Source organism: Balaenoptera musculus, chromosome 1, assembly GCF_009873245.2.
Source record: "Balaenoptera musculus isolate JJ_BM4_2016_0621 chromosome 1, mBalMus1.pri.v3, whole genome shotgun sequence".
Lineage (NCBI taxonomy): Eukaryota > Metazoa > Chordata > Mammalia > Artiodactyla > Balaenopteridae > Balaenoptera > Balaenoptera musculus.
The window spans coordinates 2,253,910-2,395,219 of record NC_045785.1 but is presented as its reverse complement, the minus strand read 5'-3'; the positions used below and the strand labels follow the sequence as shown (position 1 = coordinate 2,395,219).

The window sequence follows — 141,310 nt, the reverse complement described above, 5'->3', positions numbered from 1 at the left end:
CAGGCCCCTGTGCACCGACTTTAATTTGGAGGTCTTATAGCAGTGATTAGAGTCTCTGGGCCGTAGGCCAGGACATCCTGAAGGAGGGAGGTATGGGGCACTGTTCTTTCTGAAGGAAGGCGAGCCAAAGCCCCCGTGTGGAGCTGTCTTGAGGGGTGACACTGTGGGGAAAGATCATCCCCAGGCCAAGGCACCAAGGCCACCCACCCGCAGCAGCCCCGTGGGGCAGGAGGAAGGGCCACACGAAAAGGAAGGCACCAGCGAACTCGCACACAGGTCTAACCAGACCTTGGGCAAATAAATTTCTGGTCCTCTCGGAGCCTCCAATACCCAAGGGGGTTTCACACGATGTTCCAACGTGGCTCAGTGGTCTGTAAAATCCAGTGGTTTGATAGTCAGATTAAACAAGGCTGCATTTTCCAAGGCCAGTGGCTCAGAATGGCTGTCACTCTGAGACTCCAAGGAATGGCATCTTCTGCCCATGGGGCCCATGAAACATAAGCAAGAAATAGCATTTCGCCCCTTTGCCCTGTGGACTAGGGGGTCCTGGAGGCTCACCGGTGCCATTCCAGAGCAAGAGGCAATTGGGCTGAAGTTTGGTCCAGAGAGGGGTTCCCCTCCAGGAGGGCAGTGTGGAAGCTCAGCATCCAGACATCAGGGGACCCACAGACTCAGCGTCACGAGCCCAGACAAGGCTTCCATCAGCCCGCTGGATGCAAGCAGCCCTTGCAGGTTTGGGCCGTGAGTCCCCATTGCGACTGGGTCCTCCACCTTCCTGGACAAATGCCCCCCCCACCCCGCCCCGGTGGCCGTCAGGGGAAAAGAACTTCATTACAACAAGTTAATAAAACATAAATACAGGCTCCGGAATCTAATAATAGCTGGTTTACATGTTAAAGAGCCTGCAAGGCACAAGTTCAAGATCTGCCCACCCCCGCCAAGCACCACCAGGCCTGGAAGCTCACAGGTGAGGCTGTGCTCTCCTGGTGGGTCACATCCCTTGCCAGGTAGCCGTCCCCTAATGGGACAGATGCACTGATAACAAAGAAAACCTGTGAGTTGAATCTGAGCTCCTTTCGACTTTCCTAATTAAAAACAAGGATATTCTCCCACAGAGAGAAGAAACCCAATGACTGTCAGGAGTCAGGGCTGAAGAAGTGGCCTGTTCCTCGCAAGCAGAGTGCTGCATATGCCTCTGTGACCGGGGGCAGCCTCACAGCTGCACGAAGGATGAAGGACTGGGTCCCGTGGCAGCTGCCTCGGCACCCACCTGGCCAGAGCTCAGAACGTGTTTGCTGAATTGGACAAATCAGCACAGACCCCAGTGCCCCCAGGCAGCCTCTGACCCCCACCTTGCTCTCCAAGGAGGTGGCTCCGGCCCTGCTCTGACCCCATCGCCCACCCACCCCGGTCCTCAAAGCCCTCCCACTCCGACCTTTGGAACCCACAGACAGTCATCAGCAAACCTTCCCCCGTATCCTCAAACTCTTCTCTGGAGGGTCCCTCAGGCTCTTGTTCTCTGACCTCTGGGCCTGGGGCAGGGGCAGGGCGGGGGGCAGGTGACCTCCTCATTTGTCACCGTGGCTTTCAGACTGTGTCAGTTAGCTTTGCTGCATAACAAGTTACCCCGAGGTCTAGTGGCCCAGGAACTAGCAACACAACATTTGTTACTTCCCCTCAGTCTGCGGGTTGGCTGGTGACCTCCCTGATCTGGCCTGGTCCTGGCTGATCCTGGCTGGGCTCTCCTGCGCATCTCTGGTCCCCATGCAGGAGGACTGGCGGCCTGATGACCTCACTGGGCCGCCTCACCTGTCTGGTGTCTGGCAGGCTGTCGGCCCCAGGGCTGGCCCCTCCGTCCCCCTGAGGAGCTCACCTCCCCGCAGGCTGGCTGAGGCTCATGCGGGTGGTGGCCTCGGGCTCTGAGCACAGTGAGCAGAGAAGCCTCTGTTGCTGACGTCCCCTGGCCAAGGCAAGTCACATGGCTAAGCCCAGAGGCTGTGTGGGAACCCTCAAGGGCGAGGATGCAGGGAGAGGAATTACTGGGTCACTTTTGCAAAAGTCTAACCTGCAGACCACGCTCCCCCCTTCTGCTACCAAAACCTCGTCTTTGTACACCTTTGTACATCAGTGGACTTTATGGCCCCTTCTCTCTCATCACTGTCATGCCCCGCCCCCCAGCACACCCCTCGCTCCTTGCGGACGTCTGCCCCTGGCGCCCCCTCCACCCCGCTCCTGCCCCCATCTTTGGGGGGCTGCTTCCTCCCAACACACAGCCTCCCAGTCCTTTGCCTCTCACCTCCCAGACTTACTTTCTCTCTCAACCACTCACACTGTGGCTGACCTAGACCTTGCGAGGACCATACCTGCAGCTCCTCCCTAATGGTACTCCAGCCTCCCTGCCTCTGACCTCTGACCTGCTATCTCTGATCACCCTGACTCAGGCCACCCCTGTCAGCAGCCGGGCAAGGACACCAAATCTTCAAGAAGCCTAGAACCCCTCCTGCCCTGGGAGTCTGGGCCCGAGGGGACTGTGTGCGTGTACACGTGAATGCATATGTGCCTGGCGTGTACAGAGGTGTGTGTGCACGGGTGCGTGGGTGCACACACGTGTGTGCACGTGGCAGGTGCTGAGAGGCAGCCGCTCCTCACTCAGCCCCAGCTTCGTGCCATCCTCCAGTCATCGCACGGTCTTAAGGGGAAGCAGGTGGCGGGGGGGCCTGGATGTCCCCATCCTGGGACACGTCTGGAAGGTACCTTGCCCCGGAGCCCTCAGAGCAAGAGGCACTGCTGCTGCCCGCTCTGGCCGCGCTCCCCGGTGTGGCATCCACGCCCACTCTGGCCGCACTGGGCCCTGGGTGTGGCATCCACGACCACTCTGGCCGCACTGGGCCCTGGGCGTGGGATCCACGCCCACTCAGCACCAGTCTTTATCTAGTGAGTTCTCCTTACTTGACACTTGAGGCAAATGTTTGCTGACTTCACAACGGGGGGAGCCCTTCCCCAGCCAAGTCCCCGCCTGTCCCTTCCGCTCACCGAGTACCAGGGCCAGAGCCCCTCTGCCCCTCTCGGACAGAAACAACTAGGTTGACGGCTTCTGGGCTGCAGAGCTCTGCTGACTCTGCCTTCCTGCCCTGGTTTTAAGGTTAGAGGGAAAATGCTTCTCACTTCTGTGTTTAACCAATAGCTGATCCTGAGACTAAAGGAGTGGATATTTTTCCTGCCATCTGTGATATAATCGCAATAGATGGTCAGGCCCCCACAGCTGCTGATTCCCCCAGATGTCAGAAGTTGTGGATCGCTCCATATTTGCTCCCCAAGTCTCCCCTGGATGCTGTGGGGAACGTGGCCCCCAGAAATGTGCCAGGAGTTCCTGATATCCAGAGAGCACACGTGGGGAGCCTCATTCTTTGCAACAGGCATTGTTCTGGACTCTCGGTAGGGCTGAGAACTCACCACTAGTTAAGTCCTTGGTATTTCAACCATGTGGTTATGTACCTGGACTCCGGACCCCAAACCCAGTGGCTTTGCCACTTACCCTCTGCGTGCTCGTAGGCAAGTCACTACACATCTATGTGCCTCAGCTTCACAGTCCGTAAAATGGGATGATAACAATGGTCACCTACCATACCAGTTACTGTGAGCAGTAAATGGGTTAATGCACATAAAATGGGTTAATGCATTTAAAACTGCGCTTGGCCCATAGGAGCATTTGCAACTATTATTTCAGAAACTCAGGAGGAGGTGGATCGGGGTCAGGTCAGGTACTAGGTGACTAAGTTTTCCAACCAGTTTGGAGCCCAGATATAATATTCTCAGGTCTCCTGAGCCAGTCACCAGGACTTTCAGCCCAAACCTCTACAGGGTACTGACCAGCAGGAAAGGGGGGGGCATTGCCAAGAACTGGCTCCTTTTTGTTCTTTATTTAAAGGGGATTAGGACATCCTGCAGAAATGAAAAAGCCTGAAGTGAGACTACTGTAAGGATAGAATTTTTAAAGCAGGCAGATCAAAGAGGTAGCTCTTGGTGCTTCCAGCATCTGAAGCCATGCTTTTAACCCCCCTTCAGAGTGCCTGGAGGGCAGTGGACCATGGTGTGGTTCATCCTTCCCAACCTGGTGTGCTTTCCAGGTGGCAGAGCCATGGAGCTTGGTTTTCTCCTTACAGCAAGGAAAAGGGAAAGGAGCAAATTTCCACTGAGTGCTTGGTTGTGTGTCCCATATGGGGCCAGCAAGTCACCCATGTCACCTCATTTATCCCCACAAGGACCTTGTGAGGTGAAGAGTATTAGGCCCTTGATGCAAATGAAGCAGCTGGCGCTCAGAGAGACCTCCCAGTCACACCCCCTGACAAATGAGCAGCCGAGATTCAAATCCAAGTCTGCCCCCGGCACACACTCTCTTCCCACTGACCGCTGGGGAAGTTGCCTTGGGTCCTGAGCTCTCAGAAAAGTTGAAGACAATCTGGGGATTATTTTTGTCCTCAAACCCTGTGTACCCTAGTTTTTCCTCGCTGCTGTCCTGGGGACACTAGAGCAGAGAAACCATGACGACTGCCCCTGCCTCAGGTGAGGTGCTCAGGTCACACCCGGGGACCACCTGCTCACTAGCTTTCCCTCCACACGCACGGTCCTCACTCCCTCCCGCACTGGGGATGCGCAGTCCCCTCTGATGGGGCTCCTGCAGATAGCAAGGTCAAAGCCATGGCACGTTTGTCAGAGAGCCTCATGAAGCCCTTGGCAAGTGCTCCTGGGCCTCTCATTCATGAAAGGTGAACATTATGTCTCTTTATGGCTGGGGAGACCCATAACTCACGGTGCAGCTGGAAGAAGAAAAACTAGGACAGACTTCAGAAGTGGAAGAAAAAGTAATACACTTCATAAGTGAGCTGTTTAAACTCTCCCACAGGGGAGCCCTTTGTTTTTGATGAAACAGCTGACGTTTGTCTCCAGGAGCCCAAACTGAGAAAATGGGGCAGGCACTATTTATCCCAGCCAGAGATTATGATGTCCTGACCTGACACCCCCTGGAGTTCTAGCAGACTGCTTGACCAAAATACAAACACAGGGTTCAACGTGATTTTTCTCCATGCACTGGTGCAACAGCTGGTTGTCTGATTTTTCTTTTCCCTGCACAAACAAGAGCTGACAAACAAGTTACAACCAAGCACCCAGCTGGTGTGCTGCCCTATTCTCTTCTGGGACGGATGCTGCGTGCCCCCATTAATGTAAATCCGCAGGGGCTTTAGGAGGTGGGGCTGAAGTGTCAGGACCATAGGTAAAGGAAATTGGGATTTGGAAGCAAATACATGGTGTATGGAAGGCAAGGTTTCAGGCTGACCAGACACTGAAGAGTTCTGAAAGCATTCTGGATCTAAACCCACCTGTCAGGCGTGGCAAATGCTGGAGGTGTTCCACTTTTTAGCCCCCCGGCCCCTCACCCTACCTGACTTCAGCACCATGAGGGTGAACAGCTCCCTGCCACGGCATCACTCTGCTTTTGCTTCGGCATCAGAACTTTCTCTGAGATGATGGAGGCCACTCTGCCCTTACACAGACACAACCCAGAGATGTGGGGGAGGTTCACAGCCCTGAAAACATAGCGTGTGAGAGTTGGTGGATAAATGGCCCAGCCTCACTTCCTTCAGAGGTACAGTAATGAGAGGCTTTCTCTAAGGTACTTACAGGGTCCCCAGCGAGACTGAAGCTCCATTGAACACTATGGAAATCATCTCCAGAGAAAATCCTTTCACTGACTTTTCCTCCTGCCCTGTTCCACTCCCACTATCCTGCTCCTACTCCCTGGGATCACATCCCCATTAAAGCACCTGCATCCAGTCCCTTATCTCAGGCTCTGCTTCTGGGGAATCCAAAATAAACTTAGAAAGCTAACCTTCAGGATGGAATCCTGGAACCACATTACTCCTTGTATGACAGTAACAGAGACTCCATTACTGGGTGATAAATAGAATGATGATAATCCTTGGGGTGCAGTAACATCATGGCTATCAAAACTCTCACCAGCATTCTGTAGGATGAGGTACAGGTGAAAGGAAAGCCTTGGTCTATGCAGTAACTAGCCCTTGAAGTATATGAAAGTTATAAGGTTGGAGAGTTTGCTGGCTCTTTGTTAACTGTCTTAGACTTGACAGAAGAGAGTGACAAGCTCAGAGCAGCCAATTATCAGCTCAGGGTGTGCAGTCAAAGCCAGAATGCCTCCATGGCCACCTTTAAAATTACCCTCATCCCCTGAAGCCAGAGGGAAGATAGTGCTGAGATCAAGCCTGTAATTAAATGTAAGGCTGGAAAAACTATAAAAGACACTGAATGCATAGCCTTGACAGGTCTCCAAGGCTCATGTCAAGGGCTGATAGAGGAGGATTGGGACCCTGGATCAAGGGTGAGACATTTGGGTGAATGCACCTGAGAATCTCTAACCTCAGCCTCTGAACCATCTGAAAAATCTTCCTCCCATTCTCTAGAGGAAAGAAACCTCCTCTAAATTGGTGACCATGAAAAGACAGGGCTTCATGTTATCATGCCCCCTAAGATGACGCTTTTTCTCATCAGGACCCACTCTTCCCCTCCTCACTGCGTCCAGACCAATAACTAGAGTCAGTCATCAGCATGGGCTATGCAGACGGTGAGAAATCCAGAACGAGCGATGGAGGAAAGAGATGACGGATTTCAGGACCAGATGCAGCAGCAAAACTAGCTGTTTCACATCCCTCGGGCTTGAGACTTTTCTTAGAGGGTCCAACCAGCCACAACCTTGGACATTCAGTGATTGAGCGGGTGTAATGTGAAGCACATGCAGATCTGGGCAGTCAAGGGTGGGGGTGGGGTACTGAAGCAGACATCACCTTGGCCCACCTGATTTTAGCACTGCTCTCCTGGACAGTTCTGTGCACATGGATGGGACCTGCCTACTTTTCTGCACCAGGGCTTCCTCCAAAGTTGCAGAATGTCCCACGCACTGGACAAACCTCAAAATGATGGAGATTAGGAGTTGGTGGATAAATGCACCTATCTGCATCCTTCTGAGAACAATTCTAAAGTGCTTTCTTCTACAAAATTCCTCAGAGAGTCTCCAGCAGAATTGAGATCCAGTTGCCCACGGTGGTAACTAGTTCAGCAATGAATCCTTTACTGATTTTCCCCTCCTTTTCCACCCTACCCCCATTGATCCACTCTCCTGCTTCCTGAGAATCTACTCTCAATTAACCTTCCTGCACTGAGGCCCTTGCCTCAGGCTCTGCAAGTGGGAAACCCAAAAAGAGACATCAGGTAACATTTCTACTTTGTCCACTGGCCAAGGACCACTCTTAATGTGCAAGGTTCCTTCCAGGGTAGAGGGGAGGTGGGAGCCCATGAGTAGCTTACACTCTCCTTGGTTAGGCCAGACACAGATATGTGAACGGTTCAGGAGATGACCAGTTTTCATTAACTGGCTTTCACTGTCAGTGACTTAAAGCATGGGAGGTCATTAAATCATGATAATTATTGATTTCCCCCATTTTCTGTGGATAAAATGCTTGGCTTGCCTTGGTTTTCCTCAGCTTACAAGGTCCCCCATGAAGTGGTTCCTCCTGACCTCCATGGCTTCCTGTCTCCTTCCCAGTCCCATCCTGGCTCTCCATGCCCCACCCTGGCAGGTCACTCAGTTCTCATCACACCTCACACTTTCTCTCTCGCCTTCTGGCCCAAGCCCCAGGTCTTACCTTCCTGGAAGAACTCTCTCTCCCCACCTCATGCCTATCCTGAGCCTAGTCTCACCAACTTATCCTTCAGGTGCCCTGACACTCCCCCCACCAGGATATGCTGGGTATCCCTCCTAGGTGCTGCTAGGGCTCTTCATGCATAGCCCACCTGTTGTAATTACGACAATTTTTTGACATTATCTATCAACTTGTGCATATAACCCAGAGGACTATAAGCTTTTTGAGAGCAATTCTTATAACCCTAGAACCTAGCACATTTCAGGGCACGTAGCAGGTGCTCAGTAAGTGTTTGTTAAGAAAATGAGGTTGAGGTAAAACACAGTCCAATCTACAAGGTGTCCTAATAGCCAGTGCATGAATGTGTTAGTTTCCTAGGGCTGCTGTATAACAAAGTACCGCCAGCTGGGGAACTTAAACAAAAGAAATTTATCCTCTCACTATGATGGCAGCTAGAAGTCCAAATCCAGGTGTCGGCAGGATTATGCTCCCTCTGAGGCTCTGGATAGAGTCCTGGTTCTTGGCGATGGCCATCAATCTTTGGTATTCCCTGGCCTGCAGGTGCATCACCCCAATCTCTACCTGTCATCACATGGCATCTCCCTTATGTCTCTTGTCTTCACATGGCACTTTCCTCTTTTTAGAAGGACACCAGTTGCTATGGACTGAATTGTGTCTTCCCAAAATTCCTGTGTTGAATCCTTAACCCCCAATGTGACTGTATTTGGAGAAGGGGTCTTTAGGAAGTATTAAATGATGTCATAAGGGTGGGGCCTTAATCCATTAGGACTGGTGGCTTCTAAGAAGAGGAAAAGATCTCTCTCTCCACAGGTGCTCAGAAGAAAGCCATGTGAGGACTCAGAGAGAAGGTGGTCTTCTGCAAGCTAGAAAGATAAGCTTCACCAGAAACCAAACCCTGCTGGAAACTTGATCTTGGACTTCCAGCCTCCAGAGCTGTTAGAAAATAATTTTCTGGGGTTTAGCAGTCTTTTTTTTTGGCAGCCCTACCAAACCAAGACACCAGTAATATTGGTTTAGGGCCCATCCTAATGATCCCATCTTACCTTGACTTCCGTCTGCAAAGACCCTATTTCCAAATAAGGTCATATTCACAGGTACTTGGAGTTATAGGACTTGAAGGTATCCTTTTGGAGAACACAATTCAACCTATAACAATGATATTAAGTCCAAAACTAGTCAATTTGGAGACATTACTGAACAATAAGAAGGAAAGACACACAAGTAGATTGAAATATTATTAATGTTATTCTCACTGCCACCATGGCCAGAAGTAAGACAAAATTCCTGCCATATTGTCAAGTATTCAGCAAATATGTGGACTCTCCACCTAGGTAGGACAGGAAGGTCCAGGTAAACAGGGCTGTGTGTCTTTTGCTCTAGCCTTGGGATTATCACCTGTAGCGGCTGGAACTTGCATCTAGGGTGGCCATGTCACCATGTCTTGCCAACAGAACGCATATGGCGGTGACATGTATCCCTTCCAGGAAAATGCTGTTAAGGTGGGCTCACCTTTCCCCCTCCCGCTTCTGCCAAAAGGTACAGACAATGGTGAAGGCCTACGGCTGGATTCATAAGCCAAGGACCATGAATTTGGGTGGGAAATAAATTACAGGTTTATTTTCACTAGCCTCCCACTGATATAGAGAACCTGCCTCAATTACGAACACAGGCCACCAGTAGAGCCGCTCATTAGCAGTGCCCGTGGCTCCATCACAAACTGAAATCACAGGTATCTCCATATCACAGTGGAGTGAAGACAGATGCACGAACTACTTTACTCCTCACTACGTCAAAGCTGTGGACCCACTAGACCAGCTGCTGTCCTTTGATGAGTTAATAAAGAAGCACAGACGTTACTGCAAATTTCTTGTTTAATATTTTGATAACTACATTCCAACATAATTTATTTCCTTTGTAATATTACATATTTTACTTTATTCATTTTAAAAAACTTATTTTGACAAGGGGTCCATAGTTACAGGTTGAATTGTGTCCTTTGAGCTGAAGGCCATTAACAGTAGCAAACACAGGAGGAGCTCGGTGCTCTCCCTCTTCCTGCCTAAAAGCAGGGCAGGAATCTCCCTTTTGTAAAGGAAATTTCTAACTGAAGTTTTCCTCCTCTCTCTTACCTGAAGAAAAGAAGGACTCTGGAGACAGCTGAGTCAACTTGAATCTGCATAACAAACCTTACTAAACAACCCTTATTTACCATACATATCCTAGTATCTTCCCACAGCTTAAGCACCCCCACCCCAGAAGTCCAAACCCCCTTTTCCTTTTTCTAGTCTCTTCTCCACAGTTTATCACCCTTTGTTAAATTTAAATGGTGAACTCCAGGTCTATCTGCCTCTTGAAGTTTTCACTTCTTTTCTGGGAAGCCCCCATGTGCATGCATAATAAGCCTTCTCTCCTGTTAATCTGGCTTTTTGTCCATTTAATTTGCAGGCCCTATCACAGAACATAAGAGGGTAGAGGAAAGAGGGGTTTTTTTTCCCCCCTCCACCTGCTTTGCAGATGGGAAAGTGAGGCTTGGGAAGAGTAAGTGATGTGCTCAGGCTAGACAGCAGGCATAAGAGGCTGACTTTAAACTCTCACCCAAGACATCTGTGTTCTCAGTCACCCCAGTCTGCTCAGGAATCCTCCCTCCTCTGAAATGCAGCAACAGTTCAGCACTTCCCTATAAGCTTTCTTGTGCTGAATGCTTTAGTTTCCTAAGAGCATCTCCAAAACTCAAGTGTAAGTTCCTGGGGGCAGGAACAAGATCGTACCTTCTTCCAATTCCCCTGCCGCTCTGTGTGTGGAGCCGAGGCCGCCGGGGCATCCAACAGGGTATTGTGCCTCGTGTCTTAAGAGCCCAGCTTTGCTTCCCCCTTCCCTGTGTGCTCTTGCCACAAGGCTGCCCCCAACAGGGTTTTCCAAAGGCTGGGATACATGCCACCACAGGTCCCCAAGGAGATTTTAGGTGGTTCCCTATAAACATTTTTATTTTAAAAGCTGAAGATTTGTTTTAACATGTATTAGAAATAGTACATTACTAATATGTCAGTCTTGTGATTTCATGATGTTACTTAGGACAATGCTAAGTAAAAAAAATGATGGGGATGGGGAGGAGTCGGTAGAAGTTGATTTAAAGAGAAGAAGTAAGTAACCAGCAGGATAGGCAACACAGGTGCACAGAATCATGGAGGTGGAATAGAGATGGCTGAGGTTGGACCCAGCTCTCAGACAGACCCCATCAGCCCCCAGGATCCATCAACCAATATGTCACTAACCAGAGGAGTTTTGTGCGAGGCACAAGGTCCGCTCTGACCCTTCCTGCATTCAGGTTGGAACCTGCCACATTATTGAAATGAAGGAGCACTGAATAAAAGATGAAGTGCGGAGGGGAAAAAAGCATAAAGAGCATCTTATTTTTGATAACAGCAAGTGTGAATCTGCACGGAGCAGCCTAGGAGCGCCCATCCTGACGGGACTCAGCATAGCCAGCAGCCCCGGGCGGCTGCTCCAGGAAGACGTCTGCACCCAGGCTCTGCACCCCACAGCCGGCATCTGGAGCCTCAAGACTGGTACGTGGCCCGACTGCCTGAGGGTTGCAGGCAGATAGAGGCAGATCCACAGCAGGGCTCCCCACTGCTCTTCCTAGGACTCGGGTCCTCAGCAAGGAGCTCTTGCTTCATTGAAGGGTTTCTGGTCTCAGTTCTCTGTTTATTCCAGCAACGGTCGATCTGTTCCATCTTGATTCCAAGTCACACATTGCGAGCTGAGGGTGGGAGCAGGCAGCACGGGGATATAAAAGTTAAGCCGCTGGAGGGAAGCCCCCCTGGAGGGGTTTTCAGAGCCCAAGCTGCCCAAGGCAGTGCTGGGTTAGCCCTCTGGGATGAGTGACCCCAAGGCAGCGCCAGCTGTGGAGGCCACAGGCAGTGGACTCCTTCCCTCCACACCTTGCAGAGGGAGGTGGGGGGAAGGGCCAGGGGCCTGCTGGGCATCTAACCTGGACATGTATCCTGTCTTGGAACAGAGGGGCCTTCCTTCCTAGCATCCCACCTTGCTCGCCCAACCCTTCCTGCCTGAATCCTACCAGCGAGCCTCAGCACACCTGAGGTCAGCCGGCTGCCCCCACCTTGCAGAGACCGGGAGCTGCTGCCTCCAACCTGGAAAGAGAAGACACAAAGGACAGGCAGAGGGCGAACCTAACCTGCTCTCCCCTCGGCCTCCACACCGTCTCCTCCTACCTGCAAAGGAATAACGTTCTCATCCACTGGTGTGTCCATCGTGCACAGAGCACAGCTGCGGCCCCTCGGACCTGGGTTCTAAGAGGTTGCCACCCAGCTCAGGTGCTAGAAGCTAACACACACAGGTCCCCACCCCCATTTCCTGTGTGTGCCCTGGCAGTGGTATAAGTCTGTGCAGGTGTTCACTCACTCAACCCTCACTGCAAACGTACAAGATAGGAACTAACATCACCCCATTTTTCAGATGAAGAAACTGAGGCCGGGAAGTTAAACTGACCAAAGATCCCCTCTCTCATGAAAGGAGAGGCAGGAGCTGAGCACAGGTGTGTGGCTGCCCAGCCCTCAAGAAGGTGGCGTAAGGTTGGAGGGAGTGGTCAGCAGAGTCCCTGAACTGTCCAGGCCCCAGACAATGCTGCCCAGGGTTCCTCTCCTTCTGCATTTGCCTGGGATGTCATACCCCACTGTCAATTCTAGGGTCAGTCCGTGGCCCACCTGTGCCAAGCTTTGCCCTGGGAGGTGTTGGGATGCCCAAAGCCTCCATTCCCAGCCCCAGGTGGGAGGGAGTCATGCTGGAGAAAAAAATGGTGACACACAAAGAGGGGAGTATGGGCGTCCAGGACCCTGGTGACCGCTCCCAGGCCAGGCCTGCAGGGGAGAGGCAGCTTGTAGGGGGGAGGCAGCCACTCCCCAGTCTGGGCCTGGCTTTCCTTCATCACACTTCTCACAGCATGAGCAATTAACTAATCAATCATGTGATGGGTTGATTAGACCCAGAGCTCCAGGAAGGCAGGAGCCACGTCTGCCCTGTGCATCACTGGATTCCCGGACAGTGCCCGGAGAATGGAAGGTACTCAATAAATATGTCAGAATGGATGGACAGATGGACGGATGAATGATGGATAGATGATGGATGTGGTTGGAGGTGGATGGATGGATGGATGATGGATGATGGACAGATGGATGGATGGACGGATAATGGATAATAGATGGATGTGAATGGAGGTGGATGGATGGATGGAGGTGAATAAATGGATAATGGATGAAGAGGTGGATGGATGGATGGATGACAGTTCTCCACTCTCACTCTTTTATGGAGATGAATTGTGTCACCCAAAGATTCTTATGTTGAAGTCCTAACCCCCAGTGTCTCAGAATGTGACTTTATTTAGAAATACAGTCACTGCAGATATAATCAGTTAAGATGAAGTCACACTGGTGGCCCCTACTCTAATATGACTGATGTCTTTATAAGAAGAGGAAAATGCCATGTGAAGACACAGAGATGCACAGGGAAGAGGCCGTATGATGACAGAGGCACAGAGTGGAGTGGTGCATCCACAAGACAAGATCCCTAAGGGTGGCCAGCAAACCACAGGAAGCTGGGAAAGACAAGGAAGGAGTCCCCTACAGGTTTCAGGGGGAGCATGGCCCTGCTGGCACCTTGATCTTGGACTTCAAGCCACCAGAACTGAGAAAAATCTGTTTCTAATGCTTTAAGCTGCCCAGTTGATGGTACTTTGTTATAGCAGCTCCAGGAGGCAGGACTCACCCCCAGGTCCCAGAAAATGACTGAGCACCGCCAGCCACCAGCAGCAGGAGCCAGACGACTAGTCACAATAATACTAGTACTAGTAGCAGTACTGGCTCCTCACCAGCTCCAAGTACCTGCTGCTCATGACCGACCACTGAGCCCCCAGGCCTGGCTGCACTTTGTAAAGAACGCAGAACTCAGAGGCAGGAAGGGCCACGTCTGTGTGCATCTCAGTGGCCTGGGGAGCCCTTGGCTGGAGCACCTGCCTCTCTGGTCACCACAAAAGCCACCAGTTTCCTTGAGAGCATCTCCGTGGCACACACTGCTCCAGGATGTGGCATGAGGGAGCCTCCACTGGTGTGCTGGAGCCCACCCACTCTGCCTCGGAGAAGCCAACACTAAGTTTTCAGGGGGTTTAGGACAGTTGCTAAGCACAGCCATTATTACAGATTAGAGTATGTAAGCTCACAATTAAACACATTATAATAGAAACGAAGGTAAAAAGTACTCAAGATTCCTCCTTCCCTAATGTCTACCACATTTTCCTATTTTCTGAGCCCTTGAGGCTCTTCACGTCTGGCGTGTCTGCGTGGGGCGCACCAGGTGATGGTGCATCACTGCCCACTTCTTCTCAGCCCCACCTGTAGTCATGTCGCAGTGGGTTGCTTGAGATCAACCACTGGCAGGAGAATTTACACCACTGAAAGAGGCAAGCACTGGAAATCAAGGCTTAATTGCTTGATATGCAGATTGTCTGGGCTTAGAAAATGGTAGGGAAAATGTGAACAATGCAGATTGAATTTAAAAGTGTTAACACTGCAGAGAGCACAACATTTGAGGAGACAATTTTTCTAGTATTTGAAAAGCATCATCCAATTCGGCAGGGAAGTCGCTCACATCCTCGACAAACTGATGAAGCTCAGACATACGTCTTCGTGGTTTCACTTTTTGTCTTCTTCACCAACACAAAACAAAACCTGGAGCTAACACACACGTCGGAACTACACCTGTTAGTCAATTGCAAGCATTGGTTGGCTATGACAAATACAAGGGTTTGGCAAAAATCAGCAAGATCAGTCTGTGAGATTCAATGGACCGTATGGAATTTACAGTAGAGAGAATTTTGTGTTTTATTATTACTGGTAAAGTGTGTGCTGTGTACCCTTAACATCAGCAAGATGTCTAAGGACTCGTGTGCAGACACTACCAGAGAGCTGGTTGTTGGACATCACCAGCACACCCCTGACTCCGAGCTCTGCCAGCCTTGACCTTCTGAACACCCCAGCCTTTCCCATGCCTTCACTCCCGCTGGCCACAGCTCAGCTCTGCTCCTGGAAAATGCCCCGAGCACTGGCCTTGACCACACAGGGCCCAGCACTGCCAAGCGTGAGCTCTGGGAGGCCAGCCGAAGACCCTGGGGCCCTACAGGAGAGAGGAATGCGCTTATAGGGCCAACTGCCAAAAGGAAACATCATTTCCACAGAAATGCAGACCCATCTGTTTCCGTGGGTCGTTCCCTGGTGGATAGGCAGGTTCAGGCTGACCCAGCCTGCATCTAAGGAATCCCCTTTTCAGGTTATGGTGACTTGACGAAGACTGTCCTTGAGTAAATTTTGTCAGCCTCCCCAAGCCCCTCCCTCTACGCTTCGACTTTGGCATCCATCCTTGTGGGCCTGCATTGCCCAGTTGTAACAAGAATCCTGCTAAGGTAGCTCAGAGAGAACCCCCCACGCTGGATATCACCAGCCTCCCCCGGTGATGTCTGACCCCCTGGCCTGCCTTCAACCAGAATCCCCCTTACCCCTGGTGTCTCCTCATGGTCATTTCCATCCACCCCTCCCACCCTGCTCCTTGGCTATAAATTCCCACTTGCCCTTGTTGTGTTCAGAGTTAAGTCTATACTGAGGGGACTTCCCTGGTGGCACAGTGGTTAAGAATCTGCCTGCCAATGCAGGGGACATGGGTTTGAGCCCTGGTCCAGGAAGATCCCACATGCCATGGAGCAACTAAGCCCATGCACCACAACTACTGAGCCTGCACGCCATAGGGCCCACGTGCTTCAACTACTGAGCTCGTGTGCTGCAACTACTGAAGCCCATGTGCCTAGAGCCCGTGCTCTACAACAAGAGAAGTCACTGCAATGAGAAGCCTGCACACCACAACAAAGAGTAGCCCCTACTCGCTGAAACTAGAGAAAGCCCACACGCAGCAATGATAACACAATGCAGCCAAAAAAAAAAAAAAAAGACTATACTGAGGTCTCTTTTCCCCTATTGTAATAGTCCTGAATAAAGTCTGACTTTACTGCTTCAGTTACCACCTGGCTCTGGTTCTCTCTGATGGGGTCTACCCAGGGCCCAGGATGAGTGCCAGGGAGCATGTCTAGCTTGGATTCAGTGGTAGGCTGTCTGGCCAAGGGAATTTGGCTTTTTTTAAATTGTGATCAAATATACATACCATAAAATTTACTATCTTAACCATTTTTAAGTGCACGGCTCAGTGGCATTAAGCATATTCACATTGTTATGCAACATCACCACCATCTGTCTCCTTTTCTTCTTGAAAAACTGAACCTCTGTCCCCGTTAAATGCTAACTCCCCATCCCCCTCCTCCAAGCACCCACCATCTTACTTTCTGTCTCTATGAATTTGACTCCTCCAGGGACTTCATATAAGTGGAATCACACAGGATTTGTCCTTTTGTGACTAGCTTATTTCACTCTGCATAATGTCCTCAAGGTCTATGCATGTGGTGGCAGGTGTCAGAGTTTCCTTCCTTGTTCAGGTGGAATCACGTTCCATTGTTTGGATGGACCACATTGTGTTTACCCATCATGTTCATCCATCCATGGACACCTGGGTTGTTTCTACATTTTGATGACTGAATAATGCTGCTGTGAACATGCGTGTACAGATATCACCTCAAGACTCTGTTTTCAATACTTTTGGAGAAATACCCAGAAGTGGAGTTGCCAGATCACACGGTAGTTCTATTTTTAATATTTTGAGGAACTGCCACAGTGCTTTCCACAGTAGCTACACCATTTTACATTTCCACCAACCATGCATAAGAGCTCCATTTCTCCACATCCTCTCCAGCACCTGCTTTCTGTATTTTCCTTACAAGCCACCCTAATGGGTGTGAAGCGGTGTCTCACTGTGGCTTTGATTTGCGTTTCCTTAATGATTAGTGATGTTAGCATCTTTTTATGTGCTTGTTGGCCATCTGTATGTCTTCTTTGAAGAAGTGTCTATTCAAGTCCTTTGCCCTTTTTTTAAGCTGGATTATTTTGTTGCTGTTGAATTGTGGAACTTCTTTATGTATTCTGGATGTTAACCTCATATCAGATACATGATTTGCAAATATTTTCTCCCATTCCGTAGGCTACTTTTTTATTCTGTTGATAGAATCATTTGATGCACAGAGGTTTTTCATTTTGATGTAGTCCAGGGAATCTGGTTTGGATTTTAAAGCCCAGTTGTTTCAACAAACATTCAGCCAGGCTCATATTAGGTCCTGGGGACACAAAGAACGACCCAGAGCTGCCTGCAGTCTGCGAGGCGGACAGACTCACAAATAGACAAGAATAAATGGTCATGTTTTGGTTACAGCACCTAACACAAAGCTCTCTGGAAAACATAAATGCACACATGCACACAAACAGAGGAAACCGTGAGGACATCTGCCTCACAACACAGGAGACATTTGGGTCCTGTGTGCAAACAAAGGGACCCCCTAAGACAGCCCAGGTGCCCAGGCAAAGGGTTACCCCGCAGCCCCGCCTGAAAGACAAAAGTCACAATCAAAGGCCTAGTGGCATAAGGGGCAGGAACTGAGAGGAATGGGCTGAGGACCCCTTTCTCTCCCCCAGCACTGAAACCCCAGAACCTCACTCAGGCCTGGTGGCCATAGTCCCCTGAGGCCCCATTACCTGCTGGGGACCTGAGCACAGGTGGAGCCCGTGACTCTCCCACACAGCCCATCTGTAGACAGGGATGATGGTCCATTTGTATTCATAAGACGATTGCTCAGAAGATTAATTAAAAGGCAAGGGTATTTTTGACCATCTGTTCTAATTGAGAAGAAGAATTTAGAAATATAATCGTATCATCTATAACGGAGGAATTCACACCTATCCTTCTTGGAATCAGAATATTAATCAAGTCTCTCAAAGAGATTCAGCCACACGAGGAAATCACTGCTGCCCTTCCTCCTAAATTAGCCCAATTAAATGAGGATAATTTTAAATGTTTGGCTTTGGGGGGTGGGGAGGATGGCAGTCATACACCAGCAAGGAGAAGACAGGATTTTCCCCACCAGGTCTGGGGAAAGCACATCTCCAGCCCCACGCCGTGTCTCGGGCTGGGATGCAAGCCTGAGGGGCTGGGAATGGATGCTCCAGGTGTAAAATAATGCAGCAGGGAAATCAGGTCGGCAGCTGGGTGCTGGAGGGAGGTGCTGAGAGCCGCAGCCCCGGGCCAGCATCCCCTCGCTTCTACCTGAGCGACTCCTCAAAGCTTGAAGTTGGCAACCCAAAACGCCTGTCCCCTCCGGGAGTACCAGCCCTCGGGGCAGCCAGACTAGTCCCCGGATGAAGGACAAGAAATAAAGAAAACAACCAGGCAAGATTGAACGAGGAGGTGTTTACGCAGGCTTTTGCTGGGCAGTGGTGCCCGGGGAGGGGGACGGGCCCTCTGCAGACCCCAGGCCGTGCCACCTAGCCTGGACGGTGCTGGCCAGAGACAGGCCTGGGGACCCCGCTGGCCCCCGGGGAGGAGGGGAACACCCATAGCAGGTCACAGGCTCCACAGTAGCCCTGGGCTGGGGAGAGAGGAGGTGCTACACGTGCCAGGGCCAGAGAGGGAAAAGAGCCCGCACGCCAGGGATACACCTTCTGCCAAGCTCCTCCTCCTCCTCCTGGGAGGCTCCCTGGAGCATCTTCTCGGCAGGACCCAGGGGCTCTGCTGAGGGTCCGAAGCCGCATCGTGGAAGCCCGAGGATCAGCTGCACACCGAGGGACACAGTGCTGTGGATGGAAGGCAGTGAGAGTGGAAAATGCACACACTCGTGTGCACATACTCACGCATGCACGCAACCGGGTTTGTGCCCACACACGTGACTGCACACGTGCATGCATGCACACACGTGCACACGGGCTTTAACGAGAGGGTTAAATCCTGAGCCTGAATGTTGACCTGCTTGCAGACGCTGTGACCACAACATTCTCTCTATTGCAATAGACCCTCTCCCATCACAACAGTCCCTCCCCCATCATAATGCTCCCTCCCCCATCATAAAAGTCCCTCCCTATAAAATATTCCCTTCCCCCTTTCGATAGTCCTGGTAATATTTCTGTGGCCCAACTTTCTTGTGACTCGGCTTCACGCCAAACCCTGGAGTTGACATGACAAAGGCAGAACGCCCACAATCTGTCTGGGGTGGGTGGGGGCAGGGAACCAGGCTGAGCAGGCAAAAGCCAGATGCCCTGTGGTGGGCAGGGTGAGGAGAAGGCTGGGACCCTCGCACATTACCAAATCTTGTCCTGTTCCCCGAAACATACACAATTCACCGAGCCTGTGTGAACCACGAATGCAGGAGCGAGACGGGCAGGAGGATGAAAGCAAAGGGAAAGCTGTAAGATGAACTAGAAACGGATTAGCACTCAAAATATGTGCAAGGGAACATCTAGGCACTTGCTAGGAGGGTTCTGAGAATTCGCTCCAGAGGTGTGGACAAAAGACACCAAGAAGCAAAGCAACTGCTCAGAAAAAGCACAAACTGCTACTCCATCCCTACTGCTCACTGAGCACTTACTGTGGTTCAGATGTTGCTAAGAGCTGCACACACAGAATGCTGTCCAAACCCCGCTTAGCTTCACTTCACAGAAAAAGAGAAGCCACCTGGGCAACGTGTCTGAGTCCACCCAGCTGGCAAACGGCTGAACCAGGAGTCAAACCCAGATCCACCTACTACCAGCGCTCAAGCCTTGAATCATTCTTCTAAGACAAGGCAGAAGACAAACCCATACAGAGGAACCTGGGTGACGGAACTCCCAGCTCTGCACAAGGACCCACTCAAGGGGCCGTCTTTACCGCTAATTCGCTGCAGTTCATCTAGACTCGAATTTCCCAGTGTTGACTGGGCTTCACTGGGAACAAAAGCTCCCACGACCTTCATGATCGTGTGAAGTGTCTTCTCCACGTGTGCCGCTGACCTCACGTGGGTCCCAAAGCCCAAGTCCGGAGCCCCTGCCTCCCCTTTCTCCCCTGTGAGTGATGCCATCTGGGGGAAGACGTGCATCACTCTTGCAGGTATGCAGGAGTGAAGTGAGCGCCCGGGGCTGAGATTAACACCGTGATGGTATCCAGTCGAGAGGGATGCATGGCTTTCACAGCTAAATCATACCCTATGCATCACTTATCGATTTTTCCTTTTCCTCGGCCGGCTGGAGTCGGGAGGGCTGCCTTCGCTGTGTTATTTCTGGTGGTTTTTATCCCAAGCGAGAAGAGAAGTAGCCTGTGTTTGCAGAAATTAAAGCGCTAACCCAGAAAGCACAGGCGGGTGGAGGAAGCGGGTGGGAGACGGTGGGGGGAAGTGGAGCAAGGAGACAGGATGGGAACTGGGGCTTGGGGCAAAGGACGAGAGAATATGGAGCTTCCTGGAGCTGCGGAGGGAGGCTTGAGTGGGCGGGATAAATTGGGAGACTGGGATAGACACACGACTGTATGTCAGATAGATGACTAATAAGGACCTGCTATATAGCTCAGGGAACTCTACTCAATACCCTGTAATGACCTATATGGAAACAGAATCTAAAAAAGAGTGGATATATGTGTCTGTATAACTGGATCACTTTGCTGTATACCTGAAACTAACACAACATTGTAAATCAACTATATTCCAATAAAAATAATTTTAAAAAGTGAGCAGAAGCGCCCTTTGCTTTAGATCCCAAGTCACAGACACAGAGACCCTCACACCTTTAAGAAACCTCAGGGGGCGAGTTGGGCAAACTTTTCTGGGTTCCACAGCCGATCTTGCCTTTTCCTTCGACATCAGGCCAGGCTCCTGAGCTCTAAATCATTGCTCCTGGGAATTCAGACTTCCAGATCCCACTGTCCTCCCAAACGGCCTATGAATAACCCCCTCTAGGCCCGGACTCACACCGCCCCCCTCCCCAGCCTGGGATGAAGCCCACCTCCCAGGGGCACCACTCCTGCCCTCCACTTTCCTTCTGCCCCAGGCCCGACCGTGGGTCTGAGGTTTCCTGGCACCTCTGGAGAATGGCCTCCAGGTGGCCTGAAGGAGAACCCCCCTCGCCAGCCGGCCTGTGGCCCCATGTGTCCAGACCTGGCCCCAGAGTTCAAGCCCCTGAGGGTTAACTGGATGGGAGGGCCCTCGTGTGGCCTCACCTACCCCCACTTCACACACGCCACAAACTTCACCCTCCCCTGGGCCTAGCACAGAACCACCTCGTCCAGACCATCTGTCGGTCTGTCTGTCTGTTGTCATCGCTCTTGTCCCTGTGATGGGCAGCATGACATGGCAGAAACAGTGGGTGTGTGAACTGAAGTCAGACGCACCAACATGTGTGACCTCGGAAGGTCACTTCACTCTCCCAAGCCTGTTTCCTTCTCTGCACATTAATTAGTAGCGCTTCTCGGACCTTTGTCACAGGGCCACGCCCACCCCAGACACGGGGCAAAAGAGGGAGACGCGAAAGAGCCTTACAGCCAGCAGAGCGCTGGACCAAGTGCAGCCTGGAGCTGGCACATCCAGGTCGAAGGAGGTGAGAACTAAGGACCATCCCGGGTGAGGCCAGGCCACCCCGCCCTGGGCCCCGAGGGAGGGAGCCCCGGTGCAGGCAGAGGCATCACTGTGAGCTGTGGGTGCAGCGCTGGGCACTGCGAGTGCAACGGTGGGTGGGCGAGACAGAGAGCCAGGAGCCTCCTCCAGGGACCAGCAGTCAGACAGCTGTGCCACATCCTGGTGGTCAGCGCCGAGCTCAGGAAAGGAGCATGGCAAGGAAGGGGGTTGGGGGGGCCGAGACTGGGGTCCCGCTGTGTTAGGTACAGCAGTCAGGGCAAACTCGAGGTTTTGAGCAGCGGCTGGAATGAGGGAGACCGGGCCTGAGGAAAGACGTGAGGGAGAAGGTTCTGGACGGAGGGACAAAGACCTGCAGTTCTGTCTTACGGTGTCCTAAGTACTGAACTGTGCCCCCAAGTTCCTACGTTGCAGCCCTAACCCCAATGTGATGGTGTGAGGAGGTGGGGCCTTGGGGAGGTGATCAGGGTGAGATTAGGGCTTGAGGGTGGGCCCCGTGATGGGGTGGGTGCCCTTGTAACAAGAGGAACAGACCAGAATATATGAGGACACAGCAGGAAGGTGGCCGTCTGCAAACCAGGAAGAGAAGCCTCACCAGGACCTGACCTGGATGTCCAGGCTCCAGAACCAAGAGGAATCAGTTCTGTGTTTACACCCCTGTCCAGCCCGGGCTGACTGAGACGGGGTCTCTGTCTGGCTTTGGCATCAGGTCACGCTGCCCTCGTAGAATGAGTCAGGAAGTGTTTTCTCATCTTCTGTCTTTTTGGAAGAGTTTCTGAAGTTCTGGTAATAATTCTTTAAATGTTCAGCAGAATTCAGCTGTGAAGCCACCTGGGCAAAGGTCTGGCATGCTGGAGGTACACCCCTGGGGAAGCTGGGGTCACTGGGAGCCAAGACAGGGAGCAGCTGCGCGCAGGGCCCCGCAGCCTCAGTGAGGAGCGTGGGGACACCCAGGGAGAGGCGCAGGAAGCCCTCTGTCGCGGGCAGCGTGGACAGGCTCTGGCGGGACAGGAAGGGTGGCCGGAGGCCCGGGGTGGTCGGGGCCTGGGCTCTCACACCACACAAGGGAGCTCATCAGGGTGGGCGCTGAGATTTGTCCCCTTGCTGGAGTCAAGGGCAGGGCCCAGAATTAACCCCGGGGTCACCTTGGAGAAAGGCCTCCCAGCCTCCTGCCCATCCCAGCCCCACGGCCAGGTGCGGGGCCCGAGGGTGTGTTTCCCGCCGGGGAAACCAAGCCCCGCTCTCACTGCAAACTGTGACAGCCCTTGACACCTTCAGAGGGAAGAGGAAAAAAAAAAAAAGAAGACAATTTACAATTGCAAATTGGAGCTCCACTCTCCCAGCCTGCCCGCCAGGCAATCTAGCGCAGGAGACAGATGGCCAAGAAGCGTTCCAGGAACGTGTTATGACACATCGCTGAGCCGCGGAGAGCAGACAGCTCCAGAAGGGACAGGCTGCCTGTCACTCCACCTTGAGGGGCTCCTGGAGGGACTCTGGGGACAAGGGGCTGGGACAAGGCAGGAGCCAGCCCCTCCGCCTCACTGTCTGCTTCTGACCGTCCCTCTGCCCTCAGCTCTCACCATCGTGCAAGAGGGTCAGAACCTCAGGGCGCGGGGACCCGAGAGTCACAGGAACAGAAATCACAGCTGAGCAGCTGTTGGGGGCGGGGAAGGGGGGAGGACCAGACACCCCTCGCTGCTGTGTTTTGAATTCAGGATGAGGAGGACAGTCTGTCCAGGTGTTGGGCCAAAACACTCCATCCACTAACACAGCAAAGAACCAGGCTCAGGGTGGGGACCCCGTGGGAGGGGCGGGGAGGGGGAGAGAGGGGCCCCCAGGGGTCTCTCCACTTTATGCAAATGAGAACAGGTGTGCAGGAACCCGGCCCGCCTGCCATCGGAGACACGCATCCTTGATTTCGCCGATGCCGCAAGCAAGGTCTTTCTCACTCCCAAATGCTGCTCTTTTTAGGAAAAAAAAAAACCCGTGTTGCTGCATGAATGGGTTTTCTTAGTAACAGTACTGTCTGCCATTCCTTCTTCCCAGAGCTCATTCACTTACGTGGGGATCTGAAGGCCTGTCACCCGCAAAGACCAAGGGAGATGGCAAAGCGGACCTAGTACAGACCCTTGGAGGGAGGCGACAGCTCAGAGACCCAGCCCCAGGAAGCAGGTAGGGAACAGTCAGGGCCTGACAACAGCCCAACACAGTGTTCTGGTCTGAGGTGGTGGGCAGGGGAGGCTGGATGAGTGGAGGACAAGACAGGGAGGCAAGACCCCACAGCCCAGGTCAGACCCCAGACCTCTAGGAGGGGCTGGTTGAGAGAGATGGGGGCGTGGAGGGAAAGGAAGTCCCCGAAGCTAGAGGGCTGGCACCAGACGTGGCCAGGTGACAGCTTGAGGTTTGGTCAGAGCAAAGGGACTCCAAAATTTTCTATGGCTGAGTCCTCAATGCAAATTGGAAATTTCAACGAGATGCTAAGAAAAAAGTGTCTACAAGCAGAAAGAATTAAAATACACACATATGTATGGATTCAGCAGTGGCAGGGGAGCGAGCTGGCTGGGAGGGAAGGAATGGGGGGCACTCCAGCCCCTGTGCCAGACCCGCCTTTTCTGGCGCCTGCTTTTCTCCAAGCCACCATTGGAGCATCTGTGTCCCAGCCCAAAACCAGTGAGAACAGAAGCACCAAGGATGCGGAAGGTTCCCAGGGCAGAATGCTCCTCTGTGAGATGTTAAATGTTGTCAGCATAAATCCAATCGATTTCACAAAGAGTTGTCTTAACGCACCACCTGCTTCTCCCTCAGAGAAAAGAAATGATTAATAGTGTTAACCATGGAAATGGAAAAGCCCTGAAGGTCATTTGAGGCCGTGCCAGGCTGCACCCGGATTTGCATCAGGCCGCAGACCTTGTTGGGCCGTGGAGATGGCCTTGGAGGGAAAGCGAGTCCCAAGGTTGGCCCGGCCGCAGCTCAGGGCAGCGTGGCCCCGGCCCTCCTCCTACAGCAGAACCTGCCCTCGGGGCCCCTCAACCCCAGTAGGGAAACCCCCTCTGTTCCCAAAGGCTGAGCCACGCGTGGCCTCGCCCCACAGCACAGAACGAGATGTCCGTGGACAGCTTAGCAGGGGTTCTTGAGGTCACTGGGCTCCGGAGACGTGGCCTGTCTTTGTCACCAAACACGTGGGGCAGCGTCAGGGAGGGCATTGCGTGTGCGGAGTCATCCTGGCAGGTGGGACGCCCTTGCTCACTCATTCATTTATTTGATTTGCAAATTGTGAAATTAATTCCACAAACGTTTACAGAGAGCTCTTTGAAGGAAAAAAAAATGAAGGTGTTTGCAGAGTCCCTGTTTAAGCCTCTGTCTCACTAACTCTCGGGCTTCACAGAAGGTCCCAGGGCCATTTTGCAAAGCTGCTCCTAGTTCCTCCAACCTAAGGACACCAGCAGGCTGGACCCCGAGGCCATCGGTTCAAATCCTGATACACTCTATTTGAACCTTGAAAAGTCACTTCATCGCTGTGTTGATTTGCTCGGGCTGCCATAACAAAATAGCATAGACTGGGAGGCTTAAACAGCAGAATTGTATTCTCCCGCAGTTCTGGAGGCTGGGAGTTGGAAATCAAGGTGTCGGTGGCACTGGTCCTCCGGAGGCCCCTCTCCTTGGCTTGTAGATTCCACCCGATGGCCTCATTTGATTCTCTCTATAAAGACCTATTTCCAAAGAAGGTCATGTTCGCAGGTACTGGGGCTAACACTTCATGTGGATTTAGGGGGACAGAATTCAGCCCACAAGGACCTCTAGGCCTTGATCTGCCTAGAGCAGCCCGACTCCCCCCCCAGAGCAGACCTGAGGACCTCCTGGGCCGGGGCCTGTGCTACCAGAAGTAACGGGTTCTCCCCTCCAAAGACCGGAGTCAGGCGAGGGGGCACAGGTCTCCACTGTCCTCAGAAAACCACAGTCTCAGCAGGCTCAGAGGACGTTAGCAAGCACTCTGCCAGCAGAGAAAATCCTTTAAGAAAAGCCAAGTTGCCTCGCAGAGACTTGAGCGTAAGGTCGGAACCGTGGCGCCGGACCCATTCATTTCTCCCCGATAATTGTGCCACCTGCCTAGCCGGTGGCATTAGATGCTAAGACCAGCTCTTCAGAGGCACAGAAAAAAAGAAAAAGAAAAAGGCAGCCCCTTGGAGGGCGGATTTTTGGCATTTCATCTGAATTCCATAATGAATAATTTATACAAAGGCTTTATTGGAGCCCAGCGCTCCACAATAAATGTTCCATGAGAACATACTCAAATATTTCAGCGTCAGTGTCTCTCTGGTGGGTTTGGCTGACAGCCCAAACCAGATCTGAGTTGCTACATTGCTTATTTACGAAAAATATCATCATCTTATTTTTATTTGCCTTTTTCCAGGCATTCGAGGGGTGATGAATTTGAGGGGCACAGGCGGCAAACACAGCTGCTCCTGTCAGATCCAGGAGGGAAGGGAGACCCTGAATTTTGGAGCAGGAAGTGAGGAGAGGGGGCCTCAGCTGCCTGCACCTTTTTGCCTACAAAGAGCAATGAGGAGAGAGACAAGGAGTTGAAGAGCCACCTGGTTTCTGGGCACAGAAGTGACATGTGGCCACGTGCCCCGGGCCGTCCTGAGCAGGGTGGAGTGCAGGCACGGGTTGGGGGGGGGGGGGAGAAGCCCCCAGTTATCCAGCTTAGGAAGAGGGGTCCAGAGTGAAGGCCTGGGGACAGGAAGGCTGGTTTATCCTCCCGCTTGATGGGTTACTTGGTTTCTCCCCAGGCTTCACTGTCTCATTTATAAAACGGGAAAGACAAAGGTCTACACTCAGGACGGTCACGAGGGTTTAACGAGTGGATGTGGGCAGCCTGGCCGGCACGTCATCACTCACGCACAGCAAGCCCCTGTCCGGTTGACGGGTGCGTGGCCCAGGGCCTGGAATGGGCAGGCCGCCAGTGAGAACGGTCACTTCTGATGTGCTCCTGACTCAGCTGCAACGTCCAGAGGTGGAGCCCCTCCCACTCGCTGCCCCCAGGGTTCACACAGACTCATCAATGCTCTCTTAATATTTTATCTTCTTCATTCCTGGATTCAACTCTTTTTGCTGTTAAACGGCCTGTGTGTGCTCAGCTTCAGTGCCATCAGCCGCATCAACATCCTTCTGAAACCCTCACGATCACCTGGCCCTTTGTGAGTCCAGTGGGGTTGCACTGGGGGCCCAGGGAGGGGGTAGGGGCGGAGGAAACCCCAGGCTGTGGCTCTGCCCTTCCCATCCTCGTCAGGGGAGTGGTGGTCCTGGTTTCCAGGCTGTCAGGGCCACCTGCATTTCCAGAACTCCGGGAGGCAGCCGAGGGTGCCTGAGCAGCCCGTGCTTTCTGCCTGCTGAGGATGCTCCGCTCTGGGAACGGGGGGCAAAGATGGGGGCAGACGGAAGGTAGGATGAGGTGGGACCCAGTGCCCCGGGAACCACGGAGAACATCCCATCTTGAAAAGACCTTGGTGGTCATCTTAGGCATAGTGGTCTGTCCTGTGGACGCAGGCATCAGCCCCCAGCCCCATCGCTGACTAGCCGGGTGACTTTGGACAAGTTTCTTAACTTCTCTGCCCCTCTGTTCTCTCATCTCTAAAATGGAGAGATTATAATCCCTTCCAGATGAGACAGTGCCCATGCAGCCCAGGGCACAGTGCCCGTGTCGTTCCAAGCAGGCACCCAAGAAATGCTCGTCTGGAGAGAAGAGAGGGAGACCTGGCGTGGGGGGACATCCCATCATCCCTCAGTGCATCACTGGCACACAGGTCACCTCCCCTACTCCTTCCCATAGGACCCCATTTTTGGTCTGGTGTCCACCCTCCTCCGCACTGGCCATGGACTCAGGAGGCCAATTCCTCTCTCATTCTGGAGGGATCCCAATTAACCAATGACTGTATGCCATCCTCCTCCTCGGTGATTATTTCAGCCAATCAGCACACAGAATTCCCCTGGTGACTACTATAGGTCCAGGAACAGACACGTGACTAATCAGACTGGCCAATCAGAGGGATGAGAAGGACTTTCACTCCATCTATCTTTCTCCCTCTGGGTGTGAATGCGCAGCTTGTCCCATCACCAGCTGGGAGCACCCACCTTAAAGCCATGAGGGAGGCTGCCTAAGGACAAAGAGAGGCAGAGCCAAGGGAATCACAGAACAGGGGAGCTGGGGCCCTGATGGTGTTGTGCCTGCAACCCACCTCGTCCCAGAACCTGTGCTTAAAGGAGATGATGCATCTCTTCATAATTAAGCCATCTCGAATGGGCTCTTCCATTACTTGTGAGCTGAGGCGTCCTCACCGGCACAAGTCTGAGAGCCATTCATTCATTCATTCATCATTCATTCATACTGTCTTCGCTGAGAACCCAGTATAGCTGGGCACTGTCTCAGCTGTAAGGAATAAAAATCCAAATTAGGAAAAGCCTTCTGCCCCCAAGTGCTCATAGCCCAAGAGGGGAGACAGATGCATAAACAGACACACACACCACCCAGGTGAGCATAGGACAATGAGGGAGGATCTGGTAGGCACCTGACCAAGCCTGGCTGGAGGGGTGGGGCCTGAGCGGAGCAGGCTCAGGGAAGTTCCCAGTGGAAGCAGGTCTGGGTTCTGCTGCACCAGCCATCTTGAGACCTGTGTGCCGTGGTTGGGTTGTTTTCCCCATGGTCTCTTGGATGGACCATCTGACTCCTGAGAAAGGCCCCCTATCTATAAAGGGAGAGGGTCTCAACTGCAGCAAGACCTCCATGGCCTCTCAAATGTCCAAGCCTGGGCAAAATTCACACCAGCAGAGGAGCACCCAGTGGGATAAAGGAGGAAAAAAAGTAACGGCCAAATTAAGCTTTTCACCAGAATTCTATTCTAAGCTTTTTGAGAAAGGTCACCTCGTTTTTGAAGACCCACACAAAAGACTGTCAAATTTAATTCAAACACAGCCCTCACCATCCCGGAAAGGCCTTTGAGAAGGGCCTCCGGAACTCCCTGCTGAAGCATGATGGCCATCGTGCCTCTAATGGGGCAGGACAACAGCGAGGTGGCCGCGCCCCACTGCCTGGGATTGACCTCACCTCTCACAGCTGAGTGACCTCGGCAAGGCTCAGTCGCCTCCTGTGAAAAATGGGATAACAGTGGTGCCTACTTCCAAGAACTAATGTGAAAATTCTACAGATAAGAGAAATAAAGTTCTTAGAACTATTTCTGGTATGCATTTAGTGCTCAATAAGTGTTACTATTATTTTCTAGACACTCTAATCAAATGGTCTATAGGCAGAGATTTGTGCACTTGGCCAAGTGGGATAACAGAGAGTGAACTTACCTTCCCAGCTAAAACAACCCCCAAAAAAGGGAAAAAATATGTGAAACAGTTTCTCACACCATGGACATCAGGCAGCAAAGGAAAGTAATTCCTGAGACATAGAAAATAAACCAGGTGAACCCGAAGATCACCCCCACCTGCTATCCTGGGTGAGTTTCCAGGCTGCAGCACAGGTGCAGGAACACAGGCAGAGCCCAGGGGATGCTGAGAAGAGGACACAGAGCTGAGAATGCAGGGAGACCGAAGCCTCCAGACTTCACAGGACAGAGCACTGGAGCGGAGAAAGCTACAGAGAGAACTCTGAAGATCTGCAGAAGATCCCCTTCCAGTATCCAGCAAAGGAATGATCAGTGCACATAGATGAGAAGACTACCCACAGGTGCAGAAAGAAGCCCCCAAAAGTGTTAGTGGGAACAGTGCCCGGTGCCCACACAGGGCTGAAAATTGTTACTGTTCTCACCACCAGACTGGGAATCCCCATAATTCATGGGGCATTGGGTAGAGCATTCAGAAGAGTCTTGCCTCAGTCGTGGGGATTAATTCCCCCAAGACCAAATGCTGATCTGGTCTAGGAGTAACTGTTAGGGGTAATTGTTGCTGATTTGCTGGTCCCACCTAACAAATCTTAAAAGCGAGGTATGACAGGATCAAAATGTTCCCAAATTACTTAACTGCATCTCAGAACAAAGCTCAGGAATACTTTAGATCTATAAAAAATATATATCCAGCAGCCAACGATGCAAAATTCCAATGTCTGGCATCCAATCAAAAATTTCTAAGCATGCAAAGAAGCTTGAAAACACAACCTGTAATAAGAAGAAAAATCAATCAAATTGGAACTGACATAGATGTTAAAATTAGCAGACAAGAAAGTTTAAAAATTTATTAAGGTCAACTCAATATTGAAGGAGAAGAACACAGTTGGAGAACCGATGCTACCCAACTTCAAGACTTACTATAAAGCTATTGTAACCAAGGCACTGTGGTACTGGTGAAAAATAGACAAATAGGTCAATGGAACAGAATAGACAGCCCAGAAATAGACCCACATAAATATAGTCCACCGATCTTTGACAAAGGATCTAAGGCAATGGAGCAAAGATAGTCTCTTTAACAAATGGTGCTGGAACAATTGAATGCCCACATACAAAAAAAAGAGAATCTAACCACAGGACTTAGAGCCTTCACAAAAATTAACTCAAAATGGATCATAGACCTAAATGTAAAACATAAAGCAATAAAGCTCCTAGAAGATAACATAAGAGAAAACCTAGAGGACCTCAGGTGTAGCAGTGACTTTTCAGCTACAACACCAAAGGCATGATCCATGAAATAAATAATTGATAAACTGGGCTTAATTAAAATAAAAACTTCTGCTCTGTGAAAGACAACATCAAGAGGATTGGAAGACAAGCTCAGACCAAGAGAAAATACTTGCAAAAGACAGATCTGATAAGACTGTTATCCAAAATATACAAAGAACTCTTAAAACTCAACAATAAGAAAACAAACAACCCAATTAAAAAATGGGCAAAAGACCTGAACAGACACCTCACCAAAGAAAATGTACAGATGAAAAATAGTCATATGAAAAGATGCTCCACATCATATATTATCAGGAAAATTCAAATTAAAACAATGAGATACACTACACACCTATTAGAATAGCAAAAAAAAAAAAATTCTGGAACACTTACAACACCAAATGTTGGCAATGTGGAGCAGTAGAAATTCTCATTCATTGTTGGTGGGAATGCAAAATGGTACAACCACACTGGAAGACAGTTTGGTGGCTTCTTACAAAACTAAATCCAACAAGCATGCTCCTTGACATTTCCCAAATGGATTGAAAACGTATGTCTACACAAAAACTTGCACTTGGATATTTATAGCAGCTATATTCATAATAATTGCCAAAACTTGGAAGCAACCAAGATGTCCCTCTGTAGGTGAATGGATAAACAAACTGGTACATCCAGACAATGGAATATTATTTAGAGCTGAAAAGATATGAGCTATCAAGCCATGAAAAGATATGGAAGAAATTTAAATGTGATTGCTAAGTGAAAGAAGCCAGTCTGAAAAGACTACATAGGTATGATTCCAACTATATAACATTTAGGCATTGGAGGCAAAACTATGGGGACAATAAAAAGATCAGTGTTTGTCAGGAGTTGAGGAGGGAAGGATAAATAGGCAGAGGGCAGGGGATTTTTAGGACAGTGAAAATACTCTATATCAGATTAAAATGATGTATAGGGCTTCCCTGGTGGTGCAGTGATTAAGAATCCGCCTGCCAGTGCAGGGGACGTGGGTTCGATTCCTGGCCTGGGAAGATCCCACATGCCACGGAACAACTAAGTCCATGCACCACAGCTACTGAGCTTGCGCTCTAGATCCCGTGAGCCACAACTACTGAGCCCGCATGCCACAGGTCCTGAAGCCTGCGCGCCTAGAGCCCGTGCTCCACAACAAGAGAAGCCACTGCAATGAGAAGCCTGTGCACCGCAACGAAGAGTAGCCCCTGCTCACCACAACTAGAGAAAGCCCACGTACAGCAGCAAAGACCCAACACAGCCAAAAATATAAATAAATAAATAAATAAATAAATTTTTAAAAATGATGTATACATGTCATCATACATTTGTCCAAACCCATAGAATGTACCACACCAAGGGTGAACACTAAGGTAAACTATGGACTTTGGGGGACAATGCTGTGTTGATGTAGGTTCTTCCTTGGTGAAAAATGTACCATCTGGTGAGTGATGTTAATAACAGAGAAAACTACACATGTGTAGGGGCACAGACTACACAGGAAATCTCTATACTTTTCTCCTAATTTGTTGGGAACCTAAAACTGCTCTAAAAAATAAAGTAGTTTTTAAAAGTTATTACAACTCTGTGCCATATATTCAAAAAGTTATAAGCATGTAAAATATTTTAAAAGACTCAAATCAAAGTTTTGAAAACGACAATATCTGAGATGAAAAATGCACCGGTAGAATTAATAGCAGATTAGATGTTTCAGGAGGAAAGACCAATGAACGTAAAGACAAAGCAATAGAAATTATCCAAAGAAATTATCCAAACAAAACACATAGAGAAAAAATAGTTTTTAAAAATTAAAAGAGAATTCATGAACTGGAGAATTCATGAACCGCCAACTAATTTCAAACAGCCTAAAATAGTGAAATTGGAATCCCCAAAGAGAAGAACAGAAAATCTATTTGAAGAACTATGGCTAAAAATATTCCAAATTTGATAAAAACTACAAACCCACAGATTTAAGAAGCTGGATGAACCTCAAGCATGAGAGAAATAAAGTCACATCATAGTCAAATTGCTTGACTTCAAGGATAAAAAGAAATATCAAAATCAGCCAGAGGAAAAGGACATGTTACATAAAGATACATAAAAATCAAAATGATAGCAGATTTCTTATTGAAAACAATGTAAGCAAGAAGACAGCGGATGAACATCTTTAAATTTCTGAAGAAACAAAAACCTAAAATTCGGGCTTCCCTGGTGGCGCAGTGGTTGAGAATCTGCCTGCCAATGCAGGGGACATGGGTTCGAGCCCTGGTCCGGGAAGATCCCACATGCCGCGGAGCAACTAGGCCCGTGCACCACAATTACTGAGCCTGCGCGTCTGGAGCCTGTGCTCCGCAACAAGAGAGGCCGCGATAGTGAGAGGCCCGCGCACCGCGATGAAGAGTGGCCCCCGCTTGCCCCAACTGGGGGGAGCCCTCGCACAGAAACGAAGACCCAACACAGCCATAAATAAATAAATAAATAAATAAATACGTAAATAAATAAATTTTAAAAAGTAAACACTTATTAAAAAAAAAAAACCTAAGATTCTATACAGTGAAATTATCTTTAAAAAATAAAGGTAAGGATTCCAACTTCAGTTCAGTTGAAGTAAGCACATCTCACCTGACCTCTCCCACTAAACATAACTAGAACACCTGGACCAGTTATTTGAGGACTTTGAGAAGTAAATAGAGCAGGCAGATTGAGGAAGAAAACAAGATTTTTTTTTTTTAAGTACCACCAAATCATCAGTGAATTCACCATTTTTTTCCTCTAGCATCACTTGGCCTGAACACAACGCAGCTCACAACTTGAAAGTGAGCATTGGCACAAACAGAAAGCTTCAGGGGAAGCCCTCTAATTCTGGCTCAAGGAGAAGGAACAGAGCCTCCTAAATGCTCAAAGAAAATGTAGAAATCCCATGTCCTTTCTCTCTTCTCTATTTTCTCACACCTCAGCCCCCAAATAACCCTGTGGCAGTGTTTGCGGGACCACAGCAGAAACCCACAAAAGCCAAAACTCTGAGGGAGGGGAATTTTCCTCTCCGATTCGTGGATCTGCGATACCCAAAAGGCAGGGAAAACTCCATTGCTCTTTTCCTCTTACTTTCTCCATCATTTCACACCAGATAATGGTGTAGTCACAGAAGTGCATGTCAGAGCAAGGTCACTGGAGCCCTAGGTTTCTACCTAAAGGACTAAAAAAGGCCAGAGATTAAGAGGAAAATTTCAGAGAGGGTAAAGTTGTGGAAAGTAACACCATAAAGTAGTACTATAAACTCCTGGTCTCACCTCCCAAGCTGCACATGGCATGAATCTGATCCTGGACAGTATACCAAAGACTTCAAGAACTGAACCACCTCTCAGCCCAAAGGCTGGCCTCTGGGTTGTGCACACAAGGGACAGATTTGAATAGTGCCCCGCAGGCTTTGAAAACTGAGCTGACATTTGAACCACGATGCACAGAAGATGGGTTGGAACATGTGGTTTGAACACAACCAAGCTTATTGCTTGCTAAAACAAAAATAGTACCATTTCTCAAAGTATTTAAACAAGGCACAGTCTCATGACATAATATTCACGATGTCCAGGATATAATCCAAAATTACATGGCATGTGATGAACCAGTTTTTTTTCTCAACTCACATGGAAAAAACAATCATTGCCAATGATGAGCTGACACAGATGTTGCAATTATCTGACAAAGACTTTAAAGCAGCTATTATAAAGATGCTCCAAAAGGCAATCACAGATACTCTCGAAACAAAAGGAAAAAGAGAAAGTCTTGGCAAAGTAGAAGATATAAAGAAAAACCAAATGGAAATTCTAGAATTCAAAAATATTATAACTGAAATATTAAAACTCACTGGATGGGGTCAAAGTAGACCAGAAATGACAGATGCGTCAGTGAAGTTGAACCTAAATCCATAGAAATTATAAAATCTTAACAGCAGAAAGAATAATGATTGAAAAAATAGAGATTCAGTGACCTATGGGACTATTTTTTTTAAAGGTCTAATATTCACGTCATTGGAGTCCCAAAAGGAGGGAAGAAAGAGTACAATGCTGAAACAATACTTAGAGAATAATGACTGAGGAGCTTCCCAAATTTGGTGACAAACATAAACCTACAGATTAAAGAATCTCAGTGAACCACAAGCAGGACAAAGCCAGAGAAATGCATCTCTTCTCTGTCAGGCACATAAAAATGGGGAATTAGGAGCATGCAACATAATGCATTAATTCCTACAATACATCCAGATGGAGACGCAGCAGAAGCAGTGCACTGAATCGGCACAAAAGTATACCCTACAAAGTGACTTTGACCTTCTTTTGCTTTACTGCAATTCTCTCTCAAGCCCTCCCAGTTAAAGTCAGCACTTCAAGAGTTACAGTGACAGCTTCCAGGAGATGGCGTTACCTCCAGGCTGGGGTGGGGGAGGACAGAGAGGCCAGGTTGGGGAGATGGAGGAAGGCTGGAGAAGCCAGGCTCCCGTGCCAGAGTCCACCACCCCCGCCGTGCTCCTGCTGGCACCGAGGGAGCACCCTGGGCTCTTTGGCCCTTCACAGGCCACCATGGCTCCATCCAGCTTTCCTTCAACCCCCCAGCGCCCCTCCCCCAGTGTCCCTCCCCCACCGGCTGTGCAGGATGGAGACTCGAGTGTGTACCTGCTGTAAGCCATTTGAGTCCCTCTCCTCCCTAAAGCTCCCAGCATGTTGGGATGAGTGTTTCGGGCCTTTGGTTCGCTCTTGGGGCAGAGAGCCCTTGACCTCACCCCTAACCCTTAAAGCAGCTGAGATCAGGATAGCTAAGGAGGAGGATTCGGGACACATTTACGTTCTGGCTTCAGCAGCGTGGTAGCCTTGGTCGTGGCCCAACTGCCCATGTCTTTGGCCCACCAAAAGCCCTACACCAGCTTTGGGACATGCTGAACCCCTTCTCCCCCTGCCTGGAGGAGACAGCAACAGACAAACAAGCTTGTAAAGTTTTCAGTCCACCCATAGTCCCGTGCCAGCCGTGGGGACTCGTGGACCTGTTCTCCCATCTGGAGGAGGGAGCAAGCACCAACAGCATGGTTCTAGCTGCTTGTTTCAATGCCACCTGCGAATCTCCAGCCTTCCCCCACCTCCCCAACCCTTTCTCACTTACAGGCAGCAAAGGAGAGGACCACGTATTGGTCCCAGCTGACCACACAGTTTGTTCCGCTACCAATTCCCATGGAATTTCCTCAAGTACATGAGCCAGCCCTCGGGCCCTCATCTTTCTCTCTCAGCGAGCAGCCACACCGCTGACGACCTCCCAGTCTCAGCACCAGTACTGCTAAGTCAGAAGCTACGACGGGGCCTTCCCTGGCGGCGCAGTGGTTAAGAATCCACCTGCCAATGCAGGAGACATGGGTTCAAGCCCTGGTCCGGGAAGATCCCACATGCCGAGGAACAACTAAGCCCGTGCGCCACAACTACTGAGCCTGAGCTCTAGAGCCCATGAGCCACAACTACTGAGCCCATGTGCCACAACTACTGAAGCCCGTGCACCTAGAACCGGTGCTCTGTAACAAGAGAAGCCACCGCAATGAGAAGCCAGTGCACCGCAAGGAAGAGTAGCCCCCACTCGCCGCAACTAGAGAAAGCCCGTGCGCAGCAACAAAGACCCAACGCAGCCATTAATTAATTAATTAAATTTATTTTTTAAAAAAGCTATGACGGTTCTGAGATGCTACCCTACTTGCAAGCTAATAGGTCAACCTGACACATATTCTGGCAGAGACACACAGACCCCTGGTTAGAGAAACGGGATGCTTATTGCTCACAGCAAAGACAGCTCCCAGAGCACCACCTTCACACGAGTTCTGAGCCCCAATCCCACAGGCAACGCAGCTGAGCAAGCTGTTGGCTGCACGTGCAGTGGGTTACGACACGGAGAGGAACCCCAAATTATGAGACTCAGAGCTTCGACAGGGCAGCTGGCACCTCTGCCCATCCCTCCCTCCTAAGAGACCTTGTCTCTACTCTGGGATGTGAACAGACCCTCCCCAGGCATGGGGGGAGAGGGGTACTTCTAGGTTTATTACCCTGAGTGTAAGCAGGTGTATCTGAAAAGAGGTGTGTGGGCTACTCTGTCGACTTGCCAAAATCCCCTGCTCAGAGGCCCCCACCTGTGCAGACTGTGAAGTAGTCATGGAGAATTGTCCCCCAACAATTCGACTGATTTGGAAGGATTCGCTTCCAGCTTGGGGAGGAAGTGGCGGGGCAGAGGGAAGTCCTGTGCTCCTGGGCGGGCTCCTCTAGAAGCCGAGTGTGGGCAGCCGTCCATGCGGACGATGGAAACTGCTAGAGAGACCCCAGGCAGAATGCAACGACCTGGCCTGGAAACGGGGAGGACTTCCAGCCCCAGGCACTTAACTGGTCATCTTTCCTTCAGGGAAGGAATTAGAGCCTATGTGGGTGGGGCCCCAACATGGTCTCACCCTCGGGGCAGGAATAAACGGTTTCTGCACCCAGTGTTGTCCACGCTGGCCTGGACCACTCTCCAGGTGAACCTGGGGACCATCTGGACCACTGAGCTAACGAGTTGCCTCTGCCTCCCAGGGCAATAAATGTTCCCAGGGACACTCTTCACTCTTTCTTGCAAGAGCAGGGCCCCCAGAGTTGGACGGCCTGCCTTCAAATCCCAGCTCTGCCGTTTGCCAGCTGTGTGGCCTTGGGCAATTTCTCGACCTTTCTGTGTCAGGCAGGTGGGGAAAATGGCAGTGCCTGCATCACCAGGTGGTCCGCGTGCTGGGTGAGATAAGGAAGCACTTTGGACAACTGGGTACAATGAGGATGCTCAGTGCTGATAAAGGCAACTGACCGAGATGCCCCAAGGTGCCACTCAGGGACAAGCCAGCTCTCCCCTCCCCACCACTGCCACCAGTAACTGTCTGTGTCCTAACTTCCCTCCCCAAGAAAAACAGCATTACCAAGGCAATTGCTCACTGGTTACTCTCTCCGCTTTTTTACTTTTCTCTGGTACCTGTAATTACCCTTGTGCTGGTAGCTGCATCAGAGGGCAGCCCCGGGACCCCGGTGACTTGTGGCTGGCCCCAAGGATGACCCTGGGAACTTGCAGCTGGGGCAGGAAGGGGGGTTCCCCTTAGTCTCCCAGCCGAGACCCCTTGGAGGCATTCGGAGAGATGCTGTTGGTGGGAGCTTAATAAACTGCGGCATGAAATATTTATCCGCTTACACTAGCCTAAGTAATTTAGGTTTGCTGGAAATCAACATCATGTTTTCATCTTTAATGAACCTTCTGTAAAAGAGCCCCTCCTGTTACTGTCAGGTGCTAGGAGTGGGAGCTGCCAGAGCCCGATGCAATCTTAATCTCCCTCCACAAACGGTGCTGAATAGTGCACCACGTTGGCCAAAGCCTGGCCCAAGGCTGGGGGAGCATGACCTTTCAGTCTAAGCAAACCCCACGTTTGCTAAGGCGGCTCAGAGTAGGTGTGTCCTCCCCGTTCCTTCTACCCTCTGAAAGCCAAGGACACTCATCACTACTTAAGCAGAGCCCACAGGGGCTGTGGTTGGCTGAAAGATGGCCCCCAAAGATGTCCCCATCCTAGTCCCCAGAACCTGTGAATGTGTCCCCTTACCTGGCAAAAGGGAATTTGCAGAGGTGGTTAAGGGTCGTGAGATGGGGTTATCCTGGATTACCTGTGTGGACTAAGCATGTCGCCTGCCCTATCAATAAACAAAGGATGTTGTGACCATCAAGCCCTCATCCACTGCAGCCGCCCCCAGCTATGCACCCTGAGGGGATTCAGGATGGAGAGAAGCAGGATACTGGCCCTAGATAGCTGAGGTACAAATCAAAGGAATGATCTCAATGAGCCCAGGCTCTTGCATCTTCCCATACATAGTAAAGCGCGCTAAATTCATTAACTTGAGATGTCTGGTTTCCTTTACTTAACAGTAATCTTTTTTTTTTTTTTAACAAATTTATTTATTTATTTTTGGCTGTGTTGGGTCTTCGTTGCTGCGCGTGGGCTTTCTCTAGTTGCAGCGAGCAGGGGCTATTCTTTGTTGCGGTGCACGGGCTTCTCATTGTGGTGGCTTCTCTTGTTGGGAGCATGGGCTCTAGGCGCGCAGGCTTCAGTAGTTGTGGCACATGGACTCAGTAGTTGTGGCTTGCGGGCCCTAGAGCGCAGGCTCAGTAGTTGTGGCACACGGGATTAGTTGCTCCGCGGCATGTGGGATCTTCCTGGACCAGGGCTTCGAACCCATGTCCCCTGCATTGGCAGGTGGATTCTTAACCACTGCGCCACCAGGAAAGTCCTAACAGTAATCTTTTGATGTTCCAACAAACTGGTTTTTGTTGCAAAAACTCCTGTATGTCCTGGCCCCTCCCTTGTCTCTTCTGAGTAGTCCCTCGGAGCTTTTTTGAGAGGCTGCCTCCGGGCCTGAGTCCTCAGAAAGTCTGATGAATAAAACATAATTTTCAACTTCTAGGTTGTGCATTTTTTTTTCAGTCAACACCTGGGTGGCCCAGTGTCATCACCGAGGCCTTATAAGAGGGAGGCAGTGGGGGAGGGGGTCACGGTCAGAGGGGAGATGCTGGGCTGTGGGCTTTGCGGATGGAGGAACAGGCCACGAGTCAAGGGATGCGGGTGCCTCTAGAAGCTGGAAAAAGCAAAACAACGATTATCCCTGGAGTGTCCAGGGGGAGCCAGCTCCGAAGACCCATTTTAGAGTTCCGGCCTCCAGATGGTAAAAGAACAAATTGGCTTTAAGCCACTGCCTGTGCTCATTTGTTATAGCAGCGACAGGAAACTAATTCAATGAGCATCTCTTTTTCAACTTCCCCCAAACACGTGGTCAATTCCGGCCCCCTGGGCTCTCCCGACGCCCAGCTTCAAACCTGCCTCCTGCTGTTTCCCGGCCCCGTGACCTTGGGCAGGTGCCTGAGTTCTCCTCTCTGAAGTTGGGAGTGTGTCCCAGGCAGCACAGCATTGACCGTGAGCGGCTGGGCATCCACGGCCCCGCCCCTCGGGCTGCCTGAGGACGGCACAGCCACACACACTGCCTTCAGAAAGTGCTGACCACAGAGCCTCGTAGAGCAGATGTGTCTTCTGCCGTCTGAGACTGTGCCCTCCAGGAGAGGAGAAGGAAGTAATGCCCACGGCCCAGTTAGGAATAATTAAGGCTGAAGGTATCAACTCAGCACTGGGTGGAGGAGGGTTTTGGCGACAAAGTCCCACTCGGGGCTCTGAGACTCCAGGTCTGGGACGATGACCTTGGAGGCCAGAAGGAGGACGAGAACGCCTCCCATCTCCCTCCCAACCCCAGCGCCCACCTCAGAGAGAGAACCCAGCTCCCCTGTCCTTCTGACTCTTGTGTCCAACCTTCTGAGCCCTACAGGCACAAGGAACAGACTCGGTCCCCACCCTCCAGAAGCCTGGGTCTGGACAGAGGGAAAGGGCTGAGCAAGGAACCCAGGTCCCGTGGAATGATCCCATCTCCTGAGGGCTGGAGGGCTTCCCGGAGGAGAGCGAGCGGGGCTCCGTGGGAACAAAGGGTCTTCTGTGTAGGCAGCACCTGCTTACCAACTGGTCCAGGTGGTCCCAGCCGGGAAGGGCCTTTTTCATCTGCCTGGAGACAGGCGTGTCCACAGCTCACTGTAATTCAGGAATCCACGGGAGGCTGCTGGAAGGAAGCAGACCCAGGGACCGTTTAGGAGACAAACAGACGCCGATTGAGAGGCCGATTCCCTGAGGAGCCACGAGGGAATGGGAGTTGCAGGTGACTCGGCTGTTGTAGCCTGGGCGGCCAGAGGACAGAGGACCATTGGCCAAGCTAAGCGCACCGTCAGGGCGGGGCTGGAGACTTAGAGGTCCGGCAGAACCTCCGCGTGGAGGCGCAGGCAGCTGCCCCGGGGGGCTTGCTCAAAAGACCACCAGCAGTCAGAACAAGACGAATGGAGACACCTCTCTGAAGAGAGGCCCCTTCCTCCCAGGGGCAGTAAATTCCCTCCTCCCGGGCTGCTGCCAGCTGGGGGGCGTTACCTGTCATCCCCTCGCCCACAGTGATAGGGCAGCGCCTGGCACAGAGGCGCTGCTTAGGAAATCGCCCCCGGGGGTGGGTGCAGGCAAACTGAGGGCCCCTGCCAGACAGTGGGATGCAGAACCCACAGACGGAGGGGGATGGGGTCCGGGGGCGGGGCAGGAGCGTCCCATCCGGTTCCTCGAAGCTGCCCAGAGGTCAGGTCTCTCCAGCAAAACCCTCAGGACAGCGAACTTCGAAAAGGACATAATCGGGAAACCCGTCTGTAGGCTCAGCCAGCAGCTGTCAGAGTGTCTGTAATGATTTCAAACTTTCTCTTAATCTCTCCAGCTCTGCAAGTGTCTTACATAATCCATCCGTCCATCACCAGGGAAGCATGTGGTGCAATGAGCAGGCCTGTCCCCACATGACCCGCTTGCAGGACAGCAGGACAGCGGGACAGGGCACGCCCTTCACCCGGCCGGCAAGCTGCTCCCAAACCCGCTTCCCACAACTCGGCCCGGGGGCCCCAAGTGCTGGGCGGCTGGCATTTCCAGACATGGACAAGGCCGATTCCTCTCATGCTCAATAAAAAGCTGGGTGCCCAGCAGTGCCATCCCTCCCCTGGGACAGAGACCAGGCCTGGCACATCCTCTCTGACAGCTCTGGGCCTGTGTCGGTTTCTCATTCTTCCAGCCAAGCCCACCCACCTACCCACACTGTGTGACATGGAAGGATTCCTAGCCTGTCACTGGGAGAGTGAGGCCCCGGGGGGCCCACCTGGCGTGACTCTGGGGTCCTGCGCCGTCTCCAGGTGTGTGATCTTGAGAAGATACAACAAGGTCAGTGGTCCAGGGAGCGGGGCCAGCGCCAGTGCCAGGGCCTGAATCCAGGCTGGGGCCCGTGTGGCCTGGGCATGTTGTTCCCCCCACCACCAGGGGACCCACTTGCCTGTGCTGGTGAGCACTTCCTACCCGCCAGACACATCCCCGAGGCCTCGGGGCCGTCAGTTCATTTTCTCCTCACACAGCCATAGGAGACGGTATGAACTCTGCCCGGCTGTTGCTGATAAGGACATGAGCCACGGAGAGGTTGGCTGGCTTGTGCCGGGTCCCCAGCCTGTCCTCAGTGGCAGAAACGGGACCGGCATCAAGCGTCTGACTGACGACCTGGATTCTGCCCTGACCCTGAGAACGGCAGCAGCTTCCCGGCTCCGGGGCCCAGAAGCCCAGATCCAGGTGTGGGCAGGGCTGCTTCCTGACGGAGGCTCCCTCCCAGCTCCCAGTGGTGTGGGTCGTCCTTGGCTTATAGACGCATCACCCTGGTCTCTGCCTCCATGGCCACATGGCCTTCTCCCCTGTGTGTGTGCATCTGTGTCTTCACAAAGCGTTCTCCTTTCCATGCATCTGTGTCCAAATTTCCTCTCCTTTTAAGGACACCAGTCATTGGACAAGAACCCACCTTTATCCAGGATGACCACATCTTAACCTGATGACATCTGTAAAGGCCCTCTTTCCAAATAAGGCCACAGTCACAGGTACCAGGGTTTGAACTTGAACACGTGTTTTGGGAGAGGCACAAGCTACCCCACGACAGCGGATAACATCCAAAAAGAGTGAAACCAGACATTACGTGCTGCCTTGCCAAGGGGACCGAACCAGAGTCGGACTGAGCCTCTGGTTTCAGCTGCCTCCTGCCAGGAAGTCCCGAGGACAGAGGAACACGATACACAGCACCACGAGGATGCAATCAGCAAACCCAGAGTGCATGCACCTCCACCATCCAATGGCCCAGGGACGTCAGCAGATAAAGTGTAGGGGGAAGAAGGGATACATGTAGGACCCGCCCATTAAAAGAGACTCAGATATACATCAGGTTTAACCTAATGGGTAAGACAAAACCAAGTGCTATTTCTTTTTTTTTTAAATCAGGACTGTCCTGGAAATTGAGCACATAATTGTTACGGGTTTTTGTTCTCTCATAGTTTCCTCTGCCTCATAGTCTCACAACTTTTCTTTGTGTTTTTTTTTTTTTTTTTTGGTCGCACTGCACGACTTGTGGAATCTTAATTCCCCAACCAGGGACTGAGCCCAGGCCACGGCAGTGAAATCACCGACTCCTAACCACTGGACCACCAGGGAATTCCCCCAAGTTCCATTTCTTGATGTGGGTGGTGTGTCAAGGGCATCTGCCTTATAATAATCCAGTGAACTAAACATTTCTCTATGGTTTTCCATGCATGTGCTTTATTTTACAATGGAAAGGTTCTAAAAGTTACCTACTATAGGTGTCATTAAAATCATCATCATCACCTCATTAGCCTTACATCATTCCACAAATGTTTCTAAAGAGTTCCCTGTGTCCAGGACTGTGCTGTGTGCTGAGCATTCAGTGATGAGCAGCATAGACTTGCCCCCTGAGCTCATGAAACGTACCACTGCAGGCAGGTAGGTGGTGACAGGTAAACCCCTGTGCATACAGTGATCACACAGTCACTGCACTGATCCGGCGTGGTCTGCATGAGTTGGAGGGGAGGGGAGCACATGAAGCCTCAGGAAAGATGGACATTCTCCATCTCCACCAAAGACAGAATGCATTTCACTTCGGTGGAAGGATCTAGACCAATCATTGGGAATAAGAAAAACAAAGTGATAATAATGCAGACAGCTAGCCTTTATTGCCCAATTACCATGTCCTGGGCCGGCCCTCTACCCAGAGCCTTGCATGGATATCTCATTTAGTTTTCACAACAATCCCCATTTTACACGTGAGGGGAAAAAAAAAACAAAAAACAGAAAGAACTGCTAGCTGGTGCTTGGAAAATTTTTTAACAGATATATGATTTACATACCCCCAAAAATGCACAGTTCTGAAGTGCTCATTTCCAAGAGTTTTGGCAATTATACGCATGCATGCAATCATCGCCCCATAGAGGAGTTGCAGTAGGATTTGCATCACCCTAGAAAGTTCCCTGGGGCCCCATTCCAGCCCAGCGCCTCTGCCCCAGAGGCCTTGACCTCTGTATTGTAAAAACCCGATGGAGGCGGTTTTAAGAAGCCGTTTTGTCATCATTTGGTTGCGTCTCTCCCTAAAGGAGAGGCCAGGGCTCGTTGCTGTCTCCAAGGGCCTTGGAGCATCACTGCCCACTGTCACTCCCAAACCTGCAGAAACGGGCGGGAGGAAGTGCCAAGCAGTGAACACCTGGGGGTGGGCGGCAGGTGGGCATGGCACCCAGGTCCACGTCACCCTGAGAACTGCAGAGTTCACGGAGCTTGTCTGCATTCAAGGGATGAGGGCCCAGAAACCTCTTCAGCCCCAGGCCACAGGCTGGGAAGAATCCAGAGCAATTTCTGGAATGGGAGGGGTCGAGGATGCCGTTCCTAGGTGGTCAAAAGTGCCCCTGGGACTGGACAGCCGGAAGTCTTTATCGCCTTCTCCCGGGTGTTCCAGGGGCAGAGCGCTGGAAGCAGCCCATTTCAGTACACGGAAGGCGGCTTGTGTTCGAATCTGTCTCCAGTAGTTCTGTCTCTTGGTCAAAACATCCCTGGAATTTAAGCAGACACAGTCCCCGGAGGTCACCTCTCCTCTGCTTCCTGGTGTCCAGCTAGTCACCTTGCCATCACTCGCCTTGATCACAAGGTAAAGTGGCTAAGAGAATTGGGGGGGGGGGGCGGTCCTCAGGATAAGCCCTGTCCCCCCGCTCCCCACCCACACCCACTTCCAGAGCTTCGCCATCCGCTGCCATGGTTCAGAAGGGGTGTCACGATGCAGGTGATTTTTATGCCCTATTTGGAAAAAGAAAAAGATTGTCCCTGCAAAAGCTGCTGAAGTCCGTGGGCTGGGACTGAATGGCAGGAGGAGCTGGCCTCCACTGCTGGCCTTCCTGGCACACAAAGGCTTCCTCTGAACCGAGTAGGAGACCCATGTGAGCAGCGAAGCCACAAATAGCGCAGGAGAGGGCGAGCCCTTTGTAGCTGGTGAATCGACTGACGGGGGTCCAGAGGCAGGAGGGAGGGATCAGGGGCATCCTGCTGGGAGGATAAGGATCCTGTGGGCACCCCATCTTCTGTGCCAGCCACTCCGAACAGCCCTCTGGCTCTTCTTTGGCAAGTCCCAGGGGTCGTGATCCTGGAAATAAGTCCCCGACCCTATTAACAGCCCTTTGGGGTGGGGGGAGGGGCTCTCAGCCTCAGCTGTCTGGTCACGATCTGACATCGCTCCAGCAGGCTGGGCTGTTTGCAGCAGGTGATTTTGGATGAGAATTCCACCTGGAATTAGTTCAAGAGTTTCATAGGAAATCTGCTGCATGAGTGTCAGTGAGGCGCCCCCGGAGTCTGTCTTTCATCCGTCCTTCCCCCGGCCCCCTCCCCTGCCCCGGGAAGCAACACATGTGCTTATTCCGAAAAAGCTGGTGAAGTGCTCACTCCCCACTCCCGGGCAGAGACATGATGTGATCTGTGCGTCCTTCACGGGGAGACCCGCACAAAGAAGGCCTCCTCTGGAGCTCTGTTGGGCCTCCTTCAGAATGCTGGTACCCCCAGTTCCCCTTTGCACCCTCCGACCCAGCCCCAGTCAGCCTCAAAGAGCAGATGACGGGATGGGAGGGAAGGAGGGAAAAGAGAACTGAGTCTGTGGAACCCCTGACGTGCACCAGTCCCTGTGCAAGCGTGGTGGGTGCCTTGTCCGCGTAGAAGCAGGTGCAGAGCACTCTGGTGTTTGGGCACCAGAACACGGTCCCTTGCCCTGGGGACCCCCATCTCCTTTCACATCTGGGGTGCGCTGGGGCATCCCAGCTCCAGAGGGGCACGTAACTCAGGCCTGACCAATCAGCTCCAGCCACCGCCTGGCTCACACAGGGACTGGGACCCGGTCAGCTCCCGGTCAGCACAGGAGCTGGCATGCTCCCAGGTGCCTGGAACCTGGGAAGAGGGCCTCTGAGCTGTCGTCCTGTCCCCACGTCCAACATGAGGTGAGGAGAACCCAAGACTGAGGCCAAGCCTGGGATCTGCAGCTCCATGACCTGCATCGCTTCTTACGTTGGAGCCACTTTGGGTGGTTTCTCCTTATCACCTGCACCCCAAAGAGTCGTAGCCCATGTTCTCCTCACTCTCAGACAAGGCAACTGGGGTTAAGTAACAGGGTCGAGTTCACACGGCTGCTTAGCTGCAGAGCTAAGATTTTAACTCAGATGTATCTGAATCTGCCTGAAATAAATTATTCATTTCATCAACTCCAAGGCATACCCTTGTTTTATAAACCACTAGGAAAGAATGAAAAATGCTGCCAACTGTATCTCAGCACAGTGATTTTTTATCACTTATCATTTGATTTTAGAATTCTTGAAAAAAGTTTTTCAGACTTATTTAGAGTTTTTTAATATCATTATGTCCCTCATGTACATGCATAACACAAACATGGAAGGGCTGGAAGGAGTCAAAGGAAGGGTTTTGGCCACAGTCAGGACCCCTATTCCTTTCTCACACGGTCCCTGAGTGGTTCATGGCTGGGGTCTCGAGGCCCCTGGGTTGGGAAAGAACGTGTGTTAGATGCAGTTGGTTGGTTTGTCTGTGGTTCTGGGCAGTTTGCGGAGAACTTGCTTATCCATCATCCGTCCCATCTGATTCTGAAATTATCGATGAGAAGTATTTTCATCTGCATTTTACTATAAGGACCAGGGATTCGGAAGTGTCCCCAGGCCACACGGCTAATAAGTGGCAGATCCCGGATCCCAGCTCAAGCTTTCTGGGTCCAGAGCATGAGGGAAGCATCCAGGTGGAGGAGAGAGCATTAGAGGTTTTGAGATGCTATTTGTACAGTCACCTGTTGTCCAGGTCTCTGGGGGACCCAAATAATGTCACCCTTCTTCCCACCCAAGTCCTGAACTGTCAACTGAAAAAAAAAAACATGAGAGCTGTGAGTTTCAGGTTTATCTGGGGACTTACTGAGGACTATCGCCTGGGAGACAGCCTCTCAGTAGCTCTGAGGAACTGCTCTGAAGAAGTAAGGCGGGGAGGTCAGTAGATGCGTGATTTTGGAGAAGGGGTACCTGCAATCAAGCATACATCTCGGTAGAAGGTTGCTGCTGGTCTCGAGGAGCAGACATCTCTGCTAATAATTTTAGTGCTTTTCTAGCTATAAGAAGATGCAAGAAATTGGGTTCACGAGATTTTCTCCTGAAAATACCTACCTGAAGGCCTGTTCTGCCAGTTTCCCAGAGCACAGAGCGCCTCCTTCCTGATCTCCACGCTGGACTCCTTTCAAGGTGTGTTGAAGGTCAGTGACCACAGTGGCCAGCAACTCAACCCTTTTACAGCCGGATGGCAAACATTTTTTTTGCTGTCAGGACCAAATAAGAAATCAGACAAATGGGTCAGCGGGTGGAGAACCAAAATCTCACCGTTGTCGTGAAAGGTTGGGGGTGAGCTGTGTGGCCGAGCCAGGCAGGGTCCCTGCCCCAGAGCAGAGCTGGGGGCGCCCCGACGGGAGGGCCTGGGTCGCGGCCTCTCTTGATCCGGGCAGAGGCCGGCGAGGAGGGACCCACCCTTCAGCTCAGGACACCTCCTGCTTTGTCCGCCTCCAGGGAGCAAAGGGGGCCACGGGCTGCCCCCCGGCTGAAGGTTCACCCACTGCAGAGGCAGGAGAGGATGCCGGGTGAGAGGCCAGGAGCCCCCCGTGGACGGACGTCCCTCCCCGGGAAGGGCACGTCAGGGGCGGACGGCACCTGCGTCTGTCCCCTGTGCCCTGGGGTGTCAGGGTTTCATCCAGAAGCACCCACTTCTGCTTCGCGGGGAAATCTCACCAAGAGGCCGTCTGGTGACACAGAGATGCACCTGGAGCCGCCGGGCTGTGTGATAGGCCCGGGGGGTGGGCGGGCCGGGGAAGCCGGACACAGTGCCGAGCCGTCTCCGCCCCGTGGGCAGCCGGGCCCCGCCAAGAGCACGTGGTGCAGGCCAGTCCAGGTCCGGCCAAGAACACAGAGGACCCCTGACGTTTTAGGAAAAGGGTGTTTCCTATGGGAATTGAGGGTTTTGTGAATGTGAGCGTGGCCGAGAGAGTGAGGTCTGGAAGGGATGGGGGAGAAAGGCCACTAACCTTCCAGCCTGAAGGAGGGGAGTCAGGTCCCCAAGTGGGACCACGGCCAGGGCCGTGGGCTCTAGGGAGGGCTAGCCGAGCCCCTGCCTCCATCGCTCCCCCAAAGCCGCTGCGTCTCACCGCCATCTCGCCGCCACCCCTGGCCGCCGGGCCCTCCGAGATCACGGCCGCTGCTCCACGGCCAGGCCCCCCCTGCAGATCTCACGGCCCCCCTCTCACTGGCAGCCTCGCGGGAACAGAGGCAGCGAGCTGACAGCAGACGACGCAGCCCTCTGGCTGGGGTGGAAGATGAGGGGTCTGAACCCTCAGGAATGGCGGGAGCCCACTGTGGGTACCGCAAAGTGGTGTCGGGCTGGGGACGAGGGGAGAGAGGCATAGAGGACCCAGCACGGACGGAAGGACCACAGGATGCTTCAGAAAGATGACAGTGAGATCCTCTCTGCCTTTCCCTTTCCGGAGGAATTCACGAGTCAAGGAGGCCGAGACCACCGTAGAATGGCTGCAGCATCAGTCACCAAGGAGATGGCCGGCCGCCCGGGCAGGGGCCGAGGGCGGGTCAACTTTTTGGGGGCTGGAGGCTTCCCTGGCAGGAGGAAAGGGCACCGTTACATGCTGTGCTTTAAAGCGGTGGTCCCCAACTTTTGTGGCATCAGGGACCGTCTCCATGGAAGACAGTTTTTCTATGGGCCTGTGGCAGGGGGCGGGGGGAGGATGGTTCAGGCGGTAATGCCAGCGATGGGGAGCCCCAGATGAGGTTTCGCTCGCTTGCTGCTCACCTCCTGCTGTGAGGCCCGGTTCCTAACAGGCCACGGACCGGTACCGGTCTGTGACCTGGGTGTCGCGGACCCCTGCTTTAAAGGGAGGTTTTCCTGGGGATGGTGAGGCTCTGACAGCACAGCCATCAGCAACGTGGCCTAAGGACAGAAACGTTTCGCTGCAGGAAACCGTGACGTCACACACTCACCCTCGGTCGTGTTCCTGGGCTCACCGCACAGACGTCACCCACGTCCGTGAGGGAAGCTCTTCAGCCCTTTCTGGATGCCACTTCTCGGACAGTCACCATTTCTCCCTTCTTCTGTCTCAGAAAACCCAAGCATGTCCTGCCTTAGTGTATGAGACAGGGTTCTAGAGAAACAGAACCAAAAAGATGTGTATAACATGGAGAGAGATTTAGTCCAAGGAACTGGCTCACACGGTCACAGAGGCTGCAAGCCCAAAACCTGCAGCTGGAGACACAGGAAGAGTTGCTGCCGAAGTTCAGGTCCAAAGCGCATCTGCCGCAGGACTCCCTCTTGCTGGGTCTATTCAGGGCTTCGCCTGAACAGACAAGGCCCACCACACTATAGAAGGCAATCTGCTTCGCTCAGAGGCTACTGATTTAAATGTCGATCCCATCCAGAAACACCCTCACAGAAACATCCAGAGTAACAGTTGGCCCCGTGTCTGGGCACCGAGGCCCATCCCAGGTGACACATGAAATGCACTGTTGCAGTCAGTCTTGCGATAGTGCCCAGGTGTCCTTGCCAGTTCTTTGTCACGGCCGGGAATCAGACCGTACACCCTGCAGGACGGACAGGGGTGGGGATGCCTGCACTCCTCTCTCCCTTATTCCCCAGTGGCATGGCTGCCACCGTGGGTCAGAAGCACTCTCAGCGGCCGAGCAGCTCTGGGACCCACAGGAGACACAGTCTTTGCTGGTTCTCCTGTCCCTGCAGGGGTCACGGAGGTCATCCCCAGGCCCACACTGGACCCAGGCTGCTGGCTTCCGTTGTGTCAATGGCTTTGTGTTGACGTGGGTAACGTGGCCGGGCCTCCCCACCGCTCCCATCCCCCACCCATCCCGTTTTGTCTCCCGTCGCCCTTGGCGTGGTCTCCCGTGCCGTGAAGCTTGCTTAGCTGCGTATGTATTATTTATTTTCCATCTCCCTAGGCCCCAACCTTCACAAGGGCAGGCATTTGGGGCCAGTGGTGTCCCCATGTGCCTATCATGTCAGGCACATAATAGACACTCAGTAAGTGCTAGTTGAACGCACGGATAACCTATATGTCAAAATCAATTTCGAACCTAAGCCTGTCCCGTTGAGGCCCCAGACAATGACCTCGTGGTGTCTGCCTGCAAACCTCAACACTGACGTAGTTTTATGGCCAGTCCTTCCCTCAGTGCCATTTGTCACTGTCCCCAAATGCTTTTAGAAGCCTGAAGAGCAGAAGCTGGGCTTGGATTGCTGGGGCATCCTTGGTGGGAGGTTCCGGGTAGGGTCCACAGGCCAGGACAGGGGGCTTGTGAGCCACTTCTAGAGGATTCTAGCAAGAAGAGCAAGTTGATGGGCCTCCACCCACACCCTCTGGGTGGTCCGCACCCAGGAGCCAAGCGCCGTGTTTCTTAAAGCTGCCTGCTCACCTGCTGGGCCTTGGGGCTTGGAGGTCAGAGGTCAGGCCCAGGTGAGTAAGGCTGGGGTCAGAGAGGAGATTGTACCAAACTTCAAAGAGTCGAGGTGACCGCTTCACAGCTGCCCTGCTCCTCGGCCCCCTGCGGCCCCCTGGCCACTTCCCACAGGGAAGGGACCACCTGGGGTAACTGGAGGCCCAGACACAGTCCAATGGCAGAGGCATGAACATTGCGTCACAGGGGTCACGGTTGCAGGAGACATCCATTTGCATGAACATTGTGTCACGGGGGTCACGGTTGCAGGAGAGATCCATTTGCCGGGGTTTAGGGCAGGTTCGGGGAGGAGAGTCTGAAGGAGGAGTAGAAATTCTCCCCCAAGGAGAGTGAAGAGCGATGGTGGAGACCAGGAGTTAGATGCTAGAGGCCGGCACGGACCTCCGCGTCGGCCTCCAAAGCTGAGCAGCCCCACCTCTCCCTGCCTGGGTCCCTCTTCAGCCCAGTGGGAGCCAGGGCCCAGAGCCGGTGGGGGGTCTCCAGTGAAGATTCAAGACAGCTGAGTCTGGCCAACTTGGAGCACTGCTTTCCTCCCAGGGCGCTCGTGGGAGCCAAAGAAACAGAAAGTTACCCTGGGCTGCGTTTCTGGTCAGGATGGAGAGGGCTCTGCTTGGGGGGCTGGGATGAGCTGCAGACAGGCCGCCTGGTCGAGACAACCTCGAAGGCCACCCGGCCCCAGGTCTGGATCGGGGGCTCAGTGACGTGTCCCGGCCGCTCCCCGGGCACAGAACTGCGGGCTGCATCTGGACCCACGCTGGCAGCCAGGCACCTGGACCCACGCTGGCAGCAGGAACCTGGACCCACGCTGGCAGCCGGCACCTGGACCCACGCTGGCAGCCAGGCACCTGGACCCACGCTGGCAGCAGCCCAGGGACAGTAGGGGCAGAGGCAGCCCTCCAAGTCTCTGCACACAGCCACTCGGGCTCCTGCCACCACCGGGGCGGTGGTCTCCCTCGCGGGTCCCGTGACCCGGCAGCAGCTCAGAACCGCACCCGGACAGGTTTGGGTGGGAGGAAGCCAGCACCTGCTGGAGTATCTGACAGTTCATCCACGTGTTCAGTTCCAGCAGTTTCTTGGCCCAGGGTTAGTTGAAGACTTGGGATCAAGGCAGCAAAGTGCATCCTGGGAGGATGCCCGGAAAACACCCGAGGCAGAGCGTTTGTGGGGACTGTCCCTGTCCAATCAAGACAGGCCTCTCCAGGGGGCTCGGAGGCACACAGCCCCGGACACTCTGGGAACCGTTAGCCCACCCCCGTCCCCCAACCTATCACCACTGCAATGCAAATGGGGCCGGTGAAACCCCTCCTCCTGCTGGGCTGGGGGCTTGGATGCATGCCCCCAAGAAAAAGAGGAAGGAGGAAGGTTTGGGACAAAAGGAGAGAGAAAGGAAAAACTGGGGGAGAAAAGGAAATACACAGTAGCTGGAGCAGCAAACAGGTGGCCAGAACCGATGCCCCGAGGGGAGCACAGCCCCCCATGGGGAGACAGCGGGGCAGACATACCACAGGAGCCAGAAGGGCTCCAGGGCTTGGGCAGGGCCTGAGTCACCCTGGCCCCCATTTCCCACTCTGTGAATGAGGGATCTGGACCAGCAGATCCCCAGGTGACCCCACAAAAGAGTAGGTGTTTCTAGAAGTCCAGGGGAGCGCAGGGCAGGGGAGGGAGGGACAGAGGAAGCTCCACCTGAGTCCTTAGTCTTCATAGGGCCTCCTGGGTCCCAGTGGGCCAAGGCCCACGGCAAGGAGCCCAGCTCGCCCACCAGATGGGACCTTTTGCACTGACGAGCTGAGGGGAGGGTCTGAGATTCCACCTCCACACAGGAAGGTCCCCGGGCAGTGAACATGTGTGAAAAGACCAGCAAAGGGGACAGAGAAAAGCAAATATCCTATGATATCACTTATATGTGCAATCTAAAAAAAAAAAAAAAAAAGATACAAGCTAACTTATTCACAAAGCAGAAATAAACTCACAGACATAGAAAACAAACTTACAGTTACCAAAGGGGAAAGGTGGGGGAGGGATAAATTAGGAGGTTGGGATGAACATGCACACACTACTATATATAAAACAGATAAACAAGGACCTACTGTATAGCACAGAGAACTCTACTCAGTATTCTGTAATAACCTATAATGCGAAAAGAATCTGAAAAAGAATAGATATATGTATGTATAACTGAATCACTTTGCTGTACACCTGAAACTAACACAACATCGTAAAGCAACTATACTTCAATTTAAAAAAAGTATAAGGAAAAAAAAAGACCAGCAAAGGGGAGAGAGAGCAGCTGAGCCAGCCCTGGGCCAGAGGCAAAACTCCAGGCAGCAGGAAAACGGCACCCGCTTCACCAGGAAAACCCCACCTGGCACAGAACCTGCGGGGACCCCAGGGGAATCCACGTCATCTCCAGACCAGAGGGGAAGCGGTGGCACGGGTGTCCTTGCAGGCGCCGCCCGGCGGACCAGCTCCTCTCCTGACAGCCCCGTGCTGAAAGCAGCTGCCACGTCTCCTTAGTTCATTTTTAACTCACTGATTTCACTCGCTGGCATTTGCCAAGGTGCTGGGAGCCTGAGAGGCCGAAAATGCACGTTTTCTGCAGCAGTAGCTGCTGATTGCCCTGCCCCTGGCCCACCAGAGGGTTCTGAAGGTCGTCAGAAAAAAAGCCACTTTGCCCCACCTGCGCCCTCCACCCTCCTGAGAGCAGGACCAGCTGGGAGCTACCGCCTCCGTTCCCTGTGTCATCCTGCCCCCTGGTGTCGGGGACCCAAGACACCAGACCTGGTGGGTGAGGAGGCCCCGGGCGGCTCCCAGCGGCCCTCCCTCCTCCACCTCGTGCTCAGCACCCAGCCCCTCCCCGGGGGCAGGGCCCCTCCCCTGCGGAGCCCCAGGTGGTGGTGAACTGGGGGCATCCGGGTCCAGATCCTGACCTACCACCTCCTTGCTCTGTGGTCTTGGGCAAGTCACACCCCATCTCCGGGCCTCAGTTTCCAGGTGTAAATGGGGCCACGTGAGAAGCTATCTCGTGGTGGTGTCAGAAGAGGGGAGGTAAATCCACGGAAGAGGCTTAGAGCCGGCCAGGCACCCACGGAGGTGCTCAAAACATTTGAGAGCCTCCCCAGGCCTGTCCCATCAGCATGGGGCTCAGATGCCGGAACACCCCCAATGTCACCACGACTTGGTTATTCACCCAATGGTTTCAGGGGACCTGCTAGGGACCCCGCTCCTTTCCTGGCATGTCCCCCCCGGTGTCAGCTGCCTTTCCATGTGGACACATATTCTCTGCAAAGTTAAGGCCCTCATGCAGGTCAGAATCTGGGGGGACCGAGTGTGCAGAGCTGGGGCACCAGGCCCCTCCTGATGCCTGCACATTCTGCATCCCTGCCATCCTCACAAGACCTCCCCAGGATCCAGGGCCAGACCTCGGCGCCCGCTCGGCCCCCAGCTCCGCCCAGCACCTCTAGCCCCAGCCCCAGCCCCAGTCTCGGCAGGGCTCTTCACGCCGACCCCGCGGTTCAGTGTCTGCTGCATAAAAGCCGCCCAGGCAGGAAGGCTTGGGAGGTAGATGGGCATTCCCGGTCTGGACCACAGGGCCTGAGCTGCAGCACTGCTATCTCCAAGAGTCAGCGGTCCTGACGCTGAGCATCCTGGCAGCAAAGCTTAAAAAGCAATCGCTGAGAATCTCAAGTGGAAAAGATCACCGCTTGGACACAGCGCTCTGCCCTTTGCATGATGCATGATGTAACCACTGACTCAGGTGCCACCGTGCATGGAACCATCAAAACTTTACTGACCTTAAAATACATTATTTTTTAAAACTCCAGGCAGAAAATGAACAGCAGACGACAACATCTCTTTGGGGATACAGATAATTAACTTCTCGTCAGGCAGGGAAGGCTGGCCTCTGGTCTGGAAGAGCAGCCGGGGTCATTCTGGGTCGGGCCAGAGAGAGGAGCCTCACTTCGGTCCCCGTGGTCCTGGGGAGGGACGAGGCTGTGCTAGGCGGCCTGGGGTCCCATTTTCGTGGTCACGGCGAGATGACGGGAGTTGTCTTACGAGTCACCGCAGTACCTCGACGCCTGGGCCGTCGCCAGCCACCCTCCGGAGCAGCGCAATATTAAAACATCGTTGTCCACGTGCCTCTCCGCTGGGAGAGTGCATCCGCGAAGGAACAGCATCAAAAAAAACTTTAGTAAATTTAAAAATTATTCAAAAAAGCATTTCTCTCTCACTGAGAAAAGGGCAGGGTGCCTCTTTTTTTCCTGAGAGGAAAAATGTTCTATAAAACCCTTTCCTTTGTAATCAGGTACATACAATAGGCATTAGTTCCAGGGAATTCAACAGAAATCAGGAAAAAAGAGATAAGAAATTTCCAACCAGCCTATGAAAGGAGGAGTTATAGACCCATAGAGCACCATTTTATTTCATTTTCCCCCCTGCCTGTGTGTGTTAGGGAATTTAATCTGGCCTTTGTCTCCCACTTCCGGGCAGTCCCCCCTAAGATGTCCAGCCTGATAGGAGTGTCTTTGCTTTCCTGGGGAACTCTGGTCACACTGAATGGGCCAATAATGTGATGTAGGGTAGGAGACAGCCTTCCCTGGAAGGCTCAAGGCTAGGCCAGAAGGACCAACCTTGTGATTTAAGGTGGGGATCATGGGTATCAGTGGAGACTGAGACCAATGATGTGGGAAATCAATCATCAATCAATAATCAATTGATCGATCATCAATCATGCCTCTGTCATGGAGGCATGGGACACTGAGGCTCAGGAGAGCCTCCCTGGCTGGCAGTCGTCCACGTGTGTTATCACACGTCAGCACGGAGACGGTGAGGTGTGTTATCACACGTCAGCATGGAGACGGTGAGTCCCCTCCCAACTCCACGGGGAGAGGACTCCGCTTTGGGCACTTTCCCGGGACTCTGCCTGGGCGTCTCCTCCCCTGGTTGATCTTGGTCTGCATCCTTTCCCTGCAAGAAACCGTAATCGTGAGGATAACAGCTCTCATGAGATCTGTGAGTCCTTCCAGAGAATTAGTAACTCTGAGGGTGGTCCTGGGGATCCCCAACTTGCAACTGAATGAGGTCTTGTGTCCTTTAACTTTGTAGTTGGTCTGAACTCTCTAGGACGTGCTCCCATGTGTGCGTGTGTGCGTGTGTGTGTGTGTGTGTGTGTGTGTGTAAGAGAGAGGGAGAGAATGAGTATCTGTCCCCAGCCCCTGCTCTGGTATAAATCTGTCTTCCGGAATACTGAAGTCAGAGATCCTGGGACTGGCAAATCCAATGGAAAAGATCATCCCCACCTTTTCACCTCTAAGCTCATGCCAACTGCATTAGCTTGAAACTGTCCGAGATTTCCAGATGGCTCGGTCATGAAAGCCTCAACAAGGCACAAACCTGTGAGCTCCTCCCTGTGCACAAGCCAACACCCCACAAACTGAGAGATGTGTGTGGAGACTGGATAAAAAAGCGGGTTCTGCTTCCCGTTTTGTGCCCAGACTGAAAAGAAGGCTGGAGCAAGGCAGGAGGGGAGCCCACACCTGAGCGAGACAGGTAAGGCCACAGACGACAAGGTAGCCAGCCAGCCTTGGCGAGGCACCCCCCTGAGAGCAAGGTTACGTCCACGACATTAGCTCACATCTGTTAGCTGCTGGGAAGGGACCACAGGTAACCCTGGCTGTGCCACTTAAATCTGCGTACGGTGACATTTATCCAGCATTTAGCTGCCTCAAAACGCACTGACCTGAATCTATTCTGCATTCGTAGGAAGCAGCATGACGGGGATGCCAGCGTGGGGATGCGAGGAGGCAGATGCCCTTCAAGGACACGGGGATTCCTGTGGGCAGAGAAGCCAGCCACCGCGGGCAGAGGCCGGCCGTTTTGTCATTCTGCTCCTTGTGCCGGCGGATCAGGGCAGACGCCACTCACCGATGGGGGGTAGGGGCCCTTCCAGCATCCCTTAGGACCCCGGCTCACCTGCGGACTCCCGCAGGTTTTGTTTTTGTGAATTAACCACCTCCCCTATCGAGTACCTTTCTCCCTCTCTGAGCCAGCCGCCTGCCACATGGGACGGGGAAACAGACAGGGGTCCTCCGACCTTGCCTTGTTTCCAAGCAAATGCTGCTGGTGCAAAATCTCCCTGTCCCACATCTCTGAGAGCAAAACTGCATATTCATGGCTTTCAAGTCTTTCAGGTGGTTGAAAGGTGTCTGGAAGGAAAGCTAAGCGCATTGTGATCTCCCAGGTGGGCGGGCGGGTGGGCACTCCAGCCTTCCCGTGCTTCCCGTCTGCCACGTCAGCCCTCCCACCGCCTTGCTGCCCCCCCCCCCCCAGAGGGCCTTCATCACCTTTCTCGACAGCGGTGGAGGAGGGCAGCACCTTGAAATGTCTCTGCAGCCCAGGTGAAACTCAGTGGATCTGAGATCTGGTGATTAGCCCCGCAAGGCCCCGGGAGGGATGGACCTAGACTCGAGGTCAATTGTTTCCAGCGCTAATTGACTCTGCATCCAACGGTGACGTCCGTGAGAACCAGCAGAGCCACCGTCATGCCCTCTCCCGGGTGGCCTTCCCCCCATGGGGGTGGCAGGGTCCTGTGATGCTTGGGCTCAGATTCAGGCAATGCCCGGAACTCAGAGCCTGAAGAGGGTATGGTCCCCACGCTCAGCCCGCGGGCCACCACACGGCCTCAGAGGGAGGAAGCACCGAGTTAACGATGCCACATTTACCGGCAAATTCACGTCTTTGGCGGCCGTCCATAACGTGTCACGGACTTTTAGCCAAAGGAGCCGAGAGGGCCATGGAAGACGCTAGCGCTTGTGAGTGAAGGCAGAAGTAAACCTGCTGCGAGAGACTAATTTACACCTTCTCTCCACGGTCTGAGCCTTGCTCCACGTTAATAGGATCATAAGCCAATTTCCACCACCCCACCAAGCCGGGGCCCAGGAGCTCTCAGAATAGAGCTTTTCTTCTTTGGGTCTTTCTTGCTGCCAGCCCAAAGGTCCTCATAAAATGGCATTTTCTCCATCTCGCTGGAAATTTAGCCTTTTCCAGGCTCTGCAAATCCCTGGGTTTTCATTTAAAGGACACGGATCACTGCGATGTCCCCACCCGGGGAGTAGCTTTGTCCCGACACTGCCAACCACTTGGAGCTTCTATGCCAGGGTGATGTCCTGAACGTTCCATTCTGATTGGGGTTCCCTTAGTACCCAAGCAGAGTGTGTTCCTTGTGTTTTCAGGGCAAATGGGGACCACAGCAGTTCCCAAAGTTCAACTGCCTGGCACTATTTCTCCACTGGCTTCGAGTAAACATCTGTGGGTCCCCCAGATCCCAAGCCCCTCTTTTGAGGAAGCCCCCCTTCCAGCTGTCAGCCGAGTTGTGTGATATGGCTGCAATATTTCTTACGGTGCTGAAGCGCAGTACACACACAGAGCTCTATAAATGTTCGATGAATGAAACAAATGGATAATGATGACAGGTACAGCGCAGCCAGAAGGCGTCGGGAGACCATTCCTGGCTGATTCTCGTGAATTTCTACCTGTCCAATGTCAGTGGAACGTGAAGGCTTTATGAGGATTTTGCTTCGTATACATTTACATCCTGACTACTGCCCAAAACGATTCGGAGTTGCTATCAATAAAAACAGAAGCACAGTTAGATTTTTTAGAACACACACACATACACACACACACACACACAATTAATTGCACATACAAGACAGAAGCCCAGAATGGAAAGCCAAGTGAACGAGGAAAAACAAGATCAAGAAATTCTGAATGAGGCCGCCTCCAAGTCTCCTGCCAAGGAGGCAAAGAGGAGGTGGGAACAGCCGTGCGCTTGAGGAGAGCTCCCTCACACAGGTCTTTCTGCTGATCGTGAATTTGCTGAAACGTGAGCCTGTCTCATAGACCCACAGTTGGCCCCTCTTCCCAGCAGGTTGTAGGAGATTTGAAGCAGAAAATGACCTATTGTTCTCAAATGTTTTAATGTCACAGACTATTTGATTAGCCTGCAAAGAAGCCTACGGAAACTGCACTGATGTTTAACCACTGGTGAGATTCTGCGAAGGGCGGCCCTGGGCTCCCACCCACCAACAGATGTCAGCGCACAAATTCCCTCTACCTGCTTCTCCTCCACCTCGGTGTTGACACTTCACATCTGTTTAAAGCCCAAGGCCAGCACCACCTCCTCCAGAAAGCCTTCCCTGACCAATCTCCTTCCACAGAGACTGTTTCCTGCTCAACACCAGTGGCCCTTTGGAACTTCTTGGCACTTTCTCTGGGTCACAGGAGCTCTGTGTGCCTCTCGTGTGCCCTACAAGGCTCGAGCCTGCACGTCCTTGTCGACCTCTGGGTCCTGAAGACGCCTGGCTCCTGCTAGGACCTTGGCAAATTTGCGTGGGATTGACTCACGAGAGGAATTCGACGGCTGCACGGCTGTAGGGTTGTGACTACCCAGCCGAGTCAGGCAGGAGAGGTGAGCTATGAAGGTAGCCTTTGCATTCTGAGGAATACAAAGTTTCCTCAGAATCTTCCATCTTCAGTTTCTTCCTATGTGTCATCACCACCATCCTTCTTTCAACCAGTGCTTCCCGAGCCCCCGCCTGCATGTCCCAGACACTTGGCTGGGTTCTGGGACAGGGTTCTGAGCAGAACACAGTGCCCGCCTTCAGGGAGCTTGCAATCCACGTGGGGGACCAACCGCCAACGAGAACCAACGTCCTGCCATCATGGGAATGTCCCTCTCTGGGCCCCTAACCCCGGAAGGGCAGGGGTTACAGCCGTTCAGGAAGAGAAAGAGAGACAAAGGGCACCGAGGAACCCAGAGGGATGTGCAGAGGCGTGATTTTGGTTCCATGTCCTCTGTATGCCCTCCAGGATGGATCGCGTCCCGACACGGTGGCTTGGGAGGTGTGCAGAGCGGAGAATCCAAGCACGGCTGCTCCACCAGGGCAGGACCTCCCGCTGCATCAGGAGGGGCGAACTTCTGCCCAGGCAGGGGCTCCTGCCTGCTTCCTCCTGGGGAGCCTGAAAGGGGCTTGGGTCCTGGAGAGAAGAGGTGACTCCTGATCCACTTCCACTGTCCAAGGAGCCTCATCTGATTCCCCTGAGTGGGTCTGACACCCCAGGTGCTATGGCTTCTCCCCTGTGGCTCTTACCACCAGTGCAGATTGATTGATCCTCATGTGATTATTCCAGCAACGCCCATCCCCCTGTGGGGCTAAAGGCAGGACTGGCATGAGCTCACCACCACTGGGACCCCAGGCCCAGCTCAGCACGGCCATGACAGCTCAGCAGACACATGGAGGGAGCGAGTGAAGGGATGCTTTGCGGTGCTCCAGGAGAGAGGGGATAGCAGAGCCAGCTGGCTCCACGCCCTGGGGGAAGAGTACAGGATGCCAGAAAACAACTGACAGGCTGAATTTGGGGGTTTGGGGGGAACATCTGGTAATGCCCCCACCCCCGCACCAGGACATGAAATTGAAGCTGCATTGAGGTTTGTAGAATGAACTTGTCAGGCAAAATGGGTGGGGGGCTGGGGGGCAGGTTTTCCAGGCGGAGGGAATAGTGCATGCAGGGTGGGGGCTGAGAGGGGAGCGGGGAGCACAGCAGAGGGGGAGGGGAGGGGGTGGCAGGGCCAGATGAGTCCGGACGAGGGGCAGCGGTGGGCAACCTCCCAGGGCTTTCTGGGCATTCATTCGACCATCATTCATTGAGTAGCCGCTGTGCCAGGCACCGTGCTGGGCTGTGCAGGTCGTATTAGGACTGTTGCTCTCCATCCTAGAAGCAGTGAGGAAGCGCTGAAGAGCGTTAGCCGTGGGGTGGGTCACCACTGATCAACGACCACCCTGACTGCCAGGGGCAGCACCGGCAAGAGAGGAAGGGGGACCAGGGGTGGTCGCTGATGGGACATGGGCAGTGAGCATGCCCTGGCTGTCAAGGATGGCCCTGGGGGCCAGGCCTGAGCAGCTGGGCGGCTGGAAATACCGCTTATGTAAACTGGAGGTGGGGGAGCAGTGAGGGGGGAGCAGAGCATATCTGTGACAAGAGATCAAGAGCTCCTTTGGGACGTTAAACTCGGGATGACACTGAGATGATCTGGCCACAGTAGGACACGCTCAAGCAGTGCAGTGTGTATCTCAGTTGACATTAACCATAAACCACCATGGAGCCCAAAACTGGCTTGTGGCGATCAGACCCTAGTTAATGAGAACTCAGAGCTCTTAAGGAGTCCAAAATAAAATCACTGAACCCAGCTTATTATGAAACCGACTTCAGTGAAAATGGGACAGGTTAGGTATTTAACACCCATATCACTTTGCTTTTTTTCTTAACAGCTGACAGTGATTGTGTTAGTTTCCCCTTCAAAAGGATTTCCTGCCAGTCCACACTTGTCTTTTCCCTTAGGTGTGTACCATGGGGAACAACCCGGTGAAAAGCATGGGACTGGGAAGGAAGATGGATAGGATAGCCAGGTAGGTGAGCTTGTGCTGGTGTTTGCCTGTGCATGCACATGTATGCACGTGCACGTGCAGTGCGTGTGTGTGCACGTGCCCGTGTATGCATGTGTACCCTAGGACTGCACGTGTTTTCATGCACTGCCAAAAGCAAAACCCCACGTGCACCTAATTACCTACGGACGCGTGTCTAGAGAAGAGAGTCTGCATAGCGCTCTGGCGGGATCCCGAAGGACCCACATTTTTTATGCACTGAAAAGAGGCATCGACTGTATTTCCAGGCTGTATTTCCAGGCTTCGAGGGAGTCATTCTGTCAGAGCAGAGACCATGAAGCCTTTGGAAGAGACAGTGAATCACGCCTCTGCCAGGGAACGCGCGGAGGGACCCTCAAGCGATACACATTTCAACCTTTATACTCTAATTTTAAAACGTAATTGACAAAACTGCCTGATTTAAATGTTCTCATCTGTTAAAAAAAAAAAAACAGTAATAACAAAAGGAAACAGCACTGTCGTTTATTTGTGAAGAGCGCACGGTCCCTGCGTCCCTGATGAGAAGGAGGGTGGTTCCGGGAGGGGGGCCACCGCGGGAACGGAGGCTGGTGTCCCCCCGGCCCGAAAGGGTCCTGCGGCTCCGGCCCCGGAGCCCCGAGCACCGGGAGGGCTTCAGCCTCGTCCGTGGACCTCGGTCCTGCGGCGCCGACGCACGTGCCTGAGACGAGGTGCGGGCCAGCGCGGGGGATCCACCCGAGGGCGGCCGCCCCCGGAGCTCGCGGCGGGAGACGCCCCGTCCGTTCCCCCGCGGGCCGGGTTCGCCGTGCAGCCCCGGGCCCGGCCCACCCAGCACTGCATCGGTGGGCAGTGCGGCCAGGGCGGGGAACGGCCTCGCGCGCCCACCTCCAGGGACTCCAGCACCGCTCCCGGGGCCCAGAAGCCAAGGCCGGTGCCCGGGAAAATCGCCTGCCGGACCGGGGCGGAAGAGACCGCCGCGCAGGCCCTCCCAGCCCGCCTCCACGCGCGTGGCCGGGGACTGCAACGGAGGCCCCTCACGAACATGGCCGCCGCCCCGCTTAAACGTGGCGGCCGCAGAGCCGTCAAGGGAGGAGCCCCTCATAAACATGGGCGCCGCCCCGCTTAAACATGGCGGCCGCACAGCCATCAAGGGAGGAGCCCCTCTTAAACATGGCCACCGACCCGCTTAAACATGGCGGCCGCAGAAACACCAAGGGAGATTTTCCTCGCAACACTGCCGTCCGACCCGCCAGCTACGTAAAACGGCGACTTCGTTGGGTCACATGCCTAGAGACGCCAGGCTGTGATTGGCCAGCATTCTGGTGACGTCAGACGCCGCGACGCGAGCCGAGGGCGGCCGGGTCGCTGCTCTGCTGGAAAGCGTTAGGCCGGGCGTTGGGGCTTGGCGACGGGGCTGGGGGCGGCAACGCGCCGCTCACACTCATGAGGAGCCGGAAGGTGAGGGGGCGGAGGCCGGGCGGGTGCTGCGGCGGGGGCTCCTGCCGCCAATTTTCTGGGAGCTGAGGGGGAGCCACGGGACGCCTCGGGCGGAGGTGGGGGACCTCTGCCTGGCTCTCGACACCCGGAAGGGAGCTCCTAGGTCACGCCCTTGGAAGCGGACGTCCCCCTTCCCGACCACGTCCGCGGGAAGGGGGTCTCCCAGGCCACGCCCTTGGAAGGGCACCCCCCCCATACCACGCCCCCGGGCTAGGGGAGCTCCGAGGCCACGCCCCTGGGAAGGGGGCTCCCAGATCAGGTCCTGGGATGGGGGGGCTCCCTCTCCGGAGCTGGTCTGGACCCCTGGTGCTCTGACGCTGCCCAGTCCGGGGTTCGCGTGCCTCTGCTGCCGGTAACCGAGCCCGGGGTCAGCCAGCCCAAGTGCGGGAACATGACGAGGGGTCCACCCCGGAGGGTGGAGAGGATGGAGGGGCGCCAGTTCCTGACACTGGTAGCCGGCGGGCGGTGTGAGCCAGGGCGAGGGCCCGGGACAGGATGCGCCCCTGCCTGGGGAGGGGGCCCTCCGGGGGTTGGGAGCCGCACCTGGGGTACCTTTGACCCGAAAGTGTGTCTCCTGAAGACCCACGTGGTTGCGCTTTCCCAGTCTGACATCTCTGCCTTTTGAGGGATTGTTTAGCGCATCACTGACTTAGTTGGGTTCACGTGTTATTTTACTTTTTGTTTTCCTCACACTTCTGTTTGGTTCTAATGTAGGGTTTTAATTTACTCATTTTTTTTCACCCTTTATTTTTTTCCCCCAGGAGTTGCTTTAGGTCTTACCGTGTACATTGTAACTTAGCAGAATCCGTTTCAGATTGAACTAGCTTAGTTCCAGAGAGATACACAAATGTTACCCCTACGTAGCTCTGTTCCCTTAACTCACTCTGTTCCCTTAACGCACTTTTCTGGTGGTGGTAAATATTTAATGTTACAAACCCGATAGTACACTGTCATGATTACTTTACCAGCCGTGGTCATTTCCTTAGCCCAGTACAGCCTTGCTGCCACGCACCTCCTTTGTGCTGTTAACGGGCATTGCTGCCTATACCGCATACGTGTACGCGACTGTCTTTTAAATCACCTAAGGGAAGGAAATAATATGCACGTAAACTGTCTTTGTGAGGACGTAATTACCTTTACTGGTGCCCTTTTTTCTGTGGATTTGAATTATTGTCTGGGGTCACCTACTTCCAACCCAAAGAACTTCCTCTAGTATTTCTTGTAAGAGGAGTCTGCAGGAACAAGTGCTCTCAGTTTTTGTTTATCTGGAAGTGTCTATTTTGCCTTCACTTTTGAAGGATAGTTTTGCTGGATATAGTATTCTTGGTTGACAGTTTTTTTGTTTGAGAACTTTGAAATCTCTTTGAATATACCCACTGTGGTCTGGCGTCCATTGTTTCTGCTAAATCAGCAGTTTATTTGTTGGGCTCCCTTGTCCTAAGGAGTCATTTTCCTCTTGCTGCTTCCAAGACTTTCCCCTTGTCTTTGACTTTCAGCACTTAAACAGTGTTGCATCTGCTTATAGATCCCTTTGCAGTTATCCTACTTGAAGTTCAGTTCTTTGAGATTGCTGGGTTTGGGGATTCCCTGGCGGTCCAGTGGTTAGGGTTCCGTGCTTCCACTATAGGGGGCGTGGGTTCAATACCTGGTTGGGGAACTAATCCCGCATGCCGCATGGGGCAGCCAAAAAGAAAAAAAAGAAAGAGAAACAGAGATTGCTGGTTTGTGCATTGTTGTTTTTCAGTAAATTTGGGAAGTTTTCGGCCATTATTTCTTCAAATATTTTTTCTGCCCCTCTCTCTCTCCTTTCTTGCTGGTACTCCGATTACACGTATGTTGCTGCACTTAATAGTCTCCACCATGTCTCTGGGGCGCTCTTCATTCTTCTCCGTTCTTATTTCTCTCTGTTCTTCAGCTTGTGTAATCTAGCAGTCTATCTTCAAGTTCACTTATTCTTTCTTCTGCCAGTTCATATCTACTCTTGAGCACACCCCCACCCCTGCCAGTGAATTTTTTACTTCAGCTCTTGTAATTTTCAACTCCTGAATTCCCATTTGGTTCTTTTTTATAATTTCTATCTTTTTATTGATAATCTCTATTTGATGTGATGTCATCAAATCTTCCTTTGATCATGATCTCTCTTAGTTCTTGAACACGTTTATAATGGCTACTTTGAAGCCCTTTTCTGATAAACCCAACATCTGATCGCTCTCACAGGCAGCTTCTGTTGCCTTTGATTCTAGTGTATGGGTCTGCTTTCCTGTTTCTTTGCATGCTTCATAATTTTTTGTTGAAAACTGGACATGTTAGATGATATATTGTAGCAGCTCTGGGTACTGGTCTCCCACCCCCACCCTGAGGCTTTTTACTGTTAATGTTCTTTTTATTTGTTTAGTGATGGGGTGGATTCTAGTGGAGTCTGTTTCCCTTCCCCCAGCTGAAGCTGTGATGAAGCTCCTCAGGGGCAGTGCTGGGTGTGCCCACAGTCACCTGGGTCTCCCTGGTTTCAGGGGGTCTCTCTTCCTCTTTCTCTGACCACACCCAGCTCTTTTTTTTTTTTTTTTTTCTGCGTTGGGTCTTCGTTGCTGTGCGCGGGCTTTCTCTAGTTGCGGCGAGCAGGGGCTACTCTTCTTTGTGGTGCGTGGGCTTCTCATTGCAGTGGCTTCTCTTGTTGCGGAGCATGGGCTCTAGGTACATGGGCTTCGGTAGTTGTGGCTCGCGGGCTCAGTAGTTGTGGCTCGCGGGCTCTAGAGCGCAGGCTCAGTACCTGTGGCACACGGGCTTAGTTGCTCCGCGGCACGTGGGATATTCCCGGACTCGAACCCGTGTCCCCTGCATTGGCAGGTGGATTTTTAACCACTGCGCCACCAGGGAAGTCCCCACACCCAGCTCTTAAACTCCGCTAGTTGCCAGCTGATTGCTCAGTCGTTTCCAGCGATGACCTGGAGCATAAATTTTCTACAAAGGAACCCAATCGCATTCTGGCTTCTTTGAAGGAGTAGTTTCTAAGATCAGTGTTTGATGTTTGTTCTGACCCCAGGAGGGCTCCTCCTGCTGTGTTTTTCCCTGGCTCTCTCCTGAAGACTATATGCCTACACTTTATCTTGATTTTTCTCCCATCTGCCTTTCATCACAGCTTCCACTGTTCTTGAGGACCCCTTAGGCATGAACTTCTCCACACTCTGTTGTAAATGAAGTCGGAAGAGATTAAGAGCCCTTTGTTTTGATGCCTGCCTCTTCTCCAGGCAGAATCTGAGCCAGGGCTCCCCAGCTGGGGACGGTGACAGGCTTCTCTCTGTGACACCCCTGCTCTCAGAGCTGAGTGCTCAGGGGAGGGAAGGGGGGCAGCAGCCTGAGATCCCCTGGATTTGCCTCTCCTGGCCTTGGAACCACTGCCTCACTAGGAGGGGCGAGGGTGATGGCGCCCCAGTCTCCTTAGTGCCCTGCCCAGGCAGGAACCTCTGTTCCACGAGTGGGGCCTCGGCAGAAGGGAGCCCCTCCTCTCAACCGTGCTTGCTGGAGACTTAGCGTCACAACAGGTGGGGTGAGGGCAGAATGAGAAATGCTGCCGTCCTGCTCCCCTGGGAAGAAAGCCCTCTGCCTGGGAGCGGGGGGAGGGTGTCCTGTGTGCTGACCTTGGCCGCTTGGAGTTGGGACACCAGAATACCTGTTTCTTCATTTTGCTCTTTGCTTATAGGACCATTTGCAAAGGTTTTAAATGGTTGTTTTTAATACTCTTCACCAGTTTCACTGGGGGAGGGTTAGTGGAGCACCTCTTGCTGTTTTGTTGATCTCTTCCAGCCCTTTTAGTCTTTAACTAGTCTGCTTGGAAGGAGGAAGTCCTCAATGATGGGGACTTTTTCATTTAGGGATTGTTTACGTGGAAGCAACCAGTTTGCCTAACTGAAGAGCAACGGTTCTCCAAGTTAGAAAAAAATGTAATTGATTCTTGACATGTTGGAGCAAGGGCCTTAGAGGTAGTTTTACCCACGAGTAAACTAAAGCCAAATGCCACTGGAGTTGACTCTCGCAAATCTAGTGAGGATGGCAGGTGGCCTGCTCAGGTGCCTGTAACCTTAGCTTCTGGGCCTCAGCCAGACCCTCACCGACTTCACCTCTGCAGAGGGGCCCAGAAAGCTGAGGGGTGACAAGCCCACCCATGGAGCTGTGGCACCCCGAGATTTTAAGGGCTACAGTACAAAGCGTCTAGAAGCGCCCTGCTGCCGGCAGAGGGCCTGCACAGCACACAGCCCAGAGCTGGACGGCAGGCTCTCTGCTCAGTCCCTCTGCAAGCAGCCGAGGCTTCCATGCGGGTGGCTCTGGTGACCGAGCAGGGGGAGGGGCTCTGAAGCCAGACATCATCACTTCGTGTGACCTCGGCAGGGTCCTCTCCCGAGTCGTCCCCATCTGCAGTGGGGTGCTGCTCCTTGTAAAGCCGCTCGGCACGAGCACAGCGCCTGTGTGTTGACACTCAGGGATGGTGGCTGCTGTCACGAGGGAGCCTGGCACGACCCGGCATCGAAACGTCTGGAGTCAGACTGTAACGGGAAGGAGAGGATAGTCCGTGGCTTTCCGGGGCGAAGAATGTCTGTTCCCGACCATGGCAGCAGTAGAGCTCCAGGGAGACTGGGTGGTGCGGTGCCGTCCCCACACGAGATATTCTTTAACCTCTTAGGCTTAGTTCCTTGGGTATGACCGCCCACACTGCTGCCTGGGCTCTTTGAGCAAAGCCCAGCCCTGGGGCATCCACATCAGCGGGTCCTGCCTGGCTTGGAGTGCCTTGTTCTCGCTGTGGATCTCTTTTCTCCACTTTTGGGCATGTTGCCCCCCCATCCGGCCCCGTCCTCATCCCCCGGGTCTTGGCCACTGTGACAACGGCTGTCAAGCTTGCCCTCCGCTACGCCCTCCTCCCTATCACCCACCTCTCTCACTTTCAAGTTCTCACTTGCGCTTTAATGTATTATTTTCTAAGTGTCTGTGGTCCCCATTCTGGAACAGAGAGAGCAGTCAGTGTGGAGAGGCAGGTGAAATGCAAATGAAGCCCCAGTTTCGTGAATTGGTGAATTGTTGCGTCGATGCTGAGCTTAGTTTTGACAGATGCACCAGGTTGTTGGCTGCAGGCAAGCTGAGGGAGGCACGGGCAGGAACTCCCTTCCCATCTCTGCTGCTTTTCTGAAAACCTAAAATTATTCCTAAATAAAATGATTGTAAGTTTCATTGTTTTAATTAATTCCTTTCTTGTCACTGGAAGACTTTCCTTTGCATTCCACGTGAGATGGCGGTGGGCTGGTTTGTTAGTGCTAAGCGAGGCCTGTCCGACAGCAGCTAGAGCTCCTTTAAGCTGAGGGGATTAGGCTCCCCTGTGATTTCAAAGAGAGGGTTTGGGCGGGGGGAGCTTTTGCTTTTTCACCTTTTATCAAGAACCTTCTGAGCAAGGATACAGGCTGCTTATTCTAAACACCTGCAGTTAACTGAACATCTATTTACTCACAAATGGAGGTTCTAAAAACACGGGAGGTAGGGACAGAGTATGCACGCTTCCCGGATCGTGGAAATGGGGGATCAGGACCTTCCACCCAGCTTTGTGCAGATGCGCACATTCAGGCCGCGGTGTCGGGACTTCCCTGGCGGTCCAGTGGTTAGGACTCGGCGCTGTCACTGTGAGGGCCCGGGTTCAACCCCTGGTTGGGGAACTAAGATCCCACAAGCCACACGGCACAGCCAAAAAAAAACAAAAAAAGGCCACGGTGTCTGTCTTTCCATGGTCGATAAAAACATGGGGGTGGGAGGGGCCATCTTCGGGGTCTCTGACCAGCCTCTGGTCTGGCCCAGCTGGCAGGTGGAGTGCGGTCGTCGGCGCGCCTCCGAGCCCGGAGCTGCTTGGCCACATCGGCCTCGGCCCAGGAAGCCCGCGTCGCCACGTCTGCCCGGACGGCATGTCAGGTGAGCCTCAGCCCCTCGGAGACAGGACTGGACTGAGCGTCCACCTTTCCACGAAACGTGTCACGTTAGAAAGCCTTGAGTGTGGCGAACAGCCCAGAGGCGAGGTCACGGCGCTGTCACCATCAGAGGAGGACCCGCCCTCGGTGCACGTGCGCCCCACCCACCGAGAGCTGTGGGCTCAGCGGCCTCTGCTGGGCAGCCTGAGCGACGCTGGCACAGGCCATGCTGCTCACCCCGAAGGGCGGGCGGGGAGGCAGGGGACCCCGTGTCTGCAGCCAGGGGCACGCAGCCATGGTGGCCCAGTGGTCCCGGCTTCCGGAGCTGCTCCCTTGAGCCGCAGCCTGGCGGTCTGGCTGGACTTGGTTTCCCAGCAGCAACTGGCCTGGTTTCCCTCCTGGGGCGCCGCTTGTTAGAGCTGCGCCGAGTCAAGTTCACGGCCCTGTTGAGCGCCCGCTCCTGCCATGGAACAGAGAGTCCTGCCTCCTCAGAGCTCACAGCCCAGCAGAAACGAATGGAAGCTGGGTCTGGGGTCATCATTTTACATGTCAGGGCACCCCTCGGGGGACAGCGTCAGTCTGCACTCCGCCCCTTTGGCGGCAGACAATGGAAGGACCCTGTCCTATAAGTTGTGGCTCCAGCAGTGACGTCGTTTGCTGTGAGCAGGATTGCCAGCCTCTGGGGTTGAGGCTTGTTAATTATTTGCCATCTGCGTCGTGACCTTCAGCATGTCTGGTCTTCCCTTGCATTTTCTCTCCTGACAGCCTTCCTCATCACACAAAGCCACCGACAGGCGAACGTCCAAGAAGTTCAAGTACGACAAAGGTCATCTTGTGAAGTCAGAATTCCAGAAAGCCATCCCCCAGAGTGACAGCACCGCTGCGCCCACAGCGCCCCCCGAGACCCCGGGTAAACACGAGCCTCTGGCATCGGCCGAGGACAGGGCCAGGCTTCCGGGAAAGGAAGCCAGCGGCTCCGCTCCTCAGGGGACCGCAGGACTCCCCCGGGGGCACTGTGGGGCCATGAGTGACGCCTGCCCCGCGGAGACTGAGGACAGGCCGCCCCCGCCGAGATGCGGGGCCCCCGCGGGAGGAGAGTCCGACGGTGGCTGCCCCGAGAGGGACGGGGCGGCGGCGGACCCGGAGCAGAGCCACTCGCCTCCGCTGCAGATGGACAACAGCGTCCTTCTCGACGACGACAGCAACCAGCCGATGCCAGTGAGCCGCTTCTTCGGAAACGTCGAGCTCATGCAGGTAACGCCCGCGGCCTCTCCCCTGGGCAGGCAGCCCCCAGCAGACCGCACGCCTGCTCACGGCCCCAGTTCACACGTGTGAGTGCCGCCGGTGCAGATCAAACGCAGTAAGAGCTCTAACCCGGGAGGAGAGAACAAAACGGTTGCTGATGTGGGGCATCCCCCGCACGGAGCTGAGAACCGTTGCCATAGCGAGCGCGGGTGTGGGCGGGCTGGCCGACGTGAGTCTGGACCCTGCTGCGGGGTGTGAAGTCGTGGCCGTGGTTTGTGGCTCCCTGGGCGGTTCCCCCGCATTTGCCGGGCTTGCTTTTGCTTTGAACCCAGAGTCTTTCCTCTCTCCCTCCATCACGCCGGTGGGGAGCACGCTCCCATGATGGGGGGGACCAGAGCCTGGAGACGGGTGCTCGTGCTGGGCAACCCGTGCCTGAAGCAGGTGTTCTCTTCCCTCCAAGGACCTCCCACCCGCATCGTCATCCTGCCCTTCGATGAGCAGACGCGAATTCAGGAAAATGCATTTCAGAGCCAAAGACGACGATGACGATGATGCCGACGGCGCAGACACATAGAGGGTGAGACGCACACGCTGATCCTCGGCACGTCAGTACCGTTGACCGCTTCCCAGTTCAGCACATTAGACGTTTATACCAAACCTATCTCCAAGAGTCCACGCTTCTAATCAGAATTCAGAACTGACCCACAAAGGTCAGCAGCGCACAACGCCACGCACCCGCGGGGAGACTGGCGCACGTGAACTAAAAGACCTTTGCGTGCAAAGCTACTGTTTCTGCGGTGATGCATTTTCTCCCATCTGTACCCACGTGGTGGTGGTTCCAGCTAACTTCTCTCGTAAATGAGAGATATCTCTATAAAGGAAACTCTTAAGCTTAGCTTTGATAACGTGCAAGTTTATTTTCCATAATCAAAATTTGATCATTCTTGTGACTGATTCAATCCCAGTTCTTAAAGAACTCTCCTTTATTTCTGTATATGAAGCTCACGTTTACCTTGGACGTTCAGCAAAATCCATATGGAAAATAAATAAAATATATTTTGAAAATATTTTTAAAGAAGGCTTATGTCCCTAGAGCCATATTCCTTTCTAAAATGCTGGACAGCCAAGTGGAGAAAACAGATCCTGTCCTGTCTTAACACGTGCGAGGCTGGCTCAGCTTTGTACCCATTAACCAGCGCCAAGAGCTGAGAGCGCAGGGCTGTGAGCTGGAAGGGACACGGCCCCTCCGCTTGTGAGGCTGTGGGATTTCTGAGATGGTAGGTGTTCGGCACATTCCTCACCCCGTGTGGTGTGGGGACCAAGCATCCAGCGACGCCGCGCTCTCCTCCGTGGTGCAGTGTTACCCAGTGCAGCTGCCCTGCCAGAGCTACACTGCCACTCCCCCTGTCTCAAGGAGCGCCTGGTGACACATTCTTGCCAGTGGGCTCCGGAGAGGAATGTGGGCCTGCTTGTCCGCTGCCCCTTCCTGTCACCAGTTGCTGGCAGAGGACACCAAGGCCAGGGACTAGGAGAGCGTCCAAGAGGGAGCCTGGTCCCCGGGTGACAGGCACAGGAGGAGAGCTGCCTGCAGTTCCGGAGGGCCGTGCTGGATTTTCACGAGTGAGCAGCGGTCCTACTGTTGCTGAGCTAGCAAACACTTCTGGTTTAGTTACAACAGCCGTTAGACTTCCCTCCCCCTAAAATGTCCTGTGAACCACGGAAGTTTCTTACATAACATCATTTGGGGGCAAAATATAGTTGAAGTGCCCTGTAAGGTTTCCCACTGTCCCTGATGGACCCAAAGTGCCGCCTGGAATCACCTGTCCCCACAGTCACTCTCTGCTTCAATGTGGTCATTGTCCCATCAGCAGCTGTGACCGTCCCCTGCTCTGAATCATTCTGTGATTTACTGGTCAACAAACTACTTTAGTAACGTGATGATGTTGCTTCTGAGGCCTTTGGGCAGCGTCCAGGGAGAGTAATTTACAACCTGAGGTTCTGCAGGGATGACTGTTCATCACGGCACTCGGATTAGTGGGGTCGAGCTGCCTCAGATTTCAGGGGATTTTGTCTTTCCCCTTCACTGGCTCCCCGGAGAAGCATCGACCTGAATCACAGCCCACTTGCAGGACAGATGGGTCGGCATGTTCCCACCAAAATGCGAAATGTAAACCTCACTCCTGGATGCCTGAGCCCCGCTGGCTTGCGGTCCGCATGGAACCCGGAGAGGTTCCTCCCCAGCCACCCAGATCGCTGAGCTAAACCGCAGGAAGCTCCCCACGTGTTCCAGGCCTTTTTCTAACTGATGACGGACAGTGTGGTGGGCCATCGTCCCGCCCACCCGCCTCCCTGGCACCAGCTGGCTCCACCAAGTTGCAGCTCTGTGGTTTCCAGTGGCAACTGGAGGCTCACGTTGAGTGCAGGGAACGCCCGGTGGAACCTGCTGGGTGTTGAAGGTGGCCAGGGTGGGCAAGTCCATGTCCCTGATGGTTACTCCCGAGAGTGAGACATTACCAAAAGAAAACACCAGGTGTCCCCGTAAAGAGGCGGCTGGGACCGTGGCGGTGCATCTGGGGAACCTGTTCTGTGCTCACACGTGCAAGGACAGCGCAAAGAAAACACTTTGTGAGGCCAGCCCAGGGTGACATGAGCAAGACAGATGGAATGCAGATCAGGCCCTGGGGACGAAATAAAGTTTCAAAAAGCGTATTAAAACGCGTGTTAAAATTGCTCTAATTGGGAGTACCCCGAGGATGTGTTCTGCCAGCATTTGAAATGAACACCCGACCCGCAGGCCAGGCCGTGTGACACATGCAGATTTTTAGAAACACTTTCTACGTGAATCTTCACAAGATGACCTACCGGTGCCAGAGCAGTAGGGGTGTGGGGTGCGTCCTGCGAGCGTTCCTGCGACTCTGTCGACTGCCATCGACCGCTCATCCCGCTTCCTTGCGCACGTCTGTGCGGGGGACCTAGGACCGGCCTCAGGCACGACGGTTCTCAGAGCTCACAGGACTCGGGAAAGCTGTTGCACTCTTGGTCACCCCGATTAAGATTAGCAGAGGCAAAAGGTGCACGGGGCCAAGTCCAGGAGAGACCGGCACAAGCTTCTGGACGCCTCTCCCGGCAGTCGCACCGAGGCGGCATGATGTGGGTGGCAGAAGGCCCGACCAGTCGGCTCCCGGGGAGGCCCGGTGCCCGGGCAGCCCTGCGCAACCAGAGGCCGGGGGCGGGGGAAGGAAGGGGTCCTTATGACAACTCTGCTGAGTTGCCCTCCAGAAGCATGTCACGAAGAGGTTGTAACAGGCCCACTCCAGCAGCAGAGAGCAGGCAGCCCTGCCCTGGACAGGCAGCCGCGGAGCTGGAGGGACGGGGTGGGGGCCGCTGGGCCTGGTCCGGCCTCCTTACTGCACAGACGGGACCCACCACGCTCCGGGGCGTCCAGCCTCTCCCACGTCCCCACTTCCCATCAGACTAGATCAGTGCCATGAACTGAGACAGCACTTCTCAAATCCCACACAAAACTGGCACCTTCTAAAATGTGTGTCTATTTCAGTGACTAAGACAGAATGATTTGGGTCAGCTTCTTAAAAGTCGTTGACTCATTTTTTTCCTCATTTTCGTCATTCTCAATGAGGGCAAACTTTTTTGACGTGTCTATTTTTTAAAAATCTTTATTGCTTTTGTGATTATACAGTACATGTAAAAATTCAAGTATTACAAAATGTGACTTTAAAAAGTAAATTTAAAAAAATTATGAAATAAATGCTCATTTCAAAAACTTCAAGTATTATAAAATGCATGATTTAGAAAATTAGTCCTTTGTGATCCAATCACCGCCCCCACCAGCTTTCCTGCTCTTCACACGCAGTGACGGTCTCTGCATGACCAGCACATACGTGTGATACACACCCGTGTCACACTGGGCATGGCCGAGCCACCTGCCTGCCTCGTGCACTTAACAGCCAGCTTCCCACTTCTCACATAAATGCCTGAAACTGTTACAGAGTTTTGCATTATGTAGATGTGTCAGGTTGAGTCATGAAATTAATGCTATCTATCTGACCATTCTGGACCCATAAAAACAGCAATTTCCTATGGTTCAGCATAATGCCACAAGCAGCCCTACGGACATTTGGAGGGTTTCCCACTTTCTGCTGTTAGAAATAATACAGCAGTGAATATCCTTGTATTTTACCCCAAAAGGGTCACGACTCTTTCGAGCATTTAGAAGAGACCAGAGGATGGAGCGTTGCGTTTGCCTGGGGCGTGGAGGCCCAGTGGAGCTGAGCGCTAACACAAGTTCCCTGAAGCCCGAGTGGCCAGGCGAGAGGGGAGCCGCCTGGCTGGGGACACTGCACGCACACATGGGTGAAGCCGGAGGGAGGCCACTCCTGACCCCGGGTGTCCCGGGAGCCACCAGAATTGTCCTCTGGCAGCTGGGCTTGCAGAGGTCGGAAAACAGCTTCAGAAATGTGCTCAAACCAGAATCTGTAGGGAGATTTTTTTCAAGAGTTTTCCGGGAATATTGGAGTGGCAAAAAAAAAAAAAACAGTAGCACCTGTTGGAAGGACGCATGTGCTGTCCGGGCTGCATCACGGGCGCTGGCGAGCAGGCCGCTTCCTCCGGGGCGCCGCCGGGGCTCGGTAGATCCTGCTGGGGTCGCAGTGGAGCCTGTGGGTGGTCTTCTTGTGGCAGGCGATGTGGACTAACTTGAGGTTCTCAGAGGTGAAGAGCAGGCGGTAGAAGTACTCCCAGTCTACTTCTCTCCCCTCGGCGGCGTGGATGGCCGCGGCCAGCGTGGGGACGACCGTGCGCTTCTTTTCTATTCTGCAAAGCAAGGTTAGAGACGTCGTCTCTGCTGTCACAACCTGTCACAATCCCCCAGGCACCTGCCAGGCCTCGTTTTCTGTTAAACCGCAGAGATGGTTGAATGTGGTGTCTACTCGGCTGAGACATCCATCAAGGTTTGGCTGCTTCCAGGAGAGACAGGTGGAGACGGTTAAACTCGGCAGAGGAACTGCACTCAGGCCGTCCCAGACAGAGCAGGGCGGGCGCCGGAAGGGGCTCACCCTGTGGCCATCGAACGAGCACTGGGGACATCCCTCCACAGGCCGGCGGGGGTGCCACCGCCGCACGCGGCCACGCCCGCCGGGCCAGCCAGCCTGGCAGAGCCTGATGCCGGCCACCCGGGCTTCTCACATTTTACAGGTAGACGGGGGACTTCCCTGGCGGTCCAGTGGTTAGGACTCGGCGCTTTCACTGCTGAGGGTGCGAGTTCAATCCCTGGTCGGGGAACTAAGATCCCACAAGCTGCGCAGCACAGCCAAATTAAAAAAATAAAATCAGTAAATAAAAGTAGGTAGTGCGTATTTTTTTAAATACTGAAAAGTACACAGAGAAAAATGAGAGCCAACCGTAGTCCCATCACACTCACTGACCAACAACTTGGCTTCCTCGGTTCACACTTTAGCTATGTGCAGACTTACCAAAACATTACATGATGCTGTACGAACGTTTTTAAATAGAATCTTACAAATAAAGCTAAAGTCACCTCCAACTACAGCCTTCGCTCTCATTTCCCGCCTTCCCTTCCCAGAGACGATCACTATTAAGGGTCTGACATTTGTCTTTCCAAATTTCATCCTGTACTTTTATACGCATATGTGTGTCCACTTAAAACAATCGTGATGTTATCTTTGTGTAAACTGCTTTCACTTATAAACAACAGTTCAAAAGACCTAAGTAACCAGCCTAGAAGCTTGTAACTTGACAAGATGGAATTGGAAACAGCACAGCACGGGGGGCTGGCGGCAACTAAACCGGCACATAGAATCCTGTGCCCCATGACACAGAAAAGGTGAGTAACGATAAATAAGTAGCTGAGAGTAAAAGAAAGAAGGCGGCTCCCCTCTGCAGACACAGAAACCAATGCTGGACCACAGGACTGAGCTACACTCCACAGCGCACCAGGGTTCCGGTCCTGATGGAGGCCCCAGGGGCCCTCAAGAGCCAGGAGGGGTGGGCCGAGATTCCCACCCCAGCCATTAGGGGAGGAACAGGTGCTGCCGGGGATCCATGGCTTTGGGAGGGGAAGGAAAAGCCTCTGCATCAATTACCAACTGCTGCATAACCAGCCCCCCAAAACCTAGCGGTTCTGTGGGTTGGCCTGGCCCAGTCACGGGGCTGCACTCTGCTGGGGGTTTGGCCAGGGGCTGGCCCTTCTCCCCGCGGGGTCTTTCATCCTCCAGGAGGCCAAGTCAGGCTCCCCGGCGTGGTGAATGTGCGAGCCCTTGCCAGGCACCCCCGGGTTCCCGTCTGCTTGATGCAGTGGGGGGACGAGGTAAGGACACCCGGCAGGTGCTGGTCACAGGGCACCACTAGTGTGACCGTCCTCCAGTCACATGGAAAACCAGGACCCTCAGCCCACCTCTCACATGTCCAACTTTACACTGCACGTGGTAGGGAACCCGCGAGCAAGGAAGGCCTACTGAAAGCCCCGGGCACCTGGTGGAAACATGCAGAACCGCTCGGTGGGGACACACGGGCCATCTGCAGACACCTCCCACCGAGGATGAACTCACAGCCCAGACACGCACAAAGCACAAGGAATGCGCTGCAATGCACAGGAGGATGCAGCCAACTGCGGCGCCCCCAGAACCCCCAGGGGTCTTACACAGACCACTCCCTCTGCCACCAACTGCAGAGCTCAGGGCCCCGAGACCACCCTCAGGGTCCACAGTTCGCTGAAAGGACTCGGAAGGCCCTGAGAGCCTTCACACTTACAGTTACGGTTTACAACCACGAAAGCATGCAAATTAAAATCATCCAAGGTTCGGGACACACAGGGCGGGGAGTCCAGGGCAGCTGCGGCCGTCCTCTCCCCAGGGAGTTGTGGACAGTGCTCCCAGCAGTGGTGGTGACGACACACATGGAGAATCAGCACACAGGGTCGCTCCCTGAGCCTCGGCGTCCAGAGTCTTTACTGGGGCTCCGCCATGTGGGCACAGCTGACCACCCACAGGCTGACCTCATCCCCAGCACCCCCAGAGGGCAAGCTGAAACCACGTGACCCAAACCCCCCACCTTAGTCACACTGTTAGGCTGTCCAGTGACCCCCGGCCCCAGGCAAACAGAGACACTAGCAGGCAGCACACTCCGAGGGCTCAGAGGTGACCTCCCAGGGGTCACGGGCAAAGGCCAGACCTCTCTCTGCACACAACCATAAAATAAGTGTATTTAAAATAAAAATGAAATAAAAATAATAATGAAAGCAGACTGGCGTGAAGAGGCGTGTTTTTTAAAAATAACCCAAAAGCACTTGTAGAAAGGAAATATGTACTCAGTGCTGAATACACAGACTGAATGGCATCAGAGCTGAAGAGAGAATGCGTGAACTGAATGTATAGGAAGTGTTATTAGTCAGCTCGGACCACCGTCACAAAATACCATAGACTGGGCGGCTTAAACAACAGAAATCAGTTTTCTCACCATTCTGGAGGCTGGGATTCTGAGACCAGAGGGCCAGCGTGGTTGGGTTCTGCTGAGAAGTGTCTTCCTGGCTCGCAGACGGCTGCCCCCTCGCTGCGTCCTCACATGGTGGAGAGCGAGCCCTCTCTTCTTACGAGACCACAGTCCTATCAGATCAGTCCCATCAGATCCCCCCTTCCAACCTCATTTACCCTTAATCACCTCCTGAAGAGCCTATCCCCAGACACAGTCACCCTGGGGTTAGGGCTTCAGCATATGAATTTGGGGGGCACAGTTCAGTCCGTGGCAGGAAGTCCCCGGGAAAGGGAATGTGTAAGAGCAGACGCAGCACGAGGAGGACAGAAGGAGCTGGTCCAGGTCTGTGAGGGGGAGTCAAAGAATCAACGCTGAGGAGCTTCCCAAAATTAAAGACAGACACGTCTTCAGAGCAGAGAATACAAGTCCCGGTCAGAATTTAAAACAGAGATCTGTACTAGATACGCATCATTTTCAGAGAGAAAGGGAAAGCCTAAAGCTGCCACAGAAAAGGCAGAGGAGACTGACGGCAGCCTTGTGAACAGACGCCAGAAGGTGAGGCGGCGTGTCTCCAAAGCGCTGCGGGCCGAGGGGCCGCCGGCCTGGAGTCACGTCAGCTCAGCAAGCGCTCAGGGCCTTTCTACGACCCCCTGACCCTCACTGTCGACAGGGAGTGAGCTTGAGTGCCATGTGATCTGTGGGTGAGCGTAAGCGAGGACCCACCCCGGGAACACGCCCACGCTTTGTGCAGGGCTCACGGTGAGCAGAGGGGGTGACACCAAGGTGACTCCACGGGGCCTCGGGGCGAGGGAGATGCGATTCTGCTTCCGATGTGCTTCACTCAGGGGCCCCACTAAGGGAACACCAGCAGACATCTATTTCCCAAACCACCGAAGGGTGGGGTGATGGGCAAGGGAAAAGGAAAACTCGGTTAAACCCACAGAAAGCACAAAGGAGACCCAAAAGGGAAGAACTGGAACGGTGACTGGGAACCCAGAAGAGAGGGCTACAGAAGTCCAAACACCTTTCCTATTTATTCAGCCAACACCGGGTGAACGGCCACAGTGGCCAGACGCTGCCCCGGCAGCTGAAAGACGCTGGGGACGTGCCCACACCAGTGACCTGGCAGAGCCCGATGCCGACGGGGAGCACGGCCGTCACCACACAGGCAGAGGACGGCAGCCGTCAGCTCTGACGGGACCATCTCGGACCCCACGGGAACAGGAGCAATAACACGGCCAGTGGGACACTCACCCAAACCTGGAGACACGTCAAGCTCGACAAGAAAGGGGCGGAAAGCCGGCAGAGCAGCTTAAATCCAGCCACGCGGGTCTGAGGCCACGCGGGTCTGAGGCCACGCGGGTCTGAGGCCACGCGGGTCTGAGGCCACTCGCACTCACGCCCCCGCCACTGAGGCTGAGAGGAGGCGTGAGCGGCCACAGCAGCGAGCGGGCACTGAGAGAGGCAGCTAGGAACCCGGCAGCAACTGAACACAATGCCCACTTCTAACCAGTTCACGGAGCAGCCACAAATCACGATGCAAATGACAGGATCCTTACACCTGAACAACGACAAAAGTACCCAACTCACAGGCGGTAGCTAAAGCTGAAGCTGATAGCCTGAAATGTACATGACAGAAAACAGGAGAGACGCACAGTAACTAATAAGCAAGAAGAAACCCCAAAAAGTAGAAAGAAGGGATAAAAAATAAAAGCCAAATGTATGAAGTTAAGGAAAAGGCCGAGGACGGTTCTGAAGGGAGGGAGGGAAGCGCTGGTCCCAGACAGGAAGACTTCTCACAACACCGGGTGTTGGAGGAGGCGCCCTTAGCCCTCGGGGAACAGGACCCCTGCCCCGCCGCCCAGCCCACACGCCCGGAACTCAGGCGCGGGACGTCCTCCCAGGACAGGCTGCGCCCCCGTACGTGCAGCCCTCATGGTGCGAGGGGGCCCGAGGGGTGAGAGAAGAGGGCAGGCTGCGGACTGCAGGCCACCCACTGTAGCCACGTCCCGGAGCCCTGAGAAGTCCGCCGACTGGGGCCAGGAACCTGGTCTGGGCCGCGGCGACACGGTCCAGGGCAGGAGGACAGCACATGCTGTACTGAGGGTTTGTTACTCTTTAGTGTTTAACTATTTAAACACGTGGCTTGTGGCTTCAGCCCCACCAGAGTCGGGGTGGGCCTGTGGCCACGTCTCAGGGAAACAATCAGACCAGTGTTTTCAAACCCCGGCTGCCTGCTGTCAAAACTGCATTTTAAATTAAAAGCCAGTGCGTGTATCTATGTGGACGTATGTGTATTTAGAAGAAGAGCGGCAACGTAACTGGCACGTTTCAGGAGACATGACTCAGGGCCTGGCATGCACGCTGCTGCTTCATCCGTGTTCTCTTCCAGGCCGGCCGGTTTCCCTCCTCAGACGCTGGCGGTGGCCCCTAGTGGGCCGTGAAAAGACAGGAGCGGACAGATGGCCTGGAGCCCCGAGATCATCTTGGGGTGCTCCAGGTAGGTCAGAAACAGCACAGCCAACCAGTAGAGAAAAACTAGGATATCTTCATGATACAGGAAGAGAAGGATTTCACACAAAAAAGAAGAGATATGTCTCAGTACACTGGAATTTAAACCTGTCACGATCAAAGACATCCCAGGAGTGAAAGACAAGCCCAAACTGTAAAAACATACCTGTAACACAAAGAGCTACCAAAGAATCAGTAACCAGGACGTGTAAAGAATTCCTACAAATTAATTAGAAAACCAAAGCCCAGTAAAACATGAGCAGAGGAAGCAAGAGCCACTTCACAGAACACAAACGGCCAATAAACACACGGACATTCAACCTTCCTAGTGACCAGGCAAATGAACTGTAACAGGAGAATCTGCTTCTCGCCCATCAGACTGGGAGAACACAAAAAGAGTACTGATACCAAGAGGTGGTGAAGCCTGGGGCGCGTGAACTCACAGCCGGTGAGGGTGTCGGTGGGACCACCCTGGAGAGCAACCCGGCAACACGCAGGACGGGAGACAGGGGACGTTAGGAGCCAGCACCCCACGTGGGCAAAACTCCACGTGTAACTTTCCAGGAGGCCCTCTGCGCGCAGGGTTCCTTCGTGTCTGCAGCTCAGTATCCGCCGAGTCAACCAACGTGGATGGAGCAGTACTGCAGTATTTCCTACTGAAAACTCCACGTATACGTGGACCCATGCAGTTCAAACCCCACGTTGTTCAGGGCTCAACAAGAAAAGCATCTCAGTTAAAATAATAAAATTTTCCATTTCTGCACTTTTTTTGAAGAATGAGCTAATACACCCATAAAATGATCCTGCCGGCCAAGACTTGCTCACCCTGGTTGAAGCAGGAAACGTCCTACACGTCACAACGCAGAGCTCCGGCTCCCTGGGCGAGGCAGGGACCCCACACAGCTGCACCGGTGCCGCGCCGACTGGGCCCGCGGCTGCCGACCGCTGACCCCACCCACAGGTGGGCGCTGGCGGCGGGCGGGGACGCGCGGGGTCGCACAGGTGCGTTCGGGGATCTGAGCCCACCGCGCCGAGTGACACCCGCCCCGCAGCTCAGGAGCGTCCACACCGCACGCTCCCGGCAGCCCCTTCCACGCCACACACCCACGACGTCCGTGGGTCCGTGACGCGTGCGCCGGGCGCGTGGCGCACCAGGCAGCCCGCCCGCCGCGGAGGCCGGGCAGGGCCAGGTCGCAGGCGCTCCGGGCCTGTGGTTGTGGCCTTCAGCCCCACGCACTCACACGTGGTCCAGGTTCCAGGTGCTAAAGAGGACGCGGCTCTCCCTGTTACTGTAGGGGTTGATGGAGTGTCTGGAAGCACAGTCGTCCACGTCAAAGGGACCCTGGGCCGAAAGAGAGAAGGTAAAGGCCACGAAGCCAAGGAGCGTCTCACTGCCGCTCCGCTCGCGAAGGAGGCACCCCTCGGCGGGGGTCAGGCCCCGATAAACAGTCTCTGCTCAGGAGGTAAAGCATGCTGCCCTGGAACGGCACCCCGTTCCCTCATGACCCCGGGGTGATGCGCTGCGTCTGCGAAGGCGACAAGTGAGCCTATTGGCCGTTTGGGACGCCAGCTTCCCCACGCTGCTCCCATCACACGACTGCTCCCCTCCTGTCTCCTCCACGGCTTCCCAGCATTTCCCCGAGACCCTGCACAGGCTGGGCCTCGGAGACGTGTGAAAACATCTCCTCCTGCCTGAAGCCCCCAGCCCCACTCCAGCCCCCGAGGGCCCTCACAGCCGCCCCGCAGGAAGCCTACCGCCCGACTCGCTTAGAGGCCTTTGACCCAGAGCCTGCCCAGGCCGGGGTGAAGGGTCTGGTCTCTGTCCCCGCCACACTCACTGCCAGGCTCCAGTCACACCCCCCCGGGAGGGAGAGGTCAGTTGTGTGCGAGGTGTGACGTGAAGCCAGTTGGGAAAGAGCGGCGTTTGGATGCTCAGGGCCCGTCACACTTGGGAGGGGCTGCCTGGTGGGTGCAGAGGCATGGGGGCCTGTGGGAGGGAGGCCGCGCCCCCCCCGCCCACTCTGGGCCCAGCGCCAGCGGCAGGAGGGGATTTTACTGGAAGTGCGACGTACAGCTTGCAAAGAGCAAGATGTGCCCTTAGCTGTCTCCACAGCTCAGAACGCTGCTTCCAGCTGATGCCACCCACCGCGGTGCCAAGCTCAGCCAGAGCCCGAAACGTCACGTCCAGCCACCACCCTGAAATCCGGATGCTCCCTCATCCAGGCTTTCCCAGGGGAGCAAAACACGCATCAGGCACCCAAACGAATGCCATCCCTCCTCTCACACCAGGGTGGGGTCTCAGCTCATGAGCAGCTGTGTCCTGCCACTCGCGCCCGCCAAAGCGGTTCTCAAGCGAGGGCCCTGAACCAGCACCCCTGGGGAACATGTCACAAATGCAGGCTCTCAGGCCTCACCAGAGCTGCTGGAACAGAAGCCCCGGGAGGGGCCCAGGGGCTCACGAGCCCTCCAGGGGGTTCTTACACCACTTACGTCTGGGAGCCACTGGCTGAGACCCTCCCTCACCCCACGTGAGCTGACACCCGAGGGCTGCCCCAGCTCACCAGGCCTTGGCCGGGGTGGCCCGGGACACACACTCGTGGCTCACCTGGCAGGAGAACCAGCCTTCAGGCGTGCAGAGCCGGCGGCTGGCCTTCGCCCCCCTATCGAAGTAGCTGCTGTTGTAGCGGGCGGCCTGGAGCTTCTGGCACATGGCGCCCACGACCCGCAGGTACTCCTCCCGAGCCTCCGTGACAACCAGGGAGGCGCCAGACGTCACCTGGAAGAGGCAGAGGCATCGCTGAACGCTGGCCGTGCGCCCAAAAACCCACCGCCGCCGGGGTCCCGGCCCACCAACGCCACAGCCCTCAGAGCCCCTGCCCCCTGGGTCCCAGCGTGGCCCTGAGGTCGGGGATCTGGCCCCCGCCCCCTGGGCTTCCAGCATGGCCCTGAGGTTGGGGATCCGGCCCCCGACCCCTGGGGTCCCAGCGTGGCCCTGATGTTGGGGATCCGGCCCCCGACCCCTGGGCTTCCAGCACAGCCCTGAGGTCGGGGGTCTGGCCCCCGCCCCCTGGGGTTCCAGCACAGCCCTGAGGTCAGGGATCTGGCCCCCGCCCCCTGGGGTCCCAGCGTGGCCGTGATGTTGGGGATCCGGCCCCCGCCCCCTGGGTCCCAGCACGGCCCTGAGGTCGGGGATCCGGCCCCCGCCCCCTGGGGTCCCAGCATGGCCCTGAGGTCGGGGGTCCGGCCCCCGCCCCCTGGGGTCCCAGCGTGGCCCTGAGGTCGGGGATCCGGCCCCCGACCCCTGGGCTTCCAGCACAGCCCTGAGGTCGGGGGTCTGGCCCCCGCCCCCTGGGGTCCCAGCGTGGCCCTGAGGTCGGGGGTCTGAGCTCACACCGACTGTGCCTGTCTGACCCTGGGAAATTTCTCTGGGCCCATGAGTTGGAGCTTTGGTCACAATCAGATAAGAACTCAAGCTCCAGGCATCCTGGCCGCCCTGTCTCCCAAGCACTGCCCACTGCTTAGCAGCAAGAAACCCGAGAGGAAGTGTGCAGGTGAGGAGTGACCAGCGCACTGCCGCCCACTGGGGCGCAGGTGGAGACTGGCACCCACGGGCACACCCGGGCCCACACTGAGCACTGGGCAGAAGCGAGGAGACCGCCTGGCCCAGTGGGAGCGACAGCAGGGCAGCAGACGGGTCATCACCGGACAGGGGGCTGCACCCAGCAGGCGCTGGGAAGGATGCCCTGGAGACGCCCGCCAGCCAGTGCGGGGAGCGCGTCCTCGGCAACAGAAGGAGCCCGAGGGTGGCCACTTTCAGGCAGAGATGGGGGGCAGGGGGAGAGGGGGAGCTGGACCAGGCCCCAGGACCTCAGACACCCCAGTCCTGAGGTTTCCTTCTGTGTGAGGGGATCTCAACAGAGCGCGTGTGGGCAGTTCTGCAGCACCGACGTGCGGCCAGGTGCAGGCGAGGGGTGGGGGGGTGCCTGCAAAGGACGAACAAGACGCCCCACGGCTGACGTCCAGCCACGCAGCACAGGGGCAACGGCGCCCACGGGCCTCTGCGGGGAGCGCCCAGCCCAGCCCCAGGCTCCAGCGCTGGTTCTCTGAGGACCCCTGCCTGCCGCTGCCCCCAAACCCACCCCCTGCCGCCTGTCCTCCCATGAAGGGTGGAAGAGAGCCGCCCAGAACCCAGCCTCGGGGCCGGTCAAGCACCCAGGTTATCCTCCAGAGAGGGGGCAACGCACCCCCGAGGCACCACAGGCACCAGCCCCCGCGTGACCTGCCCTGCTGCAGGCCATCTGTCAGCTGGGCCACCTCCCTGCTGAAAGGCAGCGGGACAGGGCGCACTGGGCCCGAGGACCCGTTTCTCCTCGGAGGTGAAGTGCGTCTCCATCGGGAGCGTTTCGGCTCTAAACCTGTATCCACCTGCTGCTCACGCCTCCCGGAGGGGAGCCCAGAGTCAGAGCCTGGACCCACCACGACTCGGAGCCCCTCCTGCTGCTTCTCGGAGGTCAGACAGCTGCGCCTCGCACAGGCAGGAAAGTCAACGGCAGGGCTGGGGACAGAAGAGCGGCTGCCCCTCCCCACCCACCGTGTGGGCGTCCATCTAAGCTAACGGTGGACGGAGACGGCTACTTGGGATGAGCTCAGGTCGAAACTGAACCGCCCGACGGATGAAGGCGTTCGAAGGTGGGGTCTACTCACAGCCCGTAGGGAGAGCTCACGGAGAGTGCAGGGAGGCAAAGTCTGCAACCCCGGACCCAGCTTGAGCTCTGACAGGGGGAAGCCAGAGGTCAGCCGTGCGGGGGGCTCCCCGGGCAAGCGGCCCATCCACTGCTGGCTCACGTCCACCTGCACCCAGACTGGCATCCACAGCAGCACCTGCACCTGAACCTGCCCCGAACCTGCACCCACGCCAGCACTTATACCAGCACCTGCACCTGAACCTGCACCCACGCCAGCACTTATACCAGCACCTGCACCTGAACCTGCACCCACGCCAGCACTTATACCAGCACCTGCACCTGAACCTGCACCCACGCCAGCACTTATACCGGCACCTGCACCTGAACCTGCACCCACGCCAGCACTTATAGCGGCACCTGCACCTGAACCTGCACCCACGCCAGTCCCCACGCCAGCACCCACGCCAGCACTTATACCAGCACCTGCACCTGAACCTGCACCCACGCCAGCGCCCACACCAGCACCCACGCCAGCACTTATACCGGCACCTGCACCTGAACCTGCACCCACGCCAGCACCCACCCCAGCACCCATGCCAGCACTTATACCAGCACCTGCCCCGAACCTGCACCCACGCCAGCACTTATACCAGCACCTGCACCTGAACCTGCACCCAAGCCAGTACCCACGCCAGCACCCACGCCAGCACTTATACCAGCACCTGCACCTGAACCTGCACCCGCGCCAGCCTGTGCGCTCCTCCAACATCCACGCTGGCCCTGGAGCGGAGTCCCAACAGCAGAGCCCACTTCCTAAACCCGCCTGGCACACCCGGCATCAGTGTGGACCTACCTCTCTCAGGTAGCTCCGGATCCGGCTCTCACAGCTGTATCTCAGGTAGCCAGACTTGTTCCTAAACCGGGACTCCAAACCTGCCGGAAGGAGAGACAAGACACCTGGAGCCCAGGGCCCGTGCTCTCCCAGGAGGGGCGGAAGGTGAGGGCCATTTTGCTCGGCTCCATCTAGAAACGTTCTAATGGGGACCTACACGCTATCCCTGGATTTTGTTCGTTTGTGGAGAAGTCTGGTCCACCAGCACGAGCGTCTCAAAGGCCACCGAGGGGCTTCTGCCTGGTGGCACCTCCGAGCCCCTTTCCCAAGAGGGCTGCAGTCGCTCAGGGCTCCCTCCATCTGGCTTGAGAGGCCAGTCCAAAAGGTGGGAGCAGCCCAGGTGAATGGATAAAGAAGATGCGGTCCACCCAGGTGATGGAATATCACGCAGCCTCAAAGAGGAAGGGAATCCTGACACCTGCTTCCATATGGATGAGCCATGAAGACGTTACACGCTGCGGGAAGTAAGCCAGATGCCCGATCCCACTCACGCGAGGCCCTGGAGGAGTCAGAATCACAGGCACAGGAAGAAGGCTGGGGGCCGGGGCTGGGGAGGGGTGGGGAGTGATGTTTAATGGGCGCAGAGCTTCAGCCTGGAAGATAAACATGTCTGAGAACAGACGGTGGTGATGCCGCCCACAATGGGAATGTATGTAATGCCAGCGAACTACACGCCTGGAAACGGTAAAGACGGTAACTTTCACCTCATGCCGACTTGACCACAATTGAAAATTGAATAAAAATAAAACGGCCAGTCCCAGGGCTGCCTGGCCCCTGGCCCCGCGCTTGGGGAGCCCCTGGGTCTGGGAACTGGCACAGATCCCACGTCCCAGCAAGCTGGCCCGGAGGAAGCCCTCCCCGCCCGCTCCCTCCAGGCCCGACTCCATGAGGCACCTTCGAACCACGGCGCGTCCTCGGCCCTGGTCTCGGCCGCGATGTTCTCGCTGACGGTGCCCAGCAGGTCGGCCAGGAGCTTCTGCCGCAGCGGGGCCCGCTCATCCGAGAGCAGCTGCCGGGCGGCCTGGATGAGCTCTGCGTGCGGCTCCTGGAACACGCTCAGGAAGCGGCTGATGTCACTCGCGTCTGCCACCGCAGGGAACAGAGAGGCCACCAGGCCTTGGAGCACTGCCTCGGGGACACCACCTCCTCCCCCGGGACCGGCCAGACCCCTGCCCCGACAGTCACCAGCCCGGGGTTCCGGGCCTTGGGCCTGGCTGCCCGCGCCCGGCTGGTGTGAGGACAGACGGGGAGGACACGGGACGCGGTTTGGAAAACGAAAGCCACCCAAGCGAGTTGCCACCCTTCCCCTCAGCCTTCCTTCCTCCAAGGGAAATCGCCTCGTCTTGGGACCTCCCTGGAGACCTCTCACACTCCAGGTTCGTCCCTTCACTGCCCTGCTGGCTCCCGGGGCCTTTCCGCTCACACCCGAAAGCAGCAAGCCCTCCGAGCAGGCACTCGGGACCGAGGGCTTCACAGCGTCCTACGAACAGAAGTCCAGACGCATGTGAGGAATAGGCCCCATGGTCCCGAGGGTCATTCCAGGGATGTGGGGCCACTTGGGGTCCAAACATCAATCAGTGTGATCCACCCTCAACAGGCTAACCAAGAAAAGTCACATGATCAGAGCAACTGGCGCAGAAAGACAGAGAAAATCTTCGAGACCTAGAGCTTGGTGAAAAGGTCTCAGACTGAACACCAAAGCCATACGCGTAGAAGGATAAAAAGGGACAAGTTGGATTTCATCAAAATTAAACTTTTACTCCATGAAAGACGCGGTTAAGAGAACAAAAAGACAAGCTGCAGGGACTTCCCTGGTGGCGCAGTGGTTAAGAATCCGCCTGCCAATGCAGGGCACACGGGTTTCAGCCCTGGTCCGGGAAGATCCCACATGCCGCGGAGCAACTGGGCCCGTGCGCCACAACTACTGAGCCTGCGCTCTAGAGCCCGCCAGCCACAACTACTGAGCCCGCGTGCCGCAACTACTGAAGCCCACACACCTAGAGCCCGTGCTCCACAACAAGAGAAGCCACCGCAATGGGAAGCCCGTGCACTGCAATGAAGAGTAGCCCCCGCTCGCCGCAACTAGAGAAAGCCCACGTGCAGCAACAAAGACCCAACGCAGCCAAAAAAAATAAGTTAAATAAATTTATTTTAAAAAAACACATATACTCTTTGGCTCAGCAATTCTACTCCTAGGAATCTTTCTCACAGAAACAAAAGCATAATGGTCATAAGAACATATTTATTAAAAAAAAAAAAAAAAAGACAAGCTACAGACTGGGAGAAAATATCAGTGTCAACCACACGTCTGACAAAGACTCATCCGGAATACATTAGGAAAAAACTCACAAAACTCAACCGTAAAAAACATCCCATTAGACAACAGACAAAAGACACTTCACAGGAAGGTTTACAGATGGTAAATCAGCCCAGGAGAAGATGGTCAACACCATCCGTCGGGAGGGAAATGCAAGTCCAGACGCCATCGCACACCCACCAGAATGGCTAAAATGAAAAGAGCGACAATGCCAAGAGCTGGAGAGGCCGTTCTCGTCCCTGCTGTGGAGAAAGGACGGGACCGCAGCTCTGGAAGGCAGCGTGCAGTTCCTTTCCTTTTCTAACAACTTTATTGAGACTTCATTCTCTAGAAGCACAAGGAGGAAGGACGCGTGCCACTAGGAGCGCACAGCGGACGTGTCACCTTCACTGCTGACAGCAGAGTCCCAACCAAGGGGCGAGGCCACACCTGCACTGCTCTCGGGCTTCTCTCTCTGCCCTTTCGGCAGAGGAGGTAGGACAACCTCGGTCCTCAGAGCTCCACTTCCTTCCCCAGGCACCAGAAACATCTCCTGAAATGGAAGCCCCTTTGCACAAGGGCCAGATGACCCTCCCAGGGGAAGGGCACACGCCTGGCCACCGGCCTATGGCTCCAGAGTAGCACTTGTCATCCAGCACAGACCTCTCTAAAGAACCACCTCCAAAAGCACCTGCTCCAATAAGGCAGCCCCAACAGGAGCCTAAGGACGGTGTGTCCGCAAACCCGACAGAGACCAGACACTGAGCACAGCATCAGCCACCAGCCCATCCCTTAGGAAGTTGATAAAAGAAATTTTTACATATTGAGATACAGGGACCTCATTCTGGCTTCTACATGAGTTAACTTGAATTTGATGTTAACTAAAACAGCCTTTTTGCGGCTGATCAAACATACACTGCACATCTGCTTGAATTATTAACGAAAAGGGCGCACTGACCAGAAGTAAAGAACATCCATGTTAAAAATAAAAATTAAATGCCCCTCTTCGTGGGACACCAATGCTGGTTACTCTTTCGATCGTAAGGCTCCCTCCCAGGTGCCAAGCCCATGCTGACTCGCTGTGTACGTGCTGGTCTGGTTTTTATTTGAAACCTCGGAGAAATGCATCCTTGAATTGTTTAATGGTCTTTGTTCTGACAAGACATAAAACTGTGCCAAAAACCCTGCTTCTCTGGAGCAGTTTCTCAGAGTAACCTGGGAAGAGGGCTTCTGGGCTATAGTCCTCAGTCTGGCTCAAATAAAACTGTTCTATTCTTATTATTGATTGGTTATTGATTATTTTCCTCGACAAAGCCCAGCAGAACAGGACAGCCTCTCTCTCTGGCTCTGCCTTACCCGCAAAACTGGGCAGGCCCCCACCCCCAAAGCCCTCCCTTCTGCCCTTAGGGGTTACCAGGACACTTCAAATGAATGTAAATAGAACTAAAGGAATTTCTTAAAAAGACACATAGAACACCCAGCTGGACAACTGGCCTCCTGACAAAAGGATGAACAACTCTGCCATCTGATTCTTCCTCCGGGGGCTTCCTCCTTCAGAGTGCAGAGTACGGGGGACCCCTCCCTCCCGGGGCTGGCACCCCCAGGCAGGCCCTCTGCACCTCCAAAGCCGCACCAGCTTCCCCACCAATCTCCAAGGTCCCTGCCACTTACAACCCTGCCAGGTCTGCCCCGCAGTGAGAAGCACGAGCTCCGAGTCATCGGGGACACTCCAGAAGTAATCTCCAGTCAGCTCCGTGCCATCCTCGTAGAGACACAGGCTGGAGCCAGGAACGGGGAGCTGGGGAGAAGGGGGGAAGGGGAGAGCAGGGTGGGATGCTTACTTCCTGGATCTCGGGCAGCCCAGTCTTGTTTGGGGTGGCGACCCAAGGTCTTCCCATCTGCAGCCCTCACAGAGAACAAGAAGGAACTACTACACTGTAAAGAATCCCGCTCGAGATGCAGTCTGCACGTACAGAGCACGTCCAAACAAGGGCATCTACTGTAGGTCGTTCTAAAATGTGGGAAGTCACAGAAATACATACACGGTGATAACCGCTTTGCAGGATTCACCACTCGGACCCTTCAAACCGAGCTCCTCCAGGGCACTTTAAAATCCAAGCCTGTTTCCAAAAATGACCCTTGACTGCTTGCACTAAGCCTGTAAACACATCCCCATCAACGAGGCTCATTGCCCGACAGGTGTCAGGACACATCGCCTACCGCTCGAGTTTCTCCCTGGGCACCAATTAGTTAAGGAGAACATCTTACTGGGCAGGACTCACCGCCTCTGTCCACGGAAGTGTGATCAGCACACGGGACTCTGAACTTGCTGAGGTTTAGTCCTCTGGTGCTCGACACCGATCAGTTTTATGAATTTTCAATAGCAACTCCTCCCCTCCCCCACCCCACCCCACACATGCACACACAACCCCAGCACTGGTCTAAGCCCAGTCGAGGAAATTAATTCAGTAAGGGTGAGAACAATGGCTGAAATACCTAGAATATTCGTGCCAAAGGGCTCTGAGAGGCCTCTGAGCCCAATCCTTCATTTTACACCAGGGGAAGCCAGGCAGGGAACGGCCTGTGCCCTGGAGCACTTGAGCCTACCAGCACTGGAACCAGGTCCCTGGGTCTCAGGCCAGAGCTGTCCTGACCCTCACAGTCAGAAGGGGGAAGTTTCCCAGGCCTCTCTACAAACTCCCCCTGCTCTGACGGGGCTGAGGAGCCAGAGGAGGAGGTTGGGGGCCTCCTCTGCAGCAGCACAGGAAATGGGAATTCCCTGGGGCCCAGATGTCTCACACTCCCTGGTTTTGAGGCACAAAAGCAGTACCTCCTATTCTCCCCAAATTTCTCCCAAGCAGGTGGGCTCCTGAGCGCTGGGGCAGAGGCTTCACTCAGGCCATCTGCTGAGATGCGGCACCATGCACCAGCATCTAGAAGCCGGGAAGGACCCCAATTCCCCCGACCCCCGCCTGCAGCCCCCCGCACCCGCAGAGGCTGGGCTAAGAGGCTTCCGGCGTAGCGAGACCCGGGTTTAAACACCGGCCGTTCCTCAGTGGCTATGGCAAGTTGCTTAGTCGCTCGGTGCCTCAGTTTCCTCATCTGTGAAATGGGGGTGTTAGCGCCCGATTCACAGGGCGACAGGTGGACTCCACGACAGCCCACGTAAGGAGCCAGGATGGAGCCCGGGGTCGGGCACGTGGCCGTCGGCAGTGGTCAGGCTCAGGCTTTCCGCCCCGGGGATATGGACAGTGCCCCCTCCCAGCGACCGTCAGGACTCGGGGACGCACGGAGGCTCGGTGCAGCCTGAGCTCGGCCAGTCCTGACAGTGCAGGACGACGGGCCAACATCTTCCCAGCTCACCAAGAGTGCTCTGGGCAGGCTCGCTCGGCCACACTCGCCCCCACCCCAAACGCCACGCGGCCCGGGGCGCCCGCAAGCAGAGGCCCCCAGTCCATCGGCCCCCAGCTCCTCGGACCGGGGAGCACCTGCAAGCGGAGGCCCCCCGCCCCCCGGACCCCGGGGCACCTGCAAGTGGAGGCACGCCTTCCGCAGCACTTCCTCGCAGCTCCTGCCCGCCACCCCAAATTTCTTCTGGTTGTGCAGGGCCCGCAGCTTGAACCTCTTGAGCTTCTGGAGCACCGCAGACATCCTCAAAGCCTCCGGGCCCGCGGGCGGCGCCTACTCGGAGGGCCGCGCCGGGGGTCCGCGCCTGGGGGGTTCCACGGAGGGGAATCAAGGCCCCGTGCCGCCCCCCGCCCCGCGAAACTACACTACCCTGAAGGCCCGGGAAGCGGCGGCATGACCCCGCCTTGTGCGCAGGCGCCATTCCCTGAAAACTACACTACCCAGAAGGCCCAGGAAGAGGCGTTGCGACCCGTCTTGTGCGCAGGCGCGACGGGGCGGGGTCGCGCACGCGCGGAGGTACGGGCGGGCCGGCCTGGTTGTCATGAGAGCGGCCGCCGCGGCCCGGGCGACAGGCGCTGGCGGCCGGGGCTGCTCCTCGGCTGCCGCCACCGCTGCGGCTTGGGGGTGCCGGCCGGCCCGGGTCGGCGGAGGAGGCTCCTCCTGAGCTCCGCCGAGGCGCGGCGCTGCCGAGGGCCGGTGGAGAGCCCGGGTCGTGCGGACGTCCTGACAGGTAGACGAGCGGGCCGGGGGCGACGGGGCCTGCGTGGGCGGCGGGGCCTCCGTGGGCGCGGCCCGCACGCTGCGTCACCGCCCCGGGCGGCCGGCGGCGCCTGCGCTTGGTCCCCGCATTTGGCGGCGGTGCGGGCTCAGCGACCCCGACTCGGTGCTGAGCTGGCTCTTCAACCTCGTCTGTTTCGGAGATTCTCAGGGGCACTTTCGAGTCTTGAGGTTGCTTGACCGAAAAACCATTTAAGTGTGTAACATTTAGGTTTTCCTAAGAAGGAAACTGGATACAAGTCTGTCTCCTAGTCTTGTAGCAAGATGTTCGGAAGTTGGTAAAGTGTTTCGATTTAACGTAGAGATTCAGTACCCCGATGCCTAGTGAAAAGCAGACTTCGTAGGAGGAACCGCCGAGTTACCTTATCCCCACGGTCCCAGCTTGTCCCGCGGCGCGGGGGAGAGTGATCGCTGCTGGGGAAGATGCAACCGGCGCTCGTTTAGAGGCGAGGATCGCTGTGCACCGGGGCCCCGCACTCAACAGAGCTTTGGTTCTCCCCAAAATGTTAGTGTGATTTTTACAGAGCCCAATACTAGTGTCCTTAGTGACACCCCAAGCATCTTAGGGAAGACTTGAAGGTTTACGCACAGGGGACCCCAGGGTACAAGGCGGAAGGACGTGGCCAAAAAGGAATCCTGTTCGAATTCCCAAACCGAGGCAATAGCGTTGCCTCTGCGGTTCCCAGGCACTTCTCCTGTCTGGTTCCTAAATGCCAGGGCTGTGTTTTGGATTTATTGAGGCAGCATAGTATAGTGGACACGTCCTTTATTCGGATTTAAAGGGCCCCATTTCTAACTCTTAGGGCCATAACCGAGGGTGTTGGTCAACACCAGGCTCTGGAACTTGACCAGCTTTAGAACAAACCCGGCCTGTGTGGCTTCATAGCCGGATGACCCTGGGCCAAGCCTCTCTGTGCCTCAGTTTCCTCGTCTCTACAGCTGGGGTGTCAGAGTTGTGATGAAGGTATAAACATGTATGCATCTGCACACAAAAGTACAGTGTAAGGGAGTAGGTCAGTACACAGGTCAGCAAGATGAATAAACAGTATTTCAGATCTCTGGAATTTCAGGATACATGGTCACACTCAGTTGAAAATATTTCATAGGTACCTACTGTTTTCAAGGTGGGATAGAAAGTAACAGGCCCTGCTCTTAAAGATGATGGAAGGAGGGCTTCCCTGGTGGTGCAGTGGTTGAGAATCTGCCTGCCAATGCAGGGGACACGGGTTCGAGCCCTGGTCTGGGAAGATCCCACATGCCGCGGAGCAACTAGGCCCGTGAGCCACAATTACTGAGCCTGTGCGTCTGGAGCCTGTGCTCCGCAACAAGAGAGGCCGCGATAATGAGAGGCCCGCGCACCGCGATGAAGAGTGGCCCCCACTTGCCGCAACTAGAGAAAGCCCTCGCACAGAAACGAAGACCCAACACAGCCATAAATAAATAAATTAACAAAATAAATAAACCCAAAGTTTAAAAAAAAAAAAAAAAAAAACCCCAAACACTCGCCTTTCCCTTAAACTCTTCTCTCCATGCTCTACTTCCCAATTTCTGACATCGTAATTAAAAAAAAAAAAAGATGATGGAAGGACACAGGGAATCCCCAGCACAGGGATCTAACTTTGAGCTTTAGTAAGTTTGGAGGGACTTTAGAATCCATGACAGAAAGCGGGGGTTAGAACAGCAGGTTGGGCTTGAGGAGGGTTCTTCCGGTGGGGGCAGTACTCCACGTGGGGAAACCTGGCCGTGGTTTTCTGGAGAACACAGTGGGATCCAGAAGAGGTGACGTATTCAGTCAGTGTTCCAAAGGTGGGACCAGTGAGACTTGGCACTGAGGGAGAGGGGGCGGGGGAGGGGGAGGTATGGAGGCCAAGGGGTCAGTCCAGGCTGCGAGCCCGGGCACGTGGGAGGAGCCACAGGCTGGGCGAGGCCAGTCCACGTCTGGCATGGGAGCTGGCACACAGGCCAGGCTGTGCAGCTGCCGTGGGTTAAATCACACTCGTCCATTTTTTGTGCCTGCATTTTATTACTTTCTGGGTTAGTTTGGTTTTCTCTCCTGTGATGTCCTGCAGTGAGCTTTGTATAAAAAATAACTGGGATCTTTAATAGTGGTTTCTCTTTCTATTTTAAATGCTTTTGTTCGTATATCCCAAGAAACATTAGCGAGTGCCAGCCAATAATTAACTTACTGACGTGGTCCTCTGCAGGTTCTCAGTAAAAGTCAAAGGAAGATCTGGATCATGTATCAAGCATGTTAAAACAAACACATTTCATGTGGGATATGCTTGTGTGTCACCTCCTCCTGAAAATCTCCATTAATAGTATGTCTTACCCCAGAGAACTTTCTGGAGAAGCCTTTATCCTCTGTGTTAGTGAGGACTCTTGGTTGCATACTAACCCTTCACTCAAATTAGCCGACTGAAGAGCATCGACAGGCTTAGTCACTGGAGAGTAACCAGAAGTCCGTGAGTTGCTCGGGCTCTAAGTCCTGAGGCTCACAGGGTGTCTCTGCCACTCTCAGCACTGCTTCCCCGTGTCAGCTCCACTCCCTGCCTTCCCCACAGACACTATGCTATGGCCACAGCCTCCGCAGGGTCCTGGGATTGGGTGGCTTCGGTCCAGCTTGGGTCCTGTTCTCATGTCTCCATCCCTGAGCCCGTTCCTGAGGAGGGATGTGGAACTCATGGACCACCCAAGCCTGGGAAACGTGCCCCCCTCAGGCGGGGATCTGCGGGGTGCAGGATGGGCGTCAGCCCCACAGTTCCGGGTGTGGGGAGGACAGAACTACCAAGGGAAATTGGGATTGAGGTGCTGTTTTCAAAGGAGTGGGCAAAACTGGGCGTCACTACAGCCACCCTCAAAACGATGGTAGGTAACTATGAGCCAAGCCAGGTTTGCTAAAACATCATGACAAAAAAATCATTCAGCCGATATTTCCGCATCTCCCCAGAGTCAGCCACTCAGCCAGGCTCCGGGAGAACGCCTGTGTGCTGGAGGTTCTGTCCATGGTTCTGCTCTCCCTCTGCTGGTCAGCATTTTCGTTTAGCAGTGATTATGCTGTTGATTAAACTGCCCCCTTTCCCCTTATTTTTGTATAACTCATTAACACACTGGTTTATGAGTTCCTTAACCAATTTGAAAATCTTTATATTCATATCTTAGCAAAAGACCTTGTTTCTGCCATAACAAAGTAACACAAACTGGATGATGTAAAACCACAAAAATTTATCCCGGAGGCTAGAAGTCCAAAATCGAGGTGCACTTTTGCAGGGCCGCGCCCCCTCTGAAGGCTCCTTCCGGGCCTCTTCCAGCTGCTGGTGGCTCCAAACAGTACTCGGCGTTCCTTGGCTCGTAGATGCGTTGCGCCAGCTGCTTGGCCGTTGTCACTTGGCTTCTCCCTGTCTGTGTGTGTGTCCCTGTCTCTTTTCTGATAAGGGCACAAGTCGTGTTGGAGCAGGGCCCATCCTATTCCAATATGACCTCAACTTGCTTACGTCCCCACTGTTTCCAGACGAGGTCACGTCACTGGCACCAGGAGTTAGGACTCAGCATAGCTTTTGGGGGACGCAGTTCCACCCACAACGCTGGTCAGACTTTTTGGCATATATTTGGGAAAAGTCAAGGTAACTTGAATGACACCTTATGTGGTATTAGAGGCATCTTAAAAATTGTGTAATGAGAACTAGACTCTTTCAAAGTGATGGGACAGTCCTGCCTAGGTTGGGAATTACTTTGTGTATTAAAAAGGCAGGAAATAACACTTTCAATGTTATGATGTACTACTGAGTCCCTTAAAGCAGTCTTTCCTGCTCTCATACACAGCCCCAGCGCGCAGAATGCCCCACAAGATTGGATTCGTAGTTGTCAGCTCATCTGGACACGAAGACGGCTTCAGTGCCCGGGAACTAATGATCCACGCACCGACTGTCAGCGGGTGGAGGTCACCGAGGTAGGCCAGACGAGGGGCCAAGGGCGGTGGGTCCTCAAGGGCGCATGGGCTGTCTCCGTCTCAGCTGCTAGTCTTATTACGACTCAGACGGCAGAACCACACGAGGGTCGGGTTGTGCTGCAGACTCACCCATCTAGTTACGCGCTGGACTTTTTTCCTTCTGTTTTTAAAGAAAATTTGTTGAACCTTTTTCCCTATAACATTAACCCACATTCACTTAAGAAGCGTGCAAATACGGAAGAGAGGAAGGAGAACTGCCCCTCCCCCAATTCCCTGATTGAGGGCCAGTCCCGCATTCTCTGTGCTTGGTGGTAAAGATTTTGCATCTCACTGCTTTCATGTAACACAGGACTTTAACCAAGAAAGTCTCTTTCAGATTCATCTGGAATATTTGTACACCTTTAAAAGTCTTAATTACTTGAGTGATGTAATACCAGTGAGTATTTTTCTGAAACATTTAAGTCTTTTCCTGAGAAGCCTTCTTTCTTCCCCAGAGGTGGGGCAGAGTTAGTTGTTGAGCTGCCCCAGGGCCTGATCAGGCTTCCCCGACTTAGTCAGTGTCGGCCGCCTGAGGCCGCTCACCTCCTGGTCCCGTCACCTCCTCGGGGAATCTCACTCCTCTTGACTTGTATTCCAAGTGTGAGTAGAAGGCTTACTATTTGCTCCTATTCATGAACATGTAAATCTGTATGACATTTACATTCAGTCGTATACTGTGACTTACATTTATTCAGATGATATATTTATTGCTAAAAAGTTGAATGTAAATCCCATTTAAAATTCAAATATATTTTCCTTTTGGTGTTTCTGAGGGAACCCAACAAACAAGACTCCGTTCTCAGTGAACTGAGAAATGAAACAAAAGAGTAGAGCAGATGGGGACAAGTAGCCTCTTTAACACTGATGAAGCTGATATTGAACAAGGGCTTTGTCTGGGGGCAAGTAAGCATCCCAGGACTGGGCCAGCCAGGGCAGCCTCACCAGGTCCAATGGGGCTGGAGGAACACCTCCATCAGGCAGCCTCAGTCACATCCACGCTCCCCCCCAGACTCACAAATCAGTCCAGTCCTGCCTCTCCCCAAGCCCAGGGGCCTGGAGTGAGCTGGGGCCACGGTTTTATGCAAATACACTTCCATTCCCCCCACACACACACCTGCATTTCCCTTCAGCAGAGGTCCTTTCTACTAAATGCACTTATTTCAGCATTTATGCATGAATTAAAGGTGCTTAAATATACAGACAGGGCCGCTTTTTTGTAATATTTATACAAGTAATACTAATATGATTCCTTCACGTCTTGACATGGTATTTCTTCTAAGGCATGACCTATACTTGTTTTAGTAGTAAACTTTCAGACTGCTTCAAAGGAAAGGGTGTATGTGCCTTGATCTCCATTCAGACTCATGCTGGGTTTGGCTCGGGATCTCCTGACTTCAACAGTGTTCTCTGAGGCCAAGCACATCATAGGAAGGCAAAGGAAAGTACCCTCAAGCCAAGTCTCCCAAAGAGAGGACAGGGTGCTCTGTTAGCCCAGGTCAAAGAGGGAGTGCTCAGGCACTGATAGATATAGCTCCAGTGGGAGGTGCTCCTGGGGGTCTCTACAAGGCTGCAAGGGAAGTTTCTCCAGTGCCTTCTGTGACCTAGGAATTCATAGAGCCTGAAATCTTCAGGGCATGAGACACACTTCTCCAAGAGAACACAGAGTTTACACCAATGATCAGAGCCTCTGGGCATGAATTTTTTATTGTCAAATAATTTTCATTCGAAAAGAAATCTAGGGAATTCCCTGGTGGTCTAGTGGTTAGCACTTAGTGCTCTCACTGCTAGGGGCCCGAGTTCCATCTCTGGTCAGGGAACTAAGATCTTGCAAAACGCACGGCATGGCCAAAAAAAGAAAGAAATTTAGAGCTGTCAGTTTATCTTGAAGAGATACATACCTTTTTAGGTAATAATCAACCTTAAAAATAAAATAGCCAGTTCTTTTACCTGCAAAATGAGCTTATTCCAGAATGGCAGAGGAATTGCAATTCGGGACATGCAAACTATGGTGAAACCATAGGCAAGTCTGGGGAACAAAGGAGAGAGAGAAACCTTACTTTACCTTGCTTTATAGAGAAAAGGAGGAAGTTGGGAGGGGCTGCTTTGAGTCCATTGGAGGAAAGCAAGGGTTCAGGGTGGTGACGTTGTCTCATTGGCTGGGCTGTTGCTGGACAAGGAGAAAATCTTCCTTCTCCTGCTGGGGCAGTAACGTCAGCTTCTTCTTGCCCCGGAATGAAGGAAGATACGTGCCTGAGAGCTCCCCCTTCAGGGCTCCCCTTCTCCATTTTAATTGAGGTTTCCTTTTATTAATTGTCATATTTCCCCCTTTTGAACAAGAACTTTCTCCAAAAGTATCAATGATCAAGAGTCAAGTTTTCTGCATTTAGTGGTTTTTGTCCTTCAGTGTCAGGAAGGACCCTTCCTATTTGTCACATCCAAAGTCGGAGGGAAAGTACATAGCAGTAGGAAACAATTTAAGACCATGTTTGAGGAACAAGGAAGGTTAGAAGGGAAGACTGTCAAGCATTCTTGTCTAAAGTGTACATCTTGTCAAGGTTGTGCACGTTGGAGATCTCAAAGCATTGAGCCAACATCACGCTATTGCGCACATCATTTCTACAAAGGTTTGACACGTAACAGGTACAAAGGTTAAAAATAGTTATGCAAAACAAAGTTTAAAGTAACATGACAGTTCCAGATTGTATGATGGTTCTGACCCATGACCCTAGGCCTGAAGTTCGCCAGCTGAACAAATCCAAGGACCATGGAATATCAGGTGAAAATTTTTTGCAACCAGTGCACTTGCTCCCTGATTTTGTGTAATTGGATTTCTACCTCTCCCGAGACATTTATCCATGTGCAATAGATGGTATTTGCTATTGTTCCAACACCTCCTTGCTCAGCAAATAGGTAATTGGGGGCTATGCACTTATCTAAAACTACTTTAGCTAATAAGTGATCGATGTTGGGCTGCTACTCCTTCAGCTGTGGAATTGGCCAGCTCTCCTAATGTTAGGAAGAGATTTCTAATCGTGTTCATTGGCACCTACTCTGATGGGGGGAGAAGGGCAGCTCTCCCTACAGAGGCAAACCTGGGGTCATATACGCCTGCTGGAAGTTCCCATGTAAGGCAGCTAAGGAGGTTTAACGCAATAGACCAATGGGAGGTTTCTGATCTGTTATGAAGAGAAAGTAGAACAGTGAATACAGCAAAAGCAGACTGTTCTTTTACCCTCCAGCTGTCAAGATGATGACTTTCCCAAGCACGGGGACCATTACCAAGGCTTCCACATATAGAAGAGTAACCAGGAGGAGCACGTAGGACCCCCTCATCAGGGTTAGCATTTATGGGCTCATTTGTCGGTATCAAGGACTTGGCGTCATTCAACCAAGACTCAAGTATGATGTTATCACATACTAAAAGTCTTCCTAAATATATGGGTATGACAGCCAGCTTACAAACGGTCTGACTCAAATTGGCTGCTCCAGTGTCTTCTGTATGTATATTCAAGAGAGCTTAAATTAAGCCAGGGAACAAGGGCATGTGGATTTAGTAGTCTCACCTTATACAAGGGACCTGCGGAACAGTTTAGGTACCAAGTGGCATTTGGGATTCCAGAGAAGTCACTTATAGTGTGAGTAGGGGTCACTGCTGTCATGGACAGATCAAGGTTTCTGGTGACAAATCCAACAATCAGAGAGATTTCCCTCTTTTGCAGTAGATCAGAAAATGTGCATAAAAGCAATGTCTGTCCAAGGTAGAGAGGGAGAAAATAAGGTAAGAAGCAATAGTGAGAAAAGGGTATATGGGCCTGGTCCATCTTGGGAAAGCTGTCTCATCAGATGCTGTCTGCTTCAATTCCTGGAAATCTTTACTTTCAAGTTGCCAGTTGGTGTGCAGGTCCACTCAGGGCTTGGTGCTTTCTTTAGAGGTGACATGAATCCAGGAGTCCATTCCTTGGAGCTTAGCAGCACAAGGGTTGGTTAGCAGTACCTGATAGGGGCCTTTCCAGTGAGGTCGAAGGGAGTCCTTCTGGAGGTGTCCTTTCCAGTAGGTGAAATCTCCAGGTTGCATGGTGTGATACTTAAGGTCTTCATCTCCTGGGAGCATGTTGTGAAAACATTACTAAAGTGTGATTACTTTCAGTGGAAGCAGTAAGGCCCTTACAATATTGAAGTATATCTCCGTTTATCAGCTGTGGATCAAAGGAGGCGGGAACCAGGTGCATTGGGCTTCCTGTGACTGTCTCAGAGGGTGAGCGTTTGTGAGTTCCCAAACGGGTGGATCTGACATTTAGAAGGGCCAACAGTGATGCTTTTGGCCAAGGTATTTGGAGGGTCTCTACAGATTTTGCCAGTTGGGTCTTAATGATGTCATTAATGCATTAGACTAGCCCTGAGGATTGAGGATGGTGAGACAGTGAAAGTGTAAAACCAACCAGACAGCACAGACCTGTCGAAGTGTTCAACCACTGAAGTTCGGGGGGGGTTCCCCAGGTAGAGATGATCTTTTCTAACAGGATCTTAGCCACAGAAGAGGCAGTAGCCTGTCTACAAGGGAAAGCTTCAGTCCAGTGAGAAAACATGCAACTCATGACTAAGACATATTTATATCCCTGAGATGGGAGCAGCTGAATAAAATCCCTTTGCCAGGTCTTGAGTGGCCCATTAGCAATTTAGTGCAGTGCAGACAGGTTTTCCTGGGTTGTGTTTTGGACAGATGGGACAAGCGCGGTGGGCGCTTTTCACAGCTTTCTTCGTGTTTCTTCACCAGTATTGGTTCATGAACTCTGTCATTTTGCCAGTAGACCAGTGGCTTAAGGCATGTGCAGTGGTCAGTAGTGGGAACTTTAGAATTTCTGGTAGGACCAGATTGTTGTTTGGCCCAAACCAAGAGTTCTGTCTCTTTATCAAGCCAACAGTTATTCAATTTCCAATATTGTTTTTCCTTTTCTGGGGCCAGTTGTTGGGCATTTCTAGTCAATGTTTCCAAATTATCATCTGGGAGATATGGGGGATATCCCTTTGGACCATGACAGAGGGTTAGCCATTGGTTCCTTTGAGAGCAGCATTTTTTGGCAGAAATGTCAGCAAGATGGTTTCCTTTAGCTTACAGGGACTTGAGTCTATTATGCCCAGGGACCTTGCTAGTAGCCAGAGCAGCTGGCAGAAGTATGGCATCTAATAAATTTTAGACATGAGAGCCATTTGAAATTTTATTCGCATCAGAGGTAAGTAAACCTTGCTGTTTTGATAACGTCCCAAAGTCATGGGCTACCCCAAAGGCATACCGGCTGTGGGTATAAATGTTGGTGGTCTTGCCCTTGGCTAAAGTACAAGCCCTAGTGAGAGCATATAATTCCACCTTTTGGGCTGAAGTAGCCAAAAGTATACTGCCTTGATGACTTCAAGAGGAGTTGCGACAGCAACCCCACACAGTGTTTACCTTTTTCATCTTTTAGATAGGAACTATTAGTAAACCATGAAAAATCTACATTGGTTAGAGGAATTTCCTGTGAACTATTGCAGGGAGTCAAAAGGTGATGTGTCAGTATTAAGCAGTCTGGAAGAGTTTTGTCAGCAGCGGGGAGAGGAACAGCAGGGCTGAGGCTATTACAGCAAGAAAGAGTTGTGTGAGGAGCAGCTAGCAAGAGGGTCTCACAAGAGTGTGATGCGAATTCAGGATATAGTAGCCGATTGGGTCGACGATGGTCCCTGTGTTTGGGGTGAGTACTCCAAGGGCGTTCCCCTCCTTCTCACATACAAAGGGAAAGAAAGGAAGCTCACAATTAGGATGTCTAAGGGCAGGGGCCCTTATTAAGCTTTTCTTTAAGGCTCTGAAGGTTATGTAATCCTGATCGCCCCCAAATAATAGGGTCCGGTTTGTTGTTTTTTATAAAACATGCAGGGGCTGGGCCATAAGAGAGAAATTTGGAGTCCAGTTTTGACAGTAGCCAGCTAGCCCAAAACACCTCGTAATTGGGCTGAGTTTTAGATGTGGGGAAGTTGAGGGTACCATGAAGCCTACCTGTATCTAAAGGTAACCTTATTCTAAGATCAGGTGCCCTAAATATTGAACCTGAGTTTGAGCAAACTGCAGTTTTTCCTTGGAGACTTTATGTCCCTTTAAGGCTAAAAGGTTTTAACAGGTGAATGCTGTCCTCCTGTGAAGTTTTAGAGGAGAGTAGAGAAGCCAACCATCCATATATTGTCATAAAGTAGAGCCTGCAGAAAACTGCATTGTCCAGGTCAGCCTTTAAGGTTTGAAAAGTAAGAAGGACTTTCAGGGACTTGTCTGGCGGTCCAGAGGTTAAGACTCCTCCATGCTTCCACTGCAGGGGGCGCAGTTCAGTTCCTGGTCAGGGAACTAAGATCCCACGTGCTGCGCATCACGGCCAAAAGAATTTTTTTTAATAAATTTTTAAAAAAAAAGAAGGACCTTCAGTAAAACCCTTAAGCATTTCTGTCCAGGTGTACTGTTCTTTCCCAAGTGAAAGCAAAAAGATACAGAGTAGCTTTATCAAGGGGAATGCTAGAGAACGCAGTGCATAGGTCAATTACAATGAGATTCTGCTTTTAGTAGGAATGGATGCTAGTCGCATATGCGGGTTAGGAACAACAGGGTGCCAGGGATAACAGTGTCACTTATTCCGGTTTCTGGACAAACCTCCATCCTCAGCCGCTGGGTTTTCTCACGGGCAAAGCAGGGTGTTACGGGGACTAGTACAGGGATAATGAGGCTGCGGCTTTGAAATCTTCTGTTATGGGCTTGATGCCTTGAAGGACCTCTTTATTTAATTATAAGGTACTGATTAATTCTGGGGAGAAGTTTTGAGGGATATGTTTGAATCTTAATAGGAGGAGCACTGGATTCTGGGTATTTCAGTTGGAGATTTTGCCCATAAGGAAAGTGGTAGCTGATCCATTGGTGACAAGTGACTAGTGAGTGTCCTTGAAATCACCTCTAATGCATCTGAGACAGAGCAAGTAAAAGATATCAAGGGTCATTCAGTTCCCTGCTTGGCTATTTTGATGGCTACTGTCAAATTCTAGAACTATTTCCCCCTTTCAGGAGAAAGAAATTCCAGCATGGTATTTTCCTAAGAAATCTCTGCCCAATGATTGAATAAGGATGAAGGAGCCTAAGAAGAAAACAGTGTGTGTATCTCAGAGGGCCCAAACAAAAGGGAACGGGTTCCGAGACGGGGATCTTTGGGGGTTCGTTAAAACCCCCACTGTTTGAACTGTGTAGCACTCCAAGGCAGGGGCCTCCATTTGTTGAATTGTCTAGGGTGCAAACGAGCTGATTTACCAAATTAACCAAACCTGGAGTGGACAGAGTTTCCCATTCCATCCTGGTCCTTTTTTATTTTTTTTTTAATTTATTTATTTATATTTGGCTGCGTTGGGTCTTTGTTGCTGCGCGCGGGCTTTCTCTAGTTGCGATGGGCGGGGGCTGCTCTTCCTTGTGGTGCTCGGGCTTCTCATTGCGGTGGCTTCTCTTGTTGCTGAGCACAGGCTCTAGGCACGCAGGCTTCAGTAGTTGTGACTCACGGGCTCTAGAGCGCAGGCTCAGTAGTTGTGGCGCACCGGCTTAGTTGCTCCGCGGCATGTGGGATCTTCCTGGACCAGGGCTCGAACCCATGTCCCCTGCATTGGCAGGCGGATTCTTAACCACTGCGCCACCAGGGAAGCCCCCATCCTAGTCCTTTTAACTGAAAGAGAATCCCCATTCAGCCCGTTAATGAACACAGAGTTAAAGGCAACCCAAGCAGATTCAACATCCAAAAGAAGACCAGAGTTTTCTTTAAAGACAGTCTGAAGACAACTACAATGGTTGTGTACAGGTTTTATAGGTTTTTGCATGCAAAGCCTGAATTTTGTTCCAGTCATCATGCTTAGGAATACCTTTTGAAACTCTTCAGCGAAAATTTCTAGCAAGTTCTTGGATTTCCTGCTAACGGTCAGCGTTTGTTTTTCCAAATCCCTTTCAGGATTTTCCCATCAGGCAAGTTTCATCCAATGTTGGGCCTGACCTTCACCAGCAAGCATGTGGACTAATTGATATAAATCTGAGAAGCCAGGTTGATAGGTTTATAAGTGGATAAGTTCTTCAGCAAACCCATGGCGGTCCTCAGTTACTTTGGGAAAATCTTTGACTATAGCTCGAAGTTCAGCTTTAGTCCAGGCAACATAAGTAACTAGAGATTTAGCATCTAGACCCCTAGAAGGCTTAGCTTTAAAAGGGCAGGACTTAATAAGTTCAGGGGAGGGGGAAACAGGGAGAGGTTTGGAGAAAAAGGGGAGTTCAGCAAGAGGGTTAGGAGGGGGTGGAGGGCCCAGAGGAGGTGAGGATGGGCAGAAGGGGAGGGAAGGTGGCGCAGGGGCACAAGGGGGAGGGGGGAGGGGAGAGAGGCCTCAGAAGCTATTTTGTCTTCTTTCAGTTTGTTCACCTCTGTTAGTCTAGGAATGGTATTTTGTAAAGAGGCAGTCTTAGAGTCCTGGATGTGTTTGGAAGCTCCAAGGTACCAATTAAAATAAGCATCGCATTCAGTCTGTTTAGTTTTAGAGCCATGGCTTTCTAATTTGTTTCTGAGAGAAACAAGTTTGGAGAGGTTGAAAGTTCCCCATAATGGCCCTTGGTATTCTGAAGTATTTGGGGTTAAGTCAGTCTATTTAGTTTAAAATGTGCATGAGGAAGGACCATAGTTTTTAAACATAACACCAGCCAGGGTCCCCGAAGGAGGGTGCCCTTAGAGCATTTAGGTGACTGGGGTCCCATTTCTTAGAGCTTTTCTCAAGAGCAAAAGAAAAATCCCTAAATAGCCTGATTCCAGTGGAATTTTACCAAAATTCTAGCACACTTCCAATAGGGGGAACAAATGAGTGAGTACTCACCAAAAGGACAAAGCCTTCCCAAAAAGAAAAAAAGCAGATCCCAAATAAAGTCAGAGCACTCAACCAGGAGGGAGGTCGATCGGAGCGGAGGCTTCCTGGCCCGGAAGGAGGGGGGCTCTCACTGCGGGAGGGGAGGGGAGCGGGGCGCGGGGCACGGGCGGCTGTCACACGGGGGTCCAGGGTCCATCTCCTCCAGAACCCACTTCTGGACACCATGCAATGTCAGCCTTAAAAATAAAATAGCCAGTTGTTTTTGCCAGCAAAGTGAGCTTATTCCAGAATGGCAGAGGAATTGCAGTTCGGGATATGCAAAGTGGTGAAAGCATAGGTGAGTCTGAGGACAAAGGAGAGAGAGAAACCTTATTTTATAGAGAAAAGGGGCAGTTGGGAGGTGCTGCTTTGAACCTAAGTCCATTGGAGGAAAGCGAGGGTTTGGGGTGGTCACAGCATCTCGTTGGCTGGGCTGTTACTGGACCAGGAGAAAGTCTCCCTTCTGCTGCTGGGGCAGCCGAGTCTGCCACTCCCTGCCCGGAAGAAGGAAGTCCATGCCTGAGACCCTCCCTGCAGGGCCCCCGGCTCCATTTTAGATGGGTTTCTCTTCACTGATTTGCACAGGGTATTGTCCCTTCTTTTAATCAGTTTGAGGGGTATTTTTGATTCATCTATAAACTCTCAATAAGCTACCTTTGAATAGCTAAATCATAGTTCCCTGACCAGGGATCGAACCCAGGCCCTCAGCAGTGAAAGCGCCGAGTCGTAACCACTGGACCGCCGGGGAATTCCCATAGCCCTTTTTTTGAAGGGTTTTAAAATATACAGCTTCAAACTTTTGTCAGTCATCTTAGTTTTCCTTAAACAGTTTTGGAGGTTTGTTTTTTTTTTTTTAAATAATAAAGGATTTTTTTCCACACGAGATTACTGTGTCCTTATGCCTAGAATGATCTCACCACCAATCATAATGTCTATGCCCTGCATTTAAAAAAAGTAAATATCTGAAATGTCTAAAGCAGTGCTTGACTGAAGGGTATTCAAGGCTCGAATTGCTAAGTTCCCAGTTTCCTGGCTGCCCTCCTGCCCCACATGCATCTCTCTTACAACCTTGGCGTTTAGGGAACCCCAGCGATCACCCCCCAGAATACGAGTCTGTTCCATCCGTAGTCACTGGCCCCACCTTCTCAGCAGTGCTCTCCCCGCTCACCCTTTTACGTCCCTCAGTTAAACACACAAGTTTCCGGAGTCCCGTCCGTTCAGCCTGACGATCCTTCCTGTGCTCTTTCTGTCCTGCCCACTGATGGTGACCCTCCTGCTGGAGGCGTAAGGACAGGCACGGGCCACAGGATGGGTGCGGTGCTGATGCTGAAAAGCTGGGGGAGGGGGCTGTTTGGGGCGGCTCGGGGAGCGGGGTCAGGGGTGTGTGTGTCTGCGTCACATCTGGTGCTTTGAGGATGCCTGCACTCAATGTCAAGTCACCAACGAGATGCGCAAGTGCGGACACAGGATGGTGTTTGCTTGGGGTTCCTCCCTGATAGGAGGTTTGCAAAGCCATGGGGCAGGTGGGTTGCCTCACAGTGAGTCTAGGTAGAGAAGGGAACCTGGAACCCAGCCCAGGGCACAGTCAGGGCCGGACGGGAAGGCGGCCTGAGGCAGGAAGGGGCCCAGGAGGTCAGGACCATGAGGTGTACGTTGCACTCAGCCTCATGGAGGTCAGTGGTGGCCTGTGACCTTGGCCAAGGGGGCAGCTGAGAAACGGGATGGGAGCTGGAGATGGAGGCAGGGTCAGGAGAGGCTCCTCAGGCTTTTCTGGAGTGTGTGTGTGTGTTGTGTGAGTGTGTGACCCTGTAAGTGTATGAGTGTGAGAGTGTGTGAGTGTGTGTTGTGAGTGTGTACGAGTGTGAGAGTGTGTATGTGTGTGAGTGAGTGTGTAGGTGTGTGTTGTGTGTGAGTGGGTTTGTGTGAGTGTGTGTGTGTGCGTGTGAGTGTGTGTGAGTTTCAGTGTGTGTGTGTGTTCGTGTGTGTGAGTCTGTCAGTGTGTGTCAGTGTGTGTTACTGTGTGAGTGTGTGAGTTTGTGTGTGAGCGTGAGTGTGTATGTGAGTGTGTGTGAATGTGTGTGAGAGTGTGAGAGTCTGTGTGAGTGAGGGTGCATGTGCGTGTGTGTTGATGGGGTGATGGGGTCAAGAGAAGGGGCAGGCTGGCTCTGGTGCAGTTCAGCTGTGGTGGGGACGGGCACCTGCAGTGTGCTGGGGCTGCTGGAAGGAAAGGCGGGAGAGGGGCCAGGCCGGCCAGTGGCCAGGTCACCACTGCACTCAAGGAGGATCGTGACGCGTGCTGGAGAGGCCTTTCCCACTGTCGCATCCTCGGTGCTTCCCCGGCTCTAGATGCCCTCGATGCCCACTGTCGTGCGCACCCAGTGTTGGCCAGCTCGGCGCACACGCTGCCCACTGTTGAAGCATCGTGCTGCCCCTCCCAGTCGTGATCATATACTGCAGTGTGACGTTCTCATGCGCTGTGCCCCTTCTGGGCAGAATTAGAAGCTCCACTGTGGACAGTTGTAGGCTTCTCCAGGCTGCTGAGCGAGCGTGAGAGGCTCTCTTGAAGTATTGATCGTTGCTCACTCCACTCAGGATTCTGTAAAGCAAGGGGTTTCCTGAAGTGTTCAGGTTCTGGTGGAAGATCCTTTGACTCACTAGTACAGCCTCTTTAGATTGAGGTTTTTATCTCGTGATAAACTTTGGGTTTCATTTCAAACCACTAACTAACTGCTCCAAGTATGATTCATGCTGGGGGGCTGGCAGACCCCAGCAAACCTTCACTCCGAGCTCCAGCTGCAACTGGAAGGCCAGAGGGCGGGGACAGCACCGGGGACCCTGCCGCGTCAGAACCCACAGACCTGCCACGTTCGTGGAAGCGGGCTGCGAACATCCCTCAACCCTCTACGGAGATCCTGCAGATGAAACAAAAATGTGTTTTCTTTCAGATTTTGCCAGTTTCCACAAGAAATTGTTCTTCAAATGGTGGAGAGATGTCGGATAAGAAAACTACAGTTGCTCGCTCACCAGTATATGATTGCCAGTAAAATCGAGTTCTACGTTAGTGAGAGCCTGCCTGAATATTTCGCACCATATCAAGCAGAGCGGTTTCGAAGGCTTGGGTAAGAATGAAATTAAACACGTATGGGGGGGACTTTTAGCCTAATTCTACCTCAGAGCAATTAAACACTAAGGAATCGCCCTTGCCCTTGGCGCTGTCTCACGTACTTGCGTGCGGGTGGAGGTCACACCACTTCTGAACCCTGCCTGGTGCTGAGTGTGCTTACCGAGCAGTGTTCCTGTCAGTCGTATTCAGGCCACTTTTCAGCTGCAGAGCTTATCTGAAGAGAGCTATTTAGAATTTGACTGCTGGGCTTTATTCCCTAGGGTTTTTCATTCCAAACCTAACTTTCCTTGAAACCTGCGGAGCTCAGTGGGCACTGAAGGCAGCGTATTTCCACATCAACGTGATTCCAGAGTTGTGTTTTTTCTTTCAGCTACGTCTCTCTCTGTGACAATGAGAAGACAGGTTGCAAAGCCCGGGAACTAAAATCGGTTTATGTGGATGCAGTAGGACAGTTTCTTAAGCTGATTTTTCACCAAAACCATATCAACAAGTACAATGTGTATAATCAGGTGAGACACATGGGCCCTCCCCTTGGTGACACCCCTGCCCCGCCCCCTGCTTTGTGGCATCTCAGACTCCTCCTTTAAGGTGGTGTCTGTGGGAGAGTGCTAAGCTCCCTGGAGCTGCGCGCTCCGATTCGGAGCCACCGGCCACGTGCGGCTGTGCACGCTGGGAGCGTGGCTGGTCCACGTGCGTGGGCTGCATGTGTGACCCAGGCTCGGTTACACAAGGAGAGGGGGATGTTTTGGATACATTAGCTTTAAATATATTGGTAAAATCAAAAAATCAATTTTAAATGTTTCTTTCACTGTGTCGACTAGAAAATTTTAAATTACATATGTGGCTTGCATTATATCGGGTTGGCCAAAAAGTTTGTTGGGGTTTTTCCGTAACATCTCATGGAAAAAATCCAAACAGACTTTTTGGCCAGCCCAGTATTTTTGTTGGACAACACTGTTCTACATAAACCCACTAAACTCTTACGAGATAAATCCCCTGCTGGAAATCGAGAATGCGGGTTCATGACGCATGCAGTCCAGAATCTCTCTAGCTCCCTCCGTCCCTTTCTTTTTATTTTTTTGGCATAAAGAATATAGTGGAAATCAACTGTGTCCAAAGCAGTCTTGTTAATTAGCACAAGTATTTACAGCACTCCCTGCCCCCTCCAAGAGGAATGCAAGCATTCCAACAAGTCAGAGCTTTATGCTGAGCAAGTGAGCTGAAGGAGAGTTCTGAGACAGTCATGTTGCCTGGTCTGTATTTGACAGCAGAATTCTGAGCCTTTTCCCTCCTCCGCCCCATCTGTGTATTCACCAGTAACTCCTCAGTTTTCAGTTCAGCAACCGTGATTCTCAAGGAAGGGGGTACAGGAAGGCGGCTCCTCCCCGTCAAGTGAGAATCAGTGCCTTGGACAAACCAAGCTATGTTAACGTGGGTTTTCATTTCATTGTCTAATTTACCACGATCATGTAGATGTGACCCCATCCTTAACCTTGAGTGGATGGTTCAATATAAAGCTGGGTTAAAACTTTGGAGGTTTTTTAGCTACATTGTTTTAACATCCTTTAAACATTAAAATACCCTCTTGGTTCAGCATTAGAATATTAACTTCTATAATCTATACAAGTCATTAATAATTGTGTATTAGCGTGAGATTTTACAAGTGAAGCATCTTGCTGTGCGTCATCCCGTTTTACGACAGTATGGCTCAGAGTTTGTTATAAAGGGGGTAAGTCACGTCAAACATTTTATACTTAATTTCTGTTGATTAACTCTTTCTTAGGTTGCTTTGGTTGCAATAAATATCATTGGAGACCCTGCAGATTTCAGTGATGAAAGCAATATTGTAAGTTTGGGAAGTTTCATTCCTGAAGAGGGACATTTATTTCTAACAAGAGGGGATCGTTTATTTTTGTCACAAAAGTATCATCCTAAAAATCCTCACAAAATTATCTGGTGAACAGCTAGCAGATAATTTTCAGCAGCTGTTGTATTAAACTTTACTCGAGAATGTTAGTTGTCCCTCCAGGACACTAGGATCATTGAAGCTCCCTGACTGACACCTTTATGTCAGATCATCTCTGTTTTATGTTGTTCCTTTTCTCTCTGAGATACTAAGCATAACTTTTTCCCCCAAAGACCTCTAGAGAGAAGCTGATTGATCATTATCTAGGGCACAACACAGAGGACCCAGCTCTCGAAGGAACTTGTTCTGGGTAAGAGCCCCGCCCACCCGAGGCAATACATTTCTGTAATTTTTCTTGGAATCATGAAAGTGCAAGTCAACTCCAAAGAAAGGATCCTGGACCTGGGGGCCTCTACATTCAGTCTGGAGCCGAATAAGCCACTGATGGGATTGTCTTAAATACACTGCTGTTTTATTTAGCACATCTTCATTCACTGCCCTTCAGAGATGACTTCGTTTCTCATATGTTCTGGTATTACTAGACAGTTCCTCAAATGCATTCAGATAAAAGATCTGTCAGCCATCCTTTGATATTTTGGTGGCACAGGCAAATTCATAGGTAAGAATCGAAATATTAATTGACCCAGATTACCAGTTACCCCAAAGTTCATCTTATATCTGCTTTAAAACCTCATTCCTTAAGGGAGTGAGAACTGCATGTCACATCAGTTTCTGTTAAGTTCCTCTCCACACTCGTCACATGGACAGTTGTACAGACTTCGCTATCTTGCTGACTCTTTAGCAAGTCAGGCGTGGAGGGCAAGGCCAAGGGCACGGCACTTTACACCCTCTGTCCCTAGGTGCCCCTCTGGGACAGAGTCCTTCAGCACCCTTGTCATGTGCCTGCTGTTTATTAAAGCAGGAGGACCCCCTTCCACAGGTGCCCGGCCTAAAGAGAAAGGAATTCAAAACAATACCCAGGTCCCCTTTTCTGATGGCAACTTCCCAATAGGAAAAAGATAAGATGCTTAGATGTTAGTAGACGGTTGACATTTGCCCATGACCTGTGGTGTATTTCCACGCTCACACGCACGTGGCCAGAACTGCTGGCTCCTCCGTTTGCATCAAACGTGGGGTCAATTCTCTGTGCCGTTGCTTGGAGCCACTGGGTGGTGCTGAGTATGGCACACTGGAGTGGAGGCTGTGCTTACAGTTTCGTGTATAAAAAGTCACGGTGCAGGGTGACCCATCCCACCTACACAAGCTCCACCTCAGTCCCCAGCCCGCATCCTTCCCGCCTGCTGGAGTCCTCACCTTGCCAGGTGGGGGTGAGAAGCACGGGGGGAGCGCTGACGGCAGGTACGTCTCCACTTCCTTCAGCATCGTGGAGGTGCTGCCCCCGGCTTTGCCCTTGGTGAACAGGGACGACTAAGCTCACTTACCGGGTTTAGTATCTCCAAGAAAAGCCCTCTGGGGAATTGTGGTTTCTATTTAAGTCAGTTCTTTATCAAGTTAGCCGTGGGGGACGGTAAACTGCAGTTTCTTGTCCTGCCTCATCCCCCCGCCAGGGTTTTCCTGAAGGTAGAGGGAGGTCTTGAAAGGTTGTGGGCAGCGCCCAAGGCTGAGTCCACAGGCACCGCTGGGGCATCGTGGAAAGTGGGCGCTGCTGATGCCTGGGCATTGCAACATCATTTCGTCCTTCGTAGGGTTTTTATACTGTAAAGAAGTCTTGGTTTCACCTCTGGAACTTCAAGGCAGAGTGAGTTAGACTTGAGAGTGTGGTGTGTATTTAGGTAAAAAGAGTCAACGGATCTTGGAAGCACAGAAACGTGCTCTTGTTCAGTCATCACTGAGACGAACGGAGATGCTCACAGCCGCCGTGGCCGTGTGCCCGCTGCTGTGCCCGCAGCCGCCTGAATCAAGGCGTGGGGGAAGGGGGTCCCGCCTGCTTTTGAAAGGCGATGTGGTCCCCCGTCCTGTTTGAATATATTGTTAATCAACCAAACTGTTATGACAAATAATCTCTTTAATGAGATTCCCTGTGTGCAAGGACACCCAAGGCGCAGCTAACGGCAGGCGTCTTCCTGCCTCTGATGCAGCAGATTGGGAGACTCTGAACCGTGTCCCCTAACGCTTCTGTCGAGTAGTTAGAACAGCGTCCTGGTTCTAGACGTCAGGCCCAGAAGAAAGCTGCTGGCCGGTTATAGAATTGGGAGGAAAGAGGGAGGCAATGCGTAATCCGAAACAGGTTATTCAGATCACGTTTAGGTCATTTATTCTGGGAAGGATTTCTCTGATCTCCTGCAGGACTGGATGGTGATGTCCTACGATCAGACACTTTGAGGTACAAGCCCAGTGGTAGCAGTTCTCCATCTCTAATGCTCGTCGCCATTACTGTGGCATGAAATGCAACCCTGGACTCGGCCTGGGCCACCAAACCAGCCTCTGCAGGGCTGGGGCCTGGTCACGGCTGGCTTTGGTTTTGGTTTTCCCACGTCTGCAAATGATGCACGTGCTCTGTCCTGTCCCTGTGCCCAGAGCAGAGCCCTGCACGGTCTGCACTCGGAATTTCTGCCAAACGAGTGAATGAGCGCACTGAGGGCTCAGATACCCCGAGTGCATATAATTCATGGTCAAGAGCATACGCTGTGGGGTCAGCAAGACCTGCCTGCACTTGCTGTGTGACCCTGAAGCCCGTTACTGACTTCTCTGAGCCTCTGCTTTCTCAGCCGGAAATGCTCCGGAACGGGTGGGGGTGGGACCTTTCCAGACTGTCTGTGTCTTCAGCACTGAGCACGGGGCCCACTCTCCCCCTGCAGCGTCACGTAGATTGAAACTGGCTCTAAAGTACCCTTTCCTTTCCTTTAGGAAGTCTGACTATATTTCCCCACTAGATGACTTGGCCTTTGACATGTACCAGGATCCGGAAGTGGCACAGATTATCCGTAGGTTAGATGAGAGGAAGCGCGAGGCGGCCCAGAGGGAGCGCTACGACGACGCCAAGACACTCAAGCAGGCCATTGCCGACCTGCAGAAGGTACTGCCTGCAGGGAAGGCGGCGGCTCCGTGTCTAACTGCCCTGGTTCCCGCTCAGCAAACGGCAGGCCTCTTGAAGGCTGCGGGGTTAGCGTGGGTTCAGGGGCGTCAGCACAGGAAGGACAGCAAGAGCACACACCCCTGCAGAGCCCTCCTCGGGGCCGTGTGCCGCCTGCGGCCGCAGGAAACATAGGATGTTTAAACTACCGTGAGCTCGCAGGTGGCGGTGGCCCGTTCCCACCATTCCCCGTGCCGTCCCCCTCTCCCCCCGACACGGAGCTGGTCGCCCACACTGTCCTCGAAGCGTTCCTTTAAAGCCGCCTTTGCACCTCGCGTGAGCGGGTCGGCTGTGTGCTTCAGGTCGGGGAGCGGCTGGGCCGGTACGAGGTGGAGAAGCGCTGCGCCGTGGAGAAGGAGGACTACGACCTGGCCAAGGAGAAGAAGCAGCAGATGGAGCGCTACCGCAGCCGGGTGTACGGGCAGCTGCGGCTGCACGAGCTGGTGGGCGCCGAGCTGGTGGGTGCCGGGGGCCCGCACCTGGGGCCACGAGGGAGGGCGGCCGCGTGTGTTGCAAAACGGAGGACTTTGTCAGGCTCAGGCCACAGTGGTGACAGGTAGCTGCAGCCCGCGGGCCCATGTCCTAGGCCTGGCCTTGACGCACTCTTGCAGGAGGATTTGCAGAGGCGGAGACAGGGCAGGTCGGGTGGGAAGGCTTCCCGGTGGGCCACTGCATCTCTCCTGTTGGCAGCCCTGCCCGCGCGGTCCCCGGGAGTGCAGGGAGAGAGCACCACCCTGGCGGCTTGGGCTGGGTGGGGCGGGTCTCATGTCCAGAGCCCACGTTCCAGGCTGGGACACAGGCCCGGCACCCAGAGGGCAGTGCAGGGAGTGCAGCCTCTGGCACTCGCTGCCAGGCCCCGGGCTCCGTTCCTCCGTCCAACTCTGTGGTCTCGGACTCATCCCTTGGCCTCTTTGTGCCTCAGTTTCCCCATCCCATCCACGGGGGTGAGAACAGGGAGCCCCAGATGCGGTCGTCTGCCCGGAGCGCTTGCTCCTGGCCCAGCACGTGACCACCACTGAGTCGGTTGCACTCGTTCAGGTGACACAAAGTGGCCCGCTTTGCAGACACGGAGTGACCAGCACAGGCCTCTCGGGTCCAGCCCGAGTGCTCCCTGCCCGCCTGTGGCCTCCCCGCCACAGCACCCCGTGCACGGATGCTCACGGCCACGCTGGTGTTTTGGTACAGGTGTCACTTGAGTGGTCCACACAGTAGCCATCCAGAGACAGTCGGGGGCAGTGACATGGCTATGGGACCTCGTCAGTGTGGGTTTCCCCCCTGCCTTCCCAAACTAGCGCTCCCCTGGGGGAACAAGGGGTGGGTCTGGTGGGGCAGTGACACTGGGGATTGAATGGCCTGTTTCTCCCCAGACACGGAGGCCTCTGGACTTGCCCCTCCAGCCCCTGGTCTGTTCCAGCAGCCCTTGCCACCAGCAGCCCGTGCTCACACTGCCACAGCCAGAAGAAAGGGGGACAGAAAACCAGTTTGCAGACCCTTTCCTTCAGGAGAAGCCTTCATCGCATCCCCTGGACATTTCTCCTCAGCATTGCGTGGTGGACTGGTCACCCCCTGCCGCAGACCCTCCTCCCAAGACCCATGTAGGTAACTCATGTTCACGCTGTGGGCAGTTTATTCCACATGTATGTAGTGGGGACCCGCATCATGCCGGGTGCTTTCCCGGGACAAGGGATGTATCGGGGTACAAAACAGTGACAGCCTTACCCGCGCTGCGTCAAGGAGAGGGGCAGAAAAGCTGCGGCCGGAACATCGGCCAATGGCTGAGACACACTTCATCCTCTGAGCCTCTGCTTTTCTCTTTGCAAAGATGTACAGACATCTGCTTAAAGGGTGGTTTCCAGGAATAAATGAGACAGTATTCGTCAGGTTCCTACCCTGGCATGACCTTAGTAGAGCCTCGGTGCAAGTCATACACAGTTACCATACCTGTTAGAACCTCCTATGTGGCAGGGGACAGAAAACCTGGTTCAAACTGGGGGTTATTGGCGTTTATAACTGGGAATTTTAAGAGGTCACGTGGGTTCCAGGGTTGGTTTGATTCCTGTCTTGCGAGTCTGTTTTCTGTGGTTCTGAGACGCCCTCTTGGAAGGCTGGGCCCGTCACGTGACCTCAGCTTCAGGTCTGTACGCTCTGCCATCTGGGGGGAGCGTGCGTCCCATTCTAAGCAGAGTCCCCGGGTTAACCCTGCTTAGATCGGCCTCAGTCACCTGCCACCTCAGGAGCAGTGACAAGGACCAGAGGGGACAAAGGTGCCGACTGGCCTGTTAGGGCCTCCCTATAGCCCCTGCTCTGCGTGGCCACGTGGCCAGTAGACCCTGGGGAGGAAGGAAGGATGCCGGGCAGGCACAGGCAAGTGCCGATGGCAGCCAGAGGCCCAGGAAAGCTGGAGAGGCCCACAGCTGCCATGCGGCCTCCACGCCCTCATGCCGCTGGCTCTCCCAGGGCGCGTCTGTGAGCACTGCCGTCCTCCCTATCCCTCCAGTGATATCTTGTCTGCAACTTAATTGTTATGTTGCACACTTCAATCTAAAAGTACTCTAATTTCTCCTTTTTTAGTACCTCAATGTGTTTTGTTTTACAAGTGTGAGTACATTTTAAAAGATGAGAAACTGAATCTCACATGTGTTGTACACCCAGTTAAGACCTCAGCAAGTATTAAGTATGAATAAACGGTCCTCCTTGTCTGTTCAGTGTCACCGTGATGCCTGCCTTAGAAAGTGACTCTGGAATCGCTCTTTCTGCCCTCAGTTACCTGGAAGTCTGCGACGTGTTTACTTGTTTAATGTATATCTGTCTCCCCCTGAGAACGAGGCCCGTCGAGGGCAGGGAGTCTGTCTTCCCATTGCTCTGCGTGGGTCACCAAGAGCAGAGCCCGGGAAATGTCTGCTGAAGCGTGCAGACAAAGGTGGCGTAAGGATCTGGAGCTTTGGCTGCCTGTGTTAGTTCAAGGCTGCTGGATACTGGATGCATTTAAAATGAGGCTTGATAGTTATTTCTCAGAAATAAACTAATAAACTAAGAAAATGCCAAAGGTCTTGCCAGAAAAAAACTGTAATGACTTTTACTGTAGTGACCTGTCAGCTGAACTGAAATCACTAGTTGTAAATAGTAATCGCAGCAGAATCTACATTGCTTGTTTATTAGGTCTGTAGTAAGTTTAGAAGGGAATAAAACCCCTGATCTAATTTTTTTTCCAATTACACCCTATTGTATAAATTATTCTAACTTGATAAGACTGATATTTAGGAAAATACCATCATTCTGACCAGGTAGGTCCCAGGCAGTGAGCCCACGGGTGTAGACGGGGGGGTCAGCACACGGGGAGGATCCTGCACCGAGCCCAGCAGCCGCCCTGTCCTCCCGCAGCTCGAGTCCCTGCCCTACGATGAGCGGCCCCTTCCCGCGACCCGCAAGCAGCCTGGGGCAGTGGCTGCAGAGCCAGAGAGGAGGGACATGGACAGCGGCGAGCCTCCCAGGGCGGGCACCGCGGGCGAGCCCGAGCCTCTAACAGAGAAGGCCTTGCGCGAAGCCAGCTCCACCGTGGACGTGCTGGGAGAGGCCTTGGTAAGAACAGAAGCTCGTATAAACAGCCTGCAAACAACGGGCAGGGGCAGGCGGCTCCACAGGGCTCCCAGGCTTGCTGGTCCTGATGCTGCAACTGCCCTTTGTCCTCACTGTTCAATGGCAAAGTCTTTTGATAGTTACTCCTTATGTGAAGCAGCACAAGCATAAGCTAGAATTTCAGATTTCATGACAAGTATCCATTTAAGCCTGGGCCTCCTTTGTGGTGTTGACAGGGCTGGGGTCCAACACCAGCTCCTGCCTGAGAGCACCGCCAGCTCCAGGGAAGAGGACAGCAGAGCAAACAAAACATGAGCGTGTCACCAGCCTCAAAAGATTCTCGTGCTGGAACTTTTAATACGTTCCATGTTTTAACATAAACTTAAATTTTGCACGTTAGGAGGAGTATTTCTCCAAATACACGTACCTAGTGGGTGGAGGTCCTGTTATTAGAAAAGCTGTGTCTTGGTTTAAAACAAACCAAGGCCGGGGGTGCAGGGTGCAGGCTGCCAGGACTGCTGGGGCTGCTGGGGAGGGGACGTGGCCAAGTGCCCACTCTGAGGGGCCGGCTCCCACCCTCCCAGGTGGCCGGGGCCTATTCCAAGACATGGTCGCACCGGGAGGACGCGCTGCTCACCCTGTATAAACAGCTGATGGATGCACCGGCGACAACCCCAAAGGAAGACCTGAAGAGCACGCTGAGGGCGGCCGTATTCCTCATCAGGAGAGCCATCCGAGACATCGTGACCCCAGTGAGTCCCTACCTGCCCCTCAGGGGCCCCCGTGTCTGCCAGAGAGCTGCCGGGATGTCCCCAGGAGGTCAGGGTAGCCCGAGAGGCAGCCTGGTCCCCAGTACTGTTGTCACCTAGCATGTGGTGTCGCTAGGAATGAAGCTCTCGAGGAAGGAATGTGGTCGCTAAGGAGTCTGAGGTCTGTCCCCGTGGGCTGTGCCCTCTGGTCCCGTGTGCACAGAGGCCTGGCCACCACGACTAATACATGCCCCTTTATGTTTTTGTTCTTCATGACACCTGAGGAGCTTGGGAGTTACCACTGACTTGTCCTGACCCTGAAAGGGCCTTAAGAATGAACATCCCACAATTACACTGTCGTCAGCATTCACACAGGAGCTCATGCAGTTCAGCGATAATATCAGATATTTGGCTCATGGAGAGATGTCGGGCACTTTATGACACGTGGGAGATAAGAGCCTGTGCCTTCTGTGTGCAGGGAACTGTGCTCACAGAGCAGTTTTCAGTTGGCCATTACCAGTCCTTCCGACAGCGTGTAGTTTTCAGCGTAACATTCATGTTTATAACTAATAGTAAATTTCATGTTTTCTTTTGGTGGAATTCAGTTAGAGTGGCTCATCTGTTTCTATCACTTTTTTCTTAGGTCTTTCAGGCATCTTTGAAATTGTTGAAAATGATAATCACACAATATATTCCTAAACATAAACTGGGTAAGCTTGAAACAACTCACTGTGTGGAAAGGACCATTCCTGTTCTGCTCACAAGAACTGGAGATTCTTCTGCTCGCCTCCGTGTTATAGCTTCCAATTTTATTCAGGTATGAACTTCACCACAAAATTTGAAACCATAAATAATAAACATATAACTACAGATACTTGACTTTCTTAATACCTTACAAGATCCTGTCTACCCGAAGCCTCTGAGATAGCCTCAACCACCAGAGGGCAGATGGCAGAAGCAAGAAAAACTATAATCCTGCAGCCTGTGGAACAAAAACCACATTCACAGAAAGACAAACAAGATGAAAAGGCAGAGGGCTATATACCAGATGAAGGAACAAGATAAAACCCCGGAAAAACAACTAAATGAAGTGGAGATAGGCAACCTTCCAGAAAAAGAATTCAGAATAATGATAGTGAAGATGATCCAGGACCTCGGAATAAGAATGGAGGCAAAGATCGAGAAGATGCAAGAAATGTTTAACAAAGATTTAGAAGAATTAAAGAACAAGCAAACAGAGATGAACAATACAATAACTGAAATGAAAAATACACTAGAAGGAATCAATAGCAGAATAACTGAGGCAGAAGAACGGATAAGTGACCTGGAAGACAGAATGGTAGAATTCACTGCTGCGGAACAGACTAAAGAAAAAAGAATGAAAAGAAATGAAGACAGCCTAAGAGACCTCTGGGACAACATTAAACGCAACAACATTCGCATTATAGGGGTCCCAGAAGGAGAAGAGAGAGAGAAAGGACCAGAGAAGATATTTGAAGAGATTATAGTTGAAAACCTCCCTAACATGGGAAAGGAAATAGCCACCCAAGTCCAGGAAGCGCAGCGAGTCCCATACAGGATAAACCCAAGGAGAAACACCGAGACACATAGTAATCAAATTGGCAAAAATTAAAGACAAAGAAAAATTATTGAAAGCAGCAAGGGAAAAATGACAAATAACATACAAGGGAACTCCCATAAGGTTAACAGCTGATTTCTCAGCAGAAACTCTACAAGCCAAAAGGGAGTGGCATGATAAAGTGATGAAAGGGAAGAACCTACAACCAAGATTACTCTACCCGGCAAGGATCTCATTCAGATTTGATGGAGAAATCAAAAGCTTTACAGACAAGCAAAAGCTAAGAGAATTCAGCACCACCAAACCAGCTCTACAACAAATGCTAAAGGAACTTCTGTAAGTGGGAAACACAAGAGAAGAAAAAGACCTACAAAAACAAACCCAAAACAATTAAGAAAATGGTCATAGGAACATACATATCGATAATTACCTTAAACGTGAATGGATTAAATGCTCCAACCAAAAGACACAGGCTTGCTGAATGGATACAAAAACAAGACCCATATATATGCTGTCTACAAGAGACCCACTTCAGACCTAGGGACACATACAGACTGAAAGTGAGGGGATGGAAAAAGATATTCCATGCAAATGGAAATCAAAAGAAAGCTGGAGTAGCTGTACTCATATCAGATAAAATAGACTTTAAAATAAAGACTGTTACAAGAGACAAGGAAGGACACTACATAATGATCAAGGGATCAATCCAAGAAGAAGATATAACAATTATAAATATATATGCATCCAACATAGGAGCACCTCAATACATAAGGCAACTGCTAACAGCTATAAAAGAGGAAATCGACAGTAACACAATAATAGTGGGGGACTTTAACACCAATGGACAGATCATCCAAAATGAAAATAAATAAGGAAACACAAGCTTTTAATGACACAATAGACCAGATAGATTTAATTGATATTTATAGGACATTCCATCCAAAAACAGCAGATTACACTTTCTTCTCAAGTGCGCACAGAACATTTTCCAGGATAGATCACATCTTGGGCCACAAATCAAGCCTCAGTAAATTTAAGAAAATTGAAATCACATCAAGCATCTTTTCTGACCACAACACTATGAGATTAGAAATGAATTACAGGGAAAAAAACGTAAAAAACACAAACACATGGAGGCTAAACAATACGTTACTAAATAACCAAGAGATCACTGAAGAAATCAAAGAGGAAATCAAAAAATACCTAGAGACAAATGGCAATGAAAACACAACGATCCAAAACCTATGGGATGCAGCAAAAGCAGTTCTAAGAGGGAAGTTTATAGCTATACAAGCCTACCTAAAGAAACAAGAAAAATCTCAAGTAAACAATCTAACCTTACACCTAAAGGAACTAGAGAAAGAAGAACAAACAAAACGCAAAGTTAACAGAAGGAAAGAAATCATAAAGATCAGAGCAGAAATAAATGAAATAGAAACAAAACAGTAGCAAAGATCAATAAAACTAAAAGCTGATTCTCTGAGAAGATAAACAAAATTGATAAGCCATTAGCCAGACTCATCAAGAAAAAGAGGGAGAGGACTCAAATCAATAAAATTAGAAATGAAAAAGGAGAAGTTACAACAGACACCGCAGAAATACAAAGCATCCTAAGAGACTACTACAAGCAACTCTATGCCAATAAAATGGACAACCTGGAAGAAATGGACAAAAAAAAAAAAAGATACTGTCTACCCAAGAGCATCATAGATTATCCTTAGTGATTCACCGCCATATTTTCCTTATGTTCTAAACCAGGTAAATGTTGCCTTAAACATGATTAAAATGTACAGTTTGCTTTTTCTAGTGTTTTTCTTATTCAGCGTACGCTATTAATTTTTTTAATAAATAAAAATCTATGGAGAATTAAATCAGAATAGAAAAATGGGGTACAAGAAAAATGTATAATGGTCTTGATCTAAATATTTTTATTCTTTGAGTAAACACGCCTCCTGTAGCCTGGGCGCTGGGGGAAGCTAAGATAGAAGTGAGCGTTTAAGAGTTTGGGGCACACCGCACTGTGCGGCTTGCGGGATCTTGGTTCCCCAACCAGGGGTCGAACCCAAGCCACCCTGGTAGGAGTGCCAAGTCCTGGCCACTGGACCGCCAGGGAATTCCCAGCCCCAGGGAATATTAATCAGCATGAGCTCTCCTGGAGGTCCCTGTCTTGGCACCGAGACCCAGCTTCACCCAACAGCCTGCAGGCTCCAGTGCTGGAACATCTCAGGCCAAACAACCAGCAAGAAAGGAACACAGCCCCACCCATTAGCAGACAGGCTGCCTAAAGTCATACTAAGCTCAGAGACACCCCAAAACACACCTCTTGACACAACCCTGCTCACCAGAGGGACAAGACCCAGCTCCACCCACCAGGGGGCAGACACCAGGAGCAGGAGCAACTACCACCCTGTAGCCTGTGAAAGGAGACCACAAATACAGTAAATTAGAAAGAAGACAGAGAAATATGCTGCAGACAAAGGAGCAAGGTAAAAACCCACAAGAACAACTAAATGAAGAGGAAATAGGCTGTCTACCTGAAAAAGAATTCAGAGTCATGGCAATAAAGATGATCCAACATCTCAGAAAAAGAATGGAGGCACGGATGGAGAAGATACAAGAAATGTTTAACAAGGACCTAGAAGAACTAAAGAACAAACAAACAGTGATGAACAACACAATAACTGAAATGGAAAATACACTAGAAGGAATCAATAGCAGAATAACTGAGGCAGAAGAACGGATAAGTGAGCTGGAAGATAAAATGGTGGAATTAACTGCCAAGGAGCAGAATAAAGGAAAAAGAATGAAAAGAATTGAGGACACTCTCAGAGACCTCTGAGACAACATTGAACACACCATCATTCGAATTATAGGGGTCCCAGAAGAAAAAGAGAAAAAGAGGGGACTGAGAAAATATTTGAAGAGATTATAGTTGAAACCTTCCCTAACATGGGAAAGGAAATAGTCACCCAAATCCAGGAAGCGCAGAGAGTCCCATACAGGATAAACCCAAGGAGAAACATGCCAAGACACATGTTAATCAAACTAACAAAAATTAAATACAAAGAAAAAATATTAAAAGCAACAAGGGAAAAGCAACAAATAACATACAAGGGAATCCCCAGAAGGTTATCAGCTGATTTTTCAGCAAAAACTCCACAGGCCAAAAGGGAATAGCAGGATATATTTAAAGTGATGAAAGGGAAAAACGTACAACCAAGAATACTTTACCCAGCAAGACTGTCATTCAGATTTGATGGAGAAATCAAAAGCTTTTCAGACAAGCAAAAGCTAAGAGAATTCAGCACCACCAAACCAGCTTTACAACAAATGCTAAAGGAGCTTCTCTAGGTGGGGGGGAAAAAATTCTTGTTTCTACAAACAAGAAAACTAAGAAATGGGAAAGCTCACTGGTAAAGGCAAACATACACTAAAAGCAGCAAATCATCCACACACAAATATGATATGAAAACCAGCAATCGTGTGAAGAGGAGAGCGCAAATGCAGGAAATGGGAATTGCATTGGAAAGTAAGAGACCAGCAACTTAAAACAACCTTGTTTATATATAGACTGCTATATCAAAACCTCATGGGAAATGCAAACCAAAAAAACTACAATAGATACACACACAAAAAAGAAAAAGCAACCTAAATACAACACTAAAGATGGTCATCAAACCACAAAAGAAGAAGGGAAGAAAAAAGATCTACAAAAACAAACCCAAAACAATTAAGAAAATGGCAATAGGAACATACATATTGATAATTACCTTAAAAATAAATGGATTAAATGCTCCAACCAAAACACACAGACTGGCTGAATGGATACAAAAACAGGACCTATATATACACTGTCTACAAGAGACCCACTTCAGACTTAGGGACACATACAGACTGAAAGTGAGAGGACATAAAAAGATATTCCATACAAATGGAAATCAAAAGAAAGCTGGAGTAGCAATACTCATATCAGACAAAATAGACTTTAAAATAAAGACTGTTACAAGAGACAAAGAAGGACACTACATAATGATCAAGGGATCGATCCATGAAGAAGATATAACAGTTGTAAATATTTGTGCACCCAACATAGGAGCACCTCAATACATAAGGCAAATGCTAACAGCCATAAAAGGGGAAAGCGACAGTAACACAATAATAGTAGTGGACTTTAACACCCCACTTTCACCAATGGACAGATCATCCAAAATGAAAATAAATTAGGAAACACAAGCTTTAAATGGCACATTAAACAAGATGGACTTAATTGATATTTATAGGACATTCCATCCAAAAACAACAGAATACACTTTCTTCTCAAGTGCTCGTGGAACATTCTCCAGGATAGACCATATTTTGGGTCACAAATCAAGCCTTGGTAAATTTAAGAAAATTGAAATTGTATCAAGTATCTTTTCCGACCACAACGCTATGGGACTAGATATCAGTTACAGGAAGGAAACTGTAAAAAATACAAACACATGGAGGCTAAACAATACACTACTGAATAACCAAGAGATCACTGAAGAAATCAAAGAGGAAATCAAAAAATACCTAGAGACAAATGACAACGAAAACACAACAATCCAAAACCTGTGGGACACAGCAAAAGCAGTTCTAAGAGGGAAGTTTATAGCAATACAGTCTTACCTCAGGAAACAAGAAAAATATCAAATAAACAACCTAACCTTACACCTAAAGCAACTAGAGAAAGAAGGACAAAACCCAAAGTTAGTAGAAGGAAAGAAATCCTAAAGATCAGAGCAGAAATAAATGAAATAGAGACAAAGAAAAAGATAGCAAAGATCAGTGAAACTAAAAGCTGGTTCTTTGAGAAGATAAACAAAATTGATAAACCTTTAGCCAGACTCCAAGAAAAAAAGGGAGAGGACTCAAATCAATAAAATTAGAAATAAAAAAGGAGAAGTTACAACAGACACCACAGAAATACAAAGAATCATAAAAGACTATACTACAAGCAACTATACACTGATAAAATGGACAACCTAGAAGAAATGGACAAATTTTCAGAAAGGTACAACCTTCCAAGACTGAACCAGGAAGAAATAGAAAATATGAACAGACCAATCACAAGTACTGAAATTGAAACTGTGATTTTAAAACTTCTAACAGGGAATTCCCTGGTGGTCCACTGGTTAGGAGTCTGTGCTTCCACTGCAGGGGGCACAGGTTCCATCCCTGGTTGGGGAACTAACTAACTGCACATGCTGTGCAGCGTGAACAAAAACAAACAAAGTCCAAGACGAGATGGCTTCATAGGCTAATACTATCAAACATTTTGAGAAGAGTTAACACCTATCCTGCTGAAACTCTTCCAAAGAATTGCAGAAGGAGCACTCCCAGGCTCATTCTATGAGGCCACCATCACCCTGATCCAAAACCAGACAAAGGTACTACAAAAAAAGAAAAGAAAATTACAGGCCAATATCACTGATGAATATAGACTTAAAAATCCTCAACAAAATGCTAGCAAACCAAATCCAACAACAAATTAAGAGGATCATACACCATGATCAAGTGGGATTTATCCTAAGGATGCAGGGTTTCTTCAACATATGCACATCAATCAATGTGATACACCACGTTAACAATCTGAAGAATAAAAACCATATGACCATTTCAATAGATGCAGAGAAAGCTTTTGACAAAATTCAACACCTATTTATGATAAAAACTCTCCAGAAAGTGGGCATAGAGGGAACCTACCTCAACATAATAAAGGCCATATACGACAAACCCACAGCAAACATCATTCTCAATGGTGAAAAACTGAAAGCATTTCCTCTAAGATCAGGAACAAGACAAGGGTGTCCTCTCTCACCACTTTTATTCAACACAATTTTGGAAGTCCTAGCCATGGCAATCAGAGAAGAAAAATAAAAGGAATCCAAATTGGAAAAGAAGAAGTAAAACTCTCACTGTTTGCAGATGACATGATACCATACCTAGAAAATCCTAAAGATGCTACCAGAAAACTACTAGAGCTCATCAGTGAATTTGATGAAAATGGCAGGATACAAAATTAAAGTTGCAGGATACAAAATTAATACACAGAAATCTCTTGCATTCTTATACACGAAGAACGAAAGATCAGAAAGAGAAATTCAGGAAACAATCCCATTTACCTTTGCAACAAAAAGAATAAAATGCCTAGGAATAAACCTACCTAAGCAGACAAAAGACCTATATGCAGAAAACTCTAAGACACTGATGAAAGAAATCAAAGAAGACACAAACAGATATACCATGTTCTCGGATTGGAAGAATCAATTTTGTCAAAATGACTATACTACCCAAAGCAATCTACAGATTCAGTGCTATCCCTTTCAAATTACCAATGGCATTTTTCACAGAATTAGAACAAAAATTTTTACAGTTTGTATGGAAACACAAAAGACCCTGAATAGCCAAAGCAATCTTGAGAAAGGAAAATGGAGCTGGAGGAATCAGGCTCCCTGACTTCAGACTATACTACAAAGCTACAGTCGTCAAAACAGTATGGTACTGGCACAAAAACAGAAATACAGATCAGTGGGACAGGATAGAAAGTCCAGAGATAAACCCACTCACCTATGGTCACCTAATCTATGACAAAGGAGGCAAGAGTATACAATGGGGAAAAGACAGTCTCTTCAGTAAGTGGTGCTGGGAAAACTGAACAGCTACATGTAAAAGAATGAAATTGCAACACTCCCTAATGCCATACACAAAAATAAACTTAAGATGGATTAAAGACCTAAATGTAAGGCCAGACACTGTAAAACCCTTAGAGGAAAACATAGGCAGAACATTCTTTGACATAAATCACAGCAAGATCTTTTTCAATCCACCTCCTAGAGTAATGAAAATAAAAACAAAAATAAACAAATGGGACCTAATTAAACTTAAAAGCTTTTGCACAACAAAGGAAACCATAAACAAAACGAAAAGACAACCCACAGAATGGGAGTAAATATTTGCAAACAAAGCAACTGACAAGGGATTAATCTCCAAAGTCTACAAACAGCTCATGCAGCTCAATATAAAAAAAAAAAAAACCCAATCAAACAATGGGCAAGAGAGCTAAACAGACATTTCTCCAAAGAAGACATACAGGTGGCCAAACAGCACATGAAAAGTTGCTCAACATCGCTAATTATTAGAGAAATGCAAATCGAAACTACAATGAGGTATCGCCTTACAGCAGTCAGAATGGCTGTCATTAAAAAGTCTACAAATAATAAATGCTGGAGAGGGTGTGGAGAAAAGGGAACCCTCTTGCACTGTTGGTGAGAATGTAAATTGGTACAGCCACTATGGAGAACAGTATGGAGGATCCTTAAAAAACTAAAAATAGAACTACCACATGACCCAGCAATCCCACTACTGGGCATATACCCTGAGAAAACCATATTTCAAAACAATACGTGCACCCCAATGTCCATTGCAGCACTATTTACAATAGCCAGGACATGGAAGCAACTTAAATGTCCATCAACAGAGGAATGGATAAAGAAGATGCGGTACATATATACAACGGAATATTACTCAGCCATACAAAAGAACAAAATAATGCCATTTGCAGCAACATGGATGGGCCTAGAGATTATCATACTAAGTGAAGTAAGTCAGACACAGAAAGACAAATATCATATGATATTATATGTGGAATTTTTTTTTAAAGGGTACAAATGAACTTATTTACAAAACAGAGAGTCACAGACATAGAAAACAGGAAAGCACGGGGGAAGGGATAAATTGGGAGTTTGGGATTGACATATACACACTACTATATATAAAATAGATAACTAATAAGGACCTACTGTATAGCACAGGGAACTCTTCTCAGTACTCTGTAATGACCTATATGGGAAAATAATCTAAAAAAGAGTGGATATGTATTTATATATAACTGATTCATTTTGCTGTACAGCAGAAAATAAGGCAACATTGTAAATCAGCTATACTCCAATAACAATTTTAAGAAAAAGAGTTTGGGGCACACGCTTAGACGAGCAGTGTGAGAATATGCTTTGCTCTCTTTAAATTAGTGACTCCATCTGGTCTAGGAGATCTCAAATTAAGATTCATAAAGTCTGCGAGCTCCTTCGAATGTCACACACAGTGCTGTGAGTGTGCACAGCTTTCTAGGGAAGGAACCCAAAGCTGCCATAGTTTCTCCAACATGAAGAACCACTGATCTTGTTTTGTTTAATGAACTTAAATTTTCAGAGAAAACAAGTAAGTGATACTATTTGGGGGAAATCTTTCAAAGGATGCGTTGAATATGCAGCTAATTATTTTCAAGCCGCATTCACCTCTGAGACAGTGGTGGTGCTGAGTGTCCTCTGCTTGGGAGCTGTTCTCGTTCTGCACCAGCATCTGGGCAGCCGACCCTGCATCCCCGCGTCCTCAGCATCTGTGTGTCACGTGGGAGTTCACTGTTCATGCTGCTCTGAGGGGCTGTCCTTCCTCTTTCTTCTTTCCTTTGGTTCAGAGCTACTCACGGGCCCAGAGAGAGAGTTAACTGTACTGTCAAAATGAGAGGGTGTTTTGGGTAGTGTGGCCTGCAGACCTGCTAAAAACAGACGTCTTTCTATATTACAGCTCATATTTTATCAATATTTTATCGTTTCTTTGATCTTTTTCTTTAATATTTTACCATTTTTTTCTTTTTCTGCGTCTGGCTAATTAAATGATGAAATCTTAGTTGCGGGAAGACTTGCTCATTTGGAGACATTGGACTGTGTGGAGGTACTTGCCCTCCTTCATCTAAACCCGTCAGGGATCTGTTCACCTGGAGTACTGTGCGTGGTTACATGCTGGGCTGATGTTTAGTAAATACTGAAATGGTGGTTCTCGCAGCAGGACTAATTTCTTTCAGAATTTTAGAAATTAGAAAACCTTTTTCTTGAGGTTGTGAAATCCTGAGAAGAGAAACCTTAAGTTACCAATCACATTTGCTGTAAGGCTTTCATTAATCTCCAAGTGGTCATGGTTTTTATTTCTGATGCTTTTGGTTTTTGTTTTTAATTGTTCTTACATCTTAAATAGAAATATGAGCTTATAGATCAGTGACTTTACTGCCATTTGTCACTGTCATTTTTTGTTTCCTGTTTTTTCCTTCAGTGTTTACTTTGCGGATGGCACTAAGTTGCCCTTAGCATTTTCCAGTAAAACTTAACAAATGATGTTGGTTTTTATAGGAAATGGCCTTGTTTAAGGAAGTGAAGTCTCTCCAGCTTATCCCATCTTACCTGGTCCAGCCATTAAAAGCCAACTCCTCGGCTCACCTGGCCATGAGCCAGATGGCACTGCTGGCCCGCCTGCTGCAGGACCTGGGCACGGAGGGCATGGGCTTCACTGTGGACAGCGTGATGCAGGTAAGCGCCCCAGGGTGGCCGCCGCAGCCTGGGCCCCGAGCTGGTGGCCGGAGCATGGCAAGCGTCTGGCCGGTGTTGGCTGCGTGCGGAGGTGGGGGGCAATTTCGGAACGTCGCCGCTTTCTCTGACACATGAGGGTGCTGGAGTCGCGCTGCCGGTTGCGCCGTGGCGTCAGGGCGTGAGCCGTGCAGAGCCGTGTCCCCAGGGAAGCAAGCTCTGCAAGCAGTGACGCCGCGTCGTAGCGGGTGGCAGGTCTGTGGAAGGAGGTGCATGCTTTGTGCTCTGGACAACCCCATGAGCCCCAGAAGTGCACACTGATTGTGTCTGTTCACTTGGAACCGCTGGACTGCCTCCTGAGTGTGGGTCAGTGTCCCCTGTCCTGCCCTGCGTCACGTGGCCACTGTCTGTCCTGCCTCCACGTCAGTTTCCTTGTTCCCCAGCACAGACCAGAAGCCGGCCCCACGTGCTTACATCCCTGTTAGGGCCACGCCCACTTCAGGATCCCAGCGTAAGCTTTGGTCCAGTAAGCTGTGCTGCCATCACAGATGCACACTCTCCAGGGCAGTGACACAGCAGAGGCTCACTGCTGTCCCTTGTGGCCGGTGCCGTCTGTGGGGACAGAGGCCGCTCTGCTCTGTGGGCACTCGGGGGCTCCGTCTCCTCCCGGTGTGATGCCACGGCTTCACACGTGACCTCCAAGGTCACTGAACAGAGGAGGGTGACTAGAGGTTGTGAGTGGAGGTGTCCACAGGCCGAGCCACTCTCAGACATTTCCATACACTGAGGCGGCCCCATCCTCACTGCAGGGCCCGGGAGGTGTGTACAGCTGTGCCCCAAGGAAGTGGGGAAACTGGGTTGGTGAGCACGTCCCCCTGTGCTGGTGCATCTCCATGCGGTGGGCTTGATCCAGACGGAGAGTTTAAGAAGGAGGAGAAATGAGTAAAAGTTGGAGGTGGGGGTGAGGCTTTAATTGAAGGAGCAAAGCCCCCAGGCAGCCGATGGAATGGGGCCACAGCGCACGCTCGGACGGCTCGGCCCAGAGCTGGGCAGCGGCCAGCCAGCCTCTCGACAAGAGGGCGTCGGCTCAAAGCCGAGAGTGGATGGGGAGGTTTGAGAGGCGAGCAGGAAGTATGAGATGCTGCCCTTGACCTCTGAGCAGGGAAACCGACCAGGAAACGTCACGGGTCAGTTTACTGCGTGATGCCAAGGACCCCAGGATCGCCATGGCCCAAAGTCCAGCATGAAACCAGCTGGCACAATTCCCGAGCCCGCAGCACCTTCTGCTTCACCTGGGGACATGGAGGAGGGGGGGCCTCAGATTTGAGGGCCTGCAGGGATGCCAGGGGTGACTTGGTGATGGACTCGCGGGGCAGGAAAGACTCGCAGGAGGTGGCAGACGGGAGGGAGTGCAGACAGGTGAGCTGGAGAGGCAGGAGGTGATCATCCCGGGGGGTGCTCACGGTCAGAACTTCTCGAGCTGGTGCGGGAGTTGGGAAGGACAAGGTCTGGGGTAAAACCTGAGTGTGTGGCAGGCGGAGACACGGGAAGTGAGGAAGCCCAGCCAGTGAGGGGCCGGCGCCCAAAGGACCAGGATGGGGCGTGGGTTTACTACACGTGGGAACGTCGGGGCATTGTGTTGTGTTCCGATGACACTAAAGCGCTTAAAATGGATGGAGTGGATCGTTTGCCTACTTCAAGGTCATGCACATATCTTGAAAAAGGACCGTTGAATAAGAAGAAATAAAGTGTCAGAATGATAAGCACAGTGAATCATTTATAATGTCAAACAAAAATCCTACGTGTACACATGCACACGGCACGTACACTGTGCAGCAAGTGAAGACGTCTGGGGGGCGCGTGTCCTCCGGCTTCAGGACACTGATGCCTCTGAAGGGGGAGGGGCGTGGGAGGGGCCAGGGGGCCAGGGAGACTTCCAAGGGGACTTGCACCGTAGTCCTAGGGTTCTGTTTCTTAGAAAGAGCTGAAGCAAACATGGCAAAAATGATAAACCTTGGTTAATCTAGGTGGTGGATGCATGAAGTTTATTATATTTCCTCTTTATGATTGAAATATTTTCTCATACTTAATATGAAGTTTCTGGGGGGATGTAACTTTAGAAATGCTATTTAATACCTGAAGTAGGAAAAAGCAAAACACTAATAATTGTACATACAACATGAGTTCAGCTGCACGTGTAAAGTAAAGGAAGTGAGGAAAACTCTGTATCTTAATAGCTGGAATTCTGTGGGCGTTGTCTTCTCTGTTTTTCAAATGTCCGTGACGTCCCTATGTTTCTTTTATGCCAGAAGAAATAAACGTGGCTATCTCGCGAGCCAGTAACAAGAGCACGCCCCGACCCTGTGCTTAGTTCGCAGTGCGGGCCCTGGAGCACCGGGAGCAGAAGGTGCGCGAGGCGGCGGTGGGGCTGGTCCTGGGCCTGTACGCGCAGCACCGGGCGCGGGTCCTGGAGCGCCTCCCTCCTGAGGAGCGCGCCGCCCGCCGGAGCGTCCTCTACAGGACGCTTTTTGAGGGATTTGCTACGATAGACGGCAGACCTACAGATGCTGAAATTAGGGTACGTTAACTTCCCTGAAGGTATGACCTGGTCCCAGGTTTAAGAAGTGACTTGCTACGTGAGTAAACTGACACATGGTTCACGGGGCTGTGGGGACGGGAAACACAGCACACGGAGGTCACTGGTCCCTGAGCCCGCATCCTGGCTCTTCCACTTTGTGCGGGGATGATGATGGCCGGGAGGACACCTGCAGTTTCTATCAACAGGAAACATTTAACACCACACTGTTAATCAACTATACCCCAATATAAAATTTTAAAAAATTTTTTTAATTCAAAAAAGAAAAAAAACCACCAGTAAACATGTATCAGATGAATCTGGTGGATCTTCTTTTAATCCTAGCTATAGTATTAGTCTTAGTGACGATTATAATACATAAGAGACATAATTTATATGCTATAACTTATCACTCAATTTCCAACGCTACCCTAAGAATCAATTCTAATGGAAAATCATTTCATACCAGGCACAGAAAAGAGCGGCTACAGAAGAAGCAGAAAAACGCAAGAAAGAAGAAATTAAAGCTTTACAAGGGCAGTTGGCGGCACTGAAGGAGATGCAGACTGACGTCCAGGTTGGCAAGGTTCACTGTCTTTCACCATCATGCTCTCGGTCGAAATCCTGTGACCGTTTATTTCCTTACGTAGACGCACAGCGTGCTTGGTTTGCTTTTCGTGGGATTCTCCAAACGGGTATCTGTATTCTTTGTTGTTTTTTAAATTAGTTCAGGGGTAAATAAAAGGGCTCCTCCACTGAATCACCTGCATGCTCTTCATTCCCCCGGGGGGTGAAGTGTGCTGCTGGCCCAGCCGTGTTTAGAGAGGACGCTTGGGGCTGCAGGAGCTGGCGGGGCGGGGAGGGGTAGAGGGACAGAAGTCCTCTCCGCAGCTTCTCGCCTCCTTCAGAGGCAAAGGAGGAAAAGAAGCTTGAATATGAAGGTCTGATTTCCGTGCATTAAAAAAGGAAGGTTTGGGGCAAATGCTCCACATCAAGAAGCACTGAGTCCTAGTGCGCAGGGGGCATCAGATGGTGTTTGGTTGTATGAAACGTGTCCCTTCTGAAGGGCCCTGCCTCCGTGATTTAAATTTGTGCCATCACTCTGGTTTTTGTGATTAAGTTCCTTAAGTTGATAGTAAAAGGGAGAGGGCGTGGGCGCATAAGGCCGGCTGTGCTCATGAGGGTGGGTCTCCTGGGAACTGCTCTGACCACCGCTTTTTAGAAAAAGAATAAGTGACTAAAAATGGCAAAAAAGAAAGAAAATACGACCGAATGTATGTCGAAGTGCCTGTGACAGGAAGTGACAGTGACGTTTCCGCTGGACGCTGGCGTGTCAGAATGCCTGTGAGAAGAGCGGGAAAGCGGCTACCGAGGAACAGAAGAGAGGAGGCGGGGGACCGGCGGGGCAGCACAGGAGCAGTGCCCGGCCTGGGGGCTGCCGAGGTCACCAGGCTGTGCGTCCCCGCAGCGTCTGTGGTGCGGGGCATGGAGGCCTGTCCTCCGGCTCGTCTTCATCCTTCAGTGTTTGTTGAGCGCCTGCACTGGGCCAGCCCTGCCCTGGGCTCCAGAGATGCGGCAGGAACAAGGGCCGCTGCTCCAGGAGGAGAGACCACACGGCACGGCCGCTCGGGAGGGTGGGTGCCGGCCAGCTGTCCTTGTCCTGAGATGATCACTGAAGCTATCTCGCAGGAGGATGACAGAATCTTTTTTTCTATTTTTTATTATTGTAAAATATACAGAACGTGAGATTTACCATTTTAACCATTTTTAAGTGTACGGTTCTGTGCCATTGAGGACATTCACATCGTTGTGTAACCACCACCACCATCCAGCTCCACAACTTGTGAGAACGGCAGAATATTTTTAAATCACCTGATTGCTCACGAGTTTTAGGAAAAGATTTTTAAATTACCAATCAGTTGTCTAATCTGTTCAAAGCATAGATTAAGGTAGATTTTACAACTAAAATTTAACTTTCGGCATTGTTCATTTGTTTCCCTGCAAGATATACAAACCCATCTCTCATTAATAAGAATTGTTTTTGATGCCCAGAATCCATTTGTGTAAGTTTGCTTTCTTTAGTCGGTAGGTGTATAAATCACGTGAACCCCATTTGCAAGTTTAATGTCAGTCTGTCAAGTGCTTCCCCGGTCCTAAAATTGTATTCTCGTGTGTTTTTTGTATTCAGAGCTTGGGTTGGAGAGAAGTTCCTATCGTGTAAGCTTTGATTTTGTACAAACACAGTAGACAGTGTCTATGTAATGCATCACTTAATGCCGTGGATAGGGGACCGGCTCGTCCCTGTCCTCCCGTGAAACTGCAAGTCCCAGACGCCCCTCCCCACCAGTGGCCAGCAGCGCAGGCCACGCGGGTCTGGCAGGCTCAGGTGGGGCAGACTGGCCAGTGCAGGGAGGAAAGCGTGGTGACAGGAGGAGCCCCCGGCAGGCCCCTGAGCAGGAGGAGCAGAGCTGGGTGGAGAGGGGCAGGTTCCTGCCGTGGACACTCAGGGCCCCGCACCCTGTCCTTCCTCCAGTCAGCAGTGTGCGCCCCCGGCTGTCACCTCCCACAGTGGGGACGCCCAGCAGCCAAGACCCATGAGGCAGATGCGCGGTGCGTGAGGGTGTGGTGCCCGCTCAGGGGAAGAGGAAGCCAGAGGAGGGAGGCGGCCAGCTGACGCCGCCTGACACCGCGTGACACCGCCTGACACCGCGTGGCACCGCGTGACACCGCGTGACACCGCGTGGCACCGCCTGACACCGCGTGACACCGCGTGGCACCGCCTGACACCGCGTGACACCGCGTGGCACCGCCTGACACCGCGTGACACCGCGTGACACCGCCTGACACCGCGTGACACCGCGTGGCACCGCCTGACACCGCGTGACACCGCGTGACACCGCCTGACACCGCGTGACACCGCCTGACACCGTGTGACACCGCCTGACACTGCGTGACACCGCGTGGCGGGGCCCCCGGGGCAGCAGTGCCGTGGCCTGTGGAGCCTCCGGGGGTCCCTTTACAGGGGCAGTGATGGGCCGCCCTGGCCACTGTGTTTGCAAGTGGTGGGAAGGGCAGGCTCCTGGGGTGCTGAAGCAGAGCCTGCGGTGCTCACTGATGGGTCGGGGACAGGCCACACCTGGAAGGGGAGGGAGGGGTGGGAGCCGCCGGGTTCTCCAGGCTTCGTGGCCTGAATACCTGGAAGGCTGGCGGTTCTGGGCTCTGCGCCAGAGGCTGCGAGGGGCGCGCGTGAGGGGGAGCCTGTGGGGTGGGGGGGGGGGGTTGGTCTGGTTAAGTAACATTTAAGTGACGTTAAGACCCAAGTACATGCTGGGTAGCAGAGAGGCCCAGGTGATGGCACAAACGTTTGGGTCATGAGCACAGAGATGGGTGTCCAGCCTGGGACCTGGGTGAAAGCACCGTCAGGGTCTGTACGGACAAACGGGGGGCAGGTTGAGTCCTGGAGGGGGTGGGGGGGGGGGGGCCCTGGGAGCCGGACTAAGAAGAGCCTGGAGGAGACAGGTGAGGAGTCACGTGCCGCCAGGAGCCCATGGTGCGTCCTTCGGGCGGGCAGACACTGATGATGGGCAGACGACCTGGAGGGGGTGCAGGTGGCCTTGATGAAGAGTTGTTTCCATGGAGATGGGGGGGCAGGAGCCCGAGGGAGGGGCTGTGGAGGGCAGGACGGAGGAGACTGCTGCCCACGATTGAGAAGGCGACTCTTTCAAACAAGTGTGTTGTTTGCGGATGGAGATTCTACCACACAGCCTAAGGTCATGCCTCCAGGATCACAGTAGACCCTGGGTAGACTCTCACTCGTGCTGCAGCCATTTGTCCCTGATCTTTCTGTTCTTCTGTTTCAGGAAAAAGAGAGTGAAGCTGCGAAGGCCAAGAATCAGGGTACGTAGAACGCACATCATGAAAGCTCTGCGTAGAAACCACTTTTATTCACGCGGCGAATGTCTGCATCTCCGACGCTTCAGGGCTGAATGCAAAGTACTACCTTTATGAACTTGTAGCTTTTAAACTGTATTTCCCATCAAACTGGTTACTAAAACTTTGAAAATAGTTTTCTACAAAAGGTTATTTAAATAGCTTTCTTTTTAATTTCTTTAGACACTCAAGGAAGGAAAGCGGCCCCACCTAATGTTCCAGAAATTCCAGATAATCACTATTTAGATAAGTGAGTAAAGTTGTTTCTAACCCACTGTAGAATAAGTAGAGGGACTAACCACATAAAGATGCTGTCAGATAAATATATTCTCCCTGGTTCATTAGGATTAGGTGAACTAATTGGCTCTTTTCAGTGATTCTGAAAGCTAGGAAGTTGCCCTCTAAACCAGGCAGCATCCGCTGTGAGTCAGGGTACCCTTTCCTCTCTTCCCCGACAGAAATGAGCAGGCTGTTCGTCAAAAGTCCCGTTACAGGCCCCAAATTTTTTTTAATGTTTTATGGAAGCATAGTTGATTTACAGTGTGTTAATTTCTGCTGTACAGCAGAGTGGCTCAGTTATACGTATATATGTTCTTCTTCATATTCTTTTCCATTGTGGTTTATCACAGGATATTGAATATGGTCAGGCTCAAATTTTATAGCAGCAAAATGCTTTCTCCTGTGCTGTGGCTGAGACAAATCTACAAGGAATTTAAGGGAAATGTCTTGGTCTAATCTTTTCTTGTGATTTAAAATATCCTTTCTGCTTGGTGACGCTGACAGAGTTAGAATTCTAAGGGATCTTAAGCTACTTTATCTCAAACCCCTACGTGGTAAAGACTCTTTTTTGCGCCCTTTGATAGAGGAGCTACCCAGCCCCTCCTGAGGCCCCTCGGTGAGGGGCAGCCGTGCCTCCGGGTCAAGCTGAAGCCCACTCAGTGGGTCCAGGACGGTGGCCGCAGGCTGGGCACGGGGGGCCTCACAAAGCTCCCCGGGAGCCGGCAGAATGGGGATGGCTAAACCGGTCTGTGCCTCATTTCTTACCTTTCTGTTTTGTTTCAGTTTATGCATTTTTTGTGGGGAGAGGAGCGACTCCTTCACAGAAGAAGGCCTGGATCTCCATTACTGGAAGCACTGTCTTATGCTGACGAGATGTGACTACTGCAAACAGGTCAGGTGCTGGCGCGGGCGGGCCAGACCCAGGCAGGCGAGCTGGACACGCCGCTCCCGAAGGCCGAATCACAAAAATGTCCCAAATCGTAGCATTTTCAGAGGAAACGTTATGGGGAAAGTTTTGTTGGGGTCGATTTTTCTTACTTTATTATTAAAGTGTAACACATATATATAAATGTATACAAGTCATAGGTGTTACAGCTCCTGAATTATCGCAAGGTAAACAAATCCATGTAACCGCCCCCAGGCCACGTACCCCAAGGTACCCCACCCTCCTCTCCAGGGTCGTCACTGTCCTCATTTCTGTTTCTTGCTCAGTGAGTTTTACTGAAGTGGAATCATACGCAACGTTTGGGGTTTGCTTTACAGTATTGCATTGTTTGAATGTACCGCAATTTATCGGTCCTCTCTACTGCGTCTGGGTTTGGGCTGAGACTGGTAGGAATAGCGCTGCTACAGACACCCCTGTGTAATCTTCCGCGCGTGCGGACGCACTTTTTTGGGTGCGCACCTCGTAGGGTGGCTGGGTGGGCTCGCGTCCAGCTGCAGGGCCAGTGTGAGCAGCGCTCCTGGTGTCCAGGCGGGAGCCGCTCCCCGTCCTCGCCAGCCTCGCGGTTGCCACCTGCCACGCGCCCGTCACGCTCTCCTGACGGTGCTGGGCTGGAGCGCTGTCCCCCGCTGGCCTCTCGCTGCCCTCTTTCGCGAAGCACTTCTAGTTTCTCGCCCATCGTGTGAATTGGGTGCCAGTCCCACTCTTGCTGACGGGTAGTCATTCTTGACACACCCGGATGTGCGTCCCTCGCCACTTGAATGTGTGGTGTCCACTCTGTGTCTGGCCTTTTCACTGACGAGCAGGAGCTTTTCATTTTAATGTTGTCCACCCTACTGATCCGTCTTAGGGTTAATGCTTGGGCGTCCTGTTGAAGGGGTCCTCGCGCACCCCAGGTGTTCATCTTTCCTCTATGCAGCCGGCCCTGCTTTAGACAGAGGAGGGGGAACCAGAAGGGGAGTGACCCTCTCTCCTGTCCTGGGGGCTCTCAGGCCTGCAGGGGCGGGGTGGGGGGGGGGGGGGCGGGCCCCACCCGCTGAGCAGCTCCCCCCGCCCGCCTGGCTGGCGGTGTGGACTGCCCCAGCCGGCGTGGCCTGGCTCCTCTGGCAGCAAGCGAGAGCCTGCGGCGTGAAGCTCTAGGGTGTGTACAAGACCCTCCTGGCAAAGAGGTCACAGTGGTGAAAGGGTCTCTTCTTGTGACCCGTTTCTGGGCACGTTCTTAGAAATGGCCGGGAGCCGGATTGAACCCAAGGCCACGTAGACCCCTGAGCTCTTCAGAGTACAGGTCAGGGTTAGTGTTGTGGGTGAACCGTCGCTTCCCGTCCCCGCTTAGCCGTGGCCTCTGGATGCTCCTGAGGTAGCATGGCAAGCAGGATGTGAGGCCTCCAGCCACGTGTACGCGACTGCGGAGGTAACAGGCACGCGCCTCCCTTCCCGAGCGGCACTGGCGGGACAGGAAGCGCGCGCTCGTGCAGGGGCCGGGGCCGCGCGCACCTCGGGGCGCTCAGCCTTGTGACGCGTCCCGGCGTGGCTTGCAGGTGGTGGAGATTTGCAGCCTGACTGAGCACCTGCTGACGGAGTGTGACAAAAAGGACGGCTTTGGGAAGTGCTACCACTGCAGGGAGGCCGTTTTAAAGGAAGAGCTGCCCAGACACATAAAAACGAGAGACTGCAACCGTGAGTGCCCCGCGGCCCCCGAGACCCTCGCGCCATCCCCGGGAGGCCCGGCTAGGGGGGTCGGGGGGCAGAACCCACGTCCACCGGTGCCCCTGCCCGCCCTGTTCCTCTGCGCCCCCATTCGCGCCCCACAGGAGTAACTAGATCTTGTCTCATTGAAACCGTTTCAGCTGCCAAAGCGGAGAAGCTGGCGAACCGGTGTCCTCTGTGCCACGAGAACTTCCCCCCCGGAGAAGAGGTGAGGGGCTGACGTGGGGGCGACCTGGCCGCGTGGAGGGACGACGGCGAGGCTGTGTCGCCGCGGAGACGGCGGGCGTCGGGCGGAGGCTGGCCCCCGGGGTGGGGTGAGGCTCTGTCTCAGGGTTCCTGCGCTCCCTGCCCGGCACGCCTGTGGCATCTCCCGGGAAGGGGGAGCGTCTCGGCTCTTTGGGATGGAAGCGTGAAGTGGTTTCACTTTTTCCAGGCTTGGCTTTCATCTCCACGTTGGGGCCTAGACTGGCCTCCTGGCCAGATTCTGTAACGCTCTGGTCCCTTATGATGAATAAAGCCGAGCCCCGTCCAGGTTGGAAATCCTACCTCGTGTCCGGTGCCCAGCGCTCCGCCCGCCCCCAGCGTGAGCCATGCGGGTGACACAGCGGGCCTAGTTGGGGGGCACCAGGGTCTCCCACCCTCTCCTCCACATGCCCGGTCCTCTGGTGTTGGCCCACTCGCTCCGGCTCACACGATGCTGGCGCTGTCCTGCGTGCTGAGCTCCCGTGGGGCCCAGCAGGCCCAGCCTCTCCTGCCCTGAGCCCCTCAGCCGCGGCCACCTGCGGTCCACCCACTGCGTCCACTGCGGGGTCCCTTGTCCCAGCCCTGGGGCTGTGGTGCCGACAGGATGGCTCAGACCCCGCGACGCCCCGCCATGCCAGACGGTGGGCCCGGCCGCCCAGCTGCTCCCTCAGCACCCCGGCCATCCGGCCGTCCAGGGCTCATCCTCTCTCCCTCTCAGAAAACGCCACACACGTAACAAAGACAAGCACGGGAACCGCGTGCACCCTCATGGGCCGCGTGTGGGGAAGGCACGGGGAAGGTTTAGGTCTCTTCCATCGTTTACTGGTTTTCAGAACAGCAAGTTGGGTCCCCAGCATCTTCCAGTGGTGGCTTATTTGCTTGTTGGATCTTAGCACCATCAGGAACTCACGGCTTTAAACTGTCTGCTGTGTTCAGCTGTTGGCACCTCTGTGCTTAGTGGTGCGTGGACAAGCCGATCTCTGGCCAGCAGAGCCTCTGCAGACGGGCTCCTGGCCCTGCCGGTGGCCCAGGGGACTCAGAGCCACCTGGCCGTCGTAACAAGGTGCCCCACTGAGCCTTCCATTCCTGGTTCCCTGCAGTGGAAATGACGTTCCAGGACCCCCTCGGGTGCCTCAGATGCTCCTCGCTCCTGGTTCGGTACCATTCTGGGCCTCTTTGCGGACAGAACCAGGGAAAACGTTGAGATAAATCCATCAAAAGTTCATGGTGACGTTCCTGATTCGGAGTCTGAGCTGTAAGGGTTTCTTGAACCTCTTGCGTCGCACGTCTGTGTGTCCTTCCTTCCCTCCCAAGAATCAGTGCCCACAGCCCCCAGAGATGCCCGTCGGACCGTCACAGAGTGTGCATTGCTCGGACCCACGTTCCCCGTGGGGGGCGCTCAGAGCAGCGGTGCAGGTGCTGTGGGCAGGGAGATGCTGCTGGACGTCACGCTGTCCCAGCTCTTCGTGTCCCTCCCGTGCCTCCCTCTGGAGACATGGGGCAAGCATCTCTGCTTCACGGTCACGGGAGTTGCTCCACTTGCTTGTGTCACCAGTTGTTAACAATTCAGCCTCATTGTTTCGGTCTGTGTTCAAGTCCTAGGGGTTTTCAAAATCAAGCTCTACAATTACATGAGATACTTAGATGGTTCCAAAGTCTGTCAAATGAGACTTATTCAGGGAAGACCCGACAGAAGCTGCTGCCCTGCCCACCATCCCTCCTCTTACAGAACGAGGGGCTTTTTATGGTTTATCCATTTGTCTTAAATATGAACTGCTCTCAACTGCCCACACTTCTTCTCTCTCCCTGTGTATTTTTAGAATCTAGGAGCCTTTGAGCTTTTGTTGTCGTTGTCACCTTTGCACTGTTACTGTCGTAGGTGACCAGCCCCTCCTTCTGGAGACCAGTCGGCTCCTGCTCTGAGCAGCGCCGACAGTGGCAGCGACCCCCTTCCCTTCCTGCCCTCCCCCTAAGTCCCCCAGCGCCTGCCTTGCGAGGATGGCGTCTGACTCACAGTCAACTGCAAAGAGGCATCAGCACGCCTGTGCTGCTTTGCCTCTGCGTTCTCCATGTTTTCTTAACGTGTCACCACCCGCCGAGCAGCTTAAACACCCGTTACTCTATCACAGTTTCTGTGGGTCAGAAGTCCAGGCACGACCTGGCTGGGCCCTCCGCTTGCGGTCTCCCGGGGCTGCACTCGAGCTGTCAGCCAGGCTGCGCTCTCATCCGTGGCTCGGCAGGGAAAGGAGCCACTTCCTGGCCCATCGCAGGTGCTGGCAGAATTCTTTTCTTCGTCATTGTAGGACCGAGGGCCCTGCTTCCTTGCTGGCTGTCCAGCAGGGCCACCCTCAGCCCCTGCACCCTGTGCCCCTGGACCGTCGCACATTTGCGCACCCTGTGCCCCTGACCGTCGCACATTTGCACACCCTGTGCCCCTGGACCGTCGCACATTTGCACACCCTGTGCCCCTGGACCGTCGCACATTTGCGCACCCTGCGTGACAGCGGTCTTGGCGTGTTTGCTCAGTGGTGATGAGAACTGGGAGGGGTGAGAAGTGCAGGTAGCATCTCAAGATACGAGGGTGCTCCGGCGGTGCACTCAGCCCAGGGGGCTCCGAGGCGGGACGCGCACAGAGCGCAGGACCCGCTCCCGCAGCCGCAGCGCGTCGCCACCTCTGGCTCGGTCGTCTCAGCGGCCCCTCCAGTGGCCTGGTTCCCACTCCACGTGCCTCTCGTTTCAGGCGTGGAAGGCCCACCTCATGGGCCCCGCGGGCTGCACGGTGAACCTGCGCCGGACACACGTGCTGCGCAAGGCGCCCACGCTGCCGCCAGGTAAGCATCCGCCCCGGCCTCGGCCCCGTCCCTGGGTCCCGAACAAGCAGGGCGATCGTGTCGTCGGCACCAGCTCTGGCCGAAGCCCCTCCACATGGCCCTGCTTCCCCAGGCTCCGCGGTGGCACTCACAGAGTGGACAAACCAAACCGCGGGTGTTCACAGGCGCACCCCGGGTCTCAGTGTCCCTCCACGCCGTGGATGCCAGTGTCCAGAAACAGGAAGTTCAGTAGGAGACCCATAGATGGCGCCACGACCTGACTTCTGAACCAGTTTTGGCTACTTTCTGTAGGATTTAGAATGCCTTACAGAAAAGTGTTCTTTTTCATTAGAAAATTATTCTTGACCTTGGATACACGACTTTATTTTGGGGCCCTGTGATCAACAAGAACATGAGGAAATGTGTCTTGTGCTCATTCAGCGCCAGGCATGGGCAGGGGCTGCACCCCTCACACACGCGCACACACGCACGCACACACACACACACACACACACACACACACACACACACACACACACACACACACACACACACACACACACACACCCGTGAGTGAGGACCAGAGGTGCTGGGAGAGCTGCCCCGGCCTCCTCGCCAGGTAACCGGCCCTGGTCACATGGCTGCTGGTCTTTCATTTCGGGAGCTAACTGTTTGAAACTAAGAATTAGGTAAGCGGCTCAGTTCTTTCCTCTGACCGTGCGTCAGGCTTCTCCTCTGGCTCTTTCTTCTTCCTCTCCTGCCGTCACATGTGCATCCTTGAGGGTGGCCCGCCCGGCCCCCTCTCGCGTCTGCCGGCCCAGCCCGGCCACCTGTGGGCTGGGTGACTGGGAGCGTCCCAGCCCCTCGTGCTCAGATCCTCTCCGTGTCTGGCGACCCCGGGCCACTCGTACTGTCACCGCGGCTTTGCACCCTGGCTCACGTTTGTCCCCCGTGCTCTGTGTGTCTGCGTGTCCACTGCAGGTAAAGGCCCAGCCGCAACCAAGTCAGGGACCTCGGGATCCAAGGTCGGAAGCAAGATCCCCACCCCCAAGGGGGGCCTGAGTAAAAGCTCCGGCAGGACGTACACAAAGCAGTGACACAACCCCCCATCTGCTCCCTCGTCTCCAAAGGGACCGAGCAGCTTCCCCAACCGTGGACGTGTCACCTCAAAGCATCTCTAGACGTGGCAACCCCCGCTCCGCCCCTGCTGCCCCCAGGCTCCTGGCTGCGCCCGTCCTGACCGTGGCCCCTGCGTCCGGAGTGAGGCCCTGATCTCCCCGTGGCTCCGGCTCGCAGGTCTCCGCCCTCCGGGGCCCGGGGTCCACAGAAGGAGATGGTTCTGTTGGAGGAGCAGCACCGGCGGCCCGTGCGGAGGCACTGGCTGAGCGCAGCACCCTCTCTCCGCAGCTGCTTGGAGTGATTTCCATAAAGTCCTTGCTCTAAACCTCTTGCATGTGGGTCTCTCTCAGCCGTGGTGGAAGGTCTGCAGGGCTCGCCAGGCCAGGGGATGGGACGGGATGGGGGGGCCAGTCACCCTGTGCCCCTCCTCCCCAGGGTAGGGGGGCCGTCAGCCTGCAAAGCCTACACATCCACGGCAGCAAGAAGTAAGGTCAAGATCAAGAAGTTAAGGTCCTGGCCCGGCCCCCTCGGCTCTCACCTGCCAGATGCTCGGAGCACAGCCCACCTGACCCCCCCATCGGCGCCCACACCAGGCGGAGTGGAGGTTAATGCTGGCGGCTCCACGTGAGGCC

At 52.6% G+C, this 141,310-nt stretch overlaps 3 protein-coding genes across 7 annotated transcripts; 2 read left to right on the top strand and 1 right to left on the bottom strand.

Moving 5' to 3' along the window:
* The first annotated feature begins 61,310 nt into the window (after positions 1-61,310).
* On the top strand, positions 61,311-69,743 carry C1H1orf174 (chromosome 1 C1orf174 homolog). 2 transcript variants are annotated; one of them, XM_036870747.1, is made up of 4 exons: positions 61,311-61,453; positions 67,325-67,435; positions 68,197-68,685; positions 69,137-69,743. In XM_036870747.1, the coding sequence occupies exons 1-4, from the start codon at positions 61,439-61,441 to the stop codon at positions 69,248-69,250; spliced, it is 729 nt and encodes a 242-aa protein (XP_036726642.1). In that variant the 5' UTR covers positions 61,311-61,438; the 3' UTR covers positions 69,251-69,743. The 2 variants fall into 2 exon arrangements, with proteins under 2 accessions (XP_036726642.1, XP_036726651.1); XM_036870756.1 differs by lacking the exon at positions 67,325-67,435 and having other exon boundaries at positions 61,321-61,453.
* Positions 69,744-72,334: 2,591 nt separating this feature from the next.
* On the bottom strand, positions 72,335-90,390 carry DFFB (DNA fragmentation factor subunit beta). The gene is made up of 7 exons (XM_036870736.1): positions 90,095-90,390; positions 88,238-88,364; positions 85,165-85,353; positions 84,232-84,311; positions 81,299-81,469; positions 79,935-80,035; positions 72,335-73,506 (listed from the first exon to the last, which is right to left on the bottom strand). Exons 1-7 carry the CDS (start codon positions 90,215-90,217, stop codon positions 73,272-73,274), a joined length of 1,026 nt encoding a protein of 341 aa, XP_036726631.1. The 5' UTR covers positions 90,218-90,390; the 3' UTR covers positions 72,335-73,271.
* On the top strand, positions 90,349-141,003 carry CEP104 (centrosomal protein 104). 4 transcript variants are annotated; one of them, XM_036870700.1, is made up of 22 exons: positions 90,349-90,704; positions 94,571-94,697; positions 106,610-106,783; positions 107,159-107,297; positions 108,572-108,634; positions 108,928-109,004; positions 111,563-111,731; positions 112,091-112,246; positions 113,156-113,383; positions 115,170-115,367; positions 115,949-116,116; positions 116,757-116,930; positions 126,899-127,075; positions 129,444-129,650; positions 130,117-130,224; positions 133,508-133,544; positions 133,761-133,827; positions 134,640-134,748; positions 136,338-136,476; positions 136,647-136,714; positions 139,490-139,580; positions 140,690-141,003. In XM_036870700.1, the coding sequence occupies exons 1-22, from the start codon at positions 90,368-90,370 to the stop codon at positions 140,797-140,799; spliced, it is 3,123 nt and encodes a 1,040-aa protein (XP_036726595.1). In that variant the 5' UTR covers positions 90,349-90,367; the 3' UTR covers positions 140,800-141,003. The 4 variants fall into 4 exon arrangements, with proteins under 4 accessions (XP_036726595.1, XP_036726611.1, XP_036726603.1 ...); XM_036870716.1 differs by having other exon boundaries at positions 140,541-141,003; XM_036870708.1 differs by lacking the exon at positions 116,757-116,930 and having other exon boundaries at positions 140,541-141,003.
* The last annotated feature ends 307 nt before the right edge of the window (positions 141,004-141,310 follow it).

Bases quoted from the DNA above. Each gene is read 5' to 3' on its own strand.
- C1H1orf174 (XM_036870747.1), top strand. The intron at 67,436-68,196 runs GTGAGCCTCAGC...CTCTCCTGACAG, and splicing joins CTGCCCGGACGGCATGTCAG to CCTTCCTCATCACACAAAGC. The intron at 68,686-69,136 runs GTAACGCCCGCG...CTTCCCTCCAAG, and splicing joins GAAACGTCGAGCTCATGCAG to GACCTCCCACCCGCATCGTC.
- DFFB (XM_036870736.1), bottom strand. From the start codon at position 90,217: ATGTCTGCGGTGCTCCAGAAGCTCAAGAGGTTCAAGCTGCGGGCCCTG. The intron at 81,470-84,231 runs GTAGGTCCACAC...TGCCTCTTCCAG, and splicing joins TCCGGAGCTACCTGAGAGAG to GTGACGTCTGGCGCCTCCCT. The intron at 80,036-81,298 runs GTGAGCCACGAG...CTTTCGGCCCAG, and splicing joins AAGGCTGGTTCTCCTGCCAG to GGTCCCTTTGACGTGGACGA.
- CEP104 (XM_036870716.1), top strand. From the start codon at position 90,368: ATGACCCCGCCTTGTGCGCAGGCGCCATTCCCTGAAAACTACACTACC. The intron at 107,298-108,571 runs GTGAGACACATG...ACTCTTTCTTAG, and splicing joins AGTACAATGTGTATAATCAG to GTTGCTTTGGTTGCAATAAA. The intron at 116,117-116,756 runs GTGAGTCCCTAC...CTTTTTTCTTAG, and splicing joins TCCGAGACATCGTGACCCCA to GTCTTTCAGGCATCTTTGAA.